The 144,179-nt window shown below is 44.9% G+C and overlaps 3 protein-coding genes across 5 annotated transcripts; 1 reads left to right on the forward strand and 2 right to left on the reverse strand.

Annotated features, from left to right (window-relative positions):
* Positions 1-15,995: 15,995 nt before the first annotated feature.
* LOC120996101 (pleckstrin homology domain-containing family A member 3-like) lies at positions 15,996-54,837 on the reverse strand. 2 transcript variants are annotated; one of them, XM_040425813.1, is made up of 8 exons: positions 54,756-54,837; positions 52,810-52,926; positions 49,525-49,680; positions 39,472-39,608; positions 26,730-26,894; positions 21,142-21,185; positions 20,599-20,749; positions 15,996-16,154 (listed from the first exon to the last, which is right to left on the reverse strand). In XM_040425813.1, the coding sequence occupies exons 1-7, from the start codon at positions 54,808-54,810 to the stop codon at positions 20,626-20,628; spliced, it is 798 nt and encodes a 265-aa protein (XP_040281747.1). In that variant the 5' UTR covers positions 54,811-54,837; the 3' UTR covers positions 15,996-16,154; positions 20,599-20,625. The 2 variants fall into 2 exon arrangements, with proteins under 2 accessions (XP_040281747.1, XP_040281748.1); XM_040425814.1 differs by lacking the exon at positions 49,525-49,680.
* Positions 54,838-55,276: 439 nt separating this feature from the next.
* TARBP2 (TARBP2 subunit of RISC loading complex) lies at positions 55,277-104,850 on the forward strand. 2 transcript variants are annotated; one of them, XM_040425816.1, is made up of 9 exons: positions 55,277-55,473; positions 60,218-60,387; positions 84,148-84,250; positions 85,109-85,180; positions 91,984-92,056; positions 92,149-92,266; positions 96,457-96,584; positions 98,537-98,732; positions 104,558-104,850. In XM_040425816.1, the coding sequence occupies exons 1-9, from the start codon at positions 55,424-55,426 to the stop codon at positions 104,713-104,715; spliced, it is 1,068 nt and encodes a 355-aa protein (XP_040281750.1). In that variant the 5' UTR covers positions 55,277-55,423; the 3' UTR covers positions 104,716-104,850. The 2 variants fall into 2 exon arrangements, with proteins under 2 accessions (XP_040281750.1, XP_040281749.1); XM_040425815.1 differs by having other exon boundaries at positions 55,279-55,473; positions 85,106-85,180.
* A 5,186-nt stretch (positions 104,851-110,036) lies between these two features.
* Positions 110,037-115,452, reverse strand: NPFF (neuropeptide FF-amide peptide precursor). The gene is made up of 3 exons (XM_040425817.1): positions 115,318-115,452; positions 112,788-112,906; positions 110,037-110,157 (listed from the first exon to the last, which is right to left on the reverse strand). Exons 1-3 carry the CDS (start codon positions 115,441-115,443, stop codon positions 110,037-110,039), a joined length of 366 nt encoding a protein of 121 aa, XP_040281751.1. The 5' UTR covers positions 115,444-115,452.
* Positions 115,453-144,179: the final 28,727 nt, after the last annotated feature.

Here is a 144,179-nt window from a genome sequence, read left to right on the forward strand (position 1 = left end):
CATGAGTTATTTACAAGTTTCTCTTTGTTTACAGCCATTGATATGTCGCCGAGGTTAACACGTGAGGAGCGGATAGAAATTGTGTTGATGTCTGGTGAACACAGTAACCGGGTCATTGCAGCAGATTTGAATGCAAGACACCCTAGGAGACCACCCATCTCCCATGCTACAGTTAGCAAACTGCTTGCTAAGTTTCGTGAAACTGGTTCAGTGTTGGATTTGCCAAAATGTGGACGCATGAAATCTGTCTCTAATGAAGAAACATCAGTGGCTGTCCTAGCTTCATTCAGAAAGAGCCCACAGCGTAGAACTCGCCGCAGGTCACTGGAGAGTGGCATTAGTCGAACATCCCTTCGGCGGATATTAGCTACTCACAAATGGCACCCTTACAAACTCCAGCTACTGCAGCATCTCAACGAGGATGACCCAGATCGGCGCACTGAATTTGCAGAACGGGCAAAACAAAAATTGGAACAGGACCCTCAGTTTACGCAGAAGATTTTGTTCAGTGATGAGGCAAACTTTTATGTGAATGGTGAAGTTAACAAACAAAACCACCGCTATTGGTCTGACACTAACCCACATTGGATAGATCCCTCCAAGACTGTTGGAACAAAAAAATTGATGGTATGGTGTGGTATATGGGGTACAAAGATAGTGGGGCCATTCTTCATCAATGGAAACCTCAAGGCCACTGGATATGCGAAATTGCTACATGATGATGTGTTTCCCTCTTTATGCACTGAAGCTGGCACGTTCCCTGAGTTTTTCCAGCAAGATGGTGCACCACCACATTATGGGTGTCAGGTCCGAGCATTCCTAGATGAACAGTTTCCTGGAAAGTGGATTGGTCCTCGTGGGCCAGTTGAATGGCCCCCAAGGTCTCCCGATTTGACCCCCTTAGACTTTTATCTTTGGGGTCATCTGAAGGCAATTGTCTATGCTGTGAAGATACGAGATGTGCAGCACCTGAAACTACGGATACTGGAAGCCTGTGCTAGCATTTCTCCTGTGGTGTTGCTATCAGTGTGTGAAGAGTGGGAGAAGAGGGTTGCATTGACAATCCAACACAATGGGCAGCACATTGAACACATTTTATAAGTGGTCAGAAACTTGTAAATAACTCATGAAAGAATAAAAAGTTACGTTAAAACCAAGCACACCATTTTTTTTCTTGTGAAATTCCCAATAAGTTTGATGTGTCACATGACCCTCTTCCTATTGAAAAAACAAAAGTTGGATTCAAAATGGCCGACTTCAAAATGGCCGCCATGGTCACCACCCATCTTGAAAAGTCTCCCCCCTCACATATACTAATGTGCCACAAACAGGAAGTTAATATCACCAACCATTCCCATTTTTTTTTTTTTTTTTTTTTATAATCTCTTTATTGAAATGAGAATTTTCATGAGTTACACGTATGGTCAATAAGTCATAAATGGCATTTCGTTACAGAATATCACTGTACAATCAAAACCAGTAGATATCTTTACATTATTCTCAAATCACAATTTTTTTTTATAATTTTCACCCCAAAACCTTCTCAAATCGCGGTACCCTACCTCCCAATCATCCCTCCCAATTATACCCCAACCCATGAACACTCATCTGGGACTATGCCGGTGCCCCTTTTTGTTTTTGTTAGTACAAGTCATATTGTACCTTAAACTTGAATCTAATTTATATCTGTCTAAGTTTCTAACTTCCCTAGTCTATTAGCTAGTTGCGCTTCCAAATACCATTTAGTCATTTTGAAAGGGGCCATAAGTTCCTGAATTTCGCAGTTAGATAATCGCTTCTCTATGAAGTCTCTCTATTTCTTGATGAATTTTTCGATTAATCTTTCCTTATCCTGTTCTACCTCCAACCTTTCAAGATACAGAACATTCCTAATAGTCCCTATCACCTCTACCTATGATGGCACTTCCGCTTCCAACCAGTGTCTTAGAAGAGCTTTCTTCACTGACATCAATAATACATGTACTCCCCCCTTAGCTACCACTGCCCCTAATTCCTCTTTTTGATTCTTTAGTATGTAATGGAAAATGCATTGTTGTGGTGTTAGTCCCACTATCTCTCCCCAGATCCCCTTTATTGTTTCTACTGCACGTTGCCACAACGGTTGTACCTTTGGGCATTCCCACAAAGCATGAAGAAGTCCAGCTTTCGGGAGGACACATTTGGGGCAATGTCGTAGGTAATGGGCAGGAGCGTCTTGATAAGACAAATTAAAGGCGTACGTCGCCCTATGCATAAGCCTTAATTGTGTTTCTCTCCATTGTTCGTTGTAAACTGCTCGCCTTACTAATTCCAGACCCTCCCTAATTTTTGGGCTATGTTCTGATCTTTTAGTTTTCTTTCCCAGGGCTTAAAGGCTTCCTTTACCACTCCTATCATCTGTATGCTATGTAACTTTTGGTACAATTCTGAGAGGGACATGTGTGAGCCATCCTTGCCCAGTATAGCCGCGAACCACGCCAGCTTTTCCGGGTCACCCAATGAGACTGCCTGTGCCTTGCAGTAGCTCTGAATTTGCAGAAAAGGGAGATAATTCGCGTCTGTTAGGTCATACTGTCCCTTCACCTGTTCCCATGACAGCAGTTGGCGGCCATTGGTTTCCAATAAATCACTAAGTCTCGTAATGTTTTTAGCCTTCCAGCCTCGGAACAAAATATTATCTCTGCCCTGTGAAAACGCAGGCAGCGCCCACAATGGCAATCTGGGTGATATATAGTAGGGAAGTCCATAGATCTTCCTAATCTACTTCCACGCCATTATGGTGTCTTTCAGCAAAACGGACTGTCTGATCGGTATGGGTATATCTCTTAGTTTTGTATGCAATAGAGCCTCTAAGTTCCATAAACCCGCTAGTTCCTGCTCTATCTTGGTTGCCGAATAAAACCCAGTCCCCCACACCCACAGTCTCTTACATGTCGGAATAAGGCCGCTAGATTATAATGACGAATATTCGGCAATTGCAGCCCTCCTTCCCACTTCGACATCGTCAGTTTCGCATAAGCAATGCGGGGCCTTTTAGATTTCCACAAGAAGCGATTAAACGCTCTCTGCATCCTCGTGGTGTCAGTGTGCTTTAGAAGCAGCGGGATTGTTTGAAGTGGATAGAGTAACTTCGGGAAGCTTACCATCTTTATTAAGTGCGTTCTACCGCACAAGGACAGGGGTAACTCTTGCCATTTTTCCAATTCGTTCTCTATCTTTAGGAAGAGAGGGGGATAATTCAAAGTATATATTGACTCCGGGGTGCGCCCTATTTTGATGCCCAAGTAAGTTATATAATCTTTCCGGATTTCAACTCTAGTTCGCATTTGGCCTTCCTGGTAAGTCCTCTGCCCCAGGAGCAACAGTTGACTCTTGTCTACGTTGATCTTATAACCTGTCACTCTCCCATACGTGACTAATACCTCCATTACCCGATCTAACTGAAGCTCCGGTGCTCCTAGGTATATCAGGATGTCGCCCGCGAAACAACTCACTTTCAACTCCTGTTTACCTACCTTAATTCCTTCAAAGGTATCAGATTGCACCAGCAATCTAGCTAGGGGTTCCATTGCCAGGTTAAAGAGCAAGGGAGACAAGGGGCATCCCTGCCGTGTGCCTTTACTGAGTACAATGTTCTTTGATAAAAAGCCCGGTACATAAACTTTCGCTTGAGGATTCTCATATATCGCTTTTAGGTAATTTCTAAAGTTACCCTTAATGTTGACCCTGTCTAGCACCATATCTAACCACTGCCAGCTAACATTATCGAAAGCCTTCTCGGCATCGATTGCTAATAACGCTGGTTTATATTCACTTATATTATTCCTGCCGTTGCATAAAACTGCCAGAACCTTCCGGATGTTGGTCACCGCCGACCTACCCCCTCATGAACCCCACTTGGTAAGGACCTATCAAATCGGTCACACAGATGGCCAACCTATTAGCTAAGATTTTGGATAAAATCTTCATATCTTTGTTGATTAAAGATATCGGTCTATATGAGCCCGGCTGAGTTAAATCTCTTCCCAGTTTTGGAAGTATTTTTATATAGGCTAATTTACCTGTGTCTGGCAGGCTCCCCACATTCAAGATATTATTAAATAAACTGGTCAAAGTCGGAGACAATTCCTGGCTCATTGCTTTATAAAATTCCGCTGGGAACCCATCGGGGCCCGGCGCCTTGCAGTTCGCAAGAGATTTTATAGTTGTCATTAGCTCCTCCTCACTTACGTCACGATTCAGCATTTCTAACACTTCCCTAGAAAGCTGTGGCAGTTCTACCTTAGCCAGGAGGTAATTTGCTCCCTGGGCATCAAAGGGATCATTAGTATACAGTGTTTGAAAAAATTCGCCCAGTGTATCCATTATATACTTTGGTTGGGTACACAGTCTACCCGATTTGTCCTTTAAAGGATGTAATGGTGACTGTTTGACAAATGGACGAGTTAAATTGGCCAATAACCTCCCTGCCTTATTACCATGGCGAAAAAACTTCACCCTTTGATAGTCACCAAACCATTTTTCCCGTCTCTCCAGGCAGTAATCAAAGTTATGTTTAGCAGTTACCCATAGTAGTTTGATGGCTTCTGTGGGAGTTTGCAGAAAATTTGTGTATGCCTCTCGTACCTGCATAGTAGCCTCTTCATATTTGATCCTTGCCTCTTTTTTCCCCCCTATCGTATGCGACATTATACGAACCCTTAGTACTGCTTTGGCCGCATCCCAAAAAAGAGCCTGGTTGGTCACGTGTTCTGCATTGTCTTGTGAGTATTCCCACCACCACCCTCTTATTTTGTCTATAAATTCCTTGTCCTTGGACAAGTGCTGAGGCATTCTTCATATAAATTCCTGCCCCCTGGGAACAGTATCCATGATCTCCATAATCACTGGGGTATGGTCAGAGATTAACAAGTCAGAGATCTCAATCATTTTAACTTTTGTCAACAATCTTGACGATGCTAAAAAATAGTCAATCCTTGACCATGACCCCCGAGCATGCGAGAAATGGGTGAACTCGCGGTCCACTGGGTGATGATGCCGCCATACATCAAATAATCCAGTGTTCTGCAATAAAGGGAGTAAGGTCTGAGCGCGACCCTGATTCTTGACACCCCCAGAGACCCCTCGTTTCCTATGTTCCTGCTCATTATGTACCCTATTAAAATCTCCCACCACCATTATCATTTGTGAATCTTCTTTTAGAATATACACCTCTAATCCCTTATAAAAATCAATCTGAGATGTATTGGGGGCGTAGACGTTGTGTATGACCAACTGGCCTGCGGAAGAATCCAGACATATACGCATCCACCTCCCTTGATCGTCCGTTGATGTGGACTTGATAACATATTGTAAACGTTTATGCAATAGAACAATGACACCCGCCTTTTTACCCACAGAGGATGACCCTATCACTTACCCCACCCATAATCTCTGCATCCTCCAATAATCTGCTTCCTCTAGGTGGGTCTCCTGCAGAAATGCAACATCGATCTTACGTTTTTTAAGATGGCGTAGTACCGCCATGTGTTTAGAAGGGTTCGGAGGTGTGGCAAAACCAACCTCGCCACTGGGTTTTGGAGAGGGCTGTTTATCAGCCTCTTGCCTCAGGATTATGGCCCATACTAACTTTAAAGGAGCAGACAGACCGGCCGCACAGCTTAAATCTGTCTTTGCAATTGTATTTTGTTATGTGAGGGTACCCAGATAGCTAATTGTATTGTATTTGTGTATTCTGAGTGCCATTCACCTAATGATATGCACTCAGACTTGAGCTATCTGGGAATATGTTAAATGTCTGTGTTTGCTGTGGGGGTGTGACATTGTGTGTTTGGGTGGTGATTTCTGTCCGGTTGTCCCCACATGTGTATTGGCGATTTCCCTTTGTCTTGAGAGATAATTGGATTACTCCTCGGGTGTCTCCAGGGCAGAGAGGAGGAAACCATGATGCATTGTGGGGATGTGTTGTGTCTGTGTATCCTGAGTTGCTGCATATCTGTCCTGTGTCGCAGTCTTCCTTCTGGTCCACTAGGGGCGTGTCCACCAGATGGGGACCTGCATAAATACGGGCGGGCTCATGTTTGGGGGATGGAATAACTACACTCTTGGGGATTGCTATATCACAATACTCCCCTGACTATAAGCTCTTGTAAGAGCTTGCTCCTGGTTCCTGTCTCTGGATTTAGGAGAGGTTCACCCACTGGAGCCTGTAGCCTTGTCGTAGGTCCAGGGTGGGTAGGAGACGGCGAGACCTCCACCAAGCTTCGGTGGTTCGTGGGGTCTGCAGTGCTGACTGTGTCAAGTGGAGTGCTTGGAGTCCTCTGGAAGCACTAGGAGCACCTATCGACGGAGGTACCCGGTTGGGGTGCTAGGCGTTCCGTTACAGGAGGCCTTTAACGTTCCATGTGGCCACTCTCATAATTCTTTGAAACTATAGATCTCTGCAGGAGAGTCAACCGAGAACAGACAGTAACAGTATCTCACATAACATCGCTTAAGCATCATATCCCAGACCAGTCCCAGCTTCGTGTTCACCTCCCCTCTCCCCCCCCCTCCCAAACATAACCCCTCCATCAGAACCCACAACATTAACATCCTTTCTGTTAACTTTTTTCGCACATCTTATAGTGTAGCTGTCGTAACTACAAAAAACTAACTGTCCCATAGACAATCTCATACTTCGCCTAGCCCTCCAGCCCTTACTGGTCGACATAACAATTAACGGCATATCAAAACATAATTGAACTATAAGTCCTTTGCCATCTCACGTGTCCCTTCAGGGGTTTCTTGTAAGACTACGCCAACACTTTATGACCTCAGCTCTCATCGGGAATCCACCGCCTGTTCCTCCGACCCCATGGGCCTAGACGCCGATCGTCCTTGTTTCTGTCTGGATCCTCTTCCTCTGATCGATGCTGTGGATCTCTGGGAAGGTGGGGGGACCATATCCGAATATAGCGGATCAGACTCCAGTGCCTCCATCGCCTCTTCTGGAGAGTGAAAGGTGTCAATCGTTCCATCTTGACGGAAAAGTCTCAGCGTTGCTGGGTACAATAGGGCGAACTTGACTTTGTTCTTCGCCAGTGAGGAGCAAATCTCAGTGAATTCCCTCCTGCGTTTCGCAACCTCAGCGGAATAGTCGCTGAATAATAAAATTTTGTTAACCCGAACCAGTAGGGGTTGTGTGTTGCTTCTGAATTTCGCCAATATGGCCTCTTTGGCAGCATAGTTCAGGTACTTCACTATCGCCGCTCTAGGACGCGTGTTATTGGAGCGCCCTCCCGCCATCAGCGGTCCCAAGCGATGCGCCCTCTCCACTATGAATGTGCTTCTCAGCCCCAAAGCTTGCGATATCTCCACCTCACAAATGGCTGCCAACTGGTTCGGGGGAATCGATTCTGGCAGTCCGATTATTCTTAAGTTGCTCCTTCGGGAGCGATTTTCCAAATCATCGATCTTCTCCTTCAAATACTGGTTACTGCATAGGAGATCGCTGATGTTGCTTTGAGCTTTTTCCAGCTCTTCCTGAACCAGCATCACCCTCTGTTGTACTTCGGCGATCTGGGAGGTATGTTGTGTCACCTCCATCTGTAACTGCTGCAAGGCCGTTGATACCGTCGCCTTTAGTGAAGCTTTAATATCCGGCGCCAGGAGTTTGGCCACTTCTATGGCCATCGTTTTACATGAGGAAGTTAACTCCACATTCGGATCTGGACCGCAGTCCACATCCTCCTCCTTCGAACAAGAAGCCTCAGCGCTCCTCTGTGTAGACTGAGAAGTCGAATCGGGTAAGTCTTTGACGTTTGTCATTCATCGGCGCCATCTTGCCCTTGGTTCTCGGCTCCTCTTCTGTCGGGAGTGATGGTTGGAACTCGTTCTGGGAGCCGCCTCTGACCAAGAATTTCTCCATGAGATGTCCCCAACATTGCAGGAGTATGTGTGGGCACTTTACAGTCCCGATATGCGGCGGCTCTGTGAATTAGGGGCCGGTAAAGCGGAGCTCCTGTAACTAGCGGCTATCCATGTGCGCGCCGGAACCGGAAGTCCAACCATTCCCATTTTATTAAGGTGTATCCATATAAATGGCCCACCCTGTATATATATATATATATATATATATATATATATATACACACACACACACACACACATACATACATACACACACACACACATATACATACACTGCTCAAAAAAAAAACCACAAAAATAACACATCCTAGATCTGAGTTAATTAAATATTCTTCTGAAATACTTTGTTCTTTACATACTTGAATGTTCTGACAACAAAATCACACAAAAATAAAAAAATGGAAATCAAATTTTTCAACCCATGGAGGTCTGGATTTGGAGTCACACTCAAAATTAAAGTGGAAAAACACACTACAGGCTGATCCAACTTTGATGTAATGTCCTTAAAACAAGTCAAAATGAGGCTCAGTAGTGTGTGTGTGGCCTCCACGTGCCTGTATGACCTCCCTACAACGCCTGTGCATGCTCCTGATGAGGTGGCGGACGGTCTCCTGAGGGATCTCCTCCCAGACCTGGACTAAAGCATCTGCCAACTCCTGGACAGTCTGTGGTGCAACGTGACGTTGGTGGATAGAGCGAGACATGATGTCCCAGATGTGCTCAATTGGATTCAGGTCTGGGGAACGGGCGGGCCAGTCCATAGCATCAATGCCTTAGTCTTGCAGGAACTGCTGACACACTCCAGCCACATGAGGTCTAGCATTGTCTTGCATTAGGAGGAACCCAGGGCCAACCGCACCAGCATATGGTCTCACAAGGGGTCTGAGGATCTCATCTCGGTACCTAATGGCAGTCAGGCTACCTCTGGCAAGCACATGGAGGGCTGTGCGGCCCTCCAAAGAAATGCCACCCCACACCATTACTGACCCAATGCCAAACCGGTCATGCTGGAGGATGTTGCAGGCAGCAGAACGTTCTCCACGGCGTCTCCAGACTCTGTCACGTCTGTCACATGTGCTCAGTGTGAACCTGCTTTCATCTGTGAAGAGCACAGGGCGCCAATGGCGAATTTGCCAATCTTGGTGTTCTCTGGCAAATGCCAAACGTCCTGCACGGTGTTGGGCTGTAAGCACAACCCCCACCTGTGGACGTCGGGCCCTCATATCACCCTCATGGAGTCTGTTTCTGACCGTTTGAGCAGACACATGCACATTTGTGGCCTGCTGGAGGTCATTTTGCAGGGCTCTGGCAGTGCTCCTCCTGTTCCTCCTTGCACAAAGGTGGTGTAGGGAGGATAAGCCGAAAAGGCTTGGATTTCTGTTATCTTCCTAGCGGAGGTGATGCTAAGAGGAAAGCCATTTTTATGGACAGGATGTCTATCGAAACTTCAGACAGAGGTTCAAAGGGCTCCTGGTTAAGTGCTGTCAAAACCCTATTTAGATCCCAGGGAGGGGAAAGAGGTCTTAGGGAAGGATGGAGTCTAACTGCTGCAGATAGAAAACGCTTAACCCAAGGGTGGACAGCTAGTTGGAAGTCGAAAAAGTAGCTCAAAGCCGCCACCTGCACCTTTAAGGTGGAAGCCCTTATCCAGACCAGCTTGCAGGAAATCCAGGATCTTAGGGACTTCTGGAGGGCTAAACGGATCTGGACTGGACCATAAAAAGGAAGAGGTTTTCCAGACTCTATTATACTTTCTAGCCGTAGTAACCTTCCTGCTGCCTAAAAGGGTGGAAACTACTCTGTCGGAAAGGCCTCTCCCTAACCATATATCCCTGTCAACTTCCATACTGATAACTGCAGAATCTCTGGGTTGGGATGTAGGACCGGGCCCTGGGAGAGAAGATCTTCCCTTGGAGGAATGATCCAAGGGGGCTCCCTGGATAGGTTTATCAGGGTTGAATACCACACTCTCTTTGGCCATCTTGGGGCTACTAATATTATGGAGACTCTTTCCCTCTGGACTTTCTTCAGGACTTGTGGAATTAGGGAAAGGGGAGGGAAGGCGTATCCGTATTCCTGATTGCAGTCTTGAGCTAGACAGTCTATAGCTGTAGGATTCTCTGAACGATCTAGGGAGAAGAATCTTTCCACCTTTCTGTTCTTCCGGGAGGCAAAGAAGTCTATTGTCGGAGACCCAAATCTGGACACAATCTGAGAGAATACTTCCTCGATCTGACTCCATTCTGCTTGACTGAGCTTGACTCGACTTAGAAAGTCGGCTAGAATATTTTCTTTCCCCCTTAGATGTACTGCGGATAGAAAAAGGTTCCTCTCTTCTGCTACCTGAAAAATCTCCTGGCAGAGGGAGAGAAGGGATGGTACTCTTGTTCCACCCTGGCGATTTATATAAGCCACTGTCGTTGAGTTGTCTGAGTAGAAGACCAGTCTTCTGTTTGAGACTTCCGGAATTGCAATTTTTAGGGCCATCACTACAGCTTTGAGCTCCTTGTAGTTTGAAGTGCATTTTCTTGTTTTTAAGTCCCACCTTTCTTGCCAGTATCTTTTTCCAGAGTGTACGCCCCAGCCCCAGGGACTGGCGTCCATAGCTATCATCATGGGATCTGCAAAAGACCAAGGCATTCCCACCGAGAGGTTTCTTTGGGATGTCCACCACAGAGGAGATGATCTTGCTCTGGATGAAAGATGGAACCTTTCCTCCAGCGTTTGTGGAAGTCCATTCCAAGTCTGCAATATATCCTCCTGCAGTGGTCTCGTGTGAATCTGCGTGAAGGGTACAGCCGCAATTGTAGCCGTCAAATGACCCAGTACCATCATTGCTTGTCTGAAAGAACACTGGAAGGAACGAAACAGGGCCCAAACATATTCTATGGTGGACGAGACTTTCCTTTGTGGGAGGATTGTCTTCTGGGACTTGGAGTCTAGCTGCATTCCTAAAAAGGTGCAATTCTGAGACGGGGTTAAACAAGATTTTTCATGATTTATCTTCCACCCGAGATCTTTTAACAGGGAGCATACCAGAACTAGATCTTTCTGTAATTGGTCTTCTGTGTGGGCAATGAACAAAAAGTCGTCCAGATAAGGTATCAACACCACCCTGGACAGTCGGAGGAAGGCCACCATCTCCGCCACCACTTTTGTGAAAATTCTCCTGCAATACCCCGAAGGGGAGTGCCCTGTATTGTAAATGCAGAAGCTGACCATGCATGTAGACTGATGTTCTCAAAACTTTTTGGGAGGAAGCATGAATTGGGATATGGTAATAAGCATCCTCTAGATCTATGCTCGCCATCCAGCAGTCCTTGAACAATAGATCTAGGGTCGTTTTTATTGTCTCCATACGAAACCTTTTGTATTTTAAGAACTTGGTTAGCTTTTTTAAGTTCAATATCATGCGAAAGGATCCATTGGGCTTTTTGACCAAAAATAGAGGGGAGTAAAACCCCTTGCCTTCCTCCCTCTTGGGTACCTGGCAGACTACACCTTTGTCTAGTAGTAAATGGACTTCCGATTCTAACACCTTGGACTTTTGGTAGTCTCTGGGAAGGGGAGTGCAGGTGAAAGAGTCTTGAGGATAAGACAGGAACTCCAACCGGAATCCCTTCCTTATCCCCCCCAGGACCCACTTGTTCTGGGTAATCCCTGTCCAAGCCGGGAAAAAGTAAGTTAACCTTCCCCCAACCTGGAGTCTGGCGTCATTGTTGTTTCCCTTTCGGCGTATTATCCTGTGTCTTAAAGAGGAATCCACCTGATCTTTTCTGAAACCTGTCTCTTTCCTTTTTATCATAAGGTTTGCCCCTCTGTCTTCTAAAACTCTGCTGGGGTTTACGGAAAAAGGGATTCCTCTGAGGTGTAGGAAATCCCTTCTTCTTGTCTGAAGCTTTCTCCAATATTTCATCCAGACAAGATCCAAAAAGTCTGTTCCCTTCACATGGAAGGGCGCAGAGTCTGGCTTCATCCCCTTTCCATGACTTAAGCCAAATGGCTCTTCTAGCGGCATTAGTCATGGCTGAGGATTTGGCAGCGAAACGGACAACATCGGTAGAAGCATCCGTTAAAAAATCTGCCGCCTTAGAGAATGTAGGTAAGGAGGCCAGAATTTCTTCCCTAGGTTTCTTTTCTTTAAGATGAATCTCTAGCTGGTCCAACCAGAGACGGAGAGACCTGGACACCCAGGTAGCTGCGATAGCAGGTCTGAGACAAGTGGCTGATGTTTCCCAGGCACGTTTTAAATAAATATCGGCCTTTTTATCTAGAGGATCGGAAAGACAACCTAGATCATCAAATGGAAGCGCTGCTTTCTTGGCTATTTTGGCGACCGGGGCGTCCACTGTAGGAGCCTTATCCCATATTGAGAATACTTCTTCATCATACGGATACTTTCTTTTTACTGAGGTGGGAATAAAAAACTTCCTGTCAGGATTTTTCCACTCTTTTTTGATAAGGGCCTGTAAGTTTTCGTGCATAGTAAGAACCCTATGTTTTTTAGGGCCTAGCGCTTGGAAGGCTTGATCTACAGCAGATCTAGTCTGTTTAATATCTTCTAGCTGCATAGTGGATCTTACAGCTTTCAGTAATGGCTGTGTATCCTCAGGGGGAAAAAAGGATCTTCCTGAATATTCGTCATCCGAGGAATCAGAGTCGCTGGAAAACAACTGTACTGATTCTTTATCTTCGTTATCAGAAGAGTCAAATTCCCCGCTTTCATATTCTGCGGACCTATTCGGGGACCTGGTACGGCCTTTACTGAATGCTTTAAGTGAAGCCTTCACTTCTGACCTTATCAAACATTTCATGGATCTGGTCAAACTCTGGGACTCTTCCGCCACAAGCTTATCTATGCATGTTGAACACAAAGGTTTAAGGTATGAGGCGGATAGGGCCACTTTACATCCTGCACATTCCTTGTGCTTGGTCTTGCTAGAAGACTTTTTTGGCGGCTTTGAGGTCTACAACAATCAAATAATATACCATTAGTAAGGAAAAGAACGTTCTCACCCATAGCAAAGAAACTTTTCCTTTCCCACTCCTTAGGACCGGTACCGGGCCTCAAGGGTTCCAGGGGTTCAGCACGTCCATACGCAGGTTCCATCATACTGTCAAGCTGGGAACCTCTTCAGCACAAACACTGTGTGCCTTCCACGCTGGCTGCCTGCTCTTGCAGCTGCTCTTATATTTGAAAAACGCGCCTCGGCTCCTACTTCCCTTTCCCTGAAGGCTCCGCCCCCCGACGTAATCAAAATGCGCCCAAGTGAGGCCGTGCGCATGCGCACAAGCGCTTGATGCACGCGGCCGCCATCTTGGTACTGGCGGCGGCCCTCACGCCGGGACAAGAGTGGAGAGCCGCCTGAACACGGCCACAGCGGCTCCCCGCAGGACCGGACAGTAGCGCAGGAGGAGGCAGACTTGCGGGGATCAGATTCCGGCACGGCCACAGAACTACCGCTCCCCAGGGAAAATTGTCTCCTTACGCCAAGACCCTCCCCCAGCGGCAGATGGTGATGAGGTATGTTCTTCGGCAGCGGACCTCCGCTGCCCTGCTTCTCAGGGTCTCGCATCCGGGGGACAGGAAACCTGAACTGGTGCTTGGTGGGGGTGTGTTCTTTTTATCGTCTCAGGTTTCCTGTCCAGATGGGAGGTCCTGAGTCGCATAGGGTGCCGTCATGGGTGAGGGGAAAAATAAGCAGATACCAAAGCAAATCCCTACATATAAGAGTCAGGAATGGATCTCCTTTCACCTAACGTCTAAAGGTGCAGCTAATGGCAGCACAGTATTACCACACTGTACTGTAAAGTGGAGCTAATAGAAGCCAATATAGATGATTTACCAAAGAACTGGCCACATCGATTGGTTGCCTCTGAGTCTGAGGCATTTTATGTTGAGTCTAGCTTCAACATATGATGGCCCAGGATAAACCATTGTAAGTTTAAAATATTGTATCCTGAGGCCATTGTATCTTGAGGGATCACTGGAACAAAGGCAGTATGAGATCACTTGAAAAGTAAAATGTAGGCCCCTGCTTTTCCTGGAATTTTTATTGCCCAATATACTTTGTCCTCTAGACATTATAGTGCTAGATTATATTTTACGGCATCTGTATGATATAAAGCATTGTAGGCAACCACGGCATTGTTTATCAGACACGAGTGTAATCTGTTTGATTGACCCATAAAGATTTCCAGGAAGCAGTCTGAGAAATGCATGGCCCCTTAAATGTAAAGATTTTGGTGTCAAGCAGCAGTGGAGGATTGATGTCCTGGTCGGGACACAACTCTGCTGGTTTGGCACAGGATTTACTGGAGTTTGAAGACCTGACCAGAATTTATTTAACTTGATAGCAACTATGGCTTTCTTGTCCTCTTACAGAGTCTGCTGATGCTATCAAGTAATTAAACCTGGTATCTGGTTTATTAAATTGTCAATGTCGTGATTTCTAATGGCATTTGCAAACTAAAAAGGATTAAATCTACCTTTGACATTCTCCATTCTCATGGACACTCTCTGCCAAGATCAAGGTAATTCCTCTTCTTTTCCTCCTCCTCCTCCTGATTGACTGAAGGTGTCCTGATTTGACCAGACGGCTGATTGTCACTGACTGCTTAGCTCTTGTAAATAAAATGCTGGCTATAAAATAGTACCATACCCTGGATGATAAAAGTCAGTTTGGTCAATAGCAATCACTATTATCTACCGAGAAATATTGTCCATTTATTCTTCTATTCATCAAATATGCAAAAAATAGCTGTCCTGTCTTTCCAAAAAGTCAAACTTCAAAAAGGTTATAGCCATGTGGGATGGATTTTCGTGCTGAAAATCTGCAGTGTTTTACATTAGCCATAAAGTGGATGAGGTTTTAAAAACTGTCATCCACACTATGAAAAAAAAAGTCTGCAACAGATCCGCAATTAACTTGACATGTGGTATGTATTTTATATCATAGCGTTTCAATGTATGCTGAGGACATCACCTTTTGCAATGCAGAGTGCGAATTCTGCAGCAAAATGTGCATGTAACTCGTGTGGACTCTGCCGAGATTGGTTGCAGGTTGTCCACTCCAAAATACGGCTCCTGTGGACATACCCTAAGGAGCCTTGAAAGGTCAAACTGTCCATGTTCTTGTGGATACAATTACTCTAGTGGCCTACATGATCCCAAGAGATGATCAAATTTGTGCAGTCACAGAAGAACTCACATTATCCATTCATGTGGGTTCTATCCTTGGCATCTAAGACATAAGACTGAAGGCTCCACCTGACGTGCACTTTTGCAGATATCAAGAGCTTGCAGGTTCTCCACATGGATTAAAAGGCTTTCCGATCTTATCAAATGATGGCATATAGCTAGACTATGTCTAAAATCTCTCAACAGCTGGTGTCCAGGAGTGCTGATGTGTAGATCAAAACTGGACACTGACTTTTAAGAGCATCTTTTAGCATGATCAACCCTATTAAACCAGGATAGTTCATCGGTATTTGATTGGTGGGGGTCCGACTTCTGGCCCCTCGCCAATCAGCTGTTTGAAGAGACCACAGCGCTCTGTGTGCATTGCGTCCACTTCCTAGGCCAGCGATGTCACATTCATTAGTCATAGGGCCTAGGTGCAGCTCAGTCCCACTCAGCACTCACTGGAGGACCACAGCCTTTTCAAACAGCTTATCACGTGGGTTCCAGGGCGTCAGACCCCCATCGATCAGATATTGATGACCTATCCTGAGGACAGGTTAACAGTATAAAACACTCGGACAACCCCTTTAATAGTATATTACTTCTGTCAGCCCCATAGAAGTGAATAGAGCGGTGGCCGCTCTTGTGTGTTGCGCTTACCATTCATTTCTATGGGACTTCTGAAAATAACCTAGCGCGTCACTCAGCTATTTTCGGCACCCCCATAGAAGTGAATGGAGAGCGGCTGCAGCTATCAAACATTGGTGCCATGTTCTAGTGATATGTCACCAATACTTGAGATGACACAACCCCTTTAAATATATTGATTGTGGTATATGGAATTCAGTGATCACACTTAGAATATAGAAATATATAAAAGTAGATTTTATTTCTATTCACATGTCATATATTATACAGTTTTATCAGTTGCATTGCACACACCCTTAGTGCTGTGTACACACAGCTATAAACCTTCAGTTGTAGAAAATGTCCTCGACTTGTGTGGCTCTTCTTAGTATCTCTTTCACATGGGGGATGTTGGAATTTTGTCCCAATATTTCTACGGAAGAGAAATAAAATATTTGTTTTGTTTACAGGAGATCCAGGAATAGGACGTATAGACGACCACCCTCCTTAACCCCCAGGTTTATAACTCTGATGGATTACACTAGGAGGAGGAGCACACCATTCAATAAGTGAGGAGGCTATTAAGGTGTTGTGCCATCTAACAGCAGACCCACTGTCGATCACTGCGGGTCCACCAGCTGGCAGAGGCTGCCACACTCCTGCAGAGGAAATCAATTATTACATGGTGCCCATTTGTATGAGTACATTTAGAATGCTACCCCTCTATGATATCCATATACTCCGATAGGGCATATGGTCAAGGCTTATCCTAATCAGACAACACCTTTAAGCTGGCCACACATCCATACGTCTCTGCAACGTAGTCCTGCCTCTTGAACCTCGGTGCTGCCAGTGCCATGGGCAGCACCACAAAGTGTAGCAACTGGTCCCTAGAAGCTACTGGTGGCAGGAAAATCTTAAACCGTATGTATGCTTGTGACATGCTGTTCTTGCATGCGTGACCGCTGAGACTAGTGAGTGGCTGCAGCAGTCTCGTGACCAAGAACGGGTTCCGGTTTGACGGGGACTATTAGGAGTTGCAGCGTTAGAACAGAGGGCACTTTTGAAAGTTGAGTTTAGTTTTTAACATTTTTTCATTAAACCAGGCAACCCCTTTCAGTATGACCTGTGACCACAAAATGCAGTGAAATCTGCAGACAGCAGGTTATAGAGCATGAGAAGCTGAACAAATATTAAATTTTGTGTATAAAAATTCAATAAAACATATAATTTATACATTTACGCCCCTACTCTTTCTGATCTCAGTTGTACACGGGGGAGATATTATCAGTGATTGACAGCATTCTGTGTGTAAGAGTGTATACAGGGATAGCTATCAGTCAGGTGGTCTCAAGTTCAGAAAAAGCAGTTATATACAGTACTGTTCAAAAGTTTTAGGCAGGTGTAGAAAATGCTGCAAAGTAGGAATGCTTTAAAAAATTTAAGCGTTAATAATTTATTTTTATCAATTAACAAAAATGAGTGAACAAAAGAGAAATTTAAATCAAATCCATATTTGGAGTAACCATCCTTTTACCTTCAAAACAGCATATTTTTTTTTTTTTTTTTTTTTTTTAGGTACTCTTACACAAGTCAGGGATTTTGTAGGATTTTAGTCAGGTGTATGACGGGTGATAACGATATTTATTTTTATATGTAGGTTGAAACAAAGTCATTAACTGAAACAACTGTGTAGGAGGCATAAAACTGTGTGAAGAACAGCCAAGGTCTGCTACAAACGTGAGATGTGGAAGACCGTTTCATGTCACAGGTCATACACCATGGCAAGACTAAGGCTCCTTTCAAACTGGCGTCAGCCTTGTCCGGCAGGCGTGCTGCGGTTTTTGTCCCACTCCTCTCGGGATGTTTGCCGTACTGCGGCCGCATCTCCGGCCTCACCCCATTATAGTGAATGGGGCCAAAGTGGACTTCTGGCAGCACACATGTGCAAACGTTAGTATGGACCCCTGCCGGAACAGCCTACCGGAGAAGCCTAACGCCAGTGTGAAAGAAGCCTAAGCACGGCAACAGGACACAAGGTAGTTGGACTGCATCAGCAAAGTCTCTCCCAGGCAAAGATTTCAAAGTAGATTGGGGTTTCAAGATGTGCTTCTTCAAAAGAGCTTGAGCAGCAAAACGGGCAACAATGAGGACTGTAGACGCAGTAACAATGAGGACCGTAGACGCAGTGGTCAGAAGTTTTCTAGCAGTACCATTAGCTGAGAACTGGCAGCAACTAGTGGGAGCCAGATACACCCATCTACTGTTTAGAGAGGTCTGGCCAGAAGTGACCTTGGAAGAATTCTGGAAGAATTGAGGCCAAAATGCCATAACTTCGACAGGGAAACAAGGCCAAGCATCTCAACAATGCACAAAACATAGGAACTGGGGTGCAGAAAATGGCAGCAGGTGCTCTATAGCAGGGATGCTCAACCTGCGGCCCTCCAGCTGTTGTAAAACTACAACTCCCACAATGCTCGGCTGTAGGCTGATAGCTGTAGGTTGTTTGGGCATGCTGGGAGTTGTAGTTTTGCAACAGCTGGAGGGCCGCAGGTTGAGCATGCCTGCTCTAGAGTAAAAGTCAAAATTTTTAATATTTAGCTGTAACAGGAAACAGTGCGTTTGCCAAAGTAGTAAGCATGGCGGGCGTTCCTTGTACGTTTAGGGCTGCATTTCAGGACATGGAGTAAGGGATTTTATCAGGATTAATGGTGTCCTCATTGCTGAGGAATAAAGGCAGATACTTATCCATCATGCAATTCCATCAGGGAGGCGTCTGATTGGCTCTAAATTTATTATGCAGCAGGGCAACGAACCCAAATATACAGCCAATGTCATTAAAAGGGTTATACGAGACTAAATCAGGCCTCCAGACGTGGCCAACCCGAGGGGCTGATGATACAGGGGGACACTTGACATCACATGTGACATGAGGAGCATGTGATTGGCTGCAGTGGTCACGTGCCCCCCTCCCCATAAGGCAGTCACAAAGAATATTCATTGGATGCAGATTTGTCTTCTTTTGTTCATTCACTTTGCACTTCACTTTTGTTAATTCATTAAAATAAACATTTGGCGCTTCTTTTTTTTTAAATAATTTTTACTTGCAGCATTTTTCCCACACCTGCCTACACCTTTTGCACAGTACTATAAACATAAAAATTATAAGTTCCCACCAGATCAGCCATATTTCATCTCCTCCTCATCACCCTGCGTGTGTGTAAGACAACTGGCTGCAGCAGGAACCTCCCCGTCTGCCCAGCTGAAAATGGAACAAATCAGCAGTGGATTGATTAACCCTTGTGTAATCTGCAGGATTCAGGACTATGCTAACATTACATGCAACATTATCAGTTTACTTTTATTAGTCATTTTTACGTTTACTGTAGTTACCCATAATCTGGATATTTCAGTGATATTTATACTGTCATCAGCTCATTTTGTTAGACCATGCTGCTCCAAGAATGTCCCACTAATAATATCACCTAGAATTATCCCTTCGCTCCAAGTAAAATTACATTTTTTCTTGACCAGCAGTGGAATAAATGTTTCACGGGTAGGAAACAAGGTTTCCATAGGAACAATTAGTACATCTCTTTTCCTTCATATCAATGTGGTCAACTATAAAAGGGAAGCAATTATTAACAGCATTGCATTTTATGTTTAGACTTGTGAACATTTTACGAAGGGCTCATGCACACAACCGCAAACAGCAGCTCCGCAATATAAGAGCCCCGGCCGTTTTTGCACGGCATAACAGATGTGGACCCATTCACTTGGATGGGCCCGCAATCCGAAAGGTCCAATGCGGAACAGAGGCACAGAACCCCGTGGAAGCACTACGGAGTAGCATGCGCTACTTTTTTGTGGTGTGGATGGATCACAGACCCATTCAAGTTGAATGGGTCTGGATCCGTCTGCGGAATCTGCACGGATGTTGCCCATGCATTGGGGACCGCAATTTGCGGCCCCAAATGCACGGAATGGCCGTGTGCTTGAGCCCTAAACATATTAAAAATCAAGATAAGGGACATCAGTATGCCGATACAAAAAAAAAAATTCAAATGGGCTCCTTTCTGGTGCTTGTTAAAGGGAACCTGTCACCGGGTTTTTGTGTATAGAGTTGGGGACATGGGTTGCTAGATGGCCGCTAGCACATCTGCAATACCCAGTCCCCATAGCTCTGTGTGCTTTTATTGTGTAAAAAAACCGATTTGATCCATATGCAAATTAACCTGAGATGAGTCCTGTATGTGAGATGAGTCAGGGACCGGACTCATCTCAGGTTAATTTGCATATGTATCAAATCGTTTTTTTTACACAATAAAAGCACACAGAGCTATAGGGACTGGGTATTGTGGATGTGCTAGCGGCCATCTAGCAACCCATGTCCTCAGCTCTATACACAGAATCTCGGTGACAGGTTCCCTTTAACTCAACCCTAACACCCTTAACCATAACCCTAACACCTTGGACAGGACGACTTGCAAGCAGAGATGAAAGAATGGACACGTAAAAATGAATTTGCCTCATCAAGCCGGGTTCTGCACCTCCAGGGAAGCTGAGAACACTCCACCCATAGCTTGACTGATAACAGACGCTGTCAATCAAGTGGCATGAGGAGCCTTCTCCGCTTTGGGGACACCCTGTCACAGGTGCAGAACCTTGCTTGGTGAGACAAATCAATTCATTCATCTATACTTGCAAGCCATTTGCCCTCCCATCACCTTTCTGTCTATTTAGAACCGGTTGAGAGGGATTCCTGCACAGGTTCTCGCCATTCATTAAAATAAGAGATGTAGCCGACCTGCTGTGGGTCCCCCGACATCCGGCTGCCCGTAGCAGCTATCTAGTCTTACTCTATGACATGTGCTTACCTTGTTGAGGTAATGGACTAGGACTTGCTATCCTGATGTTCCATTACTGGACAGCACATACTGCCGTTCTTGGGTACGTAACCTCATTGCCAATTCCTCCAGGTTCTTCATCACAGTTACCCCATCACCCTGCTTTGGTAAATTAGAAGTCCTATGAGATAAACGTAATATGTCAACTTCTTCTGTCATCTAACCTGGCCATGCCAATTAAGGAGAGGAAGAAGCTGGCAGAGAAAGCAGGAGAGGCAAGGGTGCACGGAGTGGCTTGGGCTCACCCTTGGTGCACTTAACTGCTTATTTGCATAGAGATTAAAAATACTTTTTCTCCAGAATAAAGCGATAACTAAGTGAAAGGCATCATCACATTCAGCTGAGCTAGCCCTACAAGGCATTGTACCTGGTTTATCAGGGAATTTCCTGGTGACAGGTTCCCTTTGAAACTACATTTTTGTTGCTATTCATCATAAAACCAATAAATTCCAATCACAATGGTGGATGCAATACTGAACAGTACAGTCAATACACCTTTGTTTTCATGCTTACCTTGCAGGGGTTGACTCAACAGGCTGACTGACAGAACGCTTTACCTATGAAAGCAACAAAAAAAAAAGAGGTAGTGCAGTGCTTACATATTGATGACCTATCCTCGTATATTACAAAAATGTTTAAAGGGGTTTTCCGAGACTTTAATACTGATGACCTATCCTCTGGACACCCGTCATCAGCTGTTTCAGAAGACAGCGGCGCTCGCAGTAGCACAGCGGCCTTCTCCAGCTTTTCCTAGGTCGTGTGATGACACGTTCATTTGTCATGCGGCCTAGGTGCAGCTCAGCCTCATTGAAGTGAATGTGAGAGGATAGGTCATCAGTATTAAAGTCACAGAAAACCATTTTTACATCCCTGTCTCTACACAATATAAAAAAAAAAAATCTGAATCAACATTTACCCCTTAGTGACCACCCATACACTTTTTTATGGCGGTCACTAAGGGGCCTTAGGCTTGGCCGCCGGACTGTGGGGAATGTGGCCTCGGCTCTCACAAGTGAGCCACTCTCCTGCTCTAACAGCCCGGACCAGCAGGAGTGCCGATCCGGGTTGTTTAACGTTTTACATGTCGTGAGCAATGGCGCCCGCCACATGTAAAGGGTTAACAGAGGGAGCGGACTCCCTCTGTCTCCCATCGTACCCCGCAAATGAGATCACGGGGTGCCGATGTGTGTAAAGGCTGGATGGGGTCTGATATAGGCCCCAAGCCAGCCTTGGGCATTTTCCAGCAGGATGTGCATTGCATTTTAAAAAAGATATCAAAATGTTGTCTGTTATAGTCCCCTTGTTCTATTAATCCTTACACCAGACAATAATAATATATAAGAAAAGAACAAGGTTATGACAAAAAAAGAATAGTGCAACTGCATAACATTGATAACTATCTGGCGTGTACTAACACTCATAGACAAATTAATGTCAGAGTGCTGAACGATACCTAATGGTGGTTAGAGTCCCATTCAGGCAGGATCATGAATTTTTACTCTCAGATTCTTCTCCGGCCGAGGAAGTCTGTTCCTGGATGCCTGCTGCCACGGTGCTTGCGTCGGTAATGATGGTAAATCGGCCGCTGCTGGAATCGGCAGCCATGATGGTATGACAATCGGCTCTAAATCCAGTTGGCGCCAGGACTTCCGCAAATCTTCTGGTGTGTGTATTCGAATCCTGCGGCCGTTATAATTCACCATTAGGCCAAAAGGATAAAGCCAGGAGTATACTATATTCTTCTGCCGGAGCTTTTCCAGAAGCGGTCTAAGGAGCCTTCTCTTTGCCAATATGGAGGGAGCAACATCTTGGTAAAAAGCCAGCTCTACCTCGGCATATTGAATGGGAGCCTTCTCTCTAGCTGCTCTTAAGATCTTGTCAGTGTCTGTATAAGACAGGATACCACAGATGACATCTCTCGGCGGGTCCGTTGGAGAGGGTGGTGGTTTGAGGGATCTGTGAATCCTTTCTATGGTCACGGCCCTTGCCGCTGTTTCCCCTAGGAGGTCGCAGAAGATTTCATTTGCCACCTTCCTCAGAGACTCCACAGCCCAGGACTCAGGTAAACCTTTTATTCTTATATTCCGCCTCCTGTTCCTGTTCTCTTGGTCCTCAATAAGCGTTAGCGCTCTGTTTAGGTGGACTACGTGGTCCGCAGCTTGTGATTCCAATGCCTCTGAGTGCGCCATTATGTCTGCGCACGTGTTCTCTAAAGCCTCTACTCGTGTTCCAATTTGTTTTATGTCCGATTTAATCTCAGATAACTCTGAAAGAACTGGACGTAGTGCTTGAGTGATTGTTGATCTAAAGAAGTCTTTAGATGAGGCAGTGAGCTCTAGATCTCTATGCTCCTCATTGCTGCCACCAAGCTGAGTTTCCTCCTCCTCGCCCTCCACCACTGCTGCTTCTTCAGCCGCCATTTTAGGTGAGCGGGGCTGCGAACTCTGAGCCCTGCTATGCAGGAATCTGTGGATGTCCGACGAGTTCTTCGGGTTCAGGTGTGTACCCGCTGCTTCTGTTCTCCTATCTCTGCCGTACTTGACCATTTTTATAATCTCTGGAGGGTCAGTTCTTTAGCTTGCAGGGACTGCTATGCAGGAGCTCTCTGCTCACACGTCTTTCTCCATGTGCGGTCAGGCTCCGCCCCCGTTATAGTCCCCTTGTGGGGCTATTAACCACTTCCCATCTGGGCCCTTTGCCCCCTTCCTGACCAGGCCAAATTTTGCAAAACTGACATATCTCACTTTATGTGGTAATAACTTTGGAACACCTTTATTTATCCAAGTCATTCAGAGATTGTTTTCTCGTGACACATTGTACTTCATGATAGTCATAAATTTGAGTCAAAATATTTCACCTTTATTTATGAAAAAATCCCAAATTTACCCAAAAATTTGAAAAATTCGCAATTTTCTAAATTTCAATTTCTCTGCTTTCAAAACAGAAAGTGATACCTCATAAAATAGTTATTATTTAACATTTCCCATATGTCTACTTTATGTTGGCATCATTTTGGAAATGTCATTTTATTTTTTTAGGACGTTAGAAGGCTTAGAAGTTTAGAAGCAATTCTTCAAATTTGTAAGAAAATTGCCAAAACCCACTTTATAAGGACCAGTTCAGGTCTGAAGTCACTTTGTGGGGCCTACATAGTGGATACCCCCATAAATGACCCCATTGTAGAAACTACACCCCTCAAGGTATTCAAAACCGATTTTACAAACTTTGTTAACCCTTTAGGCGTTCCACAAGAATTAAAGGAAAATGGAGATCAAATTTTTAAATTTCACTTTTCTGGCAGATTTTCCATTTTAATCAATTTTTTTCTTTAACACATCGATGGTTAACAGCCAAACAAAACTCAATATTTATTACCCAGATTCTGCGGTTTACAGAAACACCCCACATGTGGTCGTAAACTGCTGTATGGGCACACGGCAGGGCGCAGAAGGAAAGGAACTCCACATGGTTTTTAGATGCCATGTCCCATTTGAAGCCCCCTGATGCACCCTTACAGTAGAAACTCCCAAGAAGTGACCCCATTTTGGAAACTAGGGGATAAGGTGCCAGTTTTATTAGTACTATTTTTGGGTACATATGATTTTTTGATCATTCATTATAACACTTTATTGGGCAAGGTGACCAAAAAATTGGTTGTTTTAGCACAGTTTCTATTTATTTATTTTTACAGCGTTCACCTGAGGGGTTCAGTCAAGTGACATTTTTATAGAGCAGATTGTTACGGACGTGGCGATACCTAATATGTATACTTTTTCTCATTTATTAAAGTTTTACACAATAATAGCATTTTTGAAACCAAAAAAATTATGTTTTAATGTGTCCATGTTCTGAGAGCTATAGTTTTTTTATTTTTTGAGAGATTTTCTTATGTAGGGGCTCATTTTTTGCGGGATGAGGTGACGGTTTTATTGGTACTATTTTGTGGGACATACGCGTTTTTGATCACTTGGTGTTGCACCTTTTGTGATGCAAGGTGACAAAAATTGCTTGTTTTGACACTGTTTTTTTTATTTATTTTTTACGGTGTTCACCCGAGGGGTTAGGTCATGTGATATTTTTATAGAGCTGGTTTTTACGGACGCGGCAATACTAAATATGTCTATTTTATTTTATTTTTTCTATTTTTTTTTTTTTTTTTTTATTCCTTACTTGGGATTTTTTTTTTTTTTACATGTGAACCTTTTTTTTTATTTTATTTTTTCAACACTTTATTTTATTTTTATTTTATTTTACACTTTTCGTCCACCATAAGGTCATACAAGACCTCTGGGGGACATTTACTTCACTTTTTTTTTTTTTTTTTCACTGTTGATTTCTCCTGTAACTGGGGCTGACATAGTAGCCCCAGTTACAGTGGAAATGCACCCCTATAGAGGCTGTACAGCAGCAATCCTGCGCTGTACAGCCTCACAGCAGGGCTGATCGAGGTCTCTGAGAGACCTCACACAGCCCCTGCACTCTCCGGTCCCGGCGGTCACATGACCGCCGGGCCGGAACAGGAAGCGCACAGCGCTTCCTGCTCTGCAGACACAGCGCTCGGTGAGCGCTGTGTCTGCAGCGATCGTGAAGGCAGGGACACCTGGGAACTGTCCCTGCCTTATCTCTGGGTTGCCCTGCTGTCACTGACAGCGGGCAACCCGATCAGCAGCTGCACGATTAGCGTGCAGCTGCTATTTCTGACAGGACGTTTTAAAACGTGCTGTCAGAAATAGACGTCCACCCATAGGACGTTTATATCCTATGGGCGGACGTGAGGCGGTTAAGTGGTAAAAAAAAATAATAATAATAATAAAAAAAAAAAACACTTAATAAATGTAAAAAAGTCCAGTAAAAAAAAAAAATTATGTCCTCCATATGTTTGGTATCGCCCACACTACATAAATATTATGTTAATTATCGCCTACAGTAAAGGCCGTAGAAAAAAAAAATGAAATAAAAAAAACGGAATTGCTAATTTATTCTTAGTTTCCACCGAAAAAATGTAAGCAATCAAAAAATTTTATTTACTCCGACACCAATAAAAATATCAAGCCCTCACACAACTCCATAGAAAGAAAAAAAAGTTATGGGTCTTGGGAAGTGGCGATAGAAAAAAGGTTTTATTCCTTTTAAAAGAAGGGGTTTTATTGGACAAAGGTAGTAAAACAGAGAAATACTTTACGTATTTGGTATAGCTGTAATCGTACTAACCAAGAGAATAAAGATATTATGTTATTTATACCGAAAAATGAACACCGTAAAATTTATAACGTAAACACTCGGTGGCAGTATTGCTGTTTTTCCCATCTCCCTCCAAGAAAGAGTTAATAAAAGTTCAATCAGAAAGTTATGTGTACTCCACAATGATACCATTAAAAACTACAACTTGTCCTGCAAAATACAAGCCCTCATACTGCTATATAGACGGAAAAATAAAAAAAAGTTATAGCTGTTGGAAGGAGACGATAAAAAAAAGGAAGAAAAACTCTTGGTCAGTAAGGCCCAAAACAGGCTGGTCACTAAGGGGTTAAATTCCTATCTCATGCTGCTAAATATGCTGCAAATATGGTAAAAAAAAAAAAAAAAAAGTCAGGACTGGTAACAAATATTTATTTCTATGTCAGTGACGGGCTAAGTCCCATTGTATCATGCGGAGTCCCAACACAGAATGTCAGTGGTGTTCTGTCTTGGACCGTGCAGGACAAAGCATGAAAATACTGAGGTTTCTGGTAAAATGGTTAAGGCCACTTTCAGACGAGTGAGTGTTACACTAGGACTAGCAGCTCAGCACTAGTGGTGAGCGAACTTGTGTTTTAAGGTCGGCGTCTAAAGTTCGGGTTATCGAAGAATCGCTTTATGGATTCTAAATTCCGTTATGGTCCGTGGTAGCGGAATCCATAACGTGATTCTTCGATAACCCGAACCCGAAGTTTTAGACGCCGAACTTAAAACACAAGTTCGCTCAACACTACTCATGAATATGGGGACTTACTGGCAGGCGCTGGAGCTGTCAGAGCCTAGCAGCATAAAACTGCTGACAGATTCCCTTTAAAGGGGTATCCCCATCATAGAAATGGTGCCATAAGTGCCACTTGCAATACCTTTCGACTCTGGGGAAGTTTGGTGCCCACCACATCTCCTGGTAAAACTGGCAGAGGAGGGTCTTGTTTATGCAGGTTGGTGTTGACGTACTTTATACAGTCATCTAGAGTAGAACAGATGTAAGAGCACGTTCCCTGCAAGTTGGAGCACGCCATGTTGAGTTTCTGAAAGAGAAGAAAGAAACTAGTTATATACAGTACATGATCATAGAAGAAACAGTAACAGCTGGACCATGGCAGAAACATGGATCTATAGCCGATGATCCCACAACTGTTCATTCTACCCCATTTTGATTGACACTTAACCCCTTTAGGGGTGATTGGAACTATACATGCCGTACCGGTACATCATGTGTCCTGAAGAGGTTAAGGGCTATGGTTACTTTTGGGTGCATTTTTCTTTTGATTACAGCATTGACTTATTTGGGGTGAAAAAACATTTTTTTCAATTGGTCTTTATTTTCAACAGCTTTTACTTTAAGTGCACTTGCAGACAAGCAGGTTTTACACTGAAAGGTGTCTGAGCCGCTTCACTTTGAGATCACTATGCTGGCACTGAGAAGAAGAGGGGAACAGTGAAGACACTGAGCATGATAGTCAACCTCTGAAGAAAGCTGGACCAGAAGCATAAAAAGCAGGAGGCGCTACCCTAGAGGAACATGTATAAGTAAGAACAATGGGGGTCATTTATTAAGACTGGCGTTTTAGATGTCGGTCTTAAAGGGAACCGGTCATCAACTTTATGCTGACCTTTTTAATCTCACTTTCAGCCTTTTGTAGCTTGTTACGGGTGACATTTAAATCTGCTCCCATCTGGCTAGTAGTGGATTCCATCGTGTCAAGCCTGTGTGCATGTTGCGTCACCTCAGCCTGATATGCTTGGCGCGGCCTTCCCTGTCTTTCCAGTACCCTTTGCTTTGGTCTTGCTCCCCAGGGTGGTCAGATACTTTTCCATGTATATGGAGGGCTGAGTAAAACCCTACATGATGGGGACTGGGTGTCCCTCTCTAGCCGGGATGTTAGTTTTCCGGGCAGTTTCAGAGTGAGCTCTCACGGCGCCCTGCTAGCCATGATGGCACCGGAAGTCCATAGTAATACTTTTTGTGGGATAACCCTTTTAAAAGGAACCTGTCATCAGTTTTCTGCTGCCCTCAATTTTGAACCCTAACAGCTCTAGCGCCTGCCAATGAGTCCCAATATTCATGAGCTCATGGCTCCTGTTCTGTTCCAGTATCTTGCATTATGTAATGGTATGCTCCTCTCTCCGCCCCCCCCCCCCTGTTTTCAGGCTTCTAATTAGTTTAGCCTAGCCACTCCCTGTTTTCCCAGTTATTGTTGGCATAATTCTTTTACCATCTGGATTACCCTGCAACATCTTGTAATACAATCTCCGGAATAAAAGGCTACTTGATTAAGGCCTGGGTGTCTGATGCGTTAGCTGTAAGTGGAGAAAGTCAAATTCAACAAGTCACTCCCGTGCGCATAGAGGTTGCTCTACACAGGTGCGTGATTGTATATAGCTGACTTTCGAAACGCCACAGTAAAAGAATTGCCTTAGTACTCTCCTTCTCTTGCAAAGGATAGAATATTCCCCTCCTCCAAGTAATAAGACATCATTGTTAGTCTCCTGCTTGCTGCAGTGGAGGGTAATTGCACCTCTTGTGTAAGACTTTTTCATCAAATCCTGCACTTCACTGAGGATCGCAGAAGCTTCTAGCAATTGCAGTTTTCATACAGGCAAGGAACTGCATTCAGCCCTGTTTTTCTGAGGCAATTTCATCTGCCTGCTATCAACTTACTGGGCAGAGTCCATCATATTGATACATTGCAAGGCTTAAAGGGGTTATCCCATCATAATGATCACTGTTAAATCTGTTAATGATTTGACAGTGATCATTTTTGTAAATATACTTTATTAACAAATTCCCACCGATTAGGAGAAAATTCATCCCCACTTACCTTATTGTTGTGACTCGGTCTCCCCTGGTTACGACCACCGCTCTTCCGCAAAATCCCGATGGTCGCGCTTGCCCAGAAGACTTCTTCTTTTCTCCCGGCCGGGCCACTCGCTGTCCTGAACGCGCACGCTGCCGCGCATGCGCGACGGTGACTTCTTCCCGGCCAGAATAGTACAGAGCTGCGAACGCGCACGCCGGCTCTGTACTATACTGGCCAGAAATAAGTCACATTGCGCATGCGCGGCAGCGTGCGCGTTCAGTCCAGCGCGCGGCCCGGCCGGGAGAAGACTTCAATCAAGATGAAGCCCGCCCCCAGCCAGAATCCAGGAAGTGAACGCGCGGTGGCAGCAGGTAAGTATAAAAACGCAAAGTGGGATAACCCCTTTAACTCAAAACACCACCTGCAGTAGGAGGTCATGTGACTGACTTTCTGGCACCCGGCCAACATTGTAAGGGTACTTTCACACTAGCGTTTTTCTTTTCCGGCATAGAGTTCCGTCACAGGGGCTCTATACCGGAAAAGAACTGATCAGTTTTATCCCCATGCATTCTGAATGGAGAGAAATCCATTCAGGATGCATCAGGATGTCTTCAGTTCAGTCGTTTTGACTGATCAGGCAAAAGAGAAAACCGTAGCATGCTACGGTTTTATCTCTGGCGAAAAAAACTGAAGACTTGCCTGAATGTCGGATCTGGCATTTTTTCCCATAGGAATGTATTAGTGCCGGATCCGGCATTCAAAATCCTGGAATGCCGGACCCGTCCTTCCGGTCTGCGCATGCGCAGACTGAAAAAAAAGGTGAAAAAAATAAATGCCGTATCCATTTTGCCGGATGACACCGGAAAGACGTATCCGGCGACGGAACTGCTTACCGGATCTCTCTGCCGCAAGTGTGAAAGTACCCTAAGCTATTAAAGGATTGAACTAACCACTAGAGGTAGCTACTGTGTAACAAATGGAAATGGAAGACACAGCTAAAAGGATTTCCAAGCCCTCTTTAAGAATGAAAGAGGCCCTCCTATCTAACAAAATTGAGATATGTAATAACTTATCCAGTGTGTGGGAAAAGACTAAACAATGTATGGATGAAGCACATGGATCAGGCTATAATGAAGATCAATTAAAGGCCATGTGTACAAAATTGAATAAGACCTATGAAAGTTATAAGAGACTGTCTGAAAAATAGTCTTCAAGTCTCGACTCGAATTCATCCTAGAATTAAAGACCCACACTGCACTTAATGATGAAAGATATAGCAGATTTGTGGCAGTCAAGTCAATGCTAGAGGACAAGATATCACAACAATATGAAACTGCGTCCCGCCATTCTAACTTTTCAAGGCACTCCAAGGCTTCATCCTGTTCCTCGAAATCTATTGCTCAGTCTATAGCGAAGAGTGCTGTGAGTGAGACGTTAGCGATGAGTAACTCACTGGTGTTAGCACGTGCAAAAGCGGAAGCAGCGAAGGTACAAGCTCACTGCATTAGAAAGGAAGCAGCCATTAAGGCACAAGTCGCAGAGACACAAGCCCAATCTCAAGCTAATCAAGCAGCTATACAGGCTCAAGCGCAAGCGACCAAAGCCAAGGCCGAAGCCGAGTTGGAGGTCCTTCAGAAGGAAAGGGAAGAAGCAGTAGCCATGGCTGAACTCTAGAAGAAGCTGCTGAAGAAGAAGAAGTTTATCATCCTATGTCCAAGATATCTAATGACTCAGAAAGGCGTACCCTGCAATTCCTCCTAAACCAAAGCAAGGTCAATGCATGTGCACCAGAGGTTTCGGCCTCTGCACGCCAGCCTGCTGAACTCATGTGAGTAGAAAAAGAGGCAGCCGATAACTATACCGTTGACCCCAGTCCAGTGGACATTTCTCTTTCTTTCAAACCTCTGGCACCTTACACAGTATTTCAGGCGCCATTAGAGACCAAGCCGCTTCAAGCTCATCAAATCACATTAAACCCTCCTGAGATTAGTAGCATAGCGACAAAGACGCTGGCACCAAGATTACCAGATGTGAAGCCTTCACTTCCGCTCAACCCAGCTGCCACTCCATTCCATCTTCCAACCCCCAAACATAGGGTATCAGATGGTGCCAATAACACCAGCGAGGGAGAAGTTCCCGTCGCCATGATGCAGGAAAGAAATGACGCATCAGAAATAGCTAAGTACAGGGTGGGCCATTTATATAGATACACCTTAATAAAATGGGAATGGTTGGTGATATTAACTTCCTGTTTGTGGCACATTAGTATATGTGAGGGGGGAAACTTTTCAAGATGGGTGGTGACCATGGCGGCCATTTGGAAGTTAGCCATTTTGAATCCAACTTTTGTTTTTTCAATAGGAAGAGGGTCATTTGACACATCAAACTTATTGGGAATTTCACAAGAAAAACAATGGTGTGCTTGGTTTTAACGTAACTTTATTCTTTCATGAGTTATTTACAAGTTTCTGACCACTTACAAAATGTGTTCAATGTGCTGCCCATTGTGTTGGATTGTCAATGCAACCCTTTTCTCCCACTCTTTACACACTGATAGCAACACCGCAGGAGAAATGCTAGCACAGACTTCCAGTATCCGTAGTTTCAGGTGCTGCACATCTCGTATCATCTGAAGGCAATCGTCTATGCTGTGAAGATACGAGATGTGCAGCACCTGAAACTACGGATACTGGAAGCCTGTGCTAGCATTTCTCCTGCGGTGTTGCTATCAGTGTGTGAAGAGTGGGAGAAGAGAGTTGCATTGACAATCCAACACAATGAGCAGCACATTGAACACATTTTATAAGTGGTCAGAAACTTGTAAATAACTAATGAAAGAATAAAGTTACGTTAAAACCAAGCACACCATTGTTTTTCTTGTGAAATTCCCAATAAGTTTGAGGTGTCACATGACCCTCTTCCTATTGAAAAAACTAAAGTTGGATTCAAAATGGCCGACTTCAAAATGGCCACCATGGTCACCACCCATCTTGAAAAGTTTCCCCCCTCACATATACTAATGTGCCACAAACAGGAAGTTAATATCACCAACCATTCCCATTTTATTAAGGTGTATCCATATAAATGGCCCACCCTGTACATCACCAGTACTAGCCTTATGAACTTTGAGGATCGCCCAGAGAACTATAGAAGTTGGAAGGCCACCTTCAAGACAACAGTTCAAACCCTTGGTGTTCCGCCTATGCAAGAACTTGACTTACTAATTAGATGGCTAGGTCTATGGTCGTCAAACTGTGTTAAGAGACTTAAAACCGTTCATATCTACGAACCAGTCAAAGGTCTTCGTCCCACATGGGAAAGGTTAGAGCAGACATATGGCGGCTGGGAAGTAGTTGAACGTGCCTTATTTAAACGACTATACGACTTTCCTGAATTATCCAATACAGACCGCCGAGGGTTCCAGGAATTAAGCAACCTTCTTCTTGAGTTTGAAATCGTCAAGGGAGACCCGCAGCTACCAGGTCTCAGCTTTCTTGATACCTCCCATGGTGTGGGCCTGATCGTGGAGAAATTACCCCTCAATGTTCAAGATCAATGGGCAAAAGCAGGTTCAAAATACAAGGAGCAACATCGCGTTCCCTTTCCACCATTTTCATTCTTCTGTAAGTTCATCAAGGACTTAGCTAGAGCCAAAAACAATCAGAGCTTCAACACCTTGGGGACCAACACCTTTGGCTCTACTAAGCAGAGACACAAGACTTTCAGTCCCAGACAGAGAAACCTTAAAGGTTTAATTTCCGTAAAAAAAAGACAGGGGTTGTGCCCACTGTTAACGCAGCCGCTTTCATTGGAAACGAAAGCCCTAAGGCAACTGATCGTCATTGCCCTATCCATGATAAACCACATCCTTTAAGGAAGTGCCGTGTCTTTATAGGAAAGCCCTTTGAGGAACGTAAGGAGTTCCTAAGGAGTTGTAATATCTGCTACAGATGCTGTGCATCCACTGAGCATTTTGCCAGAGACTGAGGTTCCAGTCAAGTGTTCTGAATGTAATAGTGATCTACATGTGTCCGCCGTTCACTTGGGACCAATCAGGCGGTACCTAGAACCAGTTAGCTGGCGCAAGCCCCATTCCGATCAAGGCAGGGAGAGTCATGGCGGGGAGAGTGCCGACCAACCAACCACTACCGTTACGCCCAGATGCACAGAGGTATGCGGAGAAGGACTTGTGTGCGGTAAGATCTGTTCCAAGATTTGCCACGTGGATGTGTTTCCTACTGCACAACCAGAGAAGACCATAAGAACGTACGCTATTCTAGATCAGCGTTTCCCAACCAGTGTGCCTCCAGCTGTTGCAAAACTACAACTCCCAGCATGCCCGGACAGCCTTTGCCTGTTCGGACATGCTGGGAGGTGTAGTTTTGCAACAGCTGGAGGCACACTGGTTGGGAAACACTGTCTAGATGACCAAAGTAATCGTTCCCTAAGTTCTTTGATCTGTTCAGGATAGAGGGAGAAACTACACCCTACACCCTAGGAACATGCTCTGGTCTTGTGACAACCTCAGGAAGAAGAGCTAATGGTTTAACCTTGAAGCCCATCAAAGGAGATTAGAAACTCTCTCTTCCAACCCTTATTGAGTGTGACGAATTGCCGGACTCAAGGGATGAGATTCCCACACCTGAAGCCGCACAGCATCACCCTCATCTCAGGAACATAGCCAGAGAGATTCCTCCTCTTGATAACCATGCCGAGATCTTACTCCTGCTAGGTAAAGACATTCTCGAGGCTCATAAGGTCCTTGAACTTCGCAATGGCCCTTTCAACGCTCCATATGCCCAGAAACTTAGTGGGTTGGGTCATCGTGGGGGATAAATGTCTGGACAGAATCCGCAGACCCTGCCAAGTACACTCCTTCAAAACAGACGTATTAAGAGGGGGACGAACTTCTTACTTCAGGCAGTGTCCCAACCACTACTATGTGCAAGAGAGCCCCAAGCTGAAAACCCTGGAGCAACAAGCAAAGCGCTGCAAATATACCTTAGACCCTGCAGGACATGATGGACGGAAGAGACGGTATCTGGAGTATATTCCCACAGTCCCGGCTCCTGGACGCAGGTCCCACAAATATGTCATCGATCATTCCAAACCTTCCACAGACATGGAGTATGACCCCATGGTGAACTACTCCGCCAGGCTCCTCAGCAAGGAGAAACCTGACAAGGTGACCAAAAGAAGCCGGGCCGATAGTCAAGGAGAAGACCATACAGCCTCTAAAAGAAGTAGAACCCATAGTCCGGGTGAAGGCCATACAGCCTCTTCTAAAAGGGGTAGAACGTCAAAGATAATGGTGGAAGCTAAATGTTCTTCTGACTCGGATCCTCCATCTTCAGATGTAAATGAAGGAGACATTGTTGCACAGTAAGATGTTGACAATGCTGAAAACTCCTTGAAGTCCTTTAAAAAACTAGACAAGGATCTAAAGCCAAAATCTGGGAAGAGCGAGCGTATAAAAGAGCACAACCTTTATAAGTTTCGGTGGAAGCAGGTACAACATCTCGCCACTCAGTTCTGGAAAAGGTGGAGAAGAGAGTACCTCTGCCTCTTGCAAGAACGCAGAAGGTGGCAAGAACCAAGGCCTAATTTAAAGGAAGGAGATTTTGTTCTGTTAAGAGACAAACAAGTTGATTGTCTCGACTGGCCTACTGGACTTATTACTAAAGTTGTTTCCAGTTCGGATGGGAAGGTTCGTAAGGTGGAAGTAAGAACCGCGAGAGGTAGAGTAATCAAGACCTTTTTCCGCCCTGTCACAGAAGTTGTGTTACTCATGCCTGCAGAACTTCCATGCTGAGATCCCTTCTACCCAAGATGCTCTACATCTTCTAAGACTGTTTCCAGTATCAGCTCTATGGCCCGAACTGAAGACTTATCCTTTTTTGATTGAATAATGTTCACTGCATGTTTCCTTTTCAGGTAGATGGACATTATTTGCATCTGCAAGCCTTTTGTTGTTTTTTACAATTCCATTGTATGCAAATATATAGTGGTATCTACTGATGTTCTGTTCCAGTAGTGTTCTGTTCCAGTATCTTGCATTGTGTAATGGTATACTACTCCCCCCTCCCCCCCCCCCTGTTTTCAGGCTTCTAGTTAGTTTAGCCTAGCAACTCCCTGTTTTCCCAGTGATGCCTTGCTCTCATAGTGTGCTCAGCTTTCTGAGTAGCAGCATCAATCTTCTGAGTTAGGAGTTATTGTTGGCATAATTCTTTTACCATCTGGATTATCCTGCAACATCTTGTAATACAATCTCCGGATTAAAAGGCTACTTGATTAACGCCTGGGTGTCTGATGCGTAAGCTGTAAGTGGAGAAAGTCAAATTCAACAAGTCACTCCCGTGCGCATAGATGTTGCTCTACACAGGTGCGCGATTGTATATAGCTGACTTTCGAAACGCCACAGCTCCTCCGGCCCACTTGCTCTCAGGGGTTATGCTCATTGCCCTTCATGCTGTACACCCACCACTGACTGACAGGGCCAGGCAGTGAAAATGTATTCATGCCTGGCCCTGAAGTTGCTGGAGCTCGATCAGCGCACACACTGTACAGGGATGGAGCGCCTGTGACGATTTTATTGCTCTGTATCTGACGACAGAACCCCTTTAAGAAACAGTAACATCTGACAATTTGTCAAACTGAAGCAAATACAGTTCCTAGTTGTTGGGTAACAGATTTCTGCTTTATAAGACGCACTTTTCCCCCCCAAAAGTATGTGTGTGTGTGTGTGTGTGTGATGGCAGTACATCTTATAAAGCAGCATCATTATGAAAGTGCTCACTAATATCCAGGAGGCACAGGAATCGGTGACTCTAGCCTTGTACTCACCTCTCCCTGGTCTTCTTCCGGGTGCTGCGCTGCACTCTCCTGACTGCATAAAGCGTCAGGACGTAAAGCGCGCACTATGACCTGACATTGAATGCAGTCAGCTCACAGTGCAGCGCAGGCCAGAGAGGACCAGAGTGTGTGACTGCAGGAGAGACCAGTGGACCTGCCGAGTGGTGGCGGAGCAGGAGAGGTAAATTAATGTATTTATCTCTGATGGGGGTCTTGTCTGAGGCCTGACATGGGGGAGGGGTCTGATCTGAGGTCAGTTGTGGGGGTCTGATCCGAAGGTTCATATGGGGATCTGATCTGAAGTCTCATGAAGATTAGGGTCTAATCTGGGGGTCTGTTCTGAGGTCTCATGAAAAATATTTATTTATTCTCCTCCTCAAAAATCTAGGTGCATCTGATAAATCATATTTTTGTTAAGAATCTGTCACCTTAAAGTAGCTACCCAGTTTAGAAAGCTTATTTTCATATACAGTCAGGTCCATAAATATTGGGACAGCGATACAATTCTAACATTTTTGGCTCTATGCACCACCACAATGGATTTGAAATGAAACAACGGGTGAACGGTGTAGGAATTACAACAGTTTGCATATGTGCCTCCCATTTGTTAAGGGACTAAAAGTAATGGGACAGAATAATAATCATAAATCAAACTTTCACTTTTTAATACTTGGTTGCAAATCCTTTGCAGTCAATTACAGCCTCAAGTCTGGAACGCATAGACATCACCAGACGCTGAGTTTCATCCCTGGTGATGCTCTGCCAGGCCTCTACTGCAACTGTCTTCAGTTCCTGCTTGTTCTTGGGGCATTTTCCCTTCAGTTTTGTCTTCAGCAAGTGAAATGCATGCTCAATCGGATTCAGGTCAGGTGATTGACTTGGCCATTGCATAACATTCAACTTCTTTCCCTTAAAAAACTGTTTGGTTGCTTTTGCAGTATGCTTTGGGTCATTGTCCATCTGCACTGTGAAGCACCGTCCAATGAGTTCTGAAGCATTTGGCTGAATATAAGCAGATAATATTGCCCGAAACACTTCAGAATTCATCCTGCTGCTTTTGTCAGCAGTCATATGATCAATAAATACAAGAGAACCAGTTCCATTGGCAGCCATACATGCCCACGCCATGACACTACCACCACCATGCTTCACTGATGAGGGCGTCACGTTTTGGCTCCGGATGCGTCCCGGGTGCATTGCGGCAAACCCGTGCGAGTAGGTACGCAATTGCAGTCAGTTTTGACTGCGATTGCGTTCCGTTGTTCAGTTTTTATCGCGCGGGTGCAATGCGTTTTGCACGCGCGTGATAAAAAACTGACTGTGGTACCCAGCCCCGAACTTCTTCACTGAAGTTCAGGTTTGGATTCGGTGTTGTGTAGATGTAATTATTTTCTCTTATAACATGGTTATAAGGGAAAATAGAATTATTTAATACAGAATGCTTAGTAGAAGGTCAATTGGGGGTTAAAAAAGATAAATAAATAATTAACTCACCTCCTCCAATTGATCGCGTAGCTGCCGGTCTCCTGTTCTTTCTTCAGGACCTGTCAAAGGACCTGTGGTGGCGTCACTGAGCTCATCACATGGTCCATCACCACGGTGATGGACCATGTGATGTGACGTCACCACAGGTCCTTTAGCCAGCAGCTCATGATTGAAGAAGTAAGAAGAGATCGGCCCGTGTGAACCCAGCCTTAGGATCATGAGCAGTTCCTTTCCTTCTTCATACTCCTCTCTTCCCATCACTCTGGTACAAGTTGATCTTGGTCTCATCTGTCCATAGGATGTTGTTCCAGAACTGTGAAGGCTTTTTTAGATGTCGTTTGGCAAACTTATCTAGCCTTCCTGTTTTTGAGGCTCACCAATGGTTTACATCTTGTGGTGAACCCTCTGTATTCACTCTGGTGAAGTCTTCTCTTGATTGTTGACTTTGACACACATACACCTACCTCCTGGAGAGTGTTCTTGATCTGGCCAACTGTTGTGAAGGGTGTTTTGTTCACCAGGGAAAGAATTATTCGGTCATCCACCACAGTTGTTTTCCGTGGTCTTCCGGGCCTTTTAGTGTTGCTGAGCTCACTGATGCGTTCCTTCTTTTTAAGAATGTTCCAAACAGTTGTTTTGGCCATGCATAATGTTTTTGCTATCTCTCTGATGGGTTTGTTTTGTTTTTTCAGCCTAATGATGGCTTGCTTCACTGATAGTGACAGCTCTTTGGATCTCATCTTGAGAGTTGACAGCAACAGATTCCAAATGCAAATAGCACACTTGAAATTAACTCTGGACCTTTTATCTGCTCATTGTAATTGGGATAATGAGGGAATAACGCACACCTGGCCATGGAACAGCTGAGAAGCCAATTGTCCCATTACTTTTAGTCCCTTAACAAGTGGGAGGCACATATACAAACTGTTGTAATTCCTACACCGTTCACCTGATTTGGATGTAAATACCCTCAAATTAAAGCAGTTAAAGCACATCTTGTTCGTTTCATTTCAAATCCATTGTGGTGGTGTATAGAGCCAACAATGTTAGAATTGTGTCCATGTCCCAATATTTATGGACCTGACTGTACCCTCTTAGGGAATTCTGACTACAGAGAGGTCTTCTGTTTAAAATGGGCAGGGCAGGTACATAGAACAGTTCTTGCTTGGGAAGAACTGTGCAGTATTACACAGACAACCCACTCTGCAATGCTTCATTCCCCTGTGATGGCGCTGCAGGGACACTGAACACTTCCTGCCACAAATAACCACTGATCGCTTGGGATTCCATTATGGGAACACTGCAATTTGCTTATTTTCAAAGCATCCTTCAAAAAAGTAGTTTTTTACCGACTCAAAGAACCTCTTAAAATGACAAGACAAAGGATAACACTTTTTACATTTTGTTACATTCTTTTTTAACAGATAGGGCTTCGTTTAGGCTTTATTTTTGATAAACCGAGAACAGTACTTGCAAAACTGTTTGTATGCCGAGTACTGCACTGATATTATGGCAGAAGGCAAAAGTTTCATCTGTTAAATAGTTAACAAAAATCCAGCATCTTCCATGTCATTTACCCATTAGATATTCTGGATTATCAGGTTACTTACAATACAGGGTGGTAAAACCGGTGACACGGCTAAACCTGTTTGGTCACAATGGTATTTAAAAAGGAACTGCTAGAGCAAAATGACATGTCTAACAAAGATCACATAAATCAGATACAACAAAAAAGCTGCAAAAATAACTTGAACCTGAACAAATTTGCTCTGTGCATTCAGTTTGCACCTGACTGATGGTCCAAAGCCTTACCAGGTCCCATTAGATAAGGAAATCACCTAAACAGAATAGCAGTGATTTCCACATTAAAATGCTGCCCGTACATAGACCTCAATTAAAATGACATTATATATTCGGGCTTTGTATGAGAACACTACCCTAGCAAACAACAGACTTGCTGGTTCTAATCTAGGGGAAGAGAACACGTGCATCACTGATCACTATGTAATATGATGCACCCCTGTACATAGACATCAATGATAATGGACATACAAGACATTATTTTAAAACAATAACATTTTATGTATGACAAGGGGTGTTGTTTACACAGTGGGAACTAGCATATATAAAAGAAATACCCAAAAAAGACAGGGGTTGTCCCATCTCACAAATTGGTGGCACAACACTAGGATATGCCACCCATGTCAGTTAGGTACGGGGCCCCCCCAAAGTGAACGAGGGCTCACCACACAAGGGCGGCCATTCTCCATTCACTTCTATGGGAGTGATGAAAATAGAAATGCGCCGCTCGCAGATTTCTTGGCCCGAGCTTCCTAATTCCCCATCCCACTACAGGGATTCAGGAAGTCTTGACATAGGTAGTTGCTTGATGTGCCCTTCAGCTGGAGAGTTTGTGGTTAAAAGGTCCTACAACGTACTGTAATATGGTTGCTGCAGTGGTTCTTACCTCCTTATTTGGCACAGATGCCGCTTCATCGGTGGTCACTGCTTCCTTTACTTCTGCCACTTGTCCCATAAGTAGATCACAGAAGAGTCGCAGCTCTGACAGCTTCCGACTTAGACTTTCATTATCTGGAAGCACATCTAGAAAACACAAGTACAAGATTATATATATATATATATATATATATATATATATATATATATATATATATATATATATATATAAACAAAAACATAAGCAAATAAGACTGCTGTAAAATTAAAGGGCATCTGTTAGCAGATTTGTACCTATGACATTGGCTGACCTGTTACATGTGCACTTGGCAGCTGAAGGCATGTGTGTTTGTCCCATGTTCATACGTGCCCGCATTGCTGAGAAAAATGATGATTTAATATATGCAAATGAGCCTTTAGGAGCAACAGGGGCGTTACCATTACACCTAGAGGCTCTGCTCTCTCTACAACTGATTTGCCCTCTCCACGTTGATTGATAGGGCCAGGAAGTGAAAATGTCATCATGCCTGCCTAGTCCTGTCAATCAAAGTCCAGAGGACACGACAGTTGCAGAGAGAGCAGAGCCTCTAGGTGTAATGGTAACGCCTCCATTGCTCCTAGAGGCTCATTTGCACATATTTAAAACATCATTTTTCTCAACAATGCAGGCACGTATGAACATGGGACCAACACAGTTGCCAAGCGCACATGCAGCCAGTTTCATAGGTACAAATCTGCTGATAGATGCCCTTTAAGGCCTCATGCACACAAGGCAGTGTCAGTATTTCGGTCTGCATAATACGGATACCTTCCAAGTGCACTCTGCATTTTTCTCACTCCCATCTATAGAAAGGAATATTCTTGTCTGAAATGTGGACCAGAAATATTGGATTATTCATACAACCTTTGGTGTCCCGTTCCCGTATTGCGGACCGCATTTGCGAATCCGCAATACACGGGCACCGTTCCGTTGTCATTCCGCATCACGGATGCGGAGCCATTCATTTCAATGGGTCCGCAAATCCGGAGATGCGGAACGGAAGCACAGAACAGAACACTAAGGAAGCACTACGGAGTGCTTTCTGGGGTTCTGTTCCGTGCCTCCGCACCGCAAAAAGATAGAACATGCTCTATATTTTTGCGGAACGGAGGGATCGCGGACCCATTCAAGTTAATGGGTCTGTGATCCCCATGCGCCTGTGCATTGCGGACCCGCAATTTGCACGGGACACCAACGGTCGTGTGAACGAGCCCTTAGAAGAGTAAGCTAAGGAAATGGCCTGCCTGATCCACCTAGCATTAGTCTGAGAAGAGGCAGCAGAACCCTTCCTAGCAACCTGAAATAAAAGCGCAGACGAGAGGTGGACCTCCAAGGCTGAGTAACCTTTAGATATTGTAAAAAACACCTTCTAACGTCTAGGCAATGGAACTCTGATTTTTTTCTCATTCTTAGGGGAGGCAGAGAAAGAAGGTAACATTACCTCCTGAGAACGGTGAAAATGAGAAGAGACTTTTGGTAAAAAAGAAGGATCAGGAGAAATCACTACCCAATCATCCAAGATAACCAAATAGGGGGGGATCAGCAGAGAGCGCAGTGATCTCACTAACCCTTCTAGCCGAGGTAATGGCAAGCAGGAAAGCAAGCTTTAGGGAGAGCATCTTTGGGGAGATATTATCAATCGTCTTAAAGGGGTCAAAAGAGAGCGCAGAGAGGACCAAGTTTAAATCCCAAGGAGGGGTTTTAACTTTTGAGACCGGGGATAACTTGGACACAGCTGTAACAAACCTCTTGACCCAGGGATGTTCTGCTAGTCTAAACTCAAATAAGGCAGATATCTGGACCTTTAAAGTACTAGGCCTGAGTTTTTTCTTCCAACCTTCCTGTAAGAATTCTAGCACAAGCAGAATGTCAGGAACCTCTAACACATCCACAGGTCTATTGGTGAATCTGAAAAAGGCCTTCCAAACTCTCAGAAGTAACCCTCTTTCGACTGGCCAACAGAGTGTTAACCACCTCTTCAGAAAGACCTCTTCTTTTTAAAAGAGCCAAGCAGTCAGATGTAGATTTCTTACTTCTGGGTGAAAGATTGGAACCTGAGACAAAAGCTCCTGAGATTCCGGAAGCACCCATAGGGTTGCTATTGACATCCTGGGAAGGGGGCTATAATTATTACAGTGGCTTCCTCCTCTCTGATCTTTTTGAGAACCCTCGGTAACATTTTTAGAGGGGGGGGGGGGGGGGGGAGGCATAGAGAAGGCCCTGCCTCCAAGATTGAGCCAATGCGTCCACTGCTCTCGGATATTCCCCTGGAGATAGGTAGAGGTTTTCTATTCCCTTTTTGTTTGATCTGGTGGCAAAGAGATCTATCTCCGGAATCCCCCATAATGCTGTGACCTGGTTGAAAACCTTTTGATCTAGGGACCACTCTCCCTGGCTTAGATGATGACGACTGAGGAAGTCCTCTTTCACATTGTCCGAGTCCTTTAGATGCACCGCAGAAAGAGATGATAGAGAAGCTTCTTCCAGACTGAATATATGATGGGTGAGAGACATGAGGCCCTGAGCCCTTGTATATCCCTGCCGATTGACATAGGCTTCAGCTGTCGTGTTGTCCGAGTAGATCTTTACATAACGGGAAGACTCTGTACCAGGGCTAACCTGATCGCATTTAAATCCCTGAAATTGTGAGACTGGGATAAAGCTCTGCTGTCCCAGCTTCCCTGAAACAGAAGGGACTCAACATGTGCTCCCCAACCGGATGGACTCGTATCCGTCGTTAAAGGAAGAACCGCTTTTCTGATCCACGGGACTCCTCTTTGTAGATTCTCTAAATCCATCCACCACCTCAAGGAGCTCAGAGTCCGAGGTGATAGAGAGATTTCCGAGTCCAGAGAGAGAATACATCCGTCCCATTCCTGTAGAATCTGAAGCTGCAAAAAGAGCCAGACGACCTCCGACAGGGGGCCTGGCGTCATTGGGACTGTTTCTTTGAGGCATCTGGCACGGAAAAAAGAAATCCCTTATTTTTTTTAGCGACACCAGCAAACTGCTTTGCTCTCTCCTTTCCCTTAAATCCTTCTTTATTAAATCTAGGATGAAAAGACCTCCTGGGGGGTTGACTAGTGGAGGCAAAGCCTTTTTTCTTGCTGCAGGACTTTTCTAGAAGGTCGGCAAGGACGGGGCCAAACAAAAACTCACCCTGACACAGGATAGCGCAAAGCTTTGCCTTAGGCCTCATTCACACGACCGTTGCTCGGGTCCGCATCTGAGCCGCAGTTTTTGTGGCTCGGGTGTGGACCCATTCACTTCAATGGGGCCGCCAAAGATGCGGACAGCACTCCGTGTGCTGTCCGCATCCATTACTCTGTTCCGTGGCCCCGCCCAAAAATTTACCATGTCCTATTCTTGTCCGCTTTGCACGCGGGTGGCTTCCGGTTTTTGCGGAGCTGCGGTTTGCGGACCGCAAAAAAACGGAACGGTCGTGTGCATGAGGCCTTAGAGGAAGCGTCCCCATTCCGGCCCTTTAACCAAATAGCCCTACGGGCAGAATTAGATAAGGCCGAAGCCCTAGCGGAGAGCCTTAAGGAGTCCGCAGAGGCATCAGCCAAGAAATCTAGGGCATTGTTTATAATAGGGAAGGAGGTGAGCAATTGTTCCCTAGGGGTACCTCCTTTAATGTGGGCCTCTAACTCCCCTATCCACACCTTTAAGGACCTAGCAACAGACGTAGCAGCAATAGCGGGTTTAAAAGCTGCTGCAGAGGCCTCCCAATTTTTCTTTAAATAAACCTCTGCCCTTCTGTCCATTGGGTCCTTAAGGGAACCCATATCTTCAAAGGGGAGTGCATTTTTCCTGGACATCTTAGCCACAGGAGCATCTATTTTTGGGGCCCTATCCCAGGGGTGGAGACCTCTTCATCAAACGGATATATCCGTTTAACAGAGGAAGGAACTAAAAACTTCCTATCAGGTCTTTTCCATTCTCTGGCGATTACCACCTTAATGTTCTTATGTATATCAAACACTTTCCTCTTCCTAGGACCTAGGCCTTCAAACATAGAGTCTTGCACCGATTGCTGAGGTCTTTGATCATCCAACCCCATGGTAGCCCTAACCTCCTTGACTAGGGAGTTAGTGTTCTCAGCACAGGCTCGGACTGGCCCACCGGGGAGCCGGTGAAATCCCCGGTGGGCCCCTTGCTTGCGAGCTAATATTTATAATCAGGCAGCCTGGGGGTGCAGACAGAGATGTGTCCGACTCCTGAGGGGGCGCCAGGGCGGGTGACAGTCCTCCCTCTGCATGGACTCCAGACTCGCAAGGCAGATCAGGGCACAGACGGTGATCAGCTGTTTTGAACTACAGGACAGCTCAGCGCTTGCTGGCTAGACTGTGGGCAGCACTGCTTCCAGCCCTGTGGTCCCGCACACAGCAGCCTAGAAGAAAGCTCCTTCTCCCAGCCTGTTCCGGGTCAGAGGAGCCGACACTGCTGTAAGAATTACTACTAGTTAGAGCCTCCCTTCCACCTCCCATCTCTTATTCCTTGGCTAGCTGTGGTGCCTGTTAACCCTTACACTCTTACCCAGCAGCTGGTGTTTATGCAGCCAGACATTCCCAGAGCTGGTGTAAATGATGCGGCTGTGTAGTAAGGGCCGAGGTCGGAGAGGAAGGGGGGGGGGGGGAGGGAAGGGTTGTCAGGCCATGCAGTGCTTACAGCTACAGTACAGGGTGCTCAGTCCTGCCTTGTACCCACCCCTCTAGCTGCAGGACTCCCCTTCCACTGCATGATGGAGCCCCAGGAATCCTGCATCAAAGTAAGTGCATATGTGTAGTATATTCACAAGTGCCACTGCCTGTCGCTGTAATAAACAGTGCAGCACTCACGACAGGGCCAGCAATGGGCATCAATGTGCAGCAAGTGGAGACATGATTTCTGAGATTATCTCACTGCTTGTCTTCTTGTATGGCTGGGGCAGCACATTGGGGCCCATCTTCTTCAACTGTGGGCCCCACCTTCTGACCTGTAAGTGTGTGCATCATCACACTGATGACGCTGCGCACAGGAGCAGCCCTGCTGCCCACCCATATTCTGAGTGATTGTAGAGCGCAGCGGCAGGATTGTGATGACCAGACAGACACCGGAAGAGCCAAAGAAGAGAAGCACAAGGAGATGTTTCAAATAAAGCAAGCTGAGAAGTATGCCCAGGCCAGTCTCCTTCCAGCCTAAGGCCTCTTGCACACGACCGTGTGCTTCCCGTGGCCATATTGTGGACCGCAAACAGCGGGTCCGCAATACACGGGCACCAGTCCGTGTGCATTCCGCATCATGTATGCGGACCCATTCACTTCAATGGGTCCGCAATCACAGTGATGCAGAACGGAATCCTACGGAAGCACTACGGAGCACTTTTTGCAGAACGGACGGATGCGGACCCATTCAAGTTAAATGGGTCCGGATCCGTCCCGGCCGCTGCACAAACTTTGTTTGTGCATTGGGGACCGCAAATTGCGGTCCCCAATGCATGGAATGGAACACATACGTTTGTGTGCAAGAGGCCTAATAGGTATTTAATGCTCTAAAAAAAAAAAAAAAAAAGTCTGCATTTTTACTCACCTCCTCTCTGGAAACTACAATTCCCAGCACACCCTGTCAGTTTCAGACCTTCAGGACCTTCTGGGAGTTGTAGTTTTCTTACTACAAAATGCTGTACTCTTAGGGCCCATACCCTGTACACATGACATATTTTGATGCTCTCAAATCCGCAATGTACTGTATACCGCAACAGAAACTGATGCGGTTTCTGTTCACTTTAGATGCCATGGATCCTCTTGTGTCTTAGCTCCTTGGAATACAGCCAAGCAGCAAGTGGACACCATGCAGACCTTCGCACTGCAAACTGCACTGCTGCCTCCCATTGAAAACAATGGGAAGCAGACACCACATTACCACTGGACAGGGTTGCTAATCGTCCAGAATTTTCTGGACAGTCAGTAAAAATAGATGTTTTTTTTTCCTGTGTCTATGAAAAAAAATAGATATTTTTTTTTAAGGCTTGTGGTACTTGACTAGATTATTTTGGTGATAATTATCATCACCTTACCGCTCACAGTAAATGCTGGTGATGAGGTTTATCAATATATTATCAATATATTACGGCATATACATGTATGACAACTAAAATTCTATACAGTATGCAAAAAAATGAAAGGGGTTCTCCAGGCATCCTGAGAAATACACGCATTCTGTGGACCTGTGGAAGAAATTTGGTTTCATTACTACTCACCTGTCCTTTGCTCTGTCAATACTCGATCAAAACTAATAACCAAACAAAATACACATAGAGTATGATATAAAATGTATCAAAATGTATTTATTGAAACATGATCACATAAAATGTATAAATATTAAAGGTGAAAAACAGTACGGGGATCAGTTGGAATAGTCTATAACAAATTTTGATATATTTTATATCATACTCTATGTGTATTTTGTTTGGTTATTACTTTTGATCGAGTGTAGGAGTGTTTCAGTGTTGCTACTAGGTCCTTATTGTATTGTATGTAATTTTCTGAGGTACAGTAATTTTAGGATTTATAATTTGCGCTGTCAATGCCGCTGTCCCAACTGCAGTTGCACAGGCCACGAGCTCTTGTTCCAAATGGATGTGTGCGCTTCTCTTCCTGTTCATTTGCATTTATTACTATATGCAACATATTAATAAATGCAAATGAACAGGAAGAGAAGCGCACACATCCATTTGGAACAAGAGCTCGTGGCCTGTGCAACTGCAGTTGGGACAGCGGCATTGACAGAGCAAATTTTAAATCCCAACATTACTGTACCTCAGAAAATTACATACAATACAATAAGGACCTAGTAGCAACACTGAAACACTCCTACACTCGATCAAAAGTAATAACCAAACAAAATACACAGAGTATGATATAAAATATATCAAAATTTGTTATAGACTATTCCAACTGATCGCCGTACTGTTTTTCACCTTTAATATTTATACATTTTATGTGATCATGTTTCAATAAATACATTTTGATACATTTTATATCATACTCTATGTGTATTTTGTTTGGGCTATTAGTTTTGATCGAGTATTGACAGAGCAAAGGACAGGTGAGTAGTAATGAAACCAAATTTCTTCCACAGGTCCACAGAATGCGTGTATTTCTCAGGATGCCTGGAGAACCCCTTTAAAAATTGGTCTGACTTCGGATGAAACATCTGAATTCGATTCGCATAAAACTTTGTTCTAATACTGTACGGAGCAGGAGCCCAGTACAGTATTAGAATGTATTGGCTCCGATGAGCCGAAGATGTTGCTTTTGGAAGTCTCATGTAATAACTTCATAAATTAATTTGTACTGTAAAAAAACATTTCCCGTTCGGTTTCAAAGTACCACTCATCGGAGCCAATACATTCTAATACTGTACGAAGCTCCTGCTCCGTACAGTATTAGAACGAAACACAGGCACAAGTAAAACACAAAGATCAAAAAGAAATTCCATTCCATCCAAAAAATAAAAAAGTTAAAAAAATCAAACTGTATTTTATATATATCATGGTAACATGGTGCTAGTGAGAGCTACACACTGTACATTACACTGGACAGTGCATGGCATAAAAAAGCTAAGAAAAGCGATGGATTTAATTTCTTTCCCATTCCTTTGTGAAAAAAAAAAAAAGAATGACGTTCAATTCACACAATAATGGAAAACGACCGCCATTTTCAGTACCATTGCAGACTATAGGGGCTATTCACTTGGCTGTTTTTTTTTGCTGCCATCAAAAAATAGGACATGTCCTATTTTTTGTACATTTAGATATTTTGATAGCCAGACGGACCCCTTTGAAATCAATGGGCCAATTTTTAACTGCCGTTTTGAAAGAAGTGTGCAAGTACATGAGTGAGTGGCACGGAAGGCAGGGAGTTAAAAAAAAGGGTCATATTTATTAAGACCGGTGTTTTAGACACTGCTCTTAGGCCCCTTTCACACGAGCGAGAATTCCGCGCGGGTGCAATGCGTGATGCGAACACATTGCGCCCGCACGGAATCCAAACCCATTCATTTAAATGGGTCTGTGTACATGAGCGGTGGTTTTCACGCATCACTTTTGCGTTGTGTGAAAATTGCAGCATGTTCTATATTCTGCAATTTTCACGCAGCGCTTGCCTCATAGAAGTGAATGGGGCTGCGTGAAAATTGCATCGCATCCGCAAGCAAGTGCGGATTCGATGAGATTTTCACGGATGGTTGCTAAGAGATGTTGTCTGTAAACATTCCGTTTTTTATCACACGTGCGCAAAAAAGCAGTAAATCACATTGCACTGCGCGATAAAAACTGAAGAACTAAATGCGATCGCAAACAAAACTGAATGGTTTTGTTTGCAAAATCACACAGTTTTCACTGAACGCATCCACAACGCATTCTGTTCTGCACGCTGTGTTGTGTGATAAAGTGCACATGTTCATGCACGTGAGGCCGAAAAATATACATGTAATGCGTATGTGTTTACAGTAGTGTTAGGGTGGGCCCCCAAAATTAATTCCACTGGTGGGCCCTAGGCACCCCAGTCCGACACTGTCTCAGCATGAAACTTTCCCTGCGACCTCGTCCTCAAAAGAATCGACAGATGACAAACACTCTCCTTCTTCCTCCAAACCAGAAAGGATATCGCTGTCACTGGAGGGGGAATCTTTAGATACAGCAGCAGAAGTACCGGAGCGGCATTTAATCAATCCGCTAACCGACTCTCTGACCTCATCCTGGATCATCTGCTTAATGCTGCTTATCAAAGATGGAGCTTCCTCCTCCATTAACTTGCTGACACCCTTGACAAAGGGGTTTAGCCCACGTAGAGGGTAGCTTCTTTTTACAGATAGCACACCCCCTTTCTTCAGCTCTGGATGTCTTCCTGGAAGACTCCTTAGACACCTAGGCACAAACAAACATGGTCCCATGAGCAATACTAAAAATAAAATCTGCCAGGAAATTACCCCTCTTACCCCACCCTGGTACCGATATATCATTGGTGGTCTCAGTGGTCTCAGCGGGCTGAACCTGGTCCATTCTTTTACACAGCACAATCAGCCAGAATGGGAAACTGCCAGCTCTTCAGTCGGCATGGCAGTGAGCTGGCTGGGCTTTTTCTCCTCGGCGCGCGCTGCCGGCTCCCTCCCCTTCCGGTCTGCAGCGACTGCTTCCTCACACCACTTGAACCCAGAAGTAGTTGCACACGCACGCCGGCAGCCGAACATGCGAATACGGCCACAGAGGGTCGCAGGAATCCCAGAGAGGTCAAAACTCCCCAGGCTCCGGGAAGGGGAGCGGAAGGTGAGGGACAGAGACTGGAGCCCAGACTTTAGCAGCGACTCCCCATGGAGACTTACGCCGCCCGGGGTAACCCTCCTCACCGCAACAATTGCCGGGGCCCGCGCAGCTCTAGAACAACTGCATACGGCGTTCCGATTTTCTTCTGCCTCTTAGGACAGGAAAAAGAACTGGAGGTAGAGGGGAGGATCCCTCTTTTAAAAGGCGGTTCTGGTTCCTGTTTCCTGTCCGGAGGAGGAGGCGGTCTTTACAGGGGTGCTGTCATAGGTGAAAGAGAAAATGTTCTATCATTTGCGGATGTGTGCACGGCCCCATAGACATGAATGGGTTGATGTGCTATCTGCAATATAGCACATCGACCCATGATTCTTTTTCTTACTATGCCAATTAGGCCTTTGGTGCAATGAGTACGTCACCATTGCCCTTGTTGCACCCGCTTCTTTCTGTGGCCAACCCCTCCCTCCCTGGCTGCTCTGATTGACAGGCCAGGTGGTGACAAAGCACATTGTCACCTTCAAAAGAACCAGTTTGTCTGCATTTCCACACACACTGAACAGGCGAGACCTGAAATCCGCTTTAGACTGTTGCATGTGATAATTGCAGAATACATTGCAGGAATTCTGTATATGCAGAGCTCTAGACGGATCTATTCCTGGGAGCTGCCATGAAAGGTGTAGAGCACCGTGCTACCTGTTCTCGAGGATAAGCATACATGCCTTTCGATTTCTGAGTTGCGCTGTCCCCCAAGCAGGCTTTGGCCGAACCTAGGGCCACCAACCACCTCTGCCTGTCGGCTGCATTGTCTGATCGCAGGTAGAAGTACTGCTCCTTTGGTATATAAAGATCCATCCGGCAGCTATCAGCCTGGTGCACTGCAAGCAAATGGAACAGAATTAGTTCATAAACCTATCGGGGGAGATGTATCATGAGGGCAGTTTTTAAAGTAAGTTTTGCAGCAGTCTACAATCTGGGAATTTGTGCCAAATTTATCAAATGTAACAAGATGTTGGATAAATTTGGTGCAGGGATTGTCTGGCCTTAGGAGGAGACCGGACAACCCTCTGGATCCACCTGCAATAAAGTACTATTAGGTACACACCTGACAAATCCAGGGCCTGGTTCTCCTTTTTACCCGACTGCAGCGGTGGCGTCAAATCGACAACATGTGACCGCCACAGCCAATCACAGCAGTCACACACTGTCAACATGACGTCATCGCTGCAGCCGAGAAAACCAATCGCGTCCAGGATATCCGCAGTAACGGCACGTGATCTGCCAGCCAAGTACTTACCATTCATTATTGCAGGCGGATCCCAAGGAACGTCTCATTTTCTCCTGGACCGATCAACCACTTTATTCACTTCTTTTTTAAGTTGTTGCTCCACTTTCTACGCCACTCCTTTACTGGAGTAAGATTGCGACGATTTTGGCCACTTTTTAAAATGTTGCAGTTGACAAATCTGGCTTACATCAGCCCAACAGGCTAACCATGCCCGATTCCCAAAACTGGAGCCAGTGATGTAAAAATGCAAGATGTCGCAAAATGTTTGTGCAAATAAGACCATAAAGTTGCAAAGTTGTATTTTGTGACGTTTGGAAGCAGGGATTTTGCTTTCTACAAGCCTGTATTCCAGATATGTGATTTACAAGATGGTCTGCAGGAAGCACGAGAAGTGGAAGGAGCGATCCAACAAGAGATGCATTATTCATGTGTAGGAGGCAGCCCGAGAGCACATCAGGTCATAAGACACGAGCCCCAGCGCTTTTAGATCTGACAGTATCTAATATTACACTATACGAGCTACTAAAAAAAGTAGAAAGTAAAACTAAGGTTTAGGCCTCATGCACTTGACCGTATCTGTTTTGCGGTCTGCAAAATACGGATACAGTCCATGTGCTGTCCATAGTTTTTTTGAGGACCAATTGACTTCAACGGGTCAATGGTGATCCTTTTGTGGACATATTCTATCTTTTGCAGAAGGGACAAACGGCTGATACTTGTGTTTTCTGCATCCATGTCTGTTTCGCAAAAAAGAAACAAGGATGCAAAATGCAAACCACTGGCCCATTGAAGTCAAGAGGTTTGCAAACAAATGTGGATGTAACATGGACAGTATCCGTATTTTGCGGATCTGCAATTTTCAGACTGCAAAATACATAGGGTTGTGTGCAGGAGGTTAAAGGGGTTGTCCGGGTTCAGAGCTGAACCCGGACATATCCCCTTCTTCACCCAGGCAGCCCCAATACTCCAATGCTCTCCCTTGCCCTGCTCAGAATCAGAGGGGCTGCCTGGGTGAAGAAGGGGATAGGTCACCTCTTTGAGGGGATAAGGATAAGCCAATATAACGATTTTGGCCACGACACACATCATGGAACCAAATATTTCAGCGTAGAATCGCGCTAATGAAAGTTGGCTACTTTCACACTGGCGTTTTGGCTTTCCGTTTGTGAGATCCGTGCAGGGCTCTTACAAGCGGTCCAAAACGGATCAGTTTTTGCCCTAATACATTCTGAATGGAAAAGTATCCGCTCAGAATGCATCAGTTTGCCTCCGTTCTGTCTCCATTCCGCTCTGGAGGCAGACACCAAAACGCCGCCTGACGAAGCGGAGCCAAACGGATCCGTCCTGGCACACAATGTAAGTCAATGAGGACGGATCTGTTTTCTATGACACAACCTGGCACAATAGAAAATGGATCCGTCCTCCATTGACTTTCAATGGTGTTCAAGACGGATCCGTCATGACTATGTTAAAGGGGTTGTCCGAGTTATATCTATATATGTTACGGTGGCTTATAACATTATTAAAAATACATTTGTAATTTACACACATGATTTATTCTGCATTGTTTCTGAACGGACGATGCGGGTCACGTGACCCCTGACGTCATCCACCAGGCTCCGGTGGTGACGTCTCAAGTACAGGCTTCTCCCTGCCTTAGGGAGGAGCCCAGCTCTGTACACGAAACGTCAGAGCCTTGTGTGCCCGCCCCCTCTCTCTCCTCTGGCTGCCGTGGCTCCTGTGAGGGATCGCGCATGTGCGATCCTTACCAGTGTGGGCAGCGAGAAGGAAAGATTCAACAGTGTGCCTGCTCCCTCCCTGTGATCGTATCTAAGCTATATGTATCTAAGCTATATGACAGCTATATGTATCTAAGCTATATGACACCTACAGTAGGTGTTATATAGCTTAGATACATATAGCTGTCATATAGCAATGTGACAGGAAGATCTGCCTGTGTGAGCTAGGAGATGATCATGTGTTTTTTTAATGCAAAGTTATGATGTGTGGTGCTGGGGGCGAGGAAGAGCAAAATATTCACGCCCACAAATATTCATGAGGGAGAGCAGTCATTGTTGGTACACGCCCCCACAGCTTTGCTGCAGCATGTAAACAAAGCAAGAATAACAGAACCATGCAAAGGTGTAAGTATGGGTTTTCTCTTAGGAAATCAAGCCTAACTAATGTATATGTATGTCCTGATGAGTTTTTTAAGGTTTTTTTTTCTCCCATAACTTGGATAACCCCTTTAAAGATAATACAAACGGATCCGTTCTGAACGGATGCAGACAGTTGTCTTATCTGAACGGATCCATCAGTGCAGATCCATGACGGATCCGCACCAAACGCGCGAGTGTGAAAGCAGCCTAAATGGGGTTGTGCAAGGTGCCACAACCCAACAGTCCGGCCCTCCAGCCTCCTACTGACAGCTCCCCTGCTCATGGTCTATCAGACATGCTTTACAAGTCGGATCACTGGGGGTCCGCTCTCAGTAGAGACATGCCGCACATTCTACTGAAATATTATTTTTAGAAAATACTTGCAAAACTGCAATTCATGATGCGATCAAGGACAAATGAGTGTTTGCTCGTCTGATACCGGACATGTTACGGGCAATGATCATTCACCCGCTCCTTTACTAGTCACAGAACCAGAGCACCCCTTTATCAGCATAAAAAGAAAACTACAAGGTGTATTGTAGAAGAGAAGGCCATATTACCTCGGATTTCACACACGGCCATCTTAATGCTGCCCTTGCTCCCTTTACCAACGTCATCCTGTGAATCATAGTAGGACAAGATGCCGCGGTCCAGCACAAAGTAACGTGGCTGCCAGCCTGGGAGGATAGAAAGAGACAACCTTACAGAATGAAGACTGACATCTGCCACTGACTTGTAGACCAGGGATGATCTACTGCCCAGCTACATAGTAATAACACTAAACCGGCAGGCAATCCAACGGGATGGCGGAAAGCAGCTTTCAACCCTCAACTTCATATTTTAAAGGCTGTTGGCTTAAAGGGGTTGTTTACCCTTTAAGCCAACAGCCTGGGGACCATTTGGGCAGAACTCCCCCCCCCCTCCCCGAATTTGGCCAGACCTACAGAGGGAAGCATACTTACCTGATCATTACCGCTCCTTTTTTCCCCCAATGCTGCCGTCGTAGCTCTCTGGTCTCTCTGCATCATCCGGTTCGGTGCGGGTGATGCGACAGGATGTCACCCATGTGTCATGTCAGTTATGATTCACTCCGCAGGTCCGACTGCACTGAGAAGGAGGGGGGGGGGGGGGCATCTGGCTAAAAGGCCCCCGGGGGTGAACAACCCCTTTAACTGTTTAGGATCATCCAGAAGATGTCTCTTTTTTATGTGGACCTGTCCCATGACAGAGCTAATGAAAAAATATAGGAAGAAAACTCACATTGAGGCTACATGCATATGAACGTTGTTTGTTTCCGTGTCCGTTCCTTTTTTTTTGCGGAGGTGGGGTGAACAACGGCCAATTGGTCAGATCAGGGATGCCCAACGTGCAGCCCTCCAGCTGTTGCAAAACTACAACTCCCAGCGTGCCTGGACAGCCTACAGCTATTAGGGCATGCTGGGAGTTGTACTTCTGCAACAGCTGGAGGGCCGCAGGTTGAGCATCCCTGGGACAGATGATGTCTATACATCCTCAAAGACATAGGTGGGCACAAGAGCGTTCAGAGATCCCCCAAATCTAATAGGGGTCCCCCAGATCCTGGTCACTGCCGGTCCAGTATATTTCCCAGGCCGGGATGACATGTAGTGATGAAGCCAGCGGTGACATTTTACCCACAGCAACAGATGTAAGTGAACCAATGAGAGATGCCCATTAGTGTTGAGCGAACTTTGGCGTCTAAAGTTCGGGTTATCGAAGAATCGCGTTATGGATTCTAAATTCTGTTATGGTCCGTGGTAGCGGAATCCATAAAGGGATTCTTCGATAACCCGAACTTTAGACGCCGAACTTCAAAAACAAGTTCGCTCAACACTAATGCCCATCAGTAGATGGAATATTTTGGGGTTCTTGCCCCTCATTAGCACAGAGCAGGGCACTGGTTGGCGGTGGCACAGCGGTATACAAATCACTGTACCCTGCTCTGTACTGCCGAGGGGCAAGACCACCAATCAGCTGTCTACAGGAGGGGTCTCCGGCTGATATCAGCTAATTTGCATGCTCTTTTTTTCCCATGAAGCATTGCCTGATAAGAAGCCTCTATATACCAGTACGTCTCTTCAATGAAAAACAGTATCCCAACCCATAGTCACGTAACAGTCCCAATGAACCGTACGACATGTGGCGTTACTTCTCTGGGAACCTGTATGGCGGTATATACAAGGGGTTTGGCATTTGCAATGTCTGGGGGAGGGGGGTTGGTCATTTGATGGTTGGCAGCCCTCTTCACAGTTAGGTTGCCCCTCAATGCAGCCCAATGTGGCAGTTACAATTGAATAGCACAGTGCACGTCATGTAATCCACGTGCTGCATCTGCAGAGAACCACAAGTCCCAGCTTACCTACAGAATGGATTCTTCCACCTCTTAAAATAAAGTTACAGATGACACCCACGGGATATGTACACAGCTGTACCTGTAGCCTTACACTAAACCCGCCATCACCCCCCGGGCCCCGGCTGCAGTACCTACCTGACAGGTAGTTAGTCCATTTCAGTAGCGAACCCTCCATGTCCAGCTGCCTCATTGCCACGCCCCCCCTCCAAAAGCCTGTCCGGTCCCTAAGCGAGTTGTCTCAGAGCAACCAATAGCAGGAAGGGGGTGTGGCTTGTGGCAAACAGACTGCTGTGCAAGAAAGAAAGGCTTGGCGTGTGGACTAGCCATCTTAACCAATCAGGTTTCACAGCGAGCGCCGCGTGGATTAGTGGGCGCGGCTTAACGCTACTACAGAATGAGCAGCTGCGGCTCCTGGCAGAGCGTGACGCGCAGCCGCAGTTACTTGGAGAAGGGCCTCTGCCCGCGATGTAGATACGACGATTCTGGTACATCCCGCGGCTGCTTCAAACCCACGTGACTCCACGAGGCCCTTGCGGCGCATGGAGTAGTTTAGACACAACCCTCTGCTATAGGCTGCGGCGTTACGCTTGAACACCAAAGCGTTACGTGATTGGCCGCTGGGGCGGTGTAGGTTGAAAGGTGGGACGCCGGGAAATGTAGTCTTGGAATGAGTGCTTTTGCGCGTACATCAGGTAGCGTAATCACTACAACTCCCAGCAAGCCTTGGGATTTGACTGCATGACCTCGCGAAGCTCTACTTCCCGCCCCGGCCATTGTTGCTGGTGAGCGCAGAGCAGGAGGGAATGAGTGATACCGAGGACTGTGGGAACCAGACGTGCTCCGGGTGTCCCAGGTAGGCGGGGGGGCCGGCCCGGGGCTGCTCCTCTCCGCCGTGTGCCGCTGACTGGGTCCTAGCCCGGCATGTGTTGTGCTGCACATAGCTGTCCTCATGGATCTCACATGCAGTCCTGTATCAGCCCGCGTATCCTCTGTCCTGGAAGTATTGACTGACTCTTATAGAAGCCTTATGATAGGGCTGTGTTCACACGGGGCAGATCAGTTGCAGATGTTTCTATCACTGACTGTGGCTGTTCCTGCAGTCCCCATTCAGATCAATAGGAGAGTCTCAAAAACGTCTGCAGCAGATCTGCCCTGTGTGAATACGTCTGTATAATTACTGTTCACAGTTTTTCATGATAACGATGGCCGCCGCGCTGTGACACATACGTCTCACTACGTGCTGCTCACAGGCAGTAGATGGTTGGAACAAGCCTGACGCTGAGTACAAAGGGTTAATCCTGACAGTGCCCCCACCACTTTGGTGTTAAAGGGGCTGTCCATTTTAGAAAACTAATTTCATACACCCTGGGGGGGAGGCGGGCGCTCTGCTCAGGATCTTGGCCAGAGAGGAGAGAGCGCCCCCTGGCTCTGGAGGGCATGTCTTGCATTGCACAAGCCAGCCATTGGAATTGTGTAATGATTTGTTTCCCCTGTGGTGGCGCTGCAGGGAGCTTTCTGCACAGATTACAGCTGAAGGTCCTGACGGGGGGATCAGAGACCCTTTCATACAGTCATAAGAATGTTTGTTCCCAATCATTGTCCAGTGCAAGGCCTCCAGACCTAATGCAAGGGGTTTTCTGAGACCTTTTCTTGTGTCCGGCAAGGCTCTGTCCTAGGACCCCTGCTCTTCTCTATCTCCACTTTTGGTCTGGGACATCTCATAGAGTCCCATGGCTTTCAGTCTTATGCTGACGACACACAAATCTACCTCTCTGGTCCAGGCATCACCACCTTACTATCCAGAATCCCACGATGCCTATCTTCCATATCCTCCTTCTCCTCTCACTTTCTAAAACTTAACATGGATAAACAGAGTTCATCATCTCCCCCCCCCCCCCCCCCAAACAGACCTCTCTATCACGATCAATGGCTGCACACTCTCCCCAGTCAACCAAGTCCACTGCCTTGGAGTGACCTTGGATTCTGCCCTCTCCTTCCGATCGCACATCCAAGCCCTTTCCACCACCTGAAACTCAAAAACATCTCCCGCATCCCAGCTTTCTTCAACTTTGAGTCTGCGAAAATGCTTGTACATGCCCTCATCATCTCCCGCCTAGACTACTGCAACATTCTCCTCTGTGGCCTTCCATCTAGCACTCCCGCACCCCTCCAATCTATCCTCAACTCTGCTGCCCGACTAATCCACCTCTCACCCTATTACTCCTCTGCCAATCCCTTCACTGGCTCCCCATTGCCCAGCGAATTCAGTTCAAAGTACTAACAAATCTAACAAATACATACAAGGCCGTCCACAACCTGTCCTCTCCCTACATCTCTGAGCTACTTTCCCGATACATCCCCACACGCACTCTCCGATCTTCACAAGACCTCCTTCTCTCCTTTCCTCTTATCGCCTCTTCCCACAATCGACTCAAAGATTTCTCCCGTGCATCCCCCATACTCTGGAACTCGCTACCCCAACATATCAGACTCTCACCTACAGTGGAATCCTTCAAAAGAAACCTGAAAACCCACCTCTTCAGACAAGCCTACAACCAGTGACCCTGCTGCCTCTATACCGCCATGACCAACTTAACTCGCACCTACTGTGTCCTTCTCCCATACCATGTAGATTGTAAGGGCCCTCTCTCCTTCTGTACCAGTTTGTAACTCGTCTTGTTTATGATTAGTGCAATTGTCTGTATTATGTATGTGCACCGCTTATATGTACAGCGCTATGGAATGAATGGCGCTTTAATAATAAATAATTAAAAGTGATGACCTATCCTCTGGATATTGTATCAGTATCTGATCAGTGGGGGTCTGACACCCGGGACCCCCACCAATCAGCACAGCCTTCTACAGCTTTTTCTGGGCCAGTGGCATCATGTTCATCAGTCACGTGGCCTAGGAGCAGCTCAGCCCCATAGAAGTGAATTGGGGATGGGTCTGATACCAAGCACAGCCGCTATGCAATGTACAACACTGTGCTTGGCAAGCAGGGAGAAGGCTGCAGCGCTCACAGGAGTGGCAGGCGTAGGACCCCCACTGATCAGATATTGATGACCTGTCTAAAAGATAGGTCATCAGGTATACAATCCTGGAAAACCCCTTTAAATGGGGAAGGAACGATCATTCGGCCAACGTGAAAGCTCTTCTAACTGGTTTATAATTGATGGACACGCATTATTATGCTGCGTTGTGCAGACTAAAAGGGTCCCTTATGCTAGTAAAATCGCCCCCTTTCCCAAGTAGCGTTGCTTCGTCTTAAGGATTACACGGCGCGTCATCTCGCTTGCAGCGGCGTCGCAGTGTAATTACAAGCGCTCGTCCCATTTAAGTGAATGGAACAAGCACACGTAATTACACTGCGACGTGCAGTGAAATCGAATCTTTAAGTGGAAGCAATGCTCGTACGAAGGCCCCCTCCTGTTCATACTGCTGATCAGAGGGGGTGCTGGGAGTTGGACCTCGACTGATCAGATATTGATGACCTATCCTGAGGATCAGTATGTACTGGCTGCAGGACATCAGGTCTGTGTGCCATACCCCTACAAAGCCCTCACACACTCCAGTCACCTACATGGGGCTGTTTTGGCAGCAAGCACATGGCTTTCCACAAACCACGTTCCGAGGAATGGAACAGATTTTTTTTTTTTTAGTTGCAGAAAATTCTGCGCATGAAAGCACCCCCCCTACACAGCGATTCTAAATTTAAAAAAAGCTAAAGGGGCCGCTGTCAGACATCGATTAAATGTAGGCAGTCATTGATATTCCACAGCTGCTCTTGGTGTGGGGAAAGTAGAGATATATACAGTCAGGTCCATAAATATTGGGACATCGAAGCAATTATAACAATTTTTGCTCTTTACACCACCACAATGGATTTGAAATTAAACGAACAAGACGTGCTTTAACTGCAGACTGTCAGCTTTACTTTGAGTGTATTTAAATCCAAATCAGGTGAACGGTGTAGGAATTACAACAGTTTGCATATGTACCTCCCACTTGTTAAGGAACCAAAAGTAATGGGACAATTGGCTTCTCAGCTGTTCCATGGCCAGGTGTGTGTTATTCCCTCATTATCCCAATTACAGTGAGCAGATAAGAGGTCCAGAGTTCATTTCAAGTGTGCTTTTTGCATTTGGAATCTGTTGCTGTCAACTCTCAAGATGAGATCCAAAGAGCTGTCACTATCAGTGAAGCAAGCCATCATTAGGCTGAAAAAACAAAACAAACCCATCAGAGAGATAGCAAAAACATTAGGCGTGACCACAACAACTGTTTGGAACATTCTTAAAAAGAAGGAATGCACCGGTGAGCTCAACAACACCGGAAGACCACGGAAAACAACTGTGGTGGATGACCGAAGAATTCTTTCCCTGGTGAACAAAACACCCTTCACAACAGTTGGCCAGATCAAGAACACTCTCCAGGAGGTAGGTGTATATGTGTCAAAGTCAACAATCAAGAGAAGACTTCACCAGAGTGAATACAGAGGGTTCACCACAAGATGTAAACCATTGGTGAGCCTCAAAAACAGGAAGGCCAGATTAGAGTTTGCCAAATGACATCTAAAAAATCCTTCACAGTTCTGGAACAACATCCTATGGACAGATGAGACCAAGATCAACTTGTACCAGAGTGATGGGAAGAGAAGAGTATGGAGAAGGAAAAGAACTGCTCATGATCCTAAGCATACCACCTCATCAGTGAAGCATGGTGGTGGTAGTGTCATGGCGTGGGCATGTATGGCTGCCAATGGAACTGGTTCTCTTGTATTTATTGATGACGTGACTGCTGACAAAAGCAGCAGGATAAATTCTGAAGTGTTTCGGGCAATATTATCTGCTCATATTCAGCCAAATGCTTCAGAACTCATTGGACGGTGCTTCACAGTGCAGATGGACAATGACCCAAAGCATACTGCAAAAGCAACCAAAGAGTGGAATGTTAGGCAATGGCCAGGTCAATCACCTGACCTGAATCCGATTGAGCATGCATTTCACTTGCTGAAGACAAAACTGAAGGGAAAATGCCCCAAGAACAAGCAGGAACTGAAGACAGTTGCAGTAGAGGCCTGACAGAGCATCACCAGGGATGAAACCCAGCGTCTGGTGATGTCTATGCGTTCCAGACTTCAGGCTGTAATTGACTGCAAAGGATTTGCAACCAAGTATTAAAAAGTGAAAGTTTGATTTATGATTATTATTCTGTCCCATTACTTTTGGTTCCTTGACAAGTGGGAGGCACATATGAAAACTGTTGTAATTCCTACACCGTTCACCTGATTTGGATGTAAATACCCTCAAATTAAAGCTGACAGTCTGCAGTTAAAGCACATCTAGTTTGTTTCATTTCAAATCCATTGTGGTGGTGTATAGAGCCAAAAATGTTAGAATTGTGTCGATGTCCCAATATTTATGGACCTGACTGTGTGTGTGTGTGTGTGATATATATATATATATATATATATATATATATATATATATATATATATATATATATAATAATCACACACACACACACGTACATGCAGACTGCATATTATGTCAAACATTTTCTTACCACTGTGCATTTTCTTTACATTTCCCCAGTGTAGAGCAGATGCTGGCGTCGAGTCCTGGGAAGACTCCCATCAGCTTACTGCAAGAGTATGGGACTCGGGTAGGAAAGACTCCCGTGTATGACCTACTCAAAGCTGAAGGACAAGCTCATCAACCCAACTTTACGTTTCGTGTGTCTGTTGGAGAAATCAACTGTACCGGTGAGTGCCTTCATGGGAGCGGCGTGTGTCGTGAACGTTCTCGGGGTCCTAATGTCTACATTTCCTAGCAGGATTTGGAAACCAATTGTAGTCACTAAATGGACAAAAATAGGATGTGTACTACAATGTGTGGTACGGACATATGGATGACATCGGTGTGTGTATGTATGTATGTGTGTGTGTGTGTGTGTGTGTATATATATATATATATATATATATATATATATATATATATATATATATATATAGTGCACCGAAATTCCGGCAGCCGAAAATATCTGCCGAAAATGTACCTAATCCATTTCGGCCAATATTGTTACATATCGGCCAAAAATATGGGGTGTGGGATTTGTCACCCACCATCTGCGGGCGGGCGGTTTACTGCATCTTTATTTTACCTTACAATCGTGACGCTCCAGTAACAACTCTGCAGGCAGAGCGGAGGGCGGCGTAACGTCACTTACTCACGTGACGCGCCTGCTCCGCCTCCTTCATTCATAAAGTCAGCGGAGCAGGTGCGTCACGTGAGTAAGTGACGTTACGCCGCTCTGCCTGCAGAGTTCTTACTGGAGCGTCACGATTGTAAGGTAAAATAAAGATGCAGTGAGTGATGCTGTGAGCAGCAGGGCCGGGGCTGTTATGGGTAGGGGCTGTTATGGGTAGGGGGATCGGTCTATGGCACTGCTATGGGGAGGGGGGAGCTGTGCACTGTTATGGGGAGGGGGGAGCTGTGCACTGTTATGGGGAAAGGGAGCTGTGCACTGTTATGGGGAAAGGGAGCTGTGCACTGTTATGGGGAAAGGGAGCTGTGCACTGTTATGGGGAAAGGGAGCTGTGCACTGTTATGGGGAAAGGGAGCTGTGCACTGTTATGGGGAAAGGGATCTGTGCACTGTTATGGGGAAAGGGAGCTGTGCACTGTTATGGGGAAAGGGAGCTGTGCACTGTTATGGGGAAAGGGAGCTGTGCACTGTTATGGGGAAAGGGAGCTGTGCACTGTTATGGGGAAAGGGAGCTGTGCACTGTTATGGGGAAAGGGAGCTGTGCACTGTTATGCCCATAACAGTGCACATATCCCCCCCCCTCCATAACAGCGCCACCCACAGATCCCCCTCTCCATAACAGAGCCACCCACAGATCCCCCTCTCCATAACAGAGCCACCCACAGATCCCCCTCTCCATAACAGAGCCACCCACAGATCCCCCTCTCCATAACAGAGCCACCCACAGATCCCCCTCTCCATAACAGAGCCACCCACAGATCCCCCTCTCCATAACAGAGCCACCCACAGATCCCCCTCTCCATAACAGAGCCACCCACAGATCCCCCTCTCCATAACAGAGCCACCCACAGATCCCCCTCTCCATAACAGAGCCACCCACAGATCCCCCTCTCCATAACAGCGCCACCCACAGATCCCCCTCTCCATAACAGCGCCACCCACAGATCCCCCTCTCCATAACAGCGCCACCCTCAGATCCCCCTCTCCATAACAGCGCCACCCACAGATCCCCCTCTCCATAACAGCGCCACCCACAGATCCCCCTCTCCATAACAGCGCCACCCACAGATCCCCCTCTCCATAACAGCGCCACCCACAGATCCCCCTCTCCATAACAGCGCCACCCACAGATCCCCCTCTCCATAACAGCGCCAATCATTAAAAAAAAAAGTATTTTAAAAGTATTTGGGCAAAAAGGCAGTTTCGGTTTTCGGTCAAGGGCATCCTGAATTTTCGGTTTCGGACCAGAATTTTCATTTCGGTGCACCCCTAATATATATATATATATATATATATATATATATATATATATATATATATATATATATTAGTACAGACCAAAAGTTTGGACACACCTTCTCATTCAAAGAGTTTTGTTTATTTTCATGACTATGAAGGCATCAAAACTATGAATTAACACATGTGGAATTATATACATAACAAATAAGTGGGAAACAACTGAAAATATGTCATATTCTAGGTTCTTCAAAGTAGCCACCTTTTGCTTTGATTACTGCTTTGCACACTCTTGGCATTCTCTTGATGAGCTTCAAGAGGTAGTCCCCTGAAATGTACAAGAATAAAAATGAACAAACTAATGTTCGGTACCAGCGCTGGGGATATAATAGATTATATTAGTTTGGTAATTACCTTATTCCGGCAGGACCAGGGGTTTGGTCGGATAAGGTATGCACCGACTGTCCGGTATGGCAACAAGATGAGGTGACTTTACAGTGCTTCTTGCTTCTTTTCTTCTTGCTCAACCTCGAAGCGCGTATGCCGCCCCGGCCGGTGGCTGGCGTGCGCGCGAGGGAGCTGTGATGGTACAGGGTTCCGGAAAGTGCGACGTGACGTCACGACTGACCTATGGAGTAATCCAGAGACCAAAAACGATCCTACGCGTTTCGAAGCCTACAGGCTTCTTCGTCAGGGATAGTTGTTCTGTTTGTACTCTGGGTTAAGTAGGTGCCCGGTCCCCATGGCAACTGCTATTAATTACCTCATCAAACGTCCTGAATATAGTCCTGTGTGAGATCCCAAATGGATAGAGGGTGGCATCTACTTACTTATAGCAAGCATCAATTAGATTTTACAGTGATGGTGATTTAAAATGCAAATAGTTCCATCTCTCGGTTCAGGCCGTTAGGTGCTAGGGAATTCAATCTGAATATCCATTTGCTTTCACATCTCGACAATTGTCTGATAATATCTCCGCCTCTCGGATTTAGTTTTATTTTTTCAATGCCCCCAAAAAAAGAACCAACAAAACTGCCTGCGTGGTATTGGGCATAGTGACGGGACAGAGGATGACCGTCATATTTTTTCTTTATATTATTGAGATGTTCCCCCATCCTAGTTTTTAGTTCACGTTTGGTTCGACCCACATATATTTTTAAACATGGACATTTAATAAAATATATCTCACCTCGGGTATTACATGAAATATACTGGTTGATTTTGTATTTATGGTGATTGTCCCCTATTTCTGTAATGGGGAATTTGATTATGCCATGTTTAATTTTCCTACAATTTTTACACATTTTACATGGGAAGAAACCTTTGTGTGTCAGGTGACCTAATTTCTTGGTTTGGGGCAATTTCACCGTGGGCGCTACCATAGTACACAAATTTAAAGCTTTCCTAAAAATAAAGGTAGGATTTTTTGGGATCCTATCACCTATTAGTTTATCTTGTCGCAACATTTCCCAATGTTTTCTGACAATTCTTTTAAGAATTATTGCCCCTTCGTTATAAGTAGTGATTATCGGGATTTTTATAGGGGCATTAGTGCGATCGGTTACAGCAAGTTTTTTTGGATCCTGCACTTTATTCTTCAATAATAGGTTACGGTCTACCTCTCTAATTTGTTCAATGGTAGGTTCCAAGTCCTCCATTTTGTACCCTTTTTCAATGAATTTATTATTAAGGTCTCTAGTTTCCTTCTCAAAATGACCAATGTTAGTGCAATTCCTACGTATCCTGATGTATTGGCTACGGGGAATATTCGTAAGCCACGTGGGGAGATGGCAGCTTCTAAGGGGGATATAACTATTGCAATCCGTGGGCTTACAATATGTCTTGGTGTGGATCTGCCCTTCCTCAATAAATATCGTGAGATCTAAAAAGTTGACCTGCTCTTTACTATATTTAGGTACAAACTCTAGATAAAATTCATTTTTATTTAAATTATTTAAAAAATGGTTCAAGCCAGATTCCCCACCCTTCCAAATAAAAACAATATCATCAATAAAACGTCTCCATAGGACCAGATTCGCACCGAGTTTGCCATGTGGGAAGATAGTGGTGTCCTCCCAATGGCCCATGTATAGATTAGCGAAACTCGGTGCGAATCTGGTCCCCATCGCAGTACCCCATGTCTGCAAATAAAACTCCTGGTTGAATTTAAAATAATTATGTGTAAGGATAAAACTAATACAATCGCCAGTAAATTCTATTTGTTCTTTCGGCATATTACCATCTTTTTCCAAAAAATATTCCGTCGCTGTCCTACCTTTTGTATTTTCGATCACGGTGTATAGGGAGGTGACATCCAGGGTCCCCAGGATATAGTCATCCTCCCATTTGATATCTTCCAGAAGTTGTAAGATGTGTTTGGTATCTTTAAGATACGCTGGAAGTTTCTGAACATGATTTTGTAATAAGGTGTCCACATATTTGGAAAGATTGGCCGTCAAACTGTCTATCCCTGAGATGATCGGTCGGCCAGGGGGGTTAGTTAGATTTTTATGGATTTTTGGCAAATAATAAAAGATCGAAATTTTAGGACATTGGTTATTAATAAATTGTGCTTCCTCACCTGTTAGAATACCTCTCAATTTGCCTTTTTTAATAAGGGATCCAAGTTTTTGTTTATATATATATATATGGGTTGGATCAAAGCTCAATTTTTTTATGTCTTTTTGTCACTGAGGAGTCGTATTGATTCACTGTTATAGGAGTCCTCATCCAAAATAACAATACCCCCCCCTTTATCTGCGGGCCTAATCACAATTTGATTATTAGTTTGTAATGTCCTAATAGCCTTTTTTTCCCAGGGAGATAAATTTTGAGGGCCCGTTCGCTTGCTATTTGGATTAATTTTGCGTAGATCTCTCAATACCAAGGCTTGAAATGCAGTAAAAGCATCAGAGTATTCACCGAGAGGGTTAACCCCTTAAGGACACAGCCTTTTTACACCTTAGGACCAGGCCATTTTTTGAAAATCTGACCAGAGTCCCTTTAAGTGCTGATAACTTTAAAACGGTTTGACTTATCCAGGCCGTTCTGAGATTGTTTTTTCGTCACATATTGTACTTCATGACACTGGTAAAATGGAGTCAAAAAAAATTGCAAATTTCAAAGTTTCAGTTTCTCTACTTCTGTAATACATAGTAATACCCCCAAAAATTGTGATGACTTTACATTCCCCATATGTCTACTTCATGTTTGAATTGTTTTGGGAATGATATTTTATTTTTTGGGGATGTTATAAGGCTTAGAAGTTTAGAAGCAAATCTTGAAATTTTTCCGAAATTTACAAAAACTCAATTTCTAGGGACCAGTTCAGGTCTCAAGTCACTTTGCGAGGCTTACATTATAGAAACCACCCAAAAATGACCCCATCTAAGAAACTACACCCCTCAAGGTATTCAAAACTGATTTTGCATACGTTGTTAACCCTTTAAGTGTTGCACAAGAGTTATTGGCAAATAGGGAGGAAATTTGAGAATTTCATTTTTTTGTCTAATTTTTCATTTTAACCCATTTTTTCCACTAACAAACCAAGGGTTAACAGCCAAACAAGACTGTATCTTTATTGCCCTGACTCTGCTGTTTACAGAAACACCCCATATGTGGCCGTAAACTACTGTACGGGCACACAGCGGGGCGTAGAGTGAAAGGTGCGCCGTTTGGTTTTTGGAGGGCTGATTTTGCTGGACTGTTTTTTTGGCACCATGTCCCATTTGAAGCCCCCCTGATGCACCCCTAGATTATAAACTCCATAAAAGTGACCCTATCTAAGAAACTACACCCCTCAAGGTATTCAAAACTGATTTTACAAACTTTGTTAACCCTTTAGGTGTTGCACAAGATTTAATGGAAAATAGAGATACAATTTCAGAATTTCACTTTTTTGGCAGATTTTCCATTTTAATATTTTTTTTCCAGTTACAAAGCAAGGGTTAACAGCCAAACAAAACTCATTATTTATGGCCCTAATTCTGTAGTTTACAGAAACACCCCATATGTGGTCGTAAACAGCTGTACGGGCACACGGCAGGGCGCAGAAGGAAAGGAACACCATATGGTTTTTGGAAGGCATATTTTGCTGGACTGGTTTTTTTGACACCATGTCCCATTTGAAGCCCTCCTGATGCACCCCTAGAGTAGAAACTCCAAAAAAGTGACCCCATTTTAGAAACTACGGGATAGGGTGGCAGTTTTGTTGGTACTAGTTTAGGGTACATATGATTTTTGGTTGCTCTATATTACACTTTTTGTGCGGCAAGGTAACAAGAAATAGCTTTTTTGGCACCGTTTTTTTTTTTGTTATTTACAACATTCATCTGACAGGTTAGATCATGTGGTAATTATAGAGCAGGTTGTCACGGACGCGGAGATACCTAATATGTATACAATTTTTTTTATTTATGTAAGTTTTACACAATGATTTCATTTTTAAAACCAAAAAAATGTTTTAGTGTCTCCATAGTCTAAGAGCCATAGTTTTTTCAGTTTTTGGGCGATTATCTTAAGTAGGGTCTCATTTTTTGCGGGATGAGATGACGGTTTGATTGGCATCTATTTTGGGGTGCATATGACTTTTTGATTGCTTGCTATTACACTTTTTGTGACTTAAGATGACAAAAAATGGCTTTTTTTACACCGTTTTTATTTTTTTACGGTGGTCATCTGAGGGGTTAGATCATGTGATTTTTTTATAGAGCCGGGCGATACGGACGCGGCGATACCTAATATGTATACTTTTTTTTTATTTATGTAAGTTTTACACAATGATTTCATTTTTGAAACAAAAAAAATCATGTTTTAGTGTTTCCATAGTCTAAGAGACATAGTTTTTTCAGTTTTTGGGCGATTATCTTGGGTAGGGTATGATTTTTGCGGGATGAGATGACGGTTTGATTGTCCACAATTTTGGCGTACATGCGACTTTTTTGATCACTTTTATTACCTTTTTTGGGAAGTAAGGTGGGCAAAATTTCAATTTCATCATAGTTTTTTATTTTTTATTTTTATGGTGTTCACCGTTCGGGTAAAGTAACATGACCGTTTTATAGATCAGGTCGTTACGGACGCGGCGATACCAAACATGTGTAGGGAATTTTATTTTTTTCATTTTTTATCAGTGATAAATGTGTTTTTTGATTTTTACTTTTTTTTTCACTTTTATTCACTTTTTTTTGACCCAGACCCACTTGGTTCTTGAAGATCCAGTGGGTCTGATGTCTGTATAATACAGTACAGTACAATATATATTGTTCTGTACTGTATTTTACTTACACTGAACAGATCTATGCCTTTCAGCACAGATCTGTTCAGCACCATGGACAGCAGGACGCCTGAGCAGGCGTCCTGTTGCCATGGGAACCTTCCCCGTCTGCTCAGAACTTCGCAGACGGGGAAGGGTAAGGAGGGGATCTCTCTGGGGGCTCTCTCCCTCTCCATCGGGGGGCTGCAAAGGCACAGCAGCCCCCCGATGGGAGAGGGAGGGAGCTCCCTGCGCTGTTAACCTTTTCCATACAGCGGTCCGTACGGACCGCTGTATGGAAAGGGTTAAACGGCTGACATCGCATCGCAGATGTCAGCCGTTTATACCAGGGTGCCAGCAATGTGCTGGCACCCTGGTATCCCCACTAGACACCAACGATTATACAAGGGGAGGCGGGCGGGGGATCGCGATCCCGCCTGCCGCACCGCCCGCCTCCCACACCGCCCGCAACCCTCCCCCTGCACCTCCCGCCACCATAAAAATCATTCGGGGGTGCAGGGGGGGGGTGAATAAAACTTTTTTTAGGCATATAAAGTTTCTGATCCCCGCGGTCAGGGACCGCGGGGACCAGAAACTGCAGAAATCGCAGCAAACCGCAGGTCTGAATTGACCTGCGGTTTGCCGCGATCGCCGACATGGGGGGGTCACGGGACCCCCCCGCGCATTTAGCCTAGGTGCCTGCTCAATGATTTGAGCAGGCACCGGGTTCCGATCACTGCCAGCCGCACGGCAGTGATCGAAAATACACAGGGCGTACATGTACGCCCTGTGTCCTTAAGTACCAGGGCACAAGGGCGTACCTGTACGCCCTATGTCCTTAAGAGGTTAAAGTGTGATTTGGGTCTCAGCGTAGTATGTAAGGGGGTCCTGGTTAAGGTACCTGAGTCGGCAACGAGTTGTTGTCCCATGTTAGTATTATTTCTAAATCCTATAGATGGTGTTATGCCAGCCGTTGGTATAATTTTGTTAGTATTGGCACATGAGGTAGTATTTATTTTTAAAAAGTATTTCTTTAAAGCCAAATTTCTCAAAAATTTCTTAATCCCTACAAATGCATAAAAAGGACAAAATTTTGAGGTGGGGGCAAATTTTAGGCCTTTCTCTAATAGTGCCAACTCATTATCCTTCAGGGTATAACAACTGAGATTATATATACCCTGCCCTCTCTTGCGTTTAGTTTCAAGTTTCCTGGTTAGTCCTTTCCCTCTCGTGCCTCTTTTTATTTTTTTCTTTGTGAGGGTCTTGCCTGGAAAAAATCCCTTTTTACGGTCTTTCTTTTTGTTTTTATTATGTTATCCGTTTTTAGGGATTTATCTTTAGCTCGTCTATTGATGTTCCTTTTTACTATTGAGCTATAACTATGTGGCATTTGATGGTGTGTACCAATATTGGTTGTTTCTTCATGATGTAATAGAGCACGATTATCTACACTTTCTACAGTAGTAATGGAGTCATTGTGATTAGGATCTTCGTCCAGTGACTCCAATATGTCATACCGGTTGCTAGTTTGAATAGATCCATTCGTTGTAGTAGCCTGTATCATTACATTCGGTATTAGGGGCTGTTGCTCAGATATATTATCTATATTAGACTTAGTTCCAGATTGTCTATTAGATCTTATTATCCCTGTATTAGTAGAATAATCATTGGTATCATCATCATAAACAGAAAAATCACTGTAATCAGATTCCTGGTCCTCGCACATTGTCTTATCTATCGTGTTGTAATGAATGCTAGCGCTATGTTCTATGTTTATTACAGTCCCACCTCTAGTTCCTGTTGATGTTACTAAATCCCTATCAAATTTTTTGGTTTTAATATTAATAATTTCGTTCTCTTTTGTTCTTATCCGTGTTTTGATTGATCTAGAGATTTTGATGATTTCTTTATGATTCTTGTATGGTTTAAGGTTTTGAAACAGTTCCTTTATTTCTTGATTTATTTTAATTAGACCAGCTCTTCTTTTTTCTATAATGAACAGTACCGTTTTTCTAGAAAATTCATGAAATAATGAATTCCATTCATCAATAATTTCCGGGCCGTCTAAATCGCTTGTTAGTGCTTTATGGATTTGGAGTCCTTTAGGTATTATATCATGTTCCAAATATTTTTCTAGCGAGGCCATTTCCCACAAGTCTCTAATTTCTCTGATTAGGAGCCTTTCTAGCTTTTTAATGTTTACCAGGGCTTCCTCAATGTTATCTTCATGTATATCACAGTCCTCTAGAGAGGGGTTGGGTTTATTAAAGAATGACTGGACAAATTTAATACGGTCCTGGCGGTCTCCCCATAGTTCGCTCGTGGTTAGTTAATGTATGGAATCCACAGATAGAATGTTAACTCTGTGTGCAAGTAGGCTGGCGGCAATATTAATCCAGGGAGACCAATGATAGTATATGTATATAAGGACACGAGAGATGAAAGTATTATGGGGGTTGTAAATAGAAAGGATTGTTGGTTGTTGATATGTGGATTGCGATTTGCAGCAGAGCACAATAGCAGCTTTGGTGATATCAATAATTAGGTATATGTATACAATAGTGCCTGCGCTATCGCTATTAGGTTTTCTCTATGTGCACTAAGGCAGACAGAGCCGCTGCTGAGTACCTGATTGGGTGACGGCTGCTCCGATCCAAAGTGGTATGTAGAAGAATAAAAATGAACAAACTAATGTTCGGTACCAGCGCTGGGGATATAATAGATTATATTAGTTTGGTAATTACCTTATTCCGGCAGGACCAGGGGTTTGGTCGGATAAGGTATGCACCGACTGTCCGGTATGGCAACAAGATGAGGTGACTTTACAGTGCTTCTTGCTTCTTTTCTTCTTGCTCAACCTCGAAGCGCGTATGCCGCCCCGGCCGGTGGCTGGCGTGCGCCCGAGGGAGCTGTGATGGTACAGGGTTCCGGAACCTGCGGCGTGACGTCACGACTGACCTACGGAGTAATCCAGAGACCAAAAACGATCCTACGCGTTTCGAAGCCTACGGGCTTCTTCGTCAGGGATAGTTGTTCTGTTTGTACTCTGGGTTAAGTAGGTGCCCGGTCCCCATGGCAACTGCTATTAATTACCTCATCAAACGTCCTGAATATAGTCCTGTGTGAGATCCCAAATGGATAGAGGGTGGCATCTACTTACTTATAGCAAGCATCAATTAGATTTTACAGTGATGGTGATTTAAAATGCAAATAGTTCCATCTCTCGGTTCAGGCCGTTAGGTGCTAGGGAATTCAATCTGAATATCCATTTGCTTTCACATCTCGACAATTGTCTGATAATATCTCCGCCTCTCGGATTTAGTTTTATTTTTTCAATGCCCCCAAAAAAAGAACCGACAAAACTGCCTGCGTGGTATTGGGCATAGTGACGGGACAGAGGATGACCGTCATATTTTTTCTTTATATTATTGAGATGTTCCCCCATCCTAGTTTTTAGTTCACGTCTGGTTCGACCCACATATATTTTTAAACATGGACATTTAATAAAATATATCTCACCTCGGGTATTACATGAAATATACTGGTTGATTTTGTATTTATGGTGATTGTCCCCTATTTCTGTAATGGGGAATTTGATTATGCCATGTTTAATTTTCCTACAATTTTTACACATTTTACATGGGAAGAAACCTTTGTGTGTCAGGTGACCTAATTTCTTGGTTTGGGGCAATTTCACCGTGGGCGCTACCGTAGTACACAAATTTAAAGCTTTCCTAAAAATAAAGGTAGGATTTTTTGGGATCCTATCACCTATTAGTTTATCTTGTCGCAACATTTCCCAATGTTTTCTGACAATTCTTTTAAGAATTATTGCCCCTGAAATGGTCTTCCAACAGTCTTGAAGGAGTTCCCAGAGATGCTTAGCACTTGTTGGGCCTTTTGCCTTCACTCTGCGGTCCAGCTCACCCCAAACCATCTCGATTGGGTTCAGGTCCGGTGACTGTGGAGGCCAGGTCATCTGGCGCAGCACCCCATCACTCTCCTTCATGGTCAAATAGCCCTTACTTTCAAAGTTTTCCCAATTTTTCGGCTGACTGACCTTCATTTCTTAAAGTAATGATGGCCACTCGTTTTTCTTTACTTAGCTGCTTTTTTCTTGCCATAATACAAATTCTAACAGTCTATTCAGTAGGACTATCAGCTGTGTATCCACCTGACTTCTCCTCAACGCCACTGATGGTCCCAACCCCATTTATAAGGCAAGAAATCCCACTTATTAAACCTGACAGGGCACACCTGTGAAGTGAAAACCATTTCAGGGGACTACCTTTTGAAGCTCATCAAGAGAATGCCAAGAGTGTGCAAAGCAGTAATCAAAGCAAAAGGTGGCTACTTTGAAGAACCTAGAATATGACATATTTTCAGTTGTTTCACACTTGTTTGTTATGTATATAATTCCACATGTGTTCATTCATAGTTTTGATGCCTTCAGTGTGAATCTACAATTTTCATAGTCATGAAATTAAAGAAAACTCTTTGAATGAGAAGGTGTGTCCAAACTTTTGGTCTGTACTGTATATATACACTCACCTAAAGAATTATTAGGAACACCTGTTCTATTTCTCATTGATGCAATTATCTAGTCAACCAATCACATGGCAGTTGTTTCAATGCATTTAGGGGTGTGGTCCTGGTCAAGACAATCTCCTGAACTCCAAACTGAATGTCAGAATGGGAAAGAAAGGTGATTTAAGCAATTTTGAGCGTGGCATGGTTGGTGGTGCCAGATGGGCCGGTCTGAGTATTTCACAATCTGCTCAGTTACTGGGATTTTTACGCACAACCATTTCTAGGGTTTACAAAGAATGGTGTGAAAAGGGAAAAACATCCGGTATGCGGCAGTCCTGTGGGCAAAAATGCCTTGTGGATGCTAGAGGTCAGAGGAGAATGGGCCGACTGATTCAAGCTGATAGAAGAGCAACGTTGACTGAAATAACCACTCGTTACAACCAAGGTATGCAGCAAAGCATTTGTGAAGCCACAACACGCACAACCTTGAGGCGGATGGGCTACAACAGCAGAAGATCCCACCGGGTACCACTCATCTCCACTACAAATAGGAAAAAGAGGCTACAATTTGCACGAGCTCACCAAAATTGACTGGAAAAATGTTTCCTAATGTTTCCTGGTCTGATGAGTCTCGATTTCTGTTGAGACATTCAAATGGTAGAGTCCGAATTTGGCGTAAACAGAATGAGAACATGTATCCATCCTCTGACTTCCAGCAGGATAATGCACCATGTCACAAAGCTCGAATCATTTCAAATTGGTTTCTTGAACATGACAATGAATTCACTGTACTAAGATGGCCCCCACAGTCACCAGATCTCAACCCAATAGAGCATCTTTGCGATGTGGTGGAACGGGAGCTTCGTGCCCTGGATGTGCATCCCTCAAATCTCCAACTGCAAGATGCTATCCTATCAATATGGGCCAACATTTCTAAAGAATGCTATCAGCACCTTGTGGAATCAATGCCACGTAGAATTAAGGCAGTTCTGAAGGCAAAAGGGGGTCCAACATCGTATTAGTATGGTGTTCCTAATAATTCTTTAGGTGAGTGTGTGTGTGTATATATATATATATATATATATAATATATATATATATATATATATATATATATATAAATAAATTTTATTTGTATTTTTTTGTGGACTTATCCAAATGAACAGGTCTGTGCACAATCGGTAGAAAAATGCGGATGAAACATGGATGCAAAATACAGTCGTGCGCATGAGCCCCAAGGCTGAGCTACAATTTTAAGAGATTCGTTATTGGGGAAGCAAAAAGTAGATTTCCAGGATGTCCTCCATGACCGCACACATGGAGGATGTCCTTTATACCTCTAAAGGGACAGGAAGTACAGAGAGGTTAAAAGCCCCTGCCTCCCCTCCAATACCAGTGTTCTTCCTGTCCCCTTAGGTTGGGAGTAACAGAGAGGTTCTCTGTTATATGAGGAAAATGTTAGATCTATTTTAAAGGCCCAGATTGGATCGGGGGGGTCCTGTCTCTCCTTCCTTTCTATCCTTGGGCCGGTTAGTGCACCCCTTAAGGTGGGGTCCCCTGGCCTTACCAGTACCCATTAAGGCCGCCGGGTCTGGTTGCGATGTCTGCTTCCTGCTACGTTGGAGGGTCTCGACTTCGCGCGGCGCTTCCTCCCTTTTTCCTCCGGTGGCTCCACGTGTATGTGCGTTGCCATGTTGGAGGCGGGCCCCGGCTTGCACTCCAGCATAGGAGTGCGCTTGTGAAGTCCTCTCGCGAGATTTGGCCAGAGGACGGACAGGCCTGGGTAAGCAAGCAATGGATCCCATTCTGAGGGTGGATCCTCTCCTGGGGCACGCTAGGAAGGCGCAGATCACCGGCGGCAGGAGGCAGGACTATAAAATTGGTAAGAGATGAGTGTTGTGTATCTCTCTCCATGGAAGGTCATGTGTCTGGTCGGTCCTTGCCGCGTTTAGACCCCTCTGCCCAGGGGCATGTAAGTTATATCTATATATGACCCTGTCTGATGGACTTCTTCTGTCCACATAGAAAGGCGTATTTCCTTACATAATTTCAGGATGATAAAGAGATTCATAAAACACCATCTGAATGAAAGAGTTAAAAGATGTGCTACGTGTAATAAGAAGCTGATGGAGTCCTACGCTAAGCAACTTTGCAGCTCTTGTATCGATAAACTCATTAAGGAGGAACAACCATCTTTGTTATCTGAAATGACTAAAATCATTAAAGAAGAAATTCGTTCCTCTGTGGCTAAACTAATACCAAAATCTGTTCCACTATCTCAGGCTAAAAGACCTAGAGTGGATATAGACTCAGATTTAGGGGAAGAATCTGTTTATAATAGATCTGAAGAGATCGATGATGATATAGCTTCCGGTCCGGTGGAATAGGGGAGGAAATTCTTCTCCGAAGATTTAGACACTCTTATTTCCGCAGTCCGTCAAACAATGAATATTGAAGAGATGGCTCAGCCTCGTTCTATTCAGGACGAAATGTTGGGGACGTAAAGCAAGAATGAAGTCTCTTTCCTGTTAATGAAAATTTTAAGTCCCTTATTTTGGAGGAATGGGAGGAATCGGGGGGGAAAAAAAGCTGTATATATCTCGTGAATTTAAAAACCGTTTAGCCTTTAATGCTGAAGATACAAAACTATGGATAGAGACCACAAAAATAGACGTACCCATTGAAAAAGTAATCAATAAAACCACCTTGCCCTTTGAAGATTTCTCGCAGTTAAAAGATACTATGGATAGAAAAATTGATGGTCTTCTTAAAAAATCCTGGGAAGTATCTTCTGCATTAATCAACACGAATATTGCCGCTACCTCAGTGTTTCGTTCCCTTTTTTTGTGGCTGTCCCAGCTTGAGAACCATTTAAAAATGAAAACCTCAAAAGGAAGAATTTTTAGACTCCATTCCACTATTAAAGATGGCTACAGCGTTTCTCTCTAACACATCCAGACGAGCATTGTGGCTTAAGACTTGGTCAGGAGATATTCCGTCAAAAAACAAGTTGTGCACCATTCCCTTTTTCGGTCCTATTTTAGATTCCATTCTAGAAAAGGCTACGGATAAAAAGAAAGGCTTTCCTGAAGACAAAAGTAAGAAAAATGCCAGTCCTTTCATTAGGCTGGTCCCCATTATACGCCCCAGTCTTACAAGGGCAAAGGTAAGTCGGGAAGATGAAGTTACCCTAAAGGAGGCAAGGGTAGGGAGTTTCTCATTAATCCCAACCCTACACAGCAGAAACAATGACATTCTTCCTGTGGGGGAACATTAAAATCCTTCCTTCCACAATGGGAAGAGATTACTTGCAATACTTGGATTAAAAAAATTATATAATTCGGATACAAGATAAAATTCTTATGCCCTCCTCCAAAAACATTTGTGGTAACTCATTTCGCTCAACCAGAACAGATCTCTGCAATACTTTCAGATCTGGAGAAACTTCAAGCCATCAGGGCTGTTCCTCCAGGTCTGGGTCACTACTCAAAGGTTTTCCTTATAAAAAAGCTGAACGGAACATATCAGACCATTCTGAACCTCAAGACACTGAATCAGTGGATAAAATATCGGAGGTTCAAAATGGAATCGATAAAAACCACGACCGAAGGAAATTGCGGAACAGAGTGTCAACTCCCGCGATCTTTGGAACTCCCGCGAAATTTGAACCAGCTTGCTGGAAGGAGCGATTAAATAAGCCGGCAGCATTTAAAGCTCCACTCAAGCAACAGGGAGACAGCAGACACCAGACGGTAAGCCAAATACCGATTTAAAGTTTACCTCTACTTTAAAAGGAAATACCATAAGAGACTTTTTATTCCAATATTATCAGGATTCCTGTGGACATTTTATGAATACACTACGTTCCCAGGGGGAAATACACCTACAATATTTAAAGTGACACTCATTTTCCCAATCTGAGATAGATTCACAGAGGAATTACCTCCCCCCTTCACAATAACAGCATATATAAGACCTGGACAATACTTGAAGTTTTTGGTGTGTGATTTATATCAGTGAATTTATCGACTATAGACTAGTATCGAATATTTTATTATCATATATTTTAGTATTCAATACAATATCGACTATACTATTATATCTACTATAGTTTATGTGATTGTAGTTTTTGTATGTCATTGCTATAATACACTGTTTTTATTATTTTTATTACTTGAATTTTATGGGGATTTAATAATAAATATTTTCTGCATATGTCAATTTGGTTGCCAAGTGTATGAGTGCTCGCCCATTTTTCCATTGTTACAAAAACCACGACTTGTTTGATCGATCCGGGTGCATCAATGTGCACGGTGGATCTAAAAGATACCTATTATCATGTGCCAATTTTCCCAGACCATCAAAAATATCTTACATTTGCAGTTCAAAAAAACTCATCCATTCTACATTTCCAGTTCCAGTGCCTTCCCTCGGCTATCCTCGGCTCTAAGGATATTTTCAAAAATAGTGGCAGAGGTGATGTCCTGGTTGAGAAGGAAAGAAATTATAAGAATAATACCTTATCTGGATGATTTCCTATTGATGGCTCCATCAGCCACAATGCTAAGAGAACAGCTGAAATACACCCTCTACAGGCTCTCTCACTTAGGGTGGATCATCAACCTAGAAAAATCAAACCTCGTTCCAGAAACGAGGAAGAATTTCTTCCGTACACTTTTGGATTCGGAGAAACAACGTTCATTCCTTCCAATGGAAAAACAAGTAAAAATGTGCCAGGAAATCTCCTTATTCCAGAAGAAGGTCTGGTCCATAAAATCAGCCATGAAAATCCTGGGATTAATGACATCTTGCATTTCCATGGTCCCCTGTAGTCCGTTTCACTCAAGACCCCTGCAGAAGACAATCCTGACTTGCTGGAACCGGGATCTGAAGACTTTAGATCAAAAGCTCTGCATCCCGGACTCTGTAATCCGGAGTCTTTCATGGTGGAAAGATCCAGAGAATCTTTCATTGGGAATTCCTTGGACATCAGAACCTCAGATTATGACAGGCTGGGGCGCCCAGATACAAGACTCTTACTTCCAGGGCCACTGGGATCACTCACTCTCCCAGAAATCATCAAACTTCTGGCAGTTGAAAGCAGTCTTGGAGACCTTTCTAAAATCAGAGGATCTGCAGAGGATCATGTTAGAGTTTTATCGGACAACATTGTAACAGTGTATTTTCTGAAGCATCAAGGGGGATCAAAATTCCCGCCCCTTCAGCAGTCAGCCCGGATTTTCTGCTGGGCAGAGAAATATGTTCTGTCAATATCAGCAGTCCACCTGAAAGGGGAACAAAATGTTACCGCTGACTTTTTATGCAGACAACCAGGGGAGTGGTGTCTCAAGAAGGAAACTTTTCATCTACTTTGCAGAAGATGGGGGATGCTGCAAGTGGATCTTTTTGCAACACAGAAAAATTCCCATCTTCCCTGTTTCTTCTCACTAAACCCATGGGACAGACCACTGGCAGTGGATGTCTTGTCTCAAAAATGGGACATGGATCTGGCTTATTCCTTTCCCCCGTTTCTTAAAAAAAACTGAGATCAGAAACAACTGCTCTGATTCTAGTAGCTCCCCATTGGCCGAAACAGAGCTGGTTTCCAGTTCTAGAAAAGTTTGCATTGGAGGTACCGTTTTTTTCTTTCCCCAGAAAAAGACCTATTGTCCTAAGGGCCTCTATACAATCCACAAGTGCACAAATTGAAACTGACAGCCTGGATTCTGAAAAGCAGATGCTGAGATCCAGAGGCTTGTCGGAAAAAGTGATATCTACTATGCTTCAGATCCACTAGAGTCACTTCAGCCATCTATGTGAAGATTTGGAAAAAATTTCGTTCCTGGTATCTGTGCTTGCAGAAGGATTCGGACTCTCCTTCCATACAGGACATTCTAGAGTTTCTGCAAGAAGGTTTTGATATGGGTCTTCGACCCAGTACAATAAATGTTCAAATATCGGCCTTGAGTTGGTTTTATGACTTCCCTCTTGCAGAGCACAATTCGATAAAAACCTTTACTCGTGCTCTCTCAAGGATCCGGCCTCCGCTTATAAAGTCAGTCCATTCTTGGGACTTGTCGTTTGTCTTAGAAGAACTATGTAAATCTCCAATTGAACTAGATAGCTGTCACATTAAAATGCTCTCTTTTAAAACTGTATTTCTTGCAACATTTTGTTTATTTAATTTTTTCTTTAAAAAGGTCAGATACAACATAACAAGCTTTCCCATGATACATAAAAAACTAGGTAAATAGTAAATTTAGACTTGATTAGGTACGAGTAATAAACCTAAATCAGGAAAAGATTACATCATAATTACATACTAAAACTGTATTTCTTGTGGCCATAACAGCAGCAAGAAGAGTGGGTGAAATTCAAGCCTTTTTTTTTTTCAAGGGAACCATATATGAGAATCCTGGATGACAGAATTATCTAAGTTGGACCCGGCTTTTATGCCTAAGGTCGTCTCTTCCTTTCATCGTTACCAGGAAATTGTTCTACCCTCTTTTTGTACTGACCCAAGGAATGTGAAAAAACTGCTTTTTCATACTCTGGACGTTCGTCGGGCGGTAATACGATATCTAGAAGCCACTCGCCCCTTCAGGGAGGATTCAGCCCTATTTGTACAATTTGCAGGGAAGAACAAAGGGAAGCAAGCCTCAAAGTCCACTATTGCAAGGTGGGTTAAATCAACAATTCAGCAAGCATATACTTCCTAGAACAGATCTTGCCTATTCAGGATCACAGCCCTTTCTACCCGATCAGTAACTGCTTCTTGGGCAGAAAGAGCTAACGCTTCGGTGGAACAAATTTGCAGGGCAGCTACCTGGTCTAGTTTTCAAACCTATTGTAGGCTTTATAGATTAGACCTCTCTTCTAATACAGGCCTTGCCTTTGGACGTAAAGTCTTACAGGCAGTAGTCCCTCCCTAAAATAGTTATCTGGTATTGCTCAATGTGTGCTGTCATGTAGGACTCCTGGAAAGGTATTTACCGGTAAGACTAAATTATGTTGTTTTTTTCTCAAATATTCCTTTCTAGAGATTTTTCAGTGTGCAGGACAAAATGCACCGAGGAACGTTTTATACTGGCATTTTGGGGCGCAAACTATTTGATATGATGCATATAAGTGCCAGAGCTTTTGGCAATTCTGTGAGAAAGTGGTTTACCCCTTTAACCCCTCAAGGACTTAAAGGGGTTCTGCAGTTTGTTTAAACTGATGCTCTATCCTCTGGATTGATCATAATCATCTGATCGGCGGGGGTCCGACACCCGGGACCACCGCCGATCAGCTGTTTGAGAAGGCAGAAATATACCATGTTTTTTTTTGTCACCTCACATCACTAAAAGTACTGCAAGAAAATTTAGACTAAAACCTTCAGGATTACAGGTGCATATCCATGAAGCAAACATAATTACAAAAAAACAAAATGGCTTTACACCATTATATATGCAAACAATAGAGCTAAGAAATGGGGGTTATTCTAGATAAAAGTGGTACAATACCGACCTATAAATGAGTATATATGAATAATGGAAGCTCTTAGCGCACATACGTGTCGGGCCCATCTATCAGGCGTCAAGGTGGCTTCCGCAGATGGGTCCCTATCACTAAAGAAACTGCCTCACTTTGGACTTACTTAAGCCTACAATATTCAGGGCAGTGTAGGAACCAGCTACAAACATACTCTGCTCAGAAGTCCCAGGTAGGGACTGCCATACGCAGGAGAGGAGCGGACCCAGGAACCTCACATATTTGGCGAGCTAAGTACTTTCTGCTTTACCAATAAGACTGTTATTTACTTGTTGGTGCCGGCATATTTGGTAGTACCTGATGTTGGAATAAGCGCTCATTATGTGTTTGGATTGAACTCCTGGTATCAATCGGTTCCCTGATGAGCTGGCCCACAGCCAGTGAAACGCGTCGGGACATTTTTGCTTTATATTTGTTTGTCTGCCCCAGGGTGTGACTGGTCTTTTTGTTTCTGACAAAGCTGGGCAGTCACCATATAGCCTACACCTAGGGACAGACAGAGAGGGGTGTTGATTTATATGTGAGGATTAAGGGATGTTTTAGGGGAAGTCTCCCTCTTTTATTGTATCTCTGTGATTCCTAACTCCCCCTCTGAGTAAGCCAGTGAACACCTCTCCTGGCTGCTTTAAAATTGTCCACCATATCACTCTGGCAGTAGAACATTTATGTGATTAATTTTTGGGCCTATTATTTTAATATGATCAATAAAAGATTGTTTTAAGGTCATCCCATTATTCAATTTATTGCTATTCTCCGCCCTGAGACAGATGGCGTTGGAAAAACCATGGAAAATACCCTTCCAGGGAGAAATCCTTTCTCGGGCCAATTAAACATCCAAACCCTCAGATCTACAATCTAGCTGTCTGGATCCTGAGAGCGAATCACTCTTAAGACAGGGTCTCTGAGTAATCCTCACTCTCAAAGAAAGTAGGAAAAAGGTTACATCGGCGATTTATCTTAAATTCTGGAAGAGGTTTTTACAGTTGGTTGGGAGAAGAACACCCGGACATCTCTTCTCCACCATTAAATAACATACTAGATTTCTTGAAGAATGGGTTAGAACTAGGATTGAGGCCTAGCACCCTTAAGGTCTAGATATCGGCTCTGAGTACGTTTTATGATACAAGCCTGGCTGAACATCGATGGGTAAAGATTTGGGCAGCCTCTAGACTAAGGCCAACCTTGAGGTCTAGGATTCCCCAGTGGGATCTTAACATTGTATTAAATGGTCTGACTAAGCCTCCCTTCTTTCCCTTGGCAGAGATTTCTATCAAACACCTGTCCTTCAAAACTGCTTTTCTGATAGCCATAACGTCTTCTAGACGTATAAGTGAGATTCAGGCCCTTTCCTGTAGAGAACCATACCTGAAGGTTTTTGAGGCCAGAGTAACATTGAGGCTGGACCCAGGGTTCCTCCCCAAGGTGGTATCAGATTATCACTGTGACCAGGAAATCGTTTTACCACCCTTTACAGTCCAACCAAACGATGAGGCTGAAGAAAAATTGCATCTTCTTGATGTCAGAAATACCATCTTACAATATCTAGAAGCTTCTAAGACCTTTAGGAAAGACTATAACCTGTCAGTTCAGTTCGGGGGATGAAACAAGGGACAAGGGGAAGAAGCTTTCCAGGGCCTGTATAGGTTGCTGGATTAGAACCATTCCTTATCCTAGGGGTATTAAAGCTCACTCTACCAGGGCAATTGCCTCTTCGTGGGCAGAAAAAGGAGGGGTCTCCTTAAATCAGATTTGCAAAGCGGCTACTTGGTCAAATATTAACACCTTTGTTAAATATTATCGCCTTAATCTTTCCGCCTCTGCAGATTTAGCATTTGGCCAGAAAATACTACAGTCGGTTTCCCACCCTATGTAAATATTTGTTAGTTCTCACTTGTGGCAGTCATGGTGGATGAAATGGAAAACCGTAATTAGACTAAGGATCCATTCACACGTCCATATCTGTTTTGCGGATCCGCAAAACACGGACACCGGCAATGTGGATTCCGCATTTTGCGGACTGCACATCACTGACACTGTCGTAGAAAATGCCTTTTATTGTCCGCAATTGCGGACAAGAATAGGACCTGTTCTATTTTTTTGCGGATCCAGGAGTTCGGATCCGCAAATGCGAATGCGGACAGTACATTCCGGCTCCATTGAAAATGAACGGGTCCGCACCTGTTCCGCAAAATTGCGGACGTGTGAATGGATCCTTACCGGTAATTCTGTTTTGGGTGGGGGCAATTTAAACTCTATGTATATTCCTGCCCCTACACAGGTCAAGGGTCATCTCTCACTTGTGGCAGTCATGAAGGATTCAAGGAAACTGAATTACCGGTAAGTCTAATTATGTTTTTTTGTGGAATGAAATAAAAAAAGGTCTATGTTTTACAACTTTAAAAATACAAACTTTAAATTTTATTATTTTTTGTGTGTGTATAATTGGGAAAGGGGATGATTTGAATTTTAATATATATTTTTTTTTTGTTACTTTATTTCACTGTATTTTTAGTCCACCCTAGGGTACTTGTACGTGTGATCTTTTTATCACTTCTCCCATAGACTGCACTAGAATACTGCTGCTGTCTGTCAGGCTTTGCCTCAGGCACAGGTTTGCAGGCAGTTCCCTATGACAGACCTAGAATCCTTCACCAGACCCTGGGATGCCATGTCAACTGGGGCTTAGATCAGAGGACAGATTTAACCCCCTCTGTGTAACACAACAGATGCTGTGGTCACTATGGACACAAAGAGAAAAATAATAAATCCATGAAAAAAATTACATTTCTCTTGAATAAACGCACATATCCATCCAGCCTAGTAATGTCCATACATTGTCCGTGCATCAATTGATCTTCCACAGTCCTGCTGGGAATAGAATTTGTGTGACCCTACAGTAAAAATAGCAGAAATTTGCTAAGAACGAGACCAACTGGGGATCCGCAAATCAAAGAAATGGCACAAAAATGTAAGGGTTTTTTCCATCTCAGACACTGGTGCTGGGACCCGCACCTACAATGAGAACGGAGCTGGGAAGTGAACGGAGGGTGCACTGCGTATGCGTAGCCGCCCTCTATTCATTTCTATGGGGCCACCGAAAATAGCCGAGCGCTGGCTCGGCTATTGCCGTCTGCCCCATAGAAATGAATGGGAACATGGGCCGCTCATGCGCGGTGCGCTCCCATTCACTTCTATGGGAGCAGCGCTTGGTGGTGGACGGACCCCGGGAAATCCCAGGCCCTCCAGCCACAGCGCTCCCCGCTTTGTTCTCATTGTAGGTGTGGGTCGCAGCGGTGGGACCCGCACCTATCAGACAATGGGGGCATATCCTAGCGATGTCCCCATTGTCTGAGATGGGAATACCCCTTTAAGGTTTCATTTAATGAGGACCCTTCATGTGTTTTTTTTTTTTTAAGTTTAGATAAATACCTTTACTTGCGGGGTACCCCCTGCTGATGCTGCCACCCTGCCTGTTTTTTTTCAAATATCGCTCCTGCGCCCCGCTGTGTGCCCCCTGCAGTTTTCCCGCTCAGTATGTTAATACTGAGCATCGGTACAGGGAGGAGGAGATGCCAGGGTTTCTCAATGGGCGTCTCCTTCTCCCTGGCTGTGCCGCGATCCAATCGCAGCGGAGAACGTCCCAGCCAAGGAGAACAAAACAAAACAACTCTCCTTCTCACTGGCTGGGACGTTCTCCGCTGTGATTGGATCGCGGCACAGCCAGGGAGAAGGAGACGCCCATTGAGAAACCCTGGCGTCTCCTCCTCCCTGTGCTGATGCTCAGTATTAACCTACTGAGCGGGAAAACTGCAGGGGGCAAAGCGGGGAGCAGGTGCGATATTTGAAAAAAAACAGGCAGGGTGGCAGCATCAGCAGGGGGTACCCCGCAAGTAAAGGTATTTATCTAAACTAAAATAAAACATGAAAGGCCCTCTTTAAACGCTGTCTAATTATTGCTGACCGTGTCACACCCTATTGATGAGGGAAATGGGTACATTCAGTTTATTTATACATTTCCAGGTGGAATAACAGGAGCAGACCAAAGAAAAGTTATTTAAAGGGGTTGTCTCTCTTCAGCACATGCCATTTGTCATGTAGGTAAAGTTAATACCAGGCACTTACTAATGTATTGTTTTTATCCATATTTCCTCATTTTCTGGCTTCAGTCCTTTTTTCCATCCCATTACACACAGCTCATTTCCGGGGGTTACGGCCACCGCTGCAGCGCAGATATGAGGTGTCCCGCACAGGAGCTGCTGTGCATGCCTGCCTATGAATGATCCCAGTCACCAGAGAGGCCGGCGCATTTTCCAATAGTGTGCCAGCACGGCCGCCGCTGCTGGATTGCATAGTGGTCGTAACCTCTGGGTATGAGCAGTGTATTATACGATGGAAAAATGAATCCAGACAGTAAAGGAACAGGGGTGCACCACCAATGAGGCCAGGTGAGGCAGTCACCTCAGGTAGGGGCAATTTGGACGATAACAATACATTAGTAAGTGCCTCGTATTAACTTTCTCTACATGATGAATACCACTTGCTGAAGTGAGACTACCCCTTTAAACAAGACTTGCATAATTGTATTTCAGGTCACAGTCCTGTCTGTCTTAATTTGAGTAGTGACTTGGGGATTCTATGATAACTCCTGAAGGGTGATATCTTGGCTCATGGGACACATTATCTTATGGGTTTTTTTTTTCCTCCAGGTCAAGGACCTAGCAAGAAGGCGGCAAAGCACAAGGCGGCAGAAGTGGCACTCTCCCTACTGAAGAGTGTAGATATGTTTGGAGAAATTCTCGAGGAAAACAGGTGAAGGCGGTTATATGGTTTTAAAGGGCTGTTCCCATCTCAAACATGTGTGGCACATCCACAGAACGTGCCATGAATGTCTGACAAATGCAGGTCCCCTCCTGGTATGGGATCCTCCTTGTCCCCTGTCTGGTCTGGATGCGTTGGTCAGAGCTACAGATACAGGCAAGTGGATTGAGTTACGGAAATGGCTTAGCGCATCAAGCTATGCTGCATCTGCAACTTGTTAGATTTGGAAACTGCATAATTTAGGCTCGGTATACATCTGCCTCCTTTGTAGATTCTGGCAAAAGTGCAGGATTTAGCAATGCAAGCAGTGTTACTTTATCCGGTAGAATTACGTAATCTATAATGGAAATTACGGACCCTGTTAAACCCCACTGACTATATCGGCTGCCATTTGTGTTCAGTAAAGAGAAAAATAGAAATGCCCCTCTAAATCTTTTCAGCATTGGTCATTTAACTGAACGTTTTCACTGCCTGTCAGTCAAAGTGCAGAGGTCGCGGCAGTTGCAGAGAGAGCAGAGCCTCTAGGTGTAACGGCAACGCCCCTGTTGCTCCTAGAGGAACACTTGAATATTTTAAAACATCATTTTTCTCAGCAATGCAGGCACATATGAACATGGGACCAACACAGATGCCTTCAGCTGCCAAGTGCACCTGTAACAGGTCAACCAGTGTCATAGGTACAAATCTGCTGACACATGCCCTTTGAATAATGCAAACATGCAAAATTAATATTGGTCACTTTAATTTTTATTTGCCCATTAGAATGTTGCATATGTTACTTAGGATATTGGAAAGGGAAGTAAAGGAAGAATGCACTGACTGAAATGTGTTTCTTTATATGATTTGTAGTACTGACTGTACAGCTGAACTACCTGCAGAAGTAACCATAAAGTCTGAGGGAGCCTCTCCACCAACGTCAAGGTAAACCAATCATTCCTGTGAACCACCAAGTAGTTTTTTGTCTGTTTATATATGGGTGCCTGCTCATCACCAAAATAACCTATTTAAAGCACGTTTTTATGTTAAAGTAGAACTCCCGACAAAATGTTTATTCTCTGACCTGCTAGAAAGTGATGTCATGTGACCAACTCTGATCCCCAACTGACACAGGAGAGGAAGTCAGTTACGTGTCTATTCATTCCTATGAAAGTGAGGCTCCCATAGGAATACATAGAGAAACTGATGCGTTAGGGAGGTATAACTCACATATATACAGCCACTGGTAAGAAAATTACATTCACTAAAGATTACATTATGTACCTTTTGTAAGAGGTCAGAGAATAAAATTTTGGGCGGGAGTACTTTAATTTTTTATTTTTTTTATTTCCCCTTGTTATTTAAATAAACATTTATAATCCTGCAGTTTTTGCACTGGCCACTAGGCCAAATAAGTTATCACCTCTGTGTAGATAACACCTGCTCCACCATTCATAATAGGTGATATCACAGCTAGGGCTGCAGCTAACGATTATTTTAGCAATCGAGTATTCTACCGATTATTTTTACGATTAGTCCAGTACTCTTATAAGAAAAAATGAATTAATAGACTGTTTTCCTTTATAAAAACTCTTTAGACCCCTGCCATCAGTCCCCAACACCCTTCGTTCTTCCCCAGTGCCATTGGCTCTCACCCACCCCAGTGCCATCTCTCCCCTAAGGCCAGGCCACGCCACACTTCAGTTAAACCACGGACGCACGGTCCGTGAAAGCCCAGCCTCCCTTCCTCCTGACACCCGGAGTGCACAGCGTCATTGGTTGCCTTAGTTGCCCCCCACCCCCTCGGTGTCACCAACTTGCGTTTCCAGCAGGGGCGCCGACGACATTCCATCGTTCCGCGCTACTCTGGGCCTGACGTCACACAGCGCGTCAGGTCACGGCGTGTGTACGTCAGGAGGTCAGTGCAGCGCAGGACCATGGACGTGCTGTGGAGTGTCCGAAGGCCCCCTGCTGGAAAGGTGAGTATTCTGAGCGCATTGTGGGCCAGAGGCAGACCACGGAGCGGGAGTAATAGCAAGCGCTTCAATCCCACTCCGTGGTCGTGTGACAAACGAATCCTTGATGCTAAAAATTTGCATCAAGGATTTTTTTTTGTGTCGAATTACTCGATGCAACGAGTACTCGATTTAAAGCCATAATCACAGCTCATCTACTCCCTCCTGACCTCTGCACAAGTCACAGAGCATGGATAGAAAACTCTCCCATATAAGTCAATGGTTCATCTACTGTCTATTGTGTCTATAGCCCATGTAGTTGCTCTCCAAGGACTAGAAGTCTTAGTATACTTCTCATTCGTATCATTGCGGGACACAGGCTTGACCATGGGTATAGGTGTTGCCGCTAGGAGGCGGACACTAAACACAAAAAAGTGTAAGCTCCTCCCTTCAGCTATACCCTTCCTCCAGGGACTAAGCTAAATCCGTTTTTAGCTTAGTGTCTGTAGGAGGCAGACCTCCCTACATTGCAGGTCTGCTGGTTTTTTGCTCTTTCTTCTTTCCTTTTTTTTTCTAGCAGGAGTTTCATGCAGTCTGTAAAACTGCCTGCATTCCAGACCAGGGGGTCACCCAAGCTCCTTCCTGTTCTCCAGAAGCAAGGGAGGACCAGAGGTTGCAGTAAAAACCTCTGTATCACCACCGCAAGTCCTCTCTGTTCCGGTGCAGCATCCCTCCCCAAGAGGCCGCACACCGAAGGTGGTGATCCGGCTGGAGCCAGGGGGGCAGAAGACGCCGGACAGGTGAGTATAAAAGCGCAAACCTTCCTTCAAGCCTCGCTCTTCCTGGCGTTCAGTCAACAGGGCTCAAAGTCCTTTAACCCCAACAGCTCAGCTGCATGACTGGCAGCTCCCGGCACCCTCCGTTCGGGTGGGCGGCCGGCTTAATTTGTTTCGGCATGTCTGGATGGCTCATGTCCGGATGCATGGGTGAGAGAGGTCATTGCAGAGGGCTACAAGCTGGAATTCAAGTTTTTTTTGGTCGTTACCTCCGACCTCGCCCTCAGCCGCAGATTCCTTTTTTCAGGCGATTCGCACGCTGCTGCCGCAGGGGGTGATTGTTCCGGTTCCTGTTTTCAGGGGTTTTACTCCAATCTATTTGTGATTCCCAAAAAAGAGGGGACGGTCCATCCCGTTCTGGACCTCAAGGCCTTTAACTGCTTCCTTCGCATCCGCAGTTTTCGGATGGAGTCCCTAAGGTCGGTCATTGCGTCCATGGAACCAGGGGAGTACTTGTCCTCGATAGACATCAAGGTTGCTTACCTTCATGTTCCTATCTGGGTCAGTCATCAGAGATTTCTCAGGTTTGCAGTGGGTCCATTTCACTTCCAGTTTGTAGCCCTCCCGTTCGGCCTGGCCACGGCTCCCAGGGTCTTTACGAAGGTTCTGGCGGCAGTCATGGCCCTGCACCATGCCAGGGGGATCGTGGCGTTCCCTTACTTAGACGACATCCTGGTGAAGGGTCCGTCGTTCCGGCTGGCAGTGAACAGCCTAGGCCTCTTTCACACTTGCGTTGTTGGGATCCGGCATGCACTTCCGTTGCCGGAGGTGCCTGCCGGATCCGTAACAACGCAAGTGTACTGAAAGCATTTGAAGACGGGACCGTCTTCCAAATGCGTTCAGTGTTACTATGGCACCCAGGACGCTATTAAAGTCCTGGCTGCCATAGTAGGAGCGGGGAGCGGGGGAGCGGTATACTTACAGTCCGTGCGGCTCCCCGGGCGCTCCAGAATGACGTCAGAGCGCCCCATGCGCATGGATGACGTGATCCATGTGATCACGTGATCCATGCGCTTGGGGCGCCCTGACGTCACTCTGGAGCGCCCGGGGAGCCGCACGGACGGTAAGTATGCTGCTCCCCTGCTCCCCGCTACACTTACCATGGCTGTCAGGACTTTAGCGTCCCGGCAGCCATGGTAACTATTCAGAAAAAGCTAAACGTCGGGTCCGGCAATGCGCCGAAACGACGTTTAGCTTAAGGCCGGATCCGGATCAATGCCTTTCAATGGGCATTGATCCCGGATCCGGCCTTGCGGCAAGTCTTCAGGATTTTTGGCCGGAGCAAAAAGCGCAGCATGCTGCGGTATTTTCTCCGGCCAAAAAACGTTCCGTACCGGAACTGAAGACATCCTGATGCATCCTGAACGGATTACTCTCCATTCAGAATGCATTAGGATAATCCTGATCAGTATTCTTCCGGCATAGAGCCCCGACGACGGAACTCTATGCCGGAAGACAATAACGCAAGTGTGAAAGAGCCCTAAGCATAGTTCTGGAACGCTTCGGGTGGATCCTGAACAGGCAGAAGTCCTGTCTTTATCCAACACAGCGGCTTACTTATCTGGGCATGGTGCTCGACACTTGTCAGGCCAAGGTGTTCTTGCCACCAGAGATGCTATCCTCTCTCCGTCTTCAGGTTCTTCTCTTGTTTCGGCCATGTCCTATTCCCATTCATCGCTGCATGCGGGCTCTGAGTCACATGGTTTCTGCCTTCGAAGTGGTTCCTTATGCTCAGTTACATATGAGAACTTCAGTGAGCCATTCTGTCCAGCTGGGACCATTCTCCAGCCTTCGTGGATTGGCCCATGCGTCTCTCTGCCCCAATCTGCCGGGCCCTCAGATGGTGGTTGGTCTCTCCGATGTTGACATTGGGCCGCTCGTTCATTCCTATCCAGTGGACGGTGGTAACAACGGACGCAAGCCTCCGGGGTTGGGGGGGGGAGTTTTGGAGAATCTCTGTTCAAGGAGTATGGTCACACGAGGAATGCTCCCTTCCATCAATGTTCTGGAGTTGAAGGCGATTCGTCTCTCTCTGCGACATTGGGTCGATCATCTTAGGGGTCGTCCGGTTCGGGTTCAGTCCGACAACTCCACTGGGGTGGCGTACCTCAATCACCAGGGCGGAGCCCGTCAGCCATGGCGGAGACGGCACTGATTCTCAGCTGGGCGGAGAAACATGTTCCGGTGTTGTTGGCAGTTCACATTCCCGGCGTCGACAACTGGATCGCCAACTTCCTCAGCCAGGAGTGTCTCGATTCCGGCGAGTGGGCTCTTCACCCGCAGGTCTTTCGAGCCATCTGCAAGACGTGGGGTCGACCGGACGTGGATCTCATGGCCTCCCGCTTCAACAACAAGGTCGAGGACTTCATCGCATCGTCACCTCCGATGCTAGGGAGGCTCGTCTCCGTAGTGGCCTGCTATGCAGCAGCGGCCGTCCATGGATCCGGGGAGTGTGGTAAGTATAATCCATACAAGGGGCCCGGGCATTGGGGTTTGATAACCCTTTTAACTTTTATTTAATCCAATTAAAAATTTACTTATTTGGAGTCTTCCTCCTCCTGTTGTTGCTTGCGAGGAAAAGCCCTAATTTGATGCCCTGCATATAGAGCTGTTCTTAGTCGTGTTAGGAGGAAGTGCTTCCCTTTTGTCACCTCTCCTGAGATGTCTGTTTTAGTAAATATTTGAAATAACTGATGGAGCAATTTTCTTCTGCAGTGTCCTGTTCCTCTGTTATTTCTTTTAGAAATGTAAGACTGAACTAACTGTTACCAGCAAAATCTGACACTATCCAGTCAGCGGAGCCAAAGGAATGGCAACATCCAATTGTAAGTGGACTTTTAAGTAATAAGAGGAATAACAGAGGAATGGCACAATGCTGAGTTACTAGTAAATTTGATCCAGATTTGTTGTTTCATGGGGAACAAAAGTACATTGCTCAAAAAAATAAAGGGAACACTTAAACAACACAATGTAACTCCAAGTCAATCACACTTCTGTGAAATCAAACTGTCCACTTAGGAAGCAACACAGAGTGACAATCAATTTCACATGCTTTTGTGCAAATGGGATAGACAACAGGTGGAAATTATAGGCAATTAGCAAGACAGCCCCAATAAAGGAGTGGTTCTGCAGGTGGTAACCACAGACCACTTCTCAGTTCCTATGCTTCCTGGCTGATGTTTTGGTCACTTTTGAATGCTGGCGGTGCTTTCACTCTAGTGGTAGCATGAGACGGAGTCTACAACCCACACAAGTGGCTCAGGTAGTGCAGCTTATCCAGGATGGCACATCAATGCGAGCTGTGGCAAGAAGGTTTGCTGTGTCTGTCAGCGTAGTGTCCAGAGCATGGAGGCGCTACCAGGAGACAGGCCAGTACATCAGGAGACGTGGAGGAGGCCGTAGGAGGGCAACAACCCAGCAGCAGGACCGCTACCTGCACCTTTGTGCAAGGAGGAACAGGAGGAGCACTGCCAGAGCCCTGCAAAATGACCTCCAGCAGGCCACAAATGTGCATGTGTCTGCTCAAACAGTCAGAAACAGACTCCATGAGGGTGATATGAGGGCCCGACGTCCACAGGTGGGGGTTGTGCTTACAGCCCAACACCGTGCAGGACGTTTGGCATTTGCCAGAGAACACCAAGATTGGCAAATTCGCCACTGGCGCCCTGTGCTCTTCACAGATGAAAGCAGGTTCACACTGAGCACATGTGACAGAATCTGGAGACGCCGTGGAGAACGTTCTGCTGCCTGCAACATCCTCCAGCATGAACGGTTTGGCATTGGGTCAGTAATGGTGTGGGGTGGCATTTCTTTGGAGGGCCACACAGCCCTCCATGTGCTCGCTAGAGGTAGCCTGACTGCCATTAGGTACCGAGATGAGATCCTCAGACCCCTTGTGAGACCATATGCTGGTTCGGTTGGCCCTGGGTTCCTCCTAATGCAAGACAATGCTAGACCTCATGTGGCTGGAGTGTGTCAGCAGTTCCTGCAAGACGAAGGCATTGATGCTATGGACTGGCCCGCCCGTTCCCCAGACCTGAATCCAATTGAGCACATCTGGGACATCATGTCTCGCTCTATCCACCAACGTCACGTTGCACCACAGACTGTCCAGGAGTTGGCAGATGCTTTAGTCCAGGTCTGGGAGGAGATCCCTCAGGAGACCGTCCGCCACCTCATCAGGAGCATGCACAGGCGTTGTAGGGAGGTCATACAGGCACGTGGAGGCCACACACACTACTGAGCCTCATTTTGACTTGTTTTAAGGACATTACATCAAAGTTGGATCAGCCTGTAGTGTGTTTTTCCACTTTAATTTTAAGTGTGACTCCAAATCCAGACCTCTATGGGTTGAAAAATTTGATTTCCATTTTTTTTATTTTTGTGTGATTTTGTTGTCAGCACATTCAACTATGTAAAGAACAAAGTATTTCAGAAGAATATTTAATTAATTCAGATCTAGGATGTGCTATTTTTGTGTTCCCTTTATTTTTTTGAGCAGTGTAGTTGCAAAAACTGACACGTCAGGAGAGCGGAGTGGTCCTTATATAGGTGTCGTATTGACTGGGAAGCACATTAAATAGGTAGGGCTGAGGACGGTGTACTGCATACATTATTAAAACCTGCAGAGGGCAAATGACGTAGACATCAAGAAAATCTCTAGGTTGTAGATGAAGGCCTTTTGGAAGGAGTATTGTTAGTCCTGTCAGCTTCTGGTTCTTCTCAATGCAGATGGTGCCAGGCACCGTACTCAGCCTGAGAATCCCAGCAAATATTCAATACTATATGTAAACTTTCAGCACTGAATCGAAAAACTGTCAGAGAGCATTGGAGCAGCAGTGCTGGGAGATCAGACCGGTCAGTAGGGCTACTTTTTTAATTTTATAACCCTTCTTGCCTTTACATACATTTTTGGGGGTCTCTAAAAACCCCTTTTAATGTTTTCTTCTTTGTGTAGGAATCACAGCATTGACATGAAACCGCCTTTGTCGGCCCAGCAGTCAGAGTGTAATCCTGTGGGGGCCCTACAGGTAGATTATTCTGCTCCTGCCCTTATTTTGCTACATTTGCTGCAAGTGTTCTTTTTGTCTTATTGCCATCTTTGTTTTCTCCTCTTTGTCAGGAGTTGGTGGTGCAGAAAGGCTGGAGACTTCCCGAATACACAGTAACACAGGAGTCAGGCCCAGCACACAGGAAAGAGTTCACCATGACCTGCCGGGTGGAGCGCTTTCTAGAGATTGGTAAGTGAGCTCTGCTGGATAGACAGCACGAAGGGAGATGGGATGGAGGCTGTCAGACATCAGGCGGTGAGGAGCCTTCTGAGAATACCGGGTCCATAACTTCAATCATTGTCTTGAAATGAAGCACTTTATAAGATTGCAATATAGAGAAGTGGGAAAAGGAATCCAGGATCCCGGTCAGACTGAATTCCTTTTTCCACTTCATTATTTATAACCCTGACATTTCCATGCATCCAACAGCTGTGCAGGTGAGTTGGCCATGTATAGGGGAATTTCTCAATTTGTTAATTTATGCTAAAGCTAAATTTTATGCTATATAAAACACCTATTTTTTCCAAACTCCTCCCCAATGGCACTAAACAGGAGGGAACCCCTGCCTCCCAGGGACAGGAAACAACGTGGAGAGTAAAAGTTTAAAAGCCTCCTCCCCTTTACCTTGTCCAGTTGTTTCCTGTCCCTTGGGGATGAAGTGGAGACGTGGCGGGGTTCCCTCCTGCCTAGTTTCCGCTCAGCCTTATGGTAAGTTAACCCTGACCTGTGTCGGGAGGGCTGATGCAGAGCGGCGGATTTCGGAGCGTGATGCTGGCCCCTCTGTCAGCTTTGGTGTAAGCCCTGCGGCGGCAGGCAATCCATTGCATTTCTGCTCCTCTCGGTAGGCAGCGATGGGAGAACGGCGGCAGGCAGTTGCGATTCTCCAGGAGGGTCGGAGTCTTTCGAGCTCAGGTCACGTGCGCGCATCTGGGGAACTGGATGACTCGCTTCGGCGTGCGGCTGCACACTATGTGACTCGGAAGTTCGGGCTGTAAAAGGCCGGCATGCGCGGCGGTATAGCTTTCCTCAGTCGGAGCACAGCCTGTCCAGAAAAGGTGTCATGTCCCTTCAAGCAGAGATGTCTGCCGATCCTCTCAAAGCCCTCAGCCCGTTAAGCCTCCCCTGGGTGAAATTCCTTATGTAGCACCTCTTTTTGTGTGGAGGTGTTGAGTGTATTTTCACCTTTGTTCATGGTGGAAGTTCCCATGTTTAAACAAAAGCTCCCTTCTAAGGGATTGTTTTTTTAAATTTCAGGGCAGAGATGGCAGTAAAAGTGGGGAACCTTCGCTAAAGAAGAAATGTGCTATTTGCAAGAAGCATTTAGCCGCCCATATTAAAAAGCCTCTTTGTCAAAAATGTACGGATGTCAGATGAAGCTCCATCTTTGGTTGAGAGTCTGAAATCCATCATAAAGGAGGAAGTAAGCCCTGCTATTGACGCAAAGATGGCTTTAATTCTGCAAAAACACTCTACATCCAGATCTAATCCCGAAACTCAGGTTGATATAGATTTTGATTTAGACGAGGGTGAAGTTTCATCTAATTCTGACTCTGCCTCATCTGACGATAAATCTGTAGGGTCTTTATGTTCTATAGAAGAGACCGAGTCTAAAGAGCCACACTCTATACAAGACCACATGTTTAAAGGTCTGGTGGATAAAAAGAGGCAAGTTTTTCCTGTCCATGAAAACATAAAAAAAGCTCATTTCTGAGGAATGGAAGGATCCAGAAAAGAGATTGGGCATTTCAAAAATCTTTAAAAGAAAGTATCCGTTTAATGAATCTGATTCGGCTCACTGGGATAAAACTCCCAGAGTGGACGCCCCTATAGCCGGGATCTCTAAGAAATCATCCTTACCCTTTGAAGATGTTGGGCTCCTTCCAGACGCCATGGCTAAAAAATGTAAATCAGTTCTTAAAAGATCCTGGGAAACATGTATGTCCATGCTAAGACCCAGTGTTGCGACCACTTATACTGCTAGGGCCCTTTAATTGTGGTTATCCCAGCTTGAGGAACACTTGATCTCCGGTACTGCAAGAGAGGATATCTTGTCCTCCATGCCAGTTTTGAAACAGGCCTCCAATTTCTTGGCGGGCGCATCAGTGGATCTGTTAAAACTTTCCGCTAGAGTGGCGGCTGTATCTAATAAGCACGACCACCACTGCTGGACTGCAGGATGGTCGTGACCCTGGAAACGGGCAGTGTATAATGCAGGGGTGCACAACCTTTTCTGGTTGGGGGCCACATTGTCAACCTGAACCAATTCCAAGGGCCGAAAATAAACTTTAAAGGGGTATTACCAAGTGAAATACTATATTTAAGGCATATTGAACATACAGTATATATTATAAATGTCTAGTTACACTTCCAGGACTCCCATCTAATGGGACAGAACATTAAAGATTCATGTGAGCAGCCACAAGACATAGACATACATGTCTGCTACCAGGTGGTTGGGGGCCGCATAGAATGGTATTGAGGGCCGCATGTGGCCCCCGGGCCGCAGGTTGTGCACCCCTGGTATAATGTGATGGAAAAATGAATCAAGCCAGCAAAGGAGGCAATATGAACAATCACAGTACACAGTAGTGCTTTGTATTAACTTTCTCGATAAATGCCATTTGCTAAAATAAGATGACCCCTTTACATGGCAACTTTCAGCAGATTCATACCTATGAAACTGGCTGATCTTTTGCTTGTGTCATTGGCAGCTGAAGGCATCTGTGTTGGTCTCATATTCATATGTGCCCGCACTGCTGAGAATAATAAGGTTTTATATATACAAATGAGCCTTTAGGAGCAACTGGGGCATTGCTGTTTACACTGCCTGGTCCTGTCAATAAAGTGCAGAGGGGGCAGCAGATGAAGAGAGAGCAGCGCCTCTAGGTGTAACGGCAACACCCCCATTGCTCCTAGAGGCTCATTTGCATATATTAAAACATCATTTTTCTCAGCAATCCGAGCACATAGGAACATGGGACCGACACAGATGCCTTCAGCCGGCAAGTGCACATGTAACAGGTCAGCCAGTCTCGTAGGTACAAATCTGCTGACAGATGCCCTTTAATGCTGTGGATTCTCTGCAGCTGCATTTCATGCTAAAAATCAAAATCGTGTTTTACAAGTAAAGAGGATGACATTTTAGAAACCCACACACTGCAGAGAACACTTGCAGCATAAACTGGCTTCCGCTGCCGGTATTCACTCTGCAGCAATGTAAAGATTGTAAACCACAGAGGACCTTCTGTGATCCTGGCAGTTAAGCAGCTGCAAAAACCAGCCCGTTTTGGGAGTTTTTTTGTGGCAGTGATTTTCATCCCGGTCCACTGTGGATTTTATATATTGGATCCTACTCCATGTGGCTGTAAGTATTTTAATATTAAAGGGCTTGTGCATATTTTTATTTTTTTTCTCCTTGTCCGTTCTGTTTTTTTCTATTTGCAGCCCATATGCGGAACCATTCACTTCAATGGGGCTCCAAAAAAAACGAAAAAACTGAGTGTATCCAGTATCCGCATGGCTGTTCAGCAGAAAAATAGAATATTTTTGTCCGTATTACGGACAAGGATAGGACTGTTCGATTAGGGGCCAGCTCTTCGGTTCTGCAAAATGCGGAATGCACACGGCCAGTGTCCGTGTTCCTGTAGAATCAGTGCCTGCATGTTCTCAGACTGCTGACCCTGTTCCAGGGGGAATCGCATAGGGGCAGTATTAATGAAGGGTGTATATTTGTGTATTGCAATGTTTTTGGTAAATCTTTCTCAACCTGAAAGGTGATGCTATGACCGTGAGGTTTAGCAGATGTAAATGAATCTTGATTTCAGACAGCGCTGAGCCGATTAGTATTCTCTTGGTTGTAGGCATACATGTGAAGTCATCCAGACGAAGTAGAACTAAAGTAATAACTTTATAAATCCTTGAGCAATATATGCCACATTTTTATTGTGGCGTTTATTACGTCTGTCTGCCCTGGCTGTGCTGTAAAATACCTGGCAACTCGGGTGACATATGGCCGACTGGCTTCAGTTTGTAATTCAGTAAATATGTCTCTGCTTCCCGTGTTTATATCCGTGGATTTATGTATCCATGTATTACACACAGCTGTCCATTCTCCATGTATGACCATCCCTGAGGCTCAAGCGTCCTTTTATTCTTATTGTGGATTGAGGCTACACCCCACCTGTAACATTAAAAGGAGCCATACATGATACTCTATACATTGATTAGACCAGTGCTAGATATGGTCATAACATAGCAAATACATTTAGCAGTTATTGGTACAGTCAGATTGTAACCCTATTATTAAATCTGTAAGGTCTGCCTATTTGTCCGGCAAAGAGAGAAAATATTACAGAAACTTACAGTCAGTTTATTTCCAGGCAGTGGCACATCCAAGAAGCTGGCGAAGAGAAATGCTGCGGCCAAGATGCTCCTGCAGATTCACAGGGTACCCACAGAGCATCGGGAAAATGGAGAGCCAGAGCCTGAAGATGATCAGTTTTCTATGGTAATTATGAGCCAGCTTGAGAAGGGTAAGGTATTGGCCATTAGATTTGTTTCATTTTGAACCATAAACGCTCATCACCCATTCCAGAAAGTCCCTTCTTTCCTCCGTTGGCTGGTCATTTTCCTCCGTTGGCTTTTGGCCTTTTCATGTTTCAGGACCTTTAGTTGAAGAAGGAAGCTGCACTTCAGATCAACCTCCTGGAACTGAGGGCAATTTTACTAGGCCGTGTCCACTGGACCTCTCTTCAGAGTTTTTCAGTCGGGGTTTCCAACAGACAATTCCACGGATTTAGCTTATTTGAACTACCAATGGGGCACCAGGAGCCGTCTGGTTCCAACTCTCTCAGCAGTCCATATTCTAGGGATGGGCAATAGGATGGTGTACTACCTCATCAAGGAGAAAACTGTATCTATAACTGGTGGTAGGTTGTGGTGGCTCACTAGCAAGTAGTTAAGGTATGGTGCTGCAAGCTCATATAGAGGGAATCACCCCACCCTCTCTTAAAAGGCAAATGTAGTAATAGGAAAATGAGTGAGCACTCATACACTTGGCAACCAGATTGACATATGCAGAAAATATTTATTATATCCCCATAAAATACAAGTAATAAAATTTATAAGAACAATGTAGCAATAATATACAACATTACAGTCACATATGTTGTGGTAGATATGATCGATACTATATTCAATAAAAATATATTCAATAGAAATATTCGATAAATTGAATGGTAGAAAATTCAATGTTGAAATATTCGATAGAATATTCATATGACTCAATAGTGTCAATAAATTCAATAATATATATCACACCAAAAAACTTCAAGTATATGCTGTTATTTGGGAAAGAGGGGGTATTATCTTCTAGCGCTCTATCCCAATTTGGGAAACTGAATGTCACTGAAAATGTTGTAGGTGTATTCGCTGGGAGCGCAACATGTTCATAAAGTGTCCACAGGAATCCTGATAATGTGAAAAGTCTCTTATAGCTGATCCTTTTATGGTCGATATGAGCTTTGAATTGAAGAAAACTTTAAATCGATATTTGGCTTACCGTCTAGCGTCTGCTGTCTCCCTATTGCTTCAATGGAGCTTTAAATATTTGCCGGCTTATTCAGTCGCTCCATACAGCAAGCTGGTTTAAATTTCGCGGGAGTTCCAAAGATCGCGGGAGTTGCCACTCTGTTCCGCAATTTCCTTTGGTGCAGCTTTCGACGATAAGAATAGTTAATCCTTTACTGTAGAAATTTTCTTCTGTATGGCCATACAGTATTATAGGAGGCTTTTCAATGCAGGTACATCACTTGTTTCACCATACGCGTTACGGGTAGATTCACTCTCCCTTCCTTGACCACTGTTTCCGGGGTCCCGGAAACAGGACTTCATGACTGACGAGTAAAACCCATTTGTATCTAGAAGTATGACAAAATTACTTCTCTCTTACTTTAAAGGGGTTCTGCACTTTGTTTAAACTGATGGTCTATCCTCTGGATAGATCATCCGCATCTGATCGGTGGGGGTCCGACACCCGCCGATCAGCTGTTTGAGAAGGCAGCGGCGCTCCAGCAGCGCCGCGGCCTTCTCACTGTTTACCACTGGCCCAGTGACGTCACGACTTGTATCAACTGGCCTGGGCGGGGCTAAGCTCCATTCAAGGGAACAGAGCTTAGCCGCGCCCAGGCCAGTGATACTAGTCGTGACGTCACTGGGCCTGCGGTAAACAGTGAGAAGGCTTCAGCACCGCTGCCTTCTCAAACAGCTGATTGGCAGGGGTCCCGGGTGTCGGACCCCTGCCGATCAGATGCTGATCTATCCAGAGGATAGATCATCAGTTTAAACAAAGTGCAGAACCCCTTTAAGAGCATAGATTTCACTAGTAATTCGTTCTCTCTTGATACATTTCTGTGTACGGACTGGTTATGAATGAGCGATGCTTTGTTTTGCTATGTGCAGAATACAGGAGGGGGAAGACTGGATGGGAGCAGAGGTCGAGGACTAGCCTGTACTTGGGACTCTTTGCGCAATTCTGCTGGAGAAAAGATCCTTCACCTAAGAAGTCATCCACTTACCATCCTTAATTCTGGCTTCTGTGCCCTGCTGCAAGACCTGTCTGAGGAGCAAAGCTTTCAGATCAGCTATCTTGATATTGGTAAGATGAGGATTTTTTTTCAGCTGTGTTATAGCAATGGGATCGACCTACATGCAGGCCATGCCAACCTAGAGGTTGAAACGCCACCGATCAGGAGGTGTTTGCATATCCTAGTAATGTGCTTTTTGATATTGATGAACTATCCTCAGGGTAGGAGGTGAATGGGAGCGGCACTGCAGTTACCAGGTCCATCCACTACACAGTAAAGTGAGCAGTGTAGTTCTGGAGCCAGAGCTAAAAGGTTTCCTGATGATGGGGTGTCCTGAGGACAGGCCAACAAAATCAAAATTCTGGGTAAGCCTTTTAAAGGGGTTGTGGCATCAGGGACTTTGGCATATTGCTAGGATGTGCCATCAAAGTCAGATGCCCACCTCTGAGACCCGCACCTAAGCTGTAAAACAGGCCCCTAAAAGTAAAGTAGAGCGCATGCGTGGCATGCTCATCATTCATTTCTATGAGAGTTCTAAAAAAAGGTGAGCGAGCATGTTCGGCTATTTTCAGAACTCCCATAGAAATGAATGGATAGTGACTGTGCATGTGGGTTTGCTCTCCACTCACTTCAGGGGGGGGGGGGGCTTCACCCACTCCTGACATTGGTGGCATATCCTAGCGATGTGCCACCAATGCCTCAGATGAGACAAGCCCTTTAACCACCTCAGCCCCCAGTGCTTAAACACCCTGAAAGACCAGGCCACTTTTTACACTTCTGACCTACACTACTTTCACCGTTTATTGCTCGGTCATGCAACTTACCACCCAAATGAATTTTACCTCCTTTTCTTCTCACTAATAGAGCTTTCATTTGGTGGTATTTCATTGCTGCTGACATTTTTACTTTTTTTGTTATTAATCGAAATTTAACGATTTTTTTGCAAAAAAATGACATTTTTAACTTTCAGTTGTCAAATTTTGCAGAAAAAACGAGATCCATATATAAATTTTGCTCTAAATTTATTGTTCTACATGTCTTTGATAAAAAAAAATGTTTGGGTAAAAAAAAAATGGTTTGGGTAAAAGTTATAGCGTTTACAAACTATAGTACAAAAATGTGAATTTCCGCTTTTTGAAGCAGCTCTGACTTTCTGAGCACCTGTCATGTTTCCTGAGGTCCTACAATGCCCAGACAGTACAAACACCCCACAAATGACCCCATTTCGGAAAGTACACACCCTAAGGTATTTGCTGATGGGCATAGTGAGTTCATAGAACTTTTTATTTTTTGTCACAAGTTAGCGGAAAATGATGATTTTTTTTTTTTTTTTTTTTTTTTTTTTTCTTACAAAGTCTCATATTCCACTAACTTGTGACAAAAAATAAAAAGTTCTATGAACTCACTATGCCCATCAGCGAATACCTTGGGGTCTCTTCTTTCCAAAATGGGGTCACTTGTGGGGTAGTTATACTGCCCTGGCATTCTAGGGGCCCAAATGTGTGGTAAGGAGTTTGAAATCAAATTCTGTAAAAAATGACCTGTGAAATCCGAAAGGTGCTCTTTGGAATATGGGCCCCTTTGCCCACCTAGGCTGCAAAAAAGTGTCACACATCTGGTATCTCCGTACTCAGGAGAAGGTGGGGAATGTGTTTTGGGGTGTCATTTTATATATACCCATGCTGGGTGAGAGAAATATCTTGGCAAAAGACAACTTTTCCCATTTTTTTATACAAAGTTGTCATTTGACCAAGATATTTATCTCACCCAGCATGGGTATATGTAAAAAGACACCCCAAAACACATTCCTCAACTTCTCCTGAGTACGGGGATACCAGATGTGTGACACTTTTTTGCAGCCTAGGTGGGCAAAGGGGCCCATATTCCAAAGAGCACCTTTCGGATTTCACTCCTCATTTTTTCCTGAATTTGATTTCAAACTCCTTACCACACATTTGGGCCCCTAGAATACCAGGGCAGTATAACTACCCCACAAGTGACCCCATTTTGGAAAGAAGACACCCCAAGGTATTCCGTGAGGGGCATGGCGAGTTCCTAGAATTTTTTATTTTTTGTCACAAGTTAGTGGAAAATGATGATTTTTTTTTTTTTCATACAAAGTCTCATATTCCACAAACTTGTGACAAAAAATAAAAACTTCCATGAACTCACTATGCCCATCAGCGAATACCTTGGGGTCTCTTCTTTCCAAAATGGGGTCACTTGTGGGGTAGTTATACTGCCCTGGCATTCTAGGGGCCCAAATGTGTGGTAAGTAGGTAAATGACCTGTGAAATCCGAAAGGTGCTCTTTGGAATGTGGGCCCCTTTGCCCACCTAGGCTGCAAAAAAGTGTCACACATCTGGTATCTCTGTATTCAGGAGAAGTTGGGGAATGTGTTTTGGGGTGTCTTTTTACATATACCCATGCTGGGTGAGATAAATATCTTGGTCAAATGCCAACTTTGTATAAAAAAATGGGAAAAGTTGTCTTTTGCCAAGATATTTCTCTCACCCAGCATGGGTATATGTAAAATGACACCCCAAAACACATTCCCCAACTTCTCCCGATTACGGAGATACCAGATGTGTGACACTTTTTTGCAGCCGAGGTGGGCAAAGGGGCCCATATTCAAAAGAGCACCTTTCGGATTTCACAGGTCATTTTTTACAGAATTTGATTTCAAACTCCTTACCACACATTTGGGCCCCTAGAATGCCAGGGCAGTATAACTACCCCACAAGTGACCCCATTTTGGAAAGAAGAGACCCCAAGGTATTCGCTGATGGGCATAGTGAGTTCATGGAAGTTTTTATTTTTTGTCACAAGTTAGTGGAATATGAGACTTTGTATGAAAAAAAAAAAAAAAAAAATAAGCATTTTCCACTAACTTGTGACAAAAAATAAAAAATTCTAGGAACTCGCCATGCCCCTCACGGAATACCTTGGGGTGTCTTCTTTCCAAAATGGGGTCACTTGTGGGGTAGTTATACTGCCCTGGCATTTTCCAGGGGCCCTAATGTGTGGTAAGTAGGTAAATGACCTGTGAAATCCTAAAGGTGCTCTTTGGAATATGGGCCCCTTTGCCCACCTAGGCTGCAAAAAAGTGTCACACATGTGGTATCGCCGTATTCAGGAGAAGTTGGGGAATGTGTTTTGGGGTGTCATTTTACATATACCCATGCTGGGTGAGAGAAATATCTTGGCAAAAGACAACTTTTCCAATTTTTTTATACAAAGTTGGCATTTGACCAAGATATTTCTCTCACCCAGCATGGGTATATGTAAAATGACACCCCAAAACACATTCCCCAACTTCTCCTGAGTACGGCGATACCAGATGTGTGACACTTTTTTTGCAGCCTAGATGCGCAAAGGTGCCCAAATTCCTTTTAGGAGGGCATTTTTAGACATTTGGATACCAGACTTCTTCTCACGCTTTGGGGCCCCTAGAATGCCAGGGCAGTATAAATACCCCACATGTGACCCCATTTTGGAAAGAAGACACCCCAAGGTATTCAATGAGGGGCATGGCGAGTTCATAGAAATTTTTTTTTTTTGGCACAAGTTAGCGGAAATTGATATTTTTAATTTTTTTCTCACAAAGTCTCCCGTTCCGCTAACTTGGGACAAAAATTTCAATCTTTCATGGACTCAATATGCCCCTCACGGAATACCTGGGGGTGTCTTCTTTCCGAAATGGGGTCACATGTGGGGTATTTATACTGCCCTGGCATTCTAGGGGCCCTAAAGCGTGAGAAGAAGTCTGGAATATAAATGTCTAAAAAATTTTACGCATTTGGATTCCGTGAGGGGTATGGTGAGTTCATGTGAGATTTTATTTTTTGACACAAGTTAGTGGAATATGAGACTTTGTAAGAAAAAAAAAAAATCAATGTGATCAATGACAGGGGGGTGATCAGGGAGTCTATATGGGGTGATAACCACAGTCATTGATCACGCCCGTGTAAGGCTTCATTCAGACGTCCGGATGCGTTTTGCGGATCCGATCCATCTATCAGTGCATCCGTAAAAATCATGCGGACATCTGAATGGAGCTTTACAGGGGGGTAATCAATGACAGGGGGGTAATCAGGGAGTCTATATGGGGTGATCACCACAGTCATTGATCACGCCCCTGTAAGGCTTCATTCAGACGTCCGGATGCGTTTTGCGGATCCGATCCATCTATCAGTGCATCCGTAAAAATCATGCGGACATCTGAATGGAGCTTTACAGGGGGGTAATCAATGACAGGGGGGTAATCAATGACAGGGGGGTGATCAGGGAGTCTATATGGGGTGATCACCACAGTCATTGATCATGCCCCTGTAAGGCTTCATTCAGACGTCCGGATGCGTTTTGCGGATCCGATCCATCTATCAGTGCATCCGTAAAAATCATGCGGATATCTGAATGGAGCTTTACAGGGGGGTAATCAATGACAGGGGGGTGATCACCACAGTCATTGATCATGCCCCTGTAAGGCTTCATTCAGACGACCGGATGCGTTTTGCGGATCCGATCCATGTATCAGTGCATCCGTAAAAATCATGCGGACATCTGAATGGAGCTTTACAGGGGGGTAATCAATGACAGGGGGGTGATCACCACAGTCATTGATCATGCCCCTGTAAGGCTTCATTCAGACGTCCGGATGCGTTTTGCGGATCCGATCCATCTATCAGTGCATCCGTAAAAATCATGCGGACATCTGAATGGAGCTTTACAGGGGGGTAATCAATGACAGGGGGGTAATCAATGACAGGGGGGTGATCAGGGAGTCTATATGGGGTGATCACCACAGTCATTGATCATGCCCCTGTAAGGCTTCATTCAGACGTCCGGATGCGTTTTGCGGATCCGATCCATCTATCAGTGCATCCGTAAAAATCATGCGGACATCTGAATGGAGCTTTACAGGGGGGTAATCAATGACAGGGGGGTGATCACCACAGTCATTGATCATGCCCCTGTAAGGCTTCATTCAGACGACCGGATGCGTTTTGCGGATCCGATCCATGTATCAGTGCATCCGTAAAAATCATGCGGACATCTGAATGGAGCTTTACAGGGGGGTAATCAATGACAGGGGGGTAATCAATGACAGGGGGGTGATCAGGGAGTCTATATGGGGTGATCACCACAGTCATTGATCACGCCCCTGTAAGGCTTCATTCAGACGTCCGGATGCGTTTTGCGGATCCGATCCATCTATCAGTGGATCCGTAAAAATCATGCGGACGTCTGAATGGAGCTTTACAGGGGGTTGATCAATGACAGGGGGTGATCAGGGAGTTTATATGGGGTGATCAGGGGTGATTAGGGGTGATCAGGGGCTAATAAGGGGTTAATAAGTGACGGGGGGGGGGGGTGTAGTGTAGTGTAGTGGTGCTTGGTGCTACTTTACTGAGCTACCTGTGTCCTCTGGTGGTCGATCCAAACAAAGGGGACCACCAGAGGACCAGGTAGCAGGTATATTAGACGCTGTTATCAAAACAGCGTCTAATATACCTGTTAGGGGTTAAAAAAAACACATCTCCAGCCTGCCAGCGAACGATCGCCGCTGGCAGGCTGGAGATCAACTCTCTTACCTTCCGTTCCTGTGAGCGCGCGCGCCTGTGAGCGCGCGCGCCTGTGTGCGCGCGTTCACAGGAAGTCTCGCGTCTCGCGAGATGACGCGTATATGCGTGACTGTGCGCAGCGCTGCCACCTCCGGAACGCGATCCTGCGTTAGGCGGTCCGGAGGTGGTTAAGGATCCAAGAGAAACTTAAAAAAATAAAATAAAATTATATATAATGTAATGGATCTGCAGAGCACCAACTGAGTGGTATTGAGGGGTGGACCTACCCAAATTCTAACAGATTTCATATCCTATCTAATCTTTTTCCTCAGATGAGTGTAGTTTGAGTGGCCTGTACCAATGTCTTGTGGAGCTTTCGACACAACCCACGACTGTATGTCACGGTTCTGCTGCCACGAGAGAAGCAGCCCGAGCTAACGCTGCACACAACGCGCTGCAGTATCTGAAAATCATGGCTGGCAGTAAGTGAACGTGAAGAAGAGAGAAGAACAGAAATCTGCTTAATTTTTTTGGGTTACTCAAGGACTCAACACCAGAAGAGCCTAAGCCTCTATACTATGTGCACCGCAAAGCCCCCATATATGCTCCAACAAAATGTGACCAACCGTGGCTGAAAAACAGTGCTGCTACTTTAGAAATCTACCGCAAGCTCACCATCCGATAAGACTGAGGATGAGCTTGTGGTAAATTTTATCAATCAGGTCCATGTTTTCCTGTCAGCTGTTGAATCTAAATACTTGATCCCATTCATAGTACTGGGGGAGAAAAGAGGGCGCCCCCCCCCCCCCACACACACACATGCATGATTACATTGCACAGGTTCCTATTTATTTTGCGGCCTTTAATGTGACCAATGTTCATCTTAAAGGTGACAAATTATTTTGTTTGTAAGAAGGTGCTTTTTGGCACTTGTCCAAGTGTCCATTATTTACCTCAAGGATCAGCACAGTGGACCGAAGACTCATAAGAACGTGAGATCTACCGTCAGGAACATGAAATAGATGGATCCAACCAGAAACACGCCACCTGTATCGGACGCTTTAATAGCTTATATACATTTATTAGAGAGAGCTATTATTTTGGACCAACTGTCTTGTGTCTGTAGTATTTACTGTACAGGACTGTGCTAAAGCCGTCCTGATCCAGTTCCTGGAGAACATATGAATTGGTTTCATGAGATGATGTAGGTATTTTTGAGTATTAAAAGACATCTTTTCATTCAAGTGCAGAATTGTAAATATAAATTCTACTTGACAGCAATTTTTTGTTCCTTGATTTATTAAATGAGTGGCTTATTAAAAGCACCATGGTCCAGGAGACTGGGTTTGTCCCATGAGAAATATTCTACAGTTTTCAAACCAGCACTTGAACCTGAAAACTTTTGTAATTGCATCTAATAAAAAAATGTATTATATAATAACTCTCTCAGTAACTGTATAGCGCCACCTGCTGTTTGCTCTTTTTCTACATTCTCTGCCGTGCTCACTGAAATGGAAGCACATGCTCAGTTCCATCTTTCAACTTTCTTCAACTGCAGCAGAAAGGACATGCCCCTTAATCTGACAGCTTGAAATCTAGCAGAACAATTAGAGCAATGAATGGGGATCTCTCTTGATCAATGTGATGTACAGGTATGGTTCTAGAAGTTGTCATGTATTAGTTTATGTATATAGGCGGCCCACGTAGTTGCTGTGGGGCCTGAGTTCATGGAAGGTCCCACGCCCTATTTCTCTAGTTATGCATTTATCATTGCCACAGTCTTCCGTCCCGAGTCCCTATCTAGGACCTGGGCGGCCCCTGCTTCCCCTCTGCTCAGGCCAACCCCCCCTTTGGGTGCAAACCACCGATGGGCGATGTCCCACCTGTGAGCTTTCTCTTTCTGACAGACCTTGACCCAGCCAGTGACATACTGCAACGCCGCTCATTCTCCTCTGTTTGCTGGGCACTCGCACTGCACTGGCCAATCAGCATTAAGTGGTGCAAAGCTCGTGCTGTTGATTGGCCAGTGTGCGAGTCGCAGAGCAGAACTGTGCAGGCGGGTGGATGGGCAGGACGCAGTCTTGTGCTTACCGCGCTCACGTCACGCGCTGCAGTTGCCACTGCCACCACCTGCCTCATACTGCCACCAGTTCCACTGAGACCCAAGTCCCAACTCCAACCAGCCCCCAGCAGCGCCGGCTTGCCCCTGGCCTGTTGTGTGCCACTGCCAATCTGCCACCAAGGACAAAGTAAGTTGTACACTCAGAGTGTGTCACTCACTGCTGTATGTTTAAAAAAAGTTCAGTGGGGATGGTTATTGGTGGGAAGAGGGAAGCAAGCAGAGTTCCTACAGGGTTGGGGGGCACTGTTCTATAAGGCTTATTATATAGAGGACTAAGGACAGTGCACCGCTCCTGTCGTTTAACCCCTCAGGTGCTGCGATCAACGCTGATCACGGCACCTGTAAGTGAAGGCAGAGAGATGTGGATCAGAGCCCCAGCAGTGTGAACACCAATATATTAAATGTTTAAATCACCCCAATTTTACATATAAAAATAATCGTATTAGGTATTGCCGCGCCTGAAAATGTCTGCACTATTTAAAAAAAAAAAAAACTACTACGCTGTAACGGAAAAAAATTAATAAATTAAAAACACGCAAGGGCAGGTGGTGGGATGGGCCAGGGGTGGGTGGAATTAGGGGGCCCAATTCAGATTCTTGCTATGGGGCCTATTGATTTTTATGTACTCCCCCTGTTAATGGGATAAACCCCCCTTTAAGAGCTTAGAAAAGGATCCTGTCTCCCCAGGAGTGCAGGTATGGGCAACTGAACACTCAGATTTTCCAATAAAAACAACACCTATCCACTGTTGATGTCTACTGGCTTGAGGTTCCCCTGCTTAGACCCCTGTGATCAATAGAATGAGGAACTGGGGACTTTGGACCACAAAGTGGTTGTCCCACGGCAAGGTGGGGCTAAGCGCTGGCCCCAGATACCTGGACTTATGGAAACAGCTGAGCCCTCCACGGTTTCCATAACTCCCATTGCAGTGAACGAAGGCTACGCAAACAGTAGCAGAACAAGCACCACTGCTTCCATAACTCTGGTGCTGCTGTTTGCGTAGCTCTCATTCGCTACAATGGAAGTTATAGAAATGGTGGAGCGCCAGCCCATCTTGCTGTACAAATGGTGAGAAGGGACACTAAAACGCAAGCCACGGGGATTCATCAGGTTTGAGGGTATATGAATATTTCTGTTATACTCTAGAACAGGGATGCTTAACCTGTAGCAAAACTACAGCTCTCAGCTGTTGGCTGCGCAAGCATACTGGGAGTTGTAGTTTTTCAACAGCTGGAGAGCCGCACATTGGGCTTCCTTGCTCTAGGACAACACCTTCAGACACTAACGTCACTGATTGGACATTGTCAAACTTTGTAGGAACACACCCACATGTATTTCTAAATCTCTAGGAGGAATAATAGAGGAACTGCACAACATAGAGATATAGGTAAAGATGCTCCAGAATTGTTTCATGAAGAATATAGGTTTACCTTTTGCTACCGCAAAACTACTTTATCGGTCTCTCTGCGTAGCATCGTTATAGCATTGGGACGTTGGAGCGTTTGTGTAATCTGATCCTACAATCACATAGTACTCCATCCTTTTACCAGCTTCTTGTAGCTCTCATACTCTGGAGCGTTCTAAAGGCATCTGTGCTCAGGGTAGGTTGCTAAAATTCACATGATGTTCCAGAGGAGACTTCTAGGCTGCATTTTCTTCAGGTAAGGTTTCTTATAGGTTGCATCAAAAGGGGCTCATAGTAGATGAGAATGTCGTTCTACCACTTTACGAGTGACTAATCAGACTACTTGGACTGTCACCCTCCCCTACACTGTAAAATTAATACCCCACCCTGTTTTTTTGTTTTTTTTCTCCCTGTCCTGTTGCACTGGGGCAGATGCTACTGGATGCAGTTGCCACCTATTGGCTGGAGAGAAGTTTGAGTCCCTTGAATCAAATTTGTAGCACAGCCCTTTTGGAGCTCATACTTCTCCGTCATTAACCATTATAAATGAAACTTCCTGAATTCAAAAAGGACTGAGGTTGGTTGGTCAGGTTTGAGTTTTGTAATACTTCTTGCTGAATCCCCATTGTTGTGCTGCTGGTAGGACATAAGGAAAGTTAGGATGTCGAACATTAATCTGTTTTCCCTTAGTGCTAACAGCAGCACAAATAACCCACCCTATTCTTTATTTTACTTTTATAACTACACACTGAGGGTATTAGTCACCCTCCCCTATACCATAAAGGTGTTTGTTTACTTATTAAGCTTCCATTTATCCTACCAGTTCAAAGGGGCAGAATTACCCCATTGTTGTGCTGCTGTTAGGGAAAACAGACTAACTTCTACACCAATGCAAGAGCAGTTACTGTAAGAACAGTGAGACAAAGGCGGTTGTAAGGATGAACTCACTAAAAGAGTTCAAGAGGGACCTGGATGTATTTCTGTAGTGTAATTATATTACATGTTATAGTTGCTAGATTTCTGGAGAAGGGTCAATGATCCATTGAGTTAATCTGATTGTCAGATTTTGGGGCAGGAAGATTTTTTTTTCCTCCCTATAATGTGAAAAATTGCTTTCTACCTTGGGTGTTTTGTCATCTTCTGGTGAAACATTGCAGAATAAGTCTAGTTTCACACTAGAGTTAGAGAAATCCAGCAGGCATGTTCGGCAGGGAGCAGCTTTTTTTCCCCCGATCTGGGATTGCTGGAAACAACATAATTGCTGTCCGGCCCCATTAACTATAATAGGGACGAGCGGAGTTCTGGGTGCAACTTGGCAAATATGCAGAGAATCGGCTGGACTAAAACTGCGCACTAGTGTGAAACTAGCCTAATAAACTGAAGTGGATCATTGTTACAGGGAATGTCACCACTGTAGACCCTTTTTACTGTTTGCATGGCCCTAGAGCTCTGCTATAGCCATGTGTACATGTACCAAATCCATGTGCTCTAACCCCCAGAATAACATGATATGCTAATTAGGTTGAAAAGATCCCATGGGGCTGTACTTATACCTGCTGGAGCCAAGCGTTGCCCATCAGCAGTGTGCCCCGCTCTCCTTCTACTAACAGAGAGGTCATCATGCGGCCAGCAAGCATACTTTCACCTTTCTGTGTGGGCCCACATGGTCTGTATGCTCAGCCGCTTCATTAACTGACCTGGGATGTGCCAACCGCCTGCTGCTTATGGGAAGAAAGAAGAGTGAGCAGGAGCTGGGCTCCACAGTGGAGAAGTTGTCCCGTTTTTGTATGCAATAGGCATTGTTACATCGTGCGGAAAATGCGGGACACACAGCAGGTATCGGTGTTTTCTGGACTGCAAAACGGATACAGTCGTGTGAATACCTCCTTAAGGTGATTAATGCAACGACCGCAAACAGCAGCTGTAAACTATTTTATTCATATCACAATCAAGAATAAAAGGAACTCGCTACATAATGTGATACAAGGTGTTATATACAAAGACTGGTGTGTTGTCTATCACCCTGAAGGATTGTGTAATATATTTACAGGAGATCTGACCATTCAGAGAGGCTGCTGATGAGATTATGTCCCAACGCAATGCTAATATGCAGTAACCCATAGCAAACCAATGAGGCATTTGTGATCTGTATGCCTGCCAAAAGCGGATACAAAGCTTAGTGCTGGTATACAGCAATGGCTGACTGCACTGTGAAATAATTCCTGAAGTGCAATGCAGCCAGTGCAAGCTCTGAGGGTGGCCTGGACGCTGGTTGACACATGAATTATTTTTTTCTGCCAAAGCGTTGGGGCACGGCCAAACTCCAAAACTGCGGCGCTGAGTCCCATCCTCGAGAATGGATCCTGCTGTCTCCTTGCATGGGACTGTGCTCATCTCTTCCAAACCTTAAATAAAAAGGGGATTCAAAGAAGCAAATTTATATTCGTGCAATAGTGAAAGCAGAGTGTAATATCAGTTTGTTATATTAGCTACATTCAGGATATAATGAAAGGAAGACTTAAAGAGGACCTTTCACTAGATTAAAAAATCTAAACTAAGTATACAGACATGGAGAGCGGCGCCCAGGGATCTCCCTGCACTTACTATTATCCCTGGGCGCCGCTCCGTTCTCCCGGTATAGGCTCCGGTATCTTCATATGTTAGGCTCCACCCAGGGGAACCTGCCGGGGTCTCTTTCTCCTATGCTGTAGCGCTGGCCAATCGCAGCGCTCAGCTCATAGCCTGAGAGGTTTTTTTTTCTCTCAGGCTATGAGCTGAGCGCTGCGATTGGCCAGCGCTACAGCATAGGAGAAAGAGACCCCGGCAGGTTCCCCTGGGTGGAGCCTAACATGTGAAGATACTGTGAGAACAGAGCGCGCCCGGGGATAACAGTAAGTGCAGGGAGATCCCTGGGCGCCGCTCTACATGTCTGTATAGTTAGTTTAGATTTTTTAATCTAGTGAAAGGTCCTCTTTAAGGCTACTTTCACACTTGCGGCAGAGTGATCCGGCAAGCAGTTCCGTCGCCGGATCCGGCAAAACGTATGCCAACTGATGGCATTAGTAAGACTGATCAGGATCCTGATCAGTCAAAAAAAATACATTGAAATGCCAGATCCGTCTTTCCGGTGTCATCCGGCAAAACGGATCCGGCATTTATTTATTTTCACCTTTTTTTCGCATGCGCAGACCGGAAGGACGGATCTGGAATTCCGGTATTTTGAATGCCGGATCCGGCACTAATACATTCCTATGGGAAAAAAAATGCTGGATGCAGCATTCAGGCAAGACTTCCGTTTTTTTCAACGGAGATAAAACCGTTCACATGCTGCAGTTTTCTCTTTTGCCTGATCAGTCAAAAGACATCCTGATGCATCCTGAACGGATTACTCTCCATTCAGCATGCATGGGGATATGCCTGATCAGTTCTTTTCCGGCATTGAGCCCTTTTGACGGAATCAGTGCCGGAAAAGAAAAACGCTGGTGTGAAAGTACCCTTAGGCTTCATTTAGGCAATAGAAAGCACGTTTCACTGTCTGTTTTACATCAGCAAATCCTGCCCTGACAGGAGGTCTAATCATCAGAACTTACAGCATAGTATGTCCCTACGATGCGGTTAGTTTGGATCATTAGAGGAATGGGTGCTTCATTCGCAGGTGTGCCATCCATACAGCACAATGGACAAATCAACTCGTATTCTCCATCCATAGTGGTAAGCAGCGGGATTGGTCAGATTGTGAAATGTACACATGTAATGTCATGATGCCCTATAGGCTACATATCATGCAATATCGTGTACACCTAAAGGGAGACGTCACTGGCCTCATCACTATAGTGCCAGATAGGCTTAGCTCGTCTGACTCCAGCTCTTCCATTCATATAGCAATACGTGGCTCCCTTCCAGATAAAATGCTTTTATGAAACATGCAGATGATGCCTATAGAGCAGGCATCCTCAAACTGCTGACCTTTAGCTGTTGCAAAACTACAACTCCCAGCATGCCTGATCAGCCTACGGCAGGGCATTGTGGGAGTTGTAGTTTTACAACAGCTGGAGGGCCGCAGGTTGAGGATGCCTGCTATAGAGCAATGAGGGTGGTGCCAGTGCACTCATTGCACAGAAGCCAGGCAGTAGGTACATGATCTCACCTGGTCCTGCCAATCAACACCCGAAGGAAGGGCCAGGCAGTGAATAGATCTGAACTTGAGCAATGGCAGCACCCTTTTCGCACTAAAGACAATTTGCATAGTTCAAAAAAGCCAATTGTATCTGCATGGGAGCCACGGATCACTATAAGGCCCCTTTCACACGAGCGAGTTTTCCGTACAGCTGCAATGCTCGAATGAAATGCTTTGCTCCTGCCCTGATTCCTGACCCGTTCATTTCTATGGGTCTGTGTACATGAGCGTTGTTTTTCACGCATCGGTTCTGCGTTACGGGACAATCGCAGCATGTTCTATATTCAGCGTTTTTCACACAGCCCGGGCCCCATAGACGTAAATGGGGCTTCTGTGAAAAACGCATTGCATCCGGAAGCAAAGCGTTTTTGACTGATGGTTGCTAGGAGATGTTTGTAATTCTTCAGTTTATTTTTCACGCGCGTGCAAAACACATCAAAACTGATTGCACCAGTGCGGGAAAAAACGGAACCACTGAACGCAATTGCAGACAAATTGACTGAACTTGCGTGCAAAACCTTCAGTTTTTTCCTGAACAGATCCGGAAACAATCCGTATCGTTCGTGTGAAAGGGGCCTAAGAATGGCACAGTTAGAATCAGGAGAGCTAAGTGTCAATTGTTTGTGTTGATCCCCGACTGATGTATCCCCGACTCAATCTTGTTAAAAATACAGAAAAAATATGCACCAAAAAGCACGCAAAATCTGTGATAAATAGTGTGAATTTATGTGTGTTTTTTAATGCCGATTTTCTGCATGCAACTCCGCCGTGTGCAGGTACCCTAAATCTCCTAAGTATAAAGGGACACACAGTGACCCAGTGCAGAATAATAAAATAACACACCGACTGTGCCACTACCTTTGTGGTTGGAACTGGAAGGAGCTACGGGCATTTCTGCTGTGCAGGATGGTTCTGAGCAAGGAATTCAGCCCAATCTTGTCCTCCGATAAGGGCTGTGATGAGAAACTTTCATCCAGCTGAAATGCAGGTACAAGAAAATATGTTCAATAAAAACATAATCATAGAAAGTATGAACACTTGTAGTTCTCTCAACACCACAGCTTTCTTAAAACCCCCATTTAGTTATGGCACATGTCTGAGCTGCAGTTTAAAGCATGGGAGAGGAACAGAGCAGCAGAATGAACCACTGATGTAACAGAATTACAAAGAGAGGTGAACCTGTTTGAGGTAGGCTTCCATCTGAGGATATTTCGTTGCTGTACCAAGTGAGCTCAACCAATTTCATCAAAATGTGCACTAAGGGCATGGCCACGTGTTTCGGTTTTCCTGATGAAGTTTTGAGAGCCAAAATCACTGACTGTTAAAGTGGCCTTAGGCTACTTTCGCACTCGCGTTTTGGGCGGATCCGTCATGGATCTGCAAAAACGGATCTGTTACAATAATACAACCGCATGCATCCATCATCAACGGATCTGTTTGTATTATCTGTAACATAGACAAGACGGATCCGTCATGAACTCCATTGAAAGTCAATGGGAGACGGATCAGTTTTTTTATTGTGTCAGAGAAAATGTTTGGCTCAGTTTCGGAAAAGCGGACAGCGAAACGCTGCAGGCAGCGTTTTGGTGTCCGCCTCCAGAGCGGAATGGTGACTGAACGGAGGCAAACTGATGCATTCTGAGCGGATCCTTTTCCATTCAGAATGCATTAGGGCAAAACTGATCCGTTTTGGACCGCGTGTGAGAGCCCTGAACGGATCTCACAAACGGAAAGCCAAAACGCCAGTGTGAAAGTAGCCTTACTTGATGGATTGCAGTCATAATTGCCAACATTTGACAATAGACATCAGGGAGATTCTAAAAAAATAATTCCCCATACATTTATATAGGACATGTCAAGATTGTGTTGTCAGAGAGAAGTTTTAGGAATGTCACCCTGCTCTGCTGTGCATATTATTGTAATTGATCTTCCCGAATGGCAGGTTTCCTTGTGATCAAGGTTGCTGCTGCCAGGAAGACTGATGTGTTTAATTGATTATTCTGAAGAATCGACTTAAGTTCTTTGGAGGTTTGTGACTAATATGCCCCAAGGATCCATTGCGAGACCCATAAATCTGCCTGATGTTGTGTAACACTTCAGGATTCGGAATCACAACTGTCGAGACTTGTCTACTGCTCACTTATTGGAGCCATTGTAGTCAAACGAGGCTTCAATTTATCTCAGTTCTTTTTTCCTTGCCTACAGATGAACAAGGAGCCAAGACCTCATTCAGACAGCTGTTTTGCACCAGTATTAAACTGCCTACATTCCCCATGTAATACTCAGACACCACACTGTTCTACTTAACCAAATTTGCAGCACCATAGACTGTAAGTTCAGGTAAAAGGGTTGTCCAAGTTGAAACATCTTGGGAGCAAACATCAGGAAGGCTAATAAAATACCTTAAAAAACTTGACTCACCTTTCTGTTCCCGCAGCAATCCAGCGCTACTGCTCTGTCTCCTAAGCCAGGCTGCAGCAGTGACATCCCATATACTGCTGCAGGGAATCACTGACCTCAGCAGTCTCATGCCATACACCTCTGAGGCCAGTTTTTGGCTCTAGTGGTCTATGGCAGGGTTCCTCAAAAAGATTCCCCTAGTATTGATCAGGTGATATAATTAGTGTCAGTGCGTCAAGACTTACCACAGGTATTCATTCTGTGGCATATTCTCAAATCATAATCGGTAGGTGGGACCTGAAGACTGGAGTTGAGGAACACTGGTCTATGGGACATCAAGGCTGATTTGCCTCCATGAAGTTTCAACTCAGAAAAGACCTCATGTGTTACATCCCCAATGCATAAAGTTAAATACAACTATGATATACTTGTCAGTGTGAGATCTTAGGCTGGTGGGTTCTAGGACGTGAATCATGGGCTTGAATTTGTCATGGATTTCCCTACCTTATTACTCTGGTTTTAAAATCTTCCCTTACGAGACAGTTGACTTACCATTTCCTCATAATCTTTTCATTAAAAACTGGAGAACCCCTTTCATTTCTAAACACACATAGGATCATTATAATTTATACGACTTGTCAGAGAGTGACATATCTGGGCATCGTAGAACAGGGGCTGAACAGCTTTGGCTCTTAATAGCCTATTACCGAATCTGAAATGGTTGTGATGCTATAGCTGTGCCCTCAATCCATCGAAAGTAAAAAAATGTGTTACGGTAACCCATTTCTTACTCCAAGACCCGGGACATTAGTGTTGACTCCAGAAATGGAAGTTTTTGAACTTGACCAAGTGACATGCTGGAAAAGAATACATCTTCTCTGTAATAACCGACCCGCATTGATAGCGTCATATCATCGTGAATACGATTATTTCATTAAAAAGTAGTAAATAAAATGTCCAAAAAAAATCTTACCCTTCCAGGACTTACCTGTGAGTCGAGGAAACTTGGGGGTACCTCCATGAAGTTTTCAGGTGACTCATCTCCTGCCTGATGAGTCTGAGCACTCCTGGCACAGGAAAGTAGAGCGAGGAGCATGAGAGTTAGTATCTCCATGGCTGAGGATGTGAGATGTGACAGAACAGGCACAGGTCTTGTGTATATAAGATGTGGACTACCTGGGAGGAGCCAGCATCCTTACAAGGTGCATATGGTGATTAATCTGTGGAGCACCACATGTTATTGTCACACTATGACGGTTGAGATGTGGCCCCCAGAAGATGAAATACTCCCTGGAGTGTGTGTAAAGCTCCCCACAACGTTATTACTGGGATAAATCCAGTTAATTTGTGCTTAAACCCCTTTTTGTGGACTCTTAATTGAAAGCTGTTTGTCCTGTTAATGTATCAGGTCCCAGTGGACAGATCTAGCGGTGATTTGCTCATCCTTGTAGACAACAGAAATTTGGTTTTAAAGTGAATAACTGCAGCTAAGTGTGAGGCATTCTGGTTGTCCATTTCTATTAGATTGGTATGTTTCCTAAATATAAAGGAACAATTCATACCGCAGATACGGAGACTGTCTAACTGTGGTCCTGGATGTGGATGTACTTAAATAATACATATAGAGTACATCAGACTGTCAGTGTAGTGTAAGCTATCGGTGTCCAGGGAAATGTTCTGGGTGAAAAATAGGGCAATTGCCATGAAAAGGCCTGGCCAAACCTATACTGGAACCTTGTCCTGGAATATTCTAGATTTCAGAATGCTAAAAGCCTTTAAAAAAAAGAAGTCCTTACTATCATACCAAATGCAAATACACTGAATGTCCCCTTTATTAGAGACACCCGCACCATTCACAATTGGAGCTTCTCTGTAGGGAAATTTGATGTGACCCCAGAGTGTAGCACGAAATCAAGTGAGCAAGCTTTCTGTGGATCAAAATGGAGAAATTGGGCAATCCTGGAAATTTTTAACGAGGCATGGTTATTGGTGCTAGACTAGGATTTCAAAAACTATTGTGTCAAGAGTGTATTGAGAATGGTGTGATCGAGGAAAAACATTCAGCAAAAGGGGACCCTGTGGATGGGAACAACTCTTCCACGACAAGGGTCACAGGAGAATGTCAAGAATTGTTCCAGAAAACAGGCAGTGCACAGTCAAGCAAACTGGAGCCAAATGCAATGCTGGTCCTCCAACTAAAACACCTCTAGCACACAAACGTCTTTTTTCCGTTCCGTATACGGAACCATTCATTTCAATGAATCCGCAAAAAAGCGGAAGGTACTCCGTATGCCTTCTATCTTTCAACGGAACGGAACATGTCCTATTGTCCGCATAACGGACAAGGATAGTACTGTTCTATCAGGGGCCAGCTGTTCCGTTCCGCAAAAAACAGAATGCACACGAACGTCATCCGTATTTTTTGCGGATCCGTTTTTTGCAGACTGCAAAATACTGAAAAAGCCATTCGGTCGTGTGCAAGAGGCCTAGGGCTAGGTTCATTTCACCGTTTAGTTTTCCGTTCTTCTGATCAGTCAGAAGAACATAAAATAAAAAACAAAAACAAATCCTTTATTTTGAGCATCCATTGTGCTTATTTTGCATCTCTTAGGAATTTCAAACTGAGATCTGTTATTTTAGACAGGAGGAAAAGTCTTCCCTTAGGCCTCATGCACACCACCGTTGTGTGCATCCGTGGCCGTTGTGCCGTTTTCCGTGATTTTCTGCTGACCCATTGACTTTCAATGGGTCCGTTGAAAACTCGGAAAATCCACCGTTGTTCATCCGCGGCCGTGATCCGTGTTTCCTGTCCGTCAAAAAAATAAGACCTGTCCTATTTTTTTGACGGACAACGGTTCACGGACCCATTCAAGTCAATGGGTCCGTGGAAAAACACGGATGCACACAAGATTGGCATCCGCGTCCGGGGTCCGTGGCCGTAGGCTACTTTCACACAGACGGATCTGCAGATCCGTCTGCATAAAAGCTTTTTCAGAGCTGAGTTTTCACTTCGTGAAAACTCAGATCCGACAGTATATTCTAACACAGAGGCGTTCCCATAGTGATGGGGACGCTTCTAGTTAGAATATACTTTGAACTGTGTACATGACTGCCCCCTGCTGCCTGGCAGCACCCGATCTTTTACAGGGGGCTGTGATCCGCACAATTAACCCCTCAGGTGCTGCACCTGAGGGGTTAATTGTGCGTATCATAGCCCCCTGTAAGAGATCATGTGCTGCCAGGCAGGAGGGGGAACACCCCCCTCCCTCCCCAGTTTTAAATACATTGGTGGCCAGTGGGCCCCCCCTCCCTCCCCTGTAGTACTGTAGATTCATTGGTGGCCAGTGGGCCCCCCTCCTAATTAAAATCTCCCCCCCTATCATTGGTGGCAGCGGAGAGTTCCGATCGGAGTCCCAGTTTAATCGCTGGGGCTCCGATCGGGAACCATGGCAACCAGGAAGCTACTGCAGTCCTGGTTGCCATGGTTACTTAGCAATTTTTAGAAGCATTATACTTACCTGCGAGCTGCGATGTCTGTGTCCGGCCGGGCGCTCCTCCTACTGGTAAGTGACAGGTCTGTGCAATGTGCCGCACAGACCTTTCACTTACCAGTAGGAGGAGCGCCCAGCCGGTCACAGACATCGCAGCTCGCAGATAAGTATAATGCTTCTAAAAATTGCTAAGTAACCATGGCAACCAGGACTGCAGTAGTGTCCTGGTTGCCATGGTTACCGATCGGAGCCCCAGCGATTAAACTGGGACTCCGATCGGAACTCTCCGCTGCCACCAATGATAGTGGGGGAGATTTTAATTAGGACGGGGAGGGAGGGGGGGCCCACTGGCCTCCAATGAATCTACAGTACTACAGGGGAGGGAGGGGGTGCCCACTGCCCACCAATGAATTTAAAACTGGGGAGGGAGAGGGGTGTGCCCCCTCCTGCCTGGCAGCACATGATCTCTTACAGGGGGCTATGATACGCACAATTAACCCCTCAGGACCTGAGGGGTTAATTGTGCATATCATAGCCCCCTGTAAGAGATCGGGTGCTGCCAAGCAGCAGGGGGCAGTCATGTACACCGTTCAAAGCATATTCTAACTTGAAGCGTCCCCATCACTATGGGAACGCCTCTGTGTTAGAATATACTGTCGGATATGAGTTTTAACGATCTAACTCAAATCCGATGGTATATTCTAACATAGAGGCGTTTCCATGGTGATGGGGACGCTTCAAGTTAAAATATACCATCGGATTGGAGAAAACTCAGATCGGATGGTATAATAGGGACTCCTGACTTTACATTGAAAGTCAATGGGGGACGGATCCGTTTGCAATTGCACCATATTGTGTCAACGTCAAACGGATCCGTCCCCATTGACTTGCATTGTAATTTAGGACGGATCCATTTGGCTCCGCGCGGCCAGGCGGACACCAAAACGACTTTTTTTCATGTCCGTGGATCTTCCAAAAATCAAGGAAGACCCACAGACGAAAAAACGGTCATGGATCACGGACCTACGGACCCCGTTTTTGCGGACCTTAAAAAAAAAACAGTTGTGTGCTTGAGGCCTTATCCACATGACAGTGTCAGCTTTTCCATTTGCAAAAATGGATAGGACATGGATGACTTCTGTGTGCTTTTTGTTTTTTTGGCGAGTCTGAAAATGGACCAGAATAGGACATGCACTGAATTTCTCACATTGTCCAATGGATCCATGCATAGGCTAATTGAGAACTTAAAGTGGCCCTGGAAAGAAAAATTAAAAGTGGCCCCACATTATAGGAGTGTATAAATTAACAGGAGCTAGGGCAACACAACTAAGGCTACTTTCACACTTGCGTTCGGAGCGGATTCGTCTGGTGTCTGCACAGACGGATCCGCTCCTATAATGCAAACGATGGTATCCGTTCAGAACGGATCCGTCTGCATTATATTTCAGAAAAAAATGTGTGAAAGTTAGTCAGACGGATCCGTCCAGACTTTGCATTAAAAGTCAATGGGGGACGGATCAGTTTGAAAATTGCACCATATTGTGTCAACTTCAAACAGATCCGTCCCCATTGACTTACATTGTAAGTCTGGACGGATCCGTTTGGCTCCGCACGGCCAGGCGGACACCCGAACGCTGCAAGCTGCGTTCGGGTGTCCGCCTGCTGGAGGCCAAGCGGAGCCAGACTGATGCATTCTGAGCGGATCCGCATCCACTCAGAATGCATTGGGGCTGAACGGATGCGTTCGGGGCCGCTTGTGAGAGCCTTCAAACGGAATTCACAAGCGGAACCCTGAACGCTAGTGTGAAAGTAGCCTAAAGGGAATGGGGGTGTCATCAATACCATAACGCAAAATACCATAGTGCATCACATTATATTGCCCCAAAAGTTGTCCCTCTGTGGTGGGCATCAATAGCTGCAATTTCCTGTTGTCCTCCTCCAGTTGTCTCTGATTAAGATATGGAGCCGGGGGCTTAGGAAGTGAGATGCGGGCATAGTTGAATTCAGGAGAGCATTTGCAGTCACTGGCTGGGTGCATGAGTACCTGATTTAGTGTTAATTACCGCTGAGAGCTCAATATGTACCCGGCCAGCAGCAGAGAGGGGGCTTGGGTGGCCCACCGGGAAATTTCCCTGTAATGTCTATGGCCAATCCGCCCCTGGATCCATGAAAAATGGATGTGTCCAGAATAGCCCAGTGTGCTGTCCAGACAGCACACAGAGGCCAAGCCCAACTGCAGCAGCCAATGACCACACAATTTCACAGTTAATTGGCCACCCCCTGCCTGCTGCTGGTGGGCCTGGCTTGGCCAAATGCGGCCAGCCACAACTTATCCCTGTACCCTCAGTCACTCTCAAGAAGGAAATTCACTTCACAAACATACTGAACCAGCAGAGGGCTGCTCAGATATATGAGGTCCTACAGATGGAGAACTAACAGGTTGTCACTTAGGATAGTTATACAATAAGTAAACATTTTATTTGTCATGTGGTTCAGTGCAAGTTCTGTTCTTTATCAGTCATTGATCTGCTGAAGTCACCCACACACTATATTTACAGAGCTCAAATAGCACTCAATAAAATTTTCTATGAATATCCGACCTATTCAAGTGGTGGCAAAGTGGTACTGGTCTTGAAGTCACACCTCATTCCTACAAGGAGTGTTCAGGAAGAAGAAGTGGAGGGCAAACAATCAACAATCCGTTCTTACGCACAAGGGATCATGTGGTGACTTATACACCTTGGTATAACTGAAGAGGTTGTCCCATCTTATATAGCTGATTTCACAGCTATATGAGAAATGTAGTATTACATGGTGGCCATTATAATAAAAGGCGTTTTCTGTAGTCCATGGATAGCTGGACCCACCAGACAAAGGCCTGCTCTTGCAGACAGTCTTTCATTTCTGGCTCATAAAAGAGATTTTGGATGGGGGCGCTCTCCATAGAGACATAGTTGTTATGAGACATCCCCTTACTAATCTATCTTCAGTTCCAAATTTGCGCTGTTTCGATTTTGTGTGTGTGGAGGCAAATAGGTGTCCGTCCAAACCAATGACATCATTGCATTTTGTAGTTGCCAATTTTTCAGTGTGTGCGTGTATATATTTTTTCAGTCATTCGAATTATTCATTGATGAAAGAAAACAGGCTTTAAAGGGGTTGTCCAGCTTAGTTTCCCATATTGTTGACCTATCTTCAGGATAGGTTATCAATATTAGATTGGTGGGGGTCCAACTCCTGTCACCCTTGCTGATCAGCTGTTTGAAGAGAACGCAGCACACCAGCAATTCACTTGAATGGGATGGAGGAGCTGTAATTACACCTGTTTGCCTCTGCGATGTCGACAGCAAGCAGGTAAACTGTGAAGAGAATGCAGTGCTTACACAAGGACTGCATACTCTCAGACAGCTGATTTTTGGGGGTGCTGGAAGTCGGACCTCCTCCAATTTAATATTGATTAATTATTTTGTGGATAGGTGACCAATACAGGAAAACAGACAACCCCTTTAAAGAACTGGAGGGATAAGACTAAAAGGATGAAGAGCAACACTTTCATTTATTACAATAATAGAAATCATGAACAAATCATTGAGAAGACTGTAGACCCAAATAGAAATCATAATGTTGTGTATATTGATCCCCTGTGTCACTTGAGCAGATTTGGCTTGTAGCTACCCCTAAGGGCATTATCTAAGTAGCCCCCCCTCCAGTCTTCACCCGTTAACCCCCTGTACAGGGATCTGGTCTCTGCTGTAGTTGAACCATCAGGCAACTACCTCTTGGAGTCGTCACTGATTAAGTGACTGCTGAGGTACGGTGGTCAAAAGACACTGGTGAGGAGCACCAAGTGATCAGGCAAAACTATAGTCAGTGACAGGCTGAGGTCAGGCCAGGCAGAATTCCTGTAATCTGATTAATAGTCCAAAGGCAGGGCAGGCAGTTTACTGTCAGTATGGAGATTAGGTAGAGGTTGGGTGAGGCAGCAAAGTTCCGAATCCAGGAGACTGTCTGAATTTGGTACACAGAACAGGCATACCTTTGCAGAAAACTGACAAATACTGACTGAATACTAAAACCTATTGCTTAGGCATCCTCCCATAGGGAAAGGTGCCTGAAGTACCCCAGGGTAGCTAGCCATTGGCTGGGGATGGGTGACCGTGCAATGGCCCTTTAAGAGCTAAATAGAGCTTGCATGCCCTACAGACAGTGAGGGGCATTACTGCAGGATGCAGGCTTCAGGCATTATCCCAGTGGGCACAACTGCAGGCAGGAAAAGGGGGCACACCAGTGGGACCATATCATTGGAGCTGTGGAGTAGGTAGGTAAGGTGGTGGTCGTGACCAGCCCCATAACTGTACCCTCCTTATTTTGGTTGACTATTCCCAAAATTTCTTTACAAGGGCTGATGCATTAATGTTTTCAGCAGGTTCCCAGGTTCTCTTTTCTGGACCAAACCCTCTCCATCCACCAGATGGAAGGTCTTAAATCTGACCCTCTTCACATCCAGAACATCCCTGACCTCATACAGTACTTATTCTTCATGCCAACAGGAGTAGAAGCAGGGATGGAACAGGTGGAGTAGCAGCTAAACCCAACTGGCTCGAGAAGGGAAAGGTAGGCACAATTTGTACCAAACCAGATTCAACTAGCTCAAAACCTTAAAAGGATCAATTAAATAGGGTGCCAACTTTTACGAGCGTACCTTGAGTCTGATGTTGATAAGTATTGGAAGTGGAACTAGCATTTGACAACCATAAACTATGAAGAAAAGGGTCTCATCAGTAGACTAACTGGGATGGTTGTTGTAGGAAAACTCCTCCCAGGGGAGCAAAGCAACCCAGTCGTCATGACGTGTAGAAATTAAATGTCGCAAATAGTTGACCAGGACTTTATTAATGCATTTCACTAGCCCATTGGACTGTGGACGGTAAGCCGAAGAAAAGTCTAACTTGATGTCAAACTGTTGCCCAAAGCTCAAAAACTGTTGAACGGCTCTCAGACCCTTAGGACGTGGCTTGGCCAGGCCAGCAGTCAGCGAGCATTGCACAGGGCAAAGTGCATAACAAGATACTTATAATGGCCATCACGGGTATTAAAAGCAGTCTTACATTTATCGTCCTCTTGTATACGGATCAAGCTGTAAGCCCCCTTAAAAAAGTCTAGCAGGTAGACATGACCACATAGAGGTAGAGTGGTTCCAGTAGATGGGACAGTTGTACAACCAATGTGGCAGAAAAGTCTCAGCTTGCTTTTTGTCGAACACATCTGTATAGCTGGAATAAGAGTAAGATCCTGAAAACTGGGTTGAATCTGAGGTCTCCTAAATGTAAGACTGCTTTTAATACCCGTGATGGCCATGGACCCTAACGAAGAAACATGCCCGTTTTCTGAGTCAATCACAGGTGCATGAAAGTGGAGCCAGGGTAACTCCAACAACAGGGAACTGATAGATTCAGGCAAATATTGAATGAGCTCTTCTTCGAGTGAAGAAATCCTACCTGGAGTTCCATGGGCAAGTTGATGTACACAATACGTTCCAGAAGAGGCACTCCATTGACGGATGCCATCACTAAAGGCTCCTCCAGGCGCATGCTATGTATGCGGTGCCAAGTCACCAAGGACTGATGCAGGAAGTTACCTGCTGAAATGCAATCTGGCAAGGTCTGTTTAGAAAACCAGACCTCACCGCACAAGTTTCCTGCCTTGAGAGGACAGATTCTTACATAGTGGCCCTTGCCACCGCTTAGAAGCACACTTAGCAACTGTTCCTGTGCTAACTCTCCTCCTCTGATAGTTTGTCTCTGTCCAACTGCATGGGCTTCTGGGTAGGAGTTCAAGGAAATGGAAACATAGGCTTCTGAAACAGGGGTGCCAGTGTGGGGGTGATCCTCTCTTGTGCAGTCTTCCTGAGATGCTCTCTAAACTGGATATCAATTCAGGTAGCCTGTGAAATCAGATAATCCAGGGTTGCTTGTACATCCTGACTTGCAAGTTTGACCTTGATGTGTGGTGGCAGACCCTCCCAGAGGGCAGCCACAGGGCTTTGTTGTTCCAGGACAGGACAGGGGTGAGAGCACAACTGTCTGGTATGCTGTCCCACTGTAACATTACCCTTGTACAGTCATAGTAAAAAAAAGAGGCATCTAAGGCTCTTCAATGACCTTGTGGAAAGTTGACAAAAAGTCTCATAGATTATAAGTCAGATGGTCATTCTGTTTCCAGAGAAGAGTGGCCCAAACGAAAGCCTCTATGGATACCAGAAGCCTGAAGGAACCGATGAGTCTTTAACGCAAAGTGGATGGTGCATTGGTTTAGAAATCCATGGCAAGACTTGGGATCTTCAACATATCAACCATGCTGATTAGTCAGCTCCGTAAATACCTCAGGCAGACCCAACTTAGGTGGGCCAGCAGGATCCATGGCCTGAGCAAACTGATGTGGACCTGCTGTGTCACTTGAACAGATTTGGCTTGGGAATACTCCTAAAGGCATTATCTAAATAGCCCCCTGGTCTAATACAGGCATCTGGACTCCACTGCAGGGGAGTTACCAGGCTGATACCTCTTGAAGTAGTAGCTGTTCAAGTGACTGCTGACCGATTAGGATCAAGAGACACCAAGGGATCAGGCAAAATAGTAGCCAGGGACAGACCAATGTCAGGACAGGCAAAATTTGTGCAATCTGATAAACAGCCAGATGTCAGGGCAGGCAGCTCAGGTTTGGTACAGAGATCAGGCAGAGGTTGGGTCAGACAGCAAAGAGTCAAAACTGGGAGTCAAAAGTTGGTACATGGAACAGGGAAACAAACTAACAACAGACCTTTGCAGGAAACTAGCATACTACCACCTATTGCTCAGGCACCCTCCCATATGTGAAAGTGTCTTGGTAACCCCAGTATAACTAGCCATTTGCTGGAAAGATTAGGTTGCCCACCGGAAGGACAGAATAAGTGGAGCAGCAGTGGGCATGGACTACTGCCATAGCACAGGGTAACTTGGGGAAATTTAGAGGGATCAAAATTGTATTATTATTTTATTTTTAATTGTAGGCTACTAAGAGTTACTCATCTTTCAGAAATGAAAATTCCTAAAACAAAACTTATACAGACACTGAGCCAGCAGGGAATACGGAGAGATGTGAGCTCAGAAGCCTGGAGACTTAATGCAGCTCTAGGTAAACTCTTGACACTTAAAGATGATCAGTCATGGGGAGAAAATGCTGTAATTTGGCTGTATGGGTTTATAGAAACATGGCTGTCCTTTTTCATCATACTTGCTCATGGGCTATGTTTGGTAATGCAGCTATGCCCCCATTCACTTGAGTTTGTGCTTTCTTCATTAATTTTGAAGCAGTTTTATTTTTTTTAAACTTGACAATACATCCAAAAAGAGCATTAGAATGCTCCTTTACATATTTTTTTTTTATATAATGGAGATGTCGAGAGCAGTTTACATTAAGATCACAATTTACTTTAAACCTTTGATCCTACTGACATGGATTCCTTTCGGCTTGTTACCCTTTATGAAGGGTCACATTCACATTTCCTTTCCAAGTTTTATAATTGCTCCATGAACACATGCTATTTACATTTTGTAAATGGACTCAATGAGCAATATGATGCAGGATAGATTAGTGAGTAGGAAGTCTTCCTACATTATACATGCATCACGGCTTTTACTCCTATACAGTGCATCTTTCACTTTTTTTCACATTTGGTTATGTTGTGGCCTTGTGCTAAAATAAAATAAAAAAAATTACAACATTTTCCCCATCATTCTGCACTCAATACCCCATAATGAGACAGTGAAAACAGAATGTTCAAAGTGTAGAAACAACTCAAAGATGATCAAGAGAAATAGGAGGCCCCAGAGCTACATTTCAAGGGTCACAGTAAAGGGTCTGAATGTCCATGTAAAAATTTTGTTTTTCCTTTTTAATAAATTTGCAAACATTTCAAAAATTTAGTTTTCACTTTGTCATTATGAGGTATTGGGTTCAGATTGATGGGGGAAAACTATATATTTTTTATTTCAGCACTAGGCTGTAAAACAAAATGTGAAATAAAATTAAAGGGTCTGAAGACTTCCCAAATTCACTGTATATGGCGCACACGTGTTAAAGTCACATTTGTAAGACTTAAAAGGGAGGGGGTGGCAAAAACATACTTGCTTCCTGAAGCTGGCTCCCGTCTCCTTCTCTTTCTGGCCTCGACTTGGCTACCAGGATATTTTGAAGCCACTGCTGCTAATCGCTGGCCGCTGTGGTGACCTGCTCCTCGTGTGACCATTTGATGTGACTCAAGGGGAGCAGTTTACCACTGTGAGTGGAGAAGCCAAAGCCGGGATAGAAGGAACCGGGAGCCAGTGCCAGGAAATAGGTAAATATACTTCCATTTGCAGGTCTGCCAAAGAGGGGGTGTTTGCCAAAATGGCCCTGGTATGGCAAGCAGCATTAAACAGGCTCTGCAACATGGGACCATGACAGTTATTGCAATGACAATGATAAAGCTGCCTATGCTATTTGGGCTCTTATTTAAATCTTTGTTGCACTTTGTTGTGTATTTAGCTGTAAGTAGGGTTCCAACTCCATTGTCAATAAGAAAATAAAACTACAGCTTGAAGGGTTTTTGTCTTCATAGGATTTTTTTATTATTAGATAACTTACGGCAATATTCATGCGTGACGTTTCGGCTCGCAGGCCTTCTTCAGACACTGTTCATATACAAAGAAGTACAAATAACAGTCAAAAATTGCAAAATAAAAAGAACAAAACGACCAGATATCATTATCGCAGGTTATTCTATATAAGTGCAGAGAGCAGTTTTTATAACGCAAAATGATAGACGCGGTTTACAAGTATAATTCCTGTGATGGTGAGACGTCGTATATAGGCAAATACAGTAACAAGTACATTTTTAACCAGACCAGAGGACATAATGGTAATTAATATAGAACCAAGGTCTGCTCTGTGAATTCATCAACCTTAAGATTATCATCTGTGTGGGATATTAAGGAAAAAGTAACTACTGAGAAAACAAGGCATATATACAACAATTATCCTGTGTTTCTTCTATAGGAAACGATCGTCCATATTGGATCCAGGTTACTTACCTATGAAGCGATCCCCTCAGGGAAGTAGGCTAGAAATCGAGGGAATCACTGTTTTGGGAGAGATGGGGGTTGTGCATGCGCAGTCTGCGTGCGTGTCTACTCCTGATGCCGTGGAACACATGGGCCTGATTGTGCGTACAACTGGAGACAAGAAAATAAGGAAGAAAAGGCAACTAAAATGTAAGGAGAATGTAAAATAAGACAATATAAAATAAGGGGAAGATGAATATAAGGAATGTAACAGATGGAGAATATGAGGGAAAATTAAGTTTAGAAGAACGTTGATGAAAATTTAAACGGAGTGGGAGGAAAAAGAAATAGAGGAAGGAAAAGAGAAAATAAATGACAATTAAAACGATAATAGAAAAAAATAAAAAATAAAAAATAAAACAGTAAAAGGAGACTGAGGGAAAGAAGAAGCAAGAGGAACAGTAAACAATCAACTGAGAGAGGTATGAAAAGACTAATAACCGTAGAATATGATTAATATGGTGGATGAAAGGATATCAATCTGCGGCAGTAGGAGGGTCCAATATGGCTAGAGGGCCTAAATAGTGGAAGAGAAAAAGATTAAATGTACGTCAAATAAACATCAAGGAAACTCTGAATTTCGTATTCTCTATTGAGACCTTTTAGTGAAAGGCTCTGTAGCATATGGATCCAGTATGCCTCCCTTATTTTCAATTGTTTAGCCCTATCCCCGCATCGTCTGAGTGGGGGAACGTGTTCTACTATTTGGAATTTTAGTTGAGCTATGTTGAGCCTTGCTTTCTCAAAATGAGCAGGAACAGGTAAAAGAAGGTTTTTCCTTCTAATCGTTGATTTATGTTGACAGATCCACTCCCGGTTCTTCTGAGTGGTTTCTCCCACGTATACAAGGTCACATGGACATTTTAAGATGTATACTACGTAATCGGAGTCGCACGTGAAGAATTCCCGTACTGGAATTGCTTTACCTGTATGAGGGTGGAAAATTTCAGTACCCTTAAGAACATGTGTGCACTGCATGCAATGAAGACAGGGAAATGTACCTCGTTTCTGTGTTTGTAGAAATGTCTGTCTAGGTATCACTCTAGATGGCCCTTTGTCTGCTCGCACTAGTAAGTCATGTAAGTTTTTTGGTCGTCGGTTGCAGGGTAGTATGGGTTGGCTAAATTCCGGTATTAATGGAAAAGCTCTATGTAGGATATGCCAATGTCCCCATATGATATTTAGGACTTTGCGAGCGCATGGATAGTATGTATGTATGTACGAACAGAATGCAGTTTGTTTTTTGTGTTGGTTTGGGTCTGGCCTGTGTTTGTTGATTGACTATATGTGTGCTGAATAGCCTCTTTCTAGAAATCTAGTCTGCATTTCCTCTAGTCGTTGTAATTGTGTCGGACCGTGGTGTACTATTCTGTGTATTCTCTGTAATTGTGATCCTGGTAGGGCTTTCTTGGTGCTTGGTGGATGAAAACTAGTGTAATGTAGCAGATTATTGCTATCGGTGGGTTTTCTGTAGAGATCTGTGCTTAGGTTACCAGTGGCACTTTTAGTGACTACTGTGTCGAGGAAATTGATAGATGTGTTGTCATGATGGATAGTGAATTGCAATTCCAGGTAGATGGAATTAATGAAACCATGGAATTCCATGAGAGTGTCAGGCGTGCTTTGCCATATACAGAATATGTCATTGATGTAACGCTTCCATGTGACGACATGATCGGAGAAAAGTGGGTGTGTATAGGTATGTATTTTCAAGGTGGTCCATATAGCAGTTTGCATATGGGGGAGCCATGTTGGACCCAATCGCGGTACCCTGTTTTTGTATGTAAAATTGGTCTTGGAATAGAAAGAAGTTGTTAGATAATACTAGCTCGAGGAGTTCCACAGAGAGGTTAATGACTTCTGTGCCCATGTCAGTAGAGTATAATAATTTTTCTACTGCTCGGATACCTTTTTGGTGTTGGATCGAGGTGTAAAGACTCGTTACATCCGAAGTAACTAGGATGGCTTCTGGTGGTAAGGGTGGTAAGATATTTATGATTCCTAGAAAGGCCGAAGTATCTAGTAGAAAAGATTTAGTATTCTTAATCGGGTGTCAGAATTTTTTCTAAAAAGACTGACAATGGGGAGAGGATTGAGTTAGTAGAAGCCACTATGGGACGACCAGGAGGGTTTTCCAGGTTTGTATGTATTTTAGGTAACACATAAAAAAAACTGCTGTGACTGGCTTCGGAATAGTAAGAAAACTTACTGTGGCATCATCAATTATACCTTTCGATCTGTACTGTTGTAAAGTATGTTGGATTTTGGAAGCAACCTGGTATGTAGGGTTCTGTGGAAATTTCTGGTATATCTGTTTATCACTCAGTTGGCGTTTGACCTCTGCATTGTATTTATTCCTATCCATTATGACTAAAGCTCCCCCCTTGTCTGCTGGTTTAATAGTCAGAGTTTTGTCTTGGCGTAGGATATTAAAGGGTCTGTGACACTAAGTTTATGAGAAAATGTATATTTGCCATTTGTCAGTTCTTTCCTAAAATTCTCCATATCTCTCTGGACTAGGCTTATAAAGGTTTCCACCGGGGGGTGATTTTTAGGTGGAGAGTATATGCTTTTATTGAGTAGGCCTAGTGTCTCTATGGAGATTTCGGCCTTGGGTTCTGACTTGTTTCTATCCGAAGTCGGAAGCGTTCTGAAGTATGCTTTTAGGCGGACATTGCGGTATAATTTCTGTAGGTCCATGTCAAGTTGGAATGTATCAAGTGCGTAAGATTGACAGAATGAGAGGCCCTTTTGTAGCAGTGAGAGTTGTGCTGGACTAAGTGAGATGGAGATGTTAAACACGAGTGACTGTACCTGTGAGTGGGTTGTGATGGACGTATTATTGGATACAGATGTGTTGCCACCCCTTTGGCCCCTTCTTGATCCCAGAGTTGGTCGTGAAACCGTTTGGCGCGGTTGGTATTGGGAGTCTCCACTAGAAGTAGAGTGGAAGAAATCTGCTGATGGTCATCTTCTGCCAGTCCGTTGCGGCCGGGTGGAAGTATCTGGCCATTTGTATAAACAATTCTGTCGGTAGTCTTCTGTGTCCCTTAGGAACTTCTGTCTCTTGGTGGTTTTGATGTCCTTGTGGCGTTCAGTCAGAGTGGAGGTAATTCTGTTTTGAAGTTGAGTGTAGTCTTCCTTGGATAGGATCTCTTGGAGCTTTGTTTCTGTAGCCTGGATCCATTCCATGATGTCTGTAATTGCAGACTGTAGATAGGATAAGGTGAGAGTCATTATATCAAACGAGCACTTGTTTAGTATTTGCTCAAATTTCATGCAAAACTCTGGGTTGTCTTTAAAGAAAGTAGGACGTGTACATATCCGTAGTCCTCTTGGTATACATTTAGTCCTAAGGTATTCAGCCAAGGTGATACTATGTAGCTCGTAGTTCTGTAGACGTCTGGATTCACGCTCCAAATCTCGCGTCTTAAATTCGGAAGCTGGAGTTTGGAGAAATTCACCTGATTGGGTCACACATGCAAGAATGGCAGTGACTTCTGAATGGCCATGCAAGAATGGCAGTGAATGATAATGTATCGCTGGTCATCTTGTCACAGGTGCTGTGCCAAATTCTGGAAGATGATGAATTCACAGAGCAGATCTTGGCAGTGGCGGATCCGGGGGGGGGGGGGGGGGCAACGGAGCAATTGCCCCCCCCCCCCGAGCTGGCGGCAGCGGGGCACAGGGAGATGAGTGCTCATCTCCATAGTCATCTGTATCACCGTCCTCAGGACAGTGATACAGATTACTGTGCTGAGGAAGGGGAGGGAGAGGCGTGTCCCTTTCCCTTCCTCTGATAGGCTGCAGGCACTAGCGATGACGTCATTGCGCCACTTGAGCCATACAGCGCGGGACACAGGCCGGAAGAGGCCTGCATCGCATCGCTGACATGGAGGTAAGTATGTGTTTTTTTATATATTGTGAGACAGTGACAGGTCTCACTCAGGTTAGAGGCAAGGAAGGGGTGGATAGTGTGGTCCACACCCCTGTTCCACCACAGGTGAGAGAAGCTGGAGGTAATCAGCCTGGCATAAGGCACCTCCCAGAGTGTCAGAAAGGGGGTAGTGTGTTACCTGTGGACAGAGGCCTGGAGGCTCTGTCTGTGTGGTCTCATCTGGGCAAGGCTGAGGGACCACAAGGCTGGGAGATAGCCTGGAGTTGGGGGACGCAGCGACGCCTGGGAGGGTCGCAGGGCCATAGTCAGGCAGACTACTGAGCCCCAATCCCCCACAAGAAATACTGAACTGGAGACAGTGGGCGTACTGTGCTCTGTACAGCCAGGAGGCTGTGGGACATTGGCTGACAAAGCCGCATGAGTTCACAGGGTGTGAACTGTGACTTTAGGTGAGTCAGGATATCATATGTTTAGTTAGAGCCCAGCCGGGCAGGTGTTTATTTTGTACCATTTATGTTTGGATTGCTGAGGAGCCAAATAAAGTGATGTTTGGACCAGAAACTTGGTGTCTGGCGACGATATTTGTGTGAATCACCCCCGGAGAAGAGCTAAACCCCTACAATTGGTGTCGGATGCGGGCAGGTGTCCCTGCTGATAAGTAAAAATGCTGGAAGCCTGCTAGTTTGCAGAGCAGAGACTGCTGGTGTTAAACTGGACTTTTTTTTTTCTGTGGTGCAAACCGTGCAGGATTTAAAGGGCCGTGATATCAGTTTGTTGCTGTGGGGTAAGGTAGACACTTCTGCAGATAGTGACGAAACTCCTGCAGAACCTGTACCTGTCCCTTTAAGTGAGGATCTAAGGGAACTGCACTTTGACCTGCATGGGGAAAGAATATTGACCATTGGAAACAATGGTGCTGGTCAAGTGCAAAGTGATGGTAACAAAAGTGCGGAAATGCATAAGGAAAATATGATGTCATATGAAATATGTGATGACAGTGATATAACTTTTCCGTTGCAGGTTGTGGTCAGGGGAGAAGCGCCCCCTGGTGGTAAAAATGTAAATGATGATAAAACTTTATTTTCTGCATCTGCTATGTTTCATGAAGCGCGATATGACGTAATCAAAAAGTTTGAAGACATGCATATAAGTGGTGTGGAGCAAAGCCCAGCTCCAGCTCAGTGTTTGAAGGTGCCGGAGAATATGATAGGGTTAGAGGGTGTACCGCACGTACCAGAGGGGGAAATGCAGTCTCCACAATGTTGGTTGGTTACTAAGGAAGTGTCCCAGGTGGGGATTAGCTCATCGGTGCCCCTAGAGGTCAGAATTAATAATGACACGAGCGGTATAGGTGACGTATGTGCTGTGACCGATAGCAACCCAGAGAGTGAAGCTACCATGTCAAGGTCCTGTGAAACAAAGGTGGTTACTAGTAGCGACCAGACAGTTATATCTGACGAGATGAGAATTAAGTCGGGTGACATCAGCCTAGGGTCTGAAGCCCATATCCAGACAGTTGTAGGTGACCTGACACGACAGTACAGCTGCAAACAGGAGGATGATCTCTCTCTCTCTCCTCACGCTCCCTAGAAACGTTAGAGACGGGACTAGCTGTCTTCACAGAGCAACTGAAGAAGGCTTCAGAAAGGGCAAAGGAGAGCCAGAAAGAGAATGGTGATACTCCTACATCTGCTGCAGCAGAGCCGAGCAAGGAGCAGCTGGAACCGGAGGCCAAAAAGCGGGGCACTTCCCACAAGCTTGTGCAAAAAGCTGAAAAGAAACTGCTGAAAAACATGGAGTTGGTGGTTCAGCGCCTGGAGAAACAGGGTGTGACATACAAAAAGGTGGAGAAAACCAAGAACAAACTTCAGCGAGGATTGGATGATCTGATGGTGGACCTGGACCACCAGAAGCAAGTTATGTCTAATCCAGCGAAGAAACAGGAGAAATGTGACTGGCTCCTAGCTGAAGAGAAATACATCTCGGCTCGATATGGTGAAAAACGTGACCAAACAGAGACTGATGCTTGGGAAAAGGAGACCAAGGCCCTCTCCTTCGCTAAAGCCCTGGAAAAAGCGCTTGAGGAGCATGCTGAATTGGAGAGGCTGAACAAGCAACTCAGAGCAGAGACTGAAAATCTCATGCGCTTAAAAGATGAGTTGGAGAAATCTAAGTGTGCTCTCAAACAGCAGGTGGAAGGTGAGAAACCAGAAGAGGAGAGTTCTCTGGAAGATGTCAAGAAGCCAGAGCCTGTTAAAAATGGGACTGGAGAGGGTGGCACTGTGGTGCTGGCTGTGGCAGAGAAGATGGAAGATGCTTCTGCTAAACCAGATGATGGGGCTAATGTGGATGCCGAAGACCACAGACCCGTGGTAGCGTGTAGCCTAGGCCTGGAAGACATCCCATCTGCATACAAGGCCTTCCAAATAGCCAGCAGCCTGCTGGGGAAGAAGTACGAGGAGGTGAACGATCAGTTTTCGGATCCGGGTTATTACAATGGGCTATATCTCCTGACTTCTCCACAAAATGAGAACAGGGTCCTGGGTGAGCCTCTGGAGAAAATGACAGAAGACGAGGAGTCTGCTGAAGACCCTGGTGCCTCCTGCCTCAATGAGAAAGAGGGGGAGGAGTTAACAGGGCAAGTGTATGGTGCCATGTCCGAGAAGGATGAGAAGGCGGTCAAAGAGACTGGAGACTTCAAGAAGACAAAGAGTGAAAAAGTTAAGGCCGATATGTTGGTTGACATGAAGTCCCCAGGTTCTACAGAGACCAAAGTTAAGCCAAAGGGAGCCGCGGCCGAAGTGGAAAAAGCCGCTAAAGAAGCAGAGGTCTCTAAAACTGCCATAGTAGCTGGAGTAACTACTGTTGGAAAGAATGAAGAAGTGACCCAGATGCACGTAAAAGCGAGTAGGGGCAAGCATGCTCTGCTGAAGGAGCCCTGCAAAGCAAAGGAGAAAGTGTTGGGATATGACCATGACTGGGAACAGTTCAGGCAAGAGCTGCAGCAGTCCAAGAAAGGACGTGAGGCGCATGTACAGGAGCCAGAGGATCTAAAAAGAGAGAGAGATCAAAATATACGACAGCGCATCATTATCACTCGGGAAAGAATAGGAAAAGAGTATCTGGTCATGAGATGGGCACATGAGGCCTTTAGGCAGTTTCGGTTAGGCAAGATGTTGGTTTTGGTGATAAACCAAGCTCTGCTGGCATGGGTCTGGCAGAACAAAGGGAAGGTACGTGTCACCGAGGTTCCTGGCCTCGGTGAAATAAGAACCGGTAATTTTCTGTGTCAGCGGCAGCTAGTGCTCGCTGACACTGGGTTACTTAGTGTGGCTGTAAAGCCAATCTGGGCCGGTTCTTATTGGGAGCAGCCAAAGAGCAGGGTGGGTGGCTGTTCCCCACGTCCAGGCCAGGTCGATACCCTCTCACCAGCCTCCCGTGGTTATGCAGGTGTTCACCCTCACGGGCTTGAACAAAGGGGGGGGATATGTGAGACAGTGACAGGTCTTACTCAGGTTAGAGGCAAGGAAGGGGTGGATAGTGTGGTCCACACCCCTGTTCCACCACAGGTGAGAGAAGCTGGAGGTAATCAGCCTGGCATAAGGCACCTCCCAGAGTGTCAGAAAGGGGGTAGTGTCTTACCTGTGGACAGAGGCCTGGAGGCTCTGTCTGTGTGGTCTCAGCTGGGCAAGGCTGAGGGACCACAAGGCTGGGAGATAGCCTGGAGTTGGGGGACGCAGCGACGCCTGGGAGGGTCGCAGGGCCATAGTCAGGCAGACTACTGAGCCCCAATCCCCCACAAGAAATACTGAACTGGAGACAGTGGGCGTACTGTGCTCTGTACAGCCAGGAGGCTGTGGGACATTGGCTGACAAAGCCGCATGAGTTCACAGGGTGTGAACTGTGACTTTAGGTGAGTCAGGATATCATATGTTTAGTTAGAGCCCAGCCGGGCAGGTGTTTATTTTGTACCATTTATGTTTGGATTGCTGAGGAGCCAAATAAAGTGATGTTTGGACCAGAAACTTGGTGTCTGGCGACGATATTTGTGTGAATCACCCCCGGAGAAGAGCTAAACCCCTACAATATATATATATATATATATATATATATATATATATATATATATATATATACACACACATACACACACACAATACTTTTACTGGCACATGGGGGGGCTGTTATTAATACTGGCACATGGGGGGGCTGTTAATACTGGCACATGGGGGGGGCGGGCTGTTATTAATACTGGCACATGGGGGGGCAGGCTGTTATTAATACTGGCACATGGGGGGGCGGGCTGTTATTAATACTGGCACATGGGGGGGGGGCTGTTATTAATACTGGCACATGGGGGGGCTGTTATTAGAATTGGCACATGGGGGGGCTGTTATTAATACTGGCACATGAGGGGGGCTGTTATTAATACTGGCACATGAGGGGGGCTGTTATTAATACTGGCACATGAGGGGGGCTGTTATTAATACTGGCACATGAGGGGGGCTGTTAATACTGGCACATGAGGGGGGGCTGTTATTAATACTGGCACATGGGGGGGCTGTTATTGATATTGGCACATGGGGGGGCTGTTATTAATACTGGCACATGAGGGGGGCTGTTATTAATACTGGCACATGAGGGGGGGCTGTTAATACTGGCACATGGGGGGGGCTTTTATTAATACTGGCACATGGGGGGGCTGTTATTAATACTGGCATCTGGGGGGGCTGTTATTAATACTGGCATCTGGGGGGGCTGTTATTAATACTGGCATCTGGGGGGGCTGTTATTAATACTGGCACATGGGGGGGGCTGTTATTAATACTGGCACATGGGGGGGGCTGTTATTAATACTGGCACATGGGGGGACTGTTATTAATACTGGCACATGGGGGGGCTGTTATTAATACTGGCACATGGGGGGGCTGTTATTAATACTGGCACATGGGGGGCTGTTATTAATACTGGCACATGGGGGGCTGTTATTACTGGCACACGGGGGGCTGTTATTACTGGCACATGGGGGGCTGTTATTACTGGCACATGATTGGGAGGGTTGCTCTTGTTACTGGAACATTATTGGGGGCACTATAGGGGCATCTACTGAGGCCACAAAGAAGGGGTATTTTATATGGGGTGCTCTGTACAGAACAATTTTATACTGGGACACATTATGGTGGGTACTATGGGGAAGGGGGGAGAGGAGTACTATGGGGTCATCTACGGGGGGCACTAAGAAGGGGTATTTTATACTTGCAAATTATGGGGGACACTGAGGGCATCTACTGTAGCATTTTATACTGGTACATTATGGGGGGCACTAGGAGGAAGGAGGGTGCTGAGCACTATAGGGGCATTTACTGGGGGCACTATATAGGGGTATTTTATACTGGCACATTATGGGGGCACTATGGGGACATTAGCTCACCTGGGGCATTACAAGGGGGTATGTTTTGCACATTATAAGGAGAATTATTTCTACTGGGGGGGGCATTATGGTGGGCTTTATTACTCCCCCATGGTATGACCCCCTAGTAGCAGCACCAGTCTCTCCCTGCTCTGCTATACCTCTACCCCTTCTCCAAATCCTTATTATGAAATCTTTCTCATTAGGATAAAACACATCAGCTCCACCAAGCCCCCGGCCAAAGTGTTGAAGTGGTGTCCGAGATCCCCAAGGGCCAAGCCAAGTAATTCTAAGTTTTCATGTGGAATATGTTTGTTATACACATATAGTATACACTGTGCCCCACAATATACAGTATACCTCTACACTGTGTAGTCTGTTCTATAAGCACCATTGTTTTGTGGCGGCGGACAGAAAATAATCTGGAAGTGCCCCTCCCGAGAGCAGGCTCTGGATCCGCCACTGGACCTTGGTTCTATATAAATTACCATTATGTCCTCTGGTCTGGTTAAAAATGTGCATTTGTTACTGTATTTGCCTATATACGACGTCTCACCATCACAGGAATTATACTTGTAAACCGCGTCTATCATTTTGCGTTATGAAAACGGCTCTCTGCACTTATATAGAATAACCTGCGACAATGATATCTGGTTGTTTTGTTCTTTTATTTTGCAATTTTTGACTGTTATTTGTACTTATTTGTATATGAACAGTGTCTGAAGAAGACCTGCGAGATGAAACGCCACGCATGAATATTGCCGTATGTTACTTAACAATAAAAAAATCCTACTATCAAGACAAAAACCTACAAGCTGTAGTTTTATTTATTATTGGATCTTATTTAGTTAGTGTGTGTCAGAATTATTTGGGTAGTTGGTTACTTTTATTGGAAGATGTTATGGCTCATATGTGACTGTGTGGTATATCTATACACCATGCCCAAGCTTCACATTAGGGAGATTTGTCAGGACTCATGCCATTTCACGGTCTATCTGGACGCATTATAAAAGATTAAGAGCTAATTACTATTTCAGTAAGAACTCCTAGGTAGGAACACAGCTGCGTTCTCCTACATTTCTTATACACAAACCTTCAGATAATGGGTTGAGGATTTTACCTACTATGACAGGTTATTTATTGGATTAGTAGTTCTACTTACAATACTCAAAAGGGAAACACTGAAAATATAATATGATGGCGTGGTTTATATCTAGGCTGAAGAATACCTGGTCGAAATGTCAATGTATGGATAGAGTTTAAGGTGTTAGGTTCTTCTTTTACTTGGGTAAAGATTAGATATGGCTATAAGGATGTGCATACCATGGAGATAGACCATTTGGCTACTATGGGGCCCTTGAAAAGATAAGGTCTAACCCTATTCTTGGTTGTTTTGTACATGGTGGTGACAACCTGTGTTGGATTCCCAACTCTAGAGGAGCTGCCGTGATAGCAAAGAAAGGGGTGTGGAACTGGGTCATGAAAAGGGCGTGTTTTTTTGGGGTGAAAAACACTAAACCCTTCTGTCTTGGGTGGCAAACTCTGGCACCATATTGGAGGCACAGTTTTAATCTTGGCTATGGGCTTCCTCTCTTCTATGTACACCGGTGATTACCTATTACTCTCGTCCATCTAAGGATGGACATAGAAATGAGCGTTCCGGGAGGAAGATTGCATTAACTTGTTAACGAGTTATTGCTGAAGGGCGGTAGATCAGAAAATTATGGACAGTGCCTTGTCGAAGGGTAGATAAAGAGCCAATTTAATATATTGACTGAGTATTTACACTGTAAATTGCAGCAGATAATGAAGCGTAATAAGAGAATAGTGTGATTCTGTTTATTGTGCCGGGTTTAGTCATGTCAGCTGCTGAACTAAATTGTCCATCAATTATCCATTGCCGTGTGATAAAGCAATCTGTCCCCATGCTGGAACCACAATATGGACGTCAAAAGGGACAAGCATAAAACACATGCTTCCGCAAACACAGGTAGTTTTGAACTACTGGTGCGCACCAGGTGTCCCACAAAAAAGGCCAGCACGGGTAAAGGAATATGTATGTCACATTAACAGCAAAGGACAATAACCACCATGAGAAATGTGAACTTGATATATTTTGTGCACAATAAGGTATTGTGGCTAATTAATGGGAATATCCTACCTGTTGTATCTTCACTTTTCCTGATTCTACGCCTGGCAATTAGTCATTGGACATCTAATTTCCTTCATATTAATAAATACATAGCAGCTGAAGGGTTTTCTTATGTTAAAAAATAATGAAATATCACATCTGTTGTAACAACATCACAGGGACAGACACAAGGACTTAAAGGGGGGGGGGGGTCCAAGTGCATCGGTGGCCTCAATGGAGTATACTAAAACTAATGTACCTTCTTCTGTTTTACAGTGGTGGCTTGTTATGTCACATCATGGAGATATTCTACCGTAGCAGTATTGCTCATACCACTGTAATAGGTTGCTGTATAGATGCACTATATGGCAGCTCATTAATCTCTTATTGACTATCTTTCCCATTTTTTATAATGGCAGATAATCAGCTCAAAAAGGTCCAGATCGGAATCTTTTTGAGCTGATTATCTAGCATTTCCACTGGACCTGTTGTACCCAGTAGCCCCCGGACTATAGCTACATACCAAAGTCCACTACAGCAAGATGGGCACATAAGCTGTTATTCACTGTTATCAGCCAAGCACCATTGTGCCTCTTTTCAAACATATACCTATGAAGCGCTCTGTGCTTGGCTTTTTGCTCTAGCTTTAAAGGGAGTCTGTCACCTCCATATGGCCATATACAGTGCTCACATTCTCCTATAGCACAGCTATACATGAATGTAATGGTACCTTTGTCTTTTTCTTTACATTTGCAGAAGCTGGAAAAACGAACTTCGATTCATATGCAAAAGAGCAAGTGCCCAGGGTCGGCGTTCACGGTGTTGGAGCATGTGCACCGCGATGCCCATTGTGGGTACGGCATCGCTTTAACTACTGCGCATGCGCCGACAAACGCCACATTGCCGCTGGTTTCGTGCCGTTCGCTGGTGCATGCGCAGTAGTTAAAGCGATGCCGTGCCAACAATGGGCATCGCAGTGCGCATGCTCCGGCCCGGCGAGGCAGTGCACAGGCGCGGGATCTCGGCCGGACCGAAGGATGACGCAAGGGAAAGGGAGGGCGGGCATAGGCAGAAGCTGGGGTGGGGAAACAATGAAAAAGGGCAGAGCAGCCTGGGCTCCAACACCGTGAACGCCGCCCCTGGGCACTTGCTCATTTGCACATGAATCAAAGTTCATTTTTTCCAGCTTCTGCAAGCGTAAAGAAAAAGACAAAGGTACCATTACATTCATGTATAGGTGTGCTATAGGACAATGTAAGCACTGTATATGGCCATATGGTGGTGACAGACTCCCTTAAATTTTTTGATCATAGTACACACTTCCAATACCAGACACAATGAAGAACATAGAAACCTGATGTTCAAATCAATAAAAATCAATGCATTAAAGACAGTGGACATACACTAAGAGCTGAAATCGTAATGTTACAGAAAACTCAATAAGTACTAACAACTAATGCCCAGTCAGTATTTGCTTCAGTAATGATACAGAGAGTAACTTTAATGGGGTTTTCCGGGATTGCTATGCGTTTCAATAGATATACTCATGTAGTTGCATACCTCATGTACATCTTCCCTGTGCTTTTTTCAGTGTGGACTCTCCTGACCCATTTTCACCATGCAAACCAATCATTCTGGTTAGTTTCCATCCTGATATGTCACACTTCCTGTTGCTGTATCCAACCAAACCCATGATGCACTTCTTCTTTCTCTGCCACAATCCAGCCCCGCCCCAAACACCCAGCTAGTTTATAGCTCCTCCTACCAGGCTAATTACACTCCCCTATCATTGACACGCCCATGGACATACCATCACAGAAAATAGAAAGAGCTTCACGGTCATGTGACCACAGCCCAAAACAGGAGCTAGATAAGTATAAAGGTGAAAGAAAAGCATTACAAAATTATGGCTACCTTCACAAATGATTATTTTAAAGCTACTTTCACATCTCCGGTGATAATATCCGGCAGGCTGTTCCAACAGAGAACAGCCTGCTGTAGTTTACCGGATGCAGTATTGCCGAATTCTACAGTTCACCACAGGCTCCCCATTGCCAATGGGATCAGGCAGTGATCTGGCCGGGCGAATGCCAATGCATGCAGAGATTTTTGCCTGGCCGACATTTATGCCGTAGCAGCCAGCCAGATAAGATTTGCCAGAGATGTGAAAATAGCCTAAAGGATATAGATGCAAATCAGAAACCCCTTTAACCACTTGCTGACGGAGCAATTTTTGTGTTTTCACTGCCTGCCTTTTTATTAATTTTTTGGTGGAAACTAACAAAAACAGCAAATCGGCCATTTTGACATTTTCAGCAATTTCGCCGTTTTTTTGGATAAATATTTTTAGATCTTAATAGTACGGGTGTTTTCGCATGGGGCAATGCCCATGATGTGTATTTTTTTTTACTGTTTATTATATTTTTACTTTCATTTTGGGGAAAGGGGGCGATTTTAATTCTCCAATGCATTAGCATTTGAGTCTATGGAGGTGCTCTACAGGAACTAATGAGCGGCGGCCTCGTATCATTGGGGAATAGAGAGGCTGCTGCACACACACAGACTCCCCGATCCTCACTGGAGCAAACCCGGCACCTTGCGCCTTTAGATGCTGTGGTCACGTTTGAACAAAACATCTGAAGGGTTAAACGTTTGCGATCGGCATTACCGCCGGTCACACATTAGGCCCCGCTTGCTATGGGGCCCACTCCACTCCGGACCCGACATGTGACATACTAGTACGTCACATGTCTGGAAAGGGCTAAGGGTATGGCCACACGTGGCATAAATGCTAACGATTATCTGCAGTGTTTACAGTAGGAGTAAAGTAGATTTAATTACATTTTCAAAAACAAAATCCACACCTAACTTGATAGGATTTTAAATCCACACCATGTCAATTTATGTCGCAGATTTTTGTCACGGATTTCCCCCTAATGCCAAAGGTGAAATCTGCTGCAAATCCACAGCATTTTCAGAATGAAACCAGCGGCAAGATCTGCACAACTTGGTATGAATTTTGTTGCTGAAGATTTCAGCCAGATGCGCTCTGGATTTTCATCTGTGGAAAATTTACCCTGGGCCTTCTACTTGTGGCCATATGCTAAGGACTCATACACATGACCGTTGTTGTTTTATCCGCAAAACATGGACAGCTGGCTCCTAATAGAACAGTCCTATTCTTGCTGGTAATGCGGACAATAATAGGACACGTTTTATTTTTTTTGCAGAATGGACATACGGAAATGGAATGCACAGAGTAATTTCATTTATTTATTTTTTTTAAATGTGAGGGGTGTACTCACAAGGGTCGGAGCTTCCATATAGGCAAAGGGGCAATTGCCCCCGGGTCCGCAACTAATGGCAGGTCACAGGGAGATGAACGCTTCCAGTGTGGAAGTGTTCATCTCCATAGTAATCTGTATCGCTGTCCTCAGGACAGCTATACAGATGGCTGTGCTGTGGGGCAGGAAAGGGAGAGGCGTCTCCCTCCCTGTTCCTCTGACAGGCTGCCGGCACAAGGCCCGCAGCCTGTCAGAGGCCGGTGCAGGCGACGCGATGAGCTGCACAGCACTGGACACAGGCCGGAAGAGGCCTGCATCGCATCGCTGTGTGATGGAGGTAAGTATAAGTGTTTTGTTTGTTTTTTGTTTTTTTTAATACTGGACTATCTGTTACTGCCACATGGGGGGAGCGGGAGGCACTTAATACTGGCACATGGGGGTGGGGTTTGGCACTTGATACTGGCACATGGGGGGTGGAAGAGAGGCACTTGATACTGGCACATGGGGGTTGGCACTTGATACTGGCACATGGGGGGGATTTTGCACTTGGTCCTGGCACATGGGGGGTTTGACACTTGATACTGGCACATGGGGGGTTGTCACTTGATACTGGCACATGGGGGGGATTTTGCACTTGGTCCTGGCACATGGGGGGGGATTTGGCACTTGGTCCTGGCACATGGGGGGGGGATTTGGCACTTGGTCCTGGCACATGGGGGGGTTGGCACTTGATACTGGCACATGGGGGGTTTGGCACTTGATACTGGCACATGGGGGGTTGGAACTTGATACTGGCACATGGGGAGTTGGAACTTGATACTGGCACATGGGGGGTTGGAACTTGATACTGGCACATGGGGAGTTGGAACTTGATACTGGCATATGGGGGGTTGGAACTTGATACTGGCACATGGGGGGTTTGGCACTTGTTACTGGCACATGGGGGGTGGAAAAGAGGCACTTGAAACTGGCACATTATTATGGGGCACTATGGGGGGCTTCTACTGAGGCCACAAAAAAGGGATATTTTATATGGGGGGCTCTGTGTGGTACTAGTATCATCTCTTTCTGCAGTATAGTATTGGGGAGCACAGTGGCACAGTATTGGGGGTAGTAGGATGATTTGTCCAGAAGATGGGAGGATGATGGAAAAGTAGTAAACTAAGATTTTTTTTTGTTGTCAAACTGCAGAGACGGAAAATGGCCACAAAATGGTGGTCTGGTCTGAAGGTCTGAAAGGAGAAGACGAGGACAGAGAACATCTACATCAAAGGAGACGTCACTGGATGTAAGAGGTATGGGGCGCTGTATTTCTGTAGTGATGGGGGGACATTAAAGTCAGCAAGTGTCATGTGGGGGGGGGGGGGCACCCTTATTGTTTTATGCCCCAGGGCCCCATTTCACCTAGAACCGGCCCTGGTATTCACTTTTGTTTGATACTGTAGGTGACCAGCAGTACACCAATACACTAGGTTGGGAAACAATTTACCCGTGAGTGATAACATTCAATTAAATGCAAAAATGAAAAAAAAAACTCCGGTATCCTAAGGGTTAAACATCATCTTCCCCTAATAGACAATTTTTGGAAGCTTTGGAATATGAAAAAGCATGAAACACGCTGTATGGTAACACCGTCAAACGTGCATTTACCCTTAGTTATGTATGTTCGAGTCACTCAGACATTATTTACTATTGCCGTCATTGCGTTTCAGAGCGTAAAGAAAAAATAAATAAAAAAAAATAAATGAAGAGACAACTTTTTCTAAAAATTAGTCCTAGGAGGCTAGAGAGGCTAATATACCAATTTTCAGGACCACTGGAGCAACTTTGGTTTGGCCCAAACTGAACTTTTTCAAAAATACTGCGAACCTGAACTGAATCTCGAGTGGTTCGCTCATCTTTAGTTGGGGTGATGGGAAGCATTGGGTTTGAGCCAAACAGTTTCACATAATGGTTTTATCTGACCAGAGAACATTTTTCCATGTTTCTACCACATCGTCAGTACATATGGAAATGACTGTGTGGTTGTTGACAGTGAGAAAGTCCATGTAGAGATTAATACTCTACATTGTAGACAATCCGCAATAGCAAACTTTACAGTAATCCCAGATTCACCAATATTTAAAACTCTCAAGTCAGCCAATTTATTACCAATATAACAAGCCCTTTTATTAAAGCCATTCTTCCCAATCACTGTCTTCATATATTATGGCAACAGACCTTCAGTCCTTTAGGATTCAGCTTTTAATCTAAAATTCCTCAATGGAATCCGTTAAGCTTAATATTATTCTACCGCTCTTTAGGTTCCGCTGCTAGTTTTGTTTTGTCTGAGATAGGGCATCGCTAACTTGTTCATTGGGTTAGAGATGCCCTAAAAAAAATAATGAAACACTTAAATTATGCATCAAATCTCGATTAACAAAAATCATCAATTAATTGAGAGCTGGATTCCAAATCACCCTGGAACTCAAAGTAAAAAATTAAGATCACAAGCAG

The sequence above is a fragment of the Bufo bufo genome, chromosome 3 (assembly GCF_905171765.1).
Source record: "Bufo bufo chromosome 3, aBufBuf1.1, whole genome shotgun sequence".
NCBI classification, from domain to species: Eukaryota; Metazoa; Chordata; class Amphibia; order Anura; family Bufonidae; genus Bufo; species Bufo bufo.

Coding starts and splice junctions, on each gene's coding strand:
- TARBP2 (XM_040425815.1), top strand. CDS start 55,424: ATGAGTGATACCGAGGACTGTGGGAACCAGACGTGCTCCGGGTGTCCC. Junction 92,057..92,148: donor ATCCTGTGGGGGCCCTACAG/GTAGATTATTCT, acceptor CCTCTTTGTCAG/GAGTTGGTGGTGCAGAAAGG. Junction 92,267..96,456: donor GGAGCGCTTTCTAGAGATTG/GTAAGTGAGCTC, acceptor GTTTATTTCCAG/GCAGTGGCACATCCAAGAAG.
- LOC120996101 (XM_040425813.1), bottom strand. CDS start 54,810: ATGAGGCAGCTGGACATGGAGGGTTCGCTACTGAAATGGACTAACTAC. Junction 49,681..52,809: donor GGCCGTGTGTGAAATCCGAG/GTAATATGGCCT, acceptor ATTTGCTTGCAG/TGCACCAGGCTGATAGCTGC. Junction 20,750..21,141: donor GTTGAGTCAACCCCTGCAAG/GTAAGCATGAAA, acceptor TTTATCTCATAG/GACTTCTAATTTACCAAAGC.
- NPFF (XM_040425817.1), bottom strand. CDS start 115,443: ATGGAGATACTAACTCTCATGCTCCTCGCTCTACTTTCCTGTGCCAGG. Junction 112,907..115,317: donor CAAGTTTCCTCGACTCACAG/GTAAGTCCTGGA, acceptor CCTGCATTTCAG/CTGGATGAAAGTTTCTCATC. Junction 110,158..112,787: donor TTCCAGTTCCAACCACAAAG/GTAGTGGCACAG, acceptor TTTTTATTTAAG/GTTTGGAAGAGATGAGCACA.